The sequence below is a fragment of the Copidosoma floridanum genome, unplaced genomic scaffold (assembly GCF_036245765.1).
Source record: "Copidosoma floridanum isolate Cflo_tuat_1 unplaced genomic scaffold, Cflo_Japanese_pri ptg000006l, whole genome shotgun sequence".
In the NCBI taxonomy this organism is placed as follows: Eukaryota; Metazoa; Arthropoda; class Insecta; order Hymenoptera; family Encyrtidae; genus Copidosoma; species Copidosoma floridanum.
Window position 1 is genome coordinate 28,840,376 of NW_028321883.1, and position 125,368 is coordinate 28,965,743.

Here is a 125,368-nt window from a genome sequence, read left to right on the forward strand (position 1 = left end):
GATTAAATATTCAATTTGTTACCTTACTTAAAAAAAAAAAAAAAAAAAATTATACTATTTTTATAATTAGGAGAATGAGGATCAAAGTGCAAGGTATACGTGAAAAGTTTCACACAATGTTTTTCATGTAAAAATCATGAGCCCTTAAATTTATTAAATTTGTATACTTGTAGGAATATGTACAATATATTTTGTATATAATTTTGCTGAAAATTCCATTAGAATTACTTATTTATTTGTATTATTATTAATATAGTTAATTCTCTCATTTCTCGACTTGTCGTTTTCAAGCGTCATCTTTAGACATTTTGTGCTTGTCGACGACAATATTGTTATTTGATATAATATTACTTACAATATTTATTATGAGTTTTAATGTAGTTATAAGAATCCTCATAGAAAAAGGATCCAAGTATTTAAGAAAAAAAATTTATTACTTGTATGTTTATCCAACGTGTAATGAAGAAATAACTTTAACATCAATATTTGGATTTTAAACTAAATGTTTCCTTGTAAGCATGATTTTTGAATCGAAACAATAATTCATTAATCGAGTGTTGGATAAGCATAACAGATTAAAAAGCCCTTTAATCATTCACTCGGGTTTCCGATATTTACAATTTTTGCCTGCTTGATTGTGAATTTGATCACAGACTGTGGCATTACTAAAATAATATAAGAAATGTGCTGTTTCATTTGGAAAGCTCTTTCTGCACATTCTTTGCACTGTACATCGCAACGGTACTCCACACCTTTACGTATTTATCTAAGTGTACAATTATCGCTGCCTTGCACAACCATTTGCACAATCTATCAAATCGTCCAGATTCGTCTACGAGTGGTTATTAAGACATACCTCACTCACGATACATCCAATTTTTTATTTATTTGCTTATGCATTTTTTCGCTCACATCACTCACTTGACCAGTTTTTAATTATAATTTGACACCTCTAAATGTTATGAAATTCTAATGCAGTAATTTTGCTTGCATATTATTGTTACCTCTCAGCTATTTACACAATGATCTCTCGAATACAAAATTTGTCATGAAAAATTAAATCGGGATCAATACAAAAATCGCAGTTTTTCTTGTAAAATTAAGTATTATTGGATATATTTAGTTTATTCCTTAAAGTTATTTCATGTAATGAAAATGTTTTAAAATTAATACTTGTGATGTATACTTTTATTTATTTATTAAAATGCATTCAGTAAAAAGATCACACAAAAAGTTAATAAAAACATAATTTCAATCATTTGCAAGCAAAAAACATAAACAAATAGATAGGCGTGTTATTTTAACCCATTCTTGCAAATACGTATATATTATCTGGTAGACACAAGACGGCTGTACAAACAAGCCATCTGTCTCCAAACGTTACAAAACAATAATTCTTTAGACTTTATTTTCATCTTAAATACAAATTTGGTATTTTTTTTTATGAATAAAGATAATAATATATTAACAATGCGGGAAGGTGACAGATTCGCATGATACAGATGTATGATTTAAAACGAGCAAATAACACTATTTAAACATCATTAAACGGTTTTGAAATAAAATATAAGTTATGTATAAATAGGTTGAATAGCCCCCCCCCCAAAAAAAAAAACGCACAGTTTATTCGTTTTCGAATCTTTCATTAGTGTGTTGAATAGTTGTTAAAATGTACCTAGAGGTACGATGCCATTTGAAATTTAAAATATTTATAAATTGGTTTCCTTATTTTACCAGTGTTTCAATGGCTGAAAACTTTCATAATTAATTTTAAGTAGTTTTTAACGTGTACCTTCTAAATACAGTTCACTGTTTAGAACAAGTCTTATTTGATTGTTAAAATTTGTGTACCCTAAAAGACACTTTAGTCTATAATAAAAGCAGTTTTTTTTATTCTCTATAAAAATTCCAATTGTTTTGTTTCAAGCAAACTACCAATGAGAATTGAGATGATAATCATTTGTATGTAAAGTTTTTTTTTTTTTTTTATGTTTTAATGGAAAATTTATCAAATAATGAAAGCACCAGTAAAGTTAGGACACCAAAAGTGGGTACATTCGTAATGAAGAAATCAGACTTATAAGATTTATTCAACAATCCCGTTGTTGTCATGCTTACAACGTTACGTGTTAGTATGTTTTGCGTTACAGGTGCCTCGCCGTATCTGTATCGTCAACTTGGACTTAAAAATCAGTTTTTATTATTATTATTTTTTATTTATTTTCTGCACTATCTAAAACTGTTGTATTAAACTTGTATTACTTTTTTACATAAGTGTGTATATATAAAATATAAGGCCGCCTCATTTAATACATAGACTAGATCAGTTGTCCTGCTGGCTAATTTGTATCCGCATCTAAGGATTTGACATAAACCGATCTCTGGAAAGACATTTGAGCGACACTGAATATCAATGGAGTGTATGTCACACAATACCATGTATTCCAGAGGACGTGGCCAGGACACCTTTCCATGCGAGATTTAAAAAAAATCAAGCTGCAAAGGGCGAATTTATTCCTTTGTCAATCTTCGGTCACGCTGACCTGAAGGTTTTTAAAATAACTATATACAATACACGCATAGCCTTTGGTCGCCATTCCTCATTTACATTCATAAATACATTAAATTATTTTATAAATGTATGTATATATATATATAACGTCTCTCTTTCGATTGGCTTAGTCCTCCAATAACTTAGCAATCACTTCAATATTTTTTCTACATTCATACGCGTACGTATGCATGTTTACATACATGGTTACATATATAAATTATGTTAGCATCTCCTCTAAAATTAGGTCATCCACACACGCACACACACACACACACACACAATATTTTCGTACATACGAAACATCCTGGCTTAATTTTTTTGTTTAAATGTATACATGTGTTTACTTTATCTTTAGGCCTTGCTGTGATCTCCTTTTTTTTTATAATAGGGGTAGAAGACTTTTTTTTTCTTTTTTACATCTTAGCGATGATTTGACACTGAATTGACACTGACGGACGTTCTTAGGAAGATATCTTAGGCAAAGGAATAAAAACAATTTGTTTAAATACTAATTTTTGCAGTCTGTTCTTAATTTAGACGAAAAAAAGTAATACACTATACAAAATTATTATATCTAAGAGCATGGATTAATCAGTATCTGAACTGTAATTCCGTGTGGTTGACAATTTGTTGTGAAAATGTACTTTTCGAATGGTACATTAAGTACGTACTTGGGTCGAGAAATTCAAAAATCGCACGTGTATTGACAAACAGCGATCAAAGCAAGTATGTATTTGATGTTACGTACAAGTCAGACAAACTGACTTATTTTGCACCAGCTCGTATGCATCCTCAAGCATTTGCTAATTTAAAAGAATTCAATGTACTTGCGTGATATTTTTAATATTTCATTGAACCCGATTTTCCAATGTATATAATAAGAGCTTTGACTCGTTACGTTGGAGTTTACATTTTATCCTCGTGGGGACCAAAATGAGGCTTAGGAATACATTTAATATAACTATGTAGGTACAGGACGGAGCTGCCTGCCTAACTAGGAACTGCTTCAAACAAGTAAAACAAATGGATGACGAACAGACAATACGTTATCACTTTGGATGAATGGCAAAAATATGTTTTTATTTCAATGAGACGAATTTATTTTCCAATTCATGAAACTACTGAAACGATCAAGTAAAGAAAAAAAAAAAAAAAAAAAAAAAAAAAAAAAAAAAAAATCGCGACAGACAATCGAAAATAAGTTTTTTTTTTTTCTTTTCCAAACAACAAAAGTCTGTTCAGAAACTAAATGATCGTTGCGCAATTGTGTGCTATTCAAAGTTATTGACAGGAAAGTTGATACTCTTGAATCATAATACGACTCAGGTTACAGTAATATCCGATCAACGTATATATGTATATATTTACCCAACGTAATATACCCCATCCCAGGGGGGGATCGTGAAACAAAACAACATTGCACAGAGGAGCTCAGGCGAAATCATCATCGTCACCGGCATTCCGGTCGTCGACGGTACAATAACAGTAAGAAGTGGCTCACCGGCTCGCCGGGGCCCTCAATTGTTGAAGCTCCCTCGCGGCCAGTGGTCACTTTTTGTCAAATAGCGGCAATTTGCTGCGCACCGCGCCCTCGCAAACAACGAGCCTCTGAGCAGCGCTAATACTACTGAGGGGCGCCGAGCCCTCGAGCCTCGCCCTCAGCAAGGCTATCCGACTCGGGGGGCAGTCGGCAGCAGCTTGCACGGTCACCGACGAGTGCTGCATCATCTGGAGCCTGGCAACGGCAGCAGCGGCCGCGGCGGCCCCGGGGGCCTGGTGCTTGCGCTCAAAGTACTCGACGATCTTGGCGATGGTCTTGCTGTGCGTGGGTCCCCAGCCGCACCTGTCGAACCGCTCCTCCCAGCCACAGCAGTAGGTCGCCGAGTCGTTGCCCCCCAAGCTCGCAATGTCCTCGCTCGAGTCCGTGTAGATGGAACTCGTCCGGTGGTCGTCCAGAAGAAACAGACTGCTGGCGGCCGAGCTGCTCAAGGTCGTCGAGGCGTGGCGCCTGTGATTGGCCGGTGGCTCTGGGCTCAGATCTTCCCCCACGCAGCTCCAAAAACCCGACTCGCAGCTGCCCCTGCGCCGTGGCTCCCAGCCCCCACCGTCCCGGAACAGAGGATGAGCGAACAAGCTCGTCGCCGCCCCTACCTTTGTCGCCGCGACCTGCAACCCGTACAAGTTTATCATCATCATCATCATCATCATCATCATTATTAATCATCAATTGAAATGACAATAACACTCACCTTTTTTTCCCATTTTTTGCGGGCGGTGGGGCTGCTCGGCTCGGAGCTCGGCTTCTTGCGGACCAGGATACTCGCGTTGTCGTCGTTGGATGGCCGTTGCTGCTGCTGCGCTGTTCCCCTGGGACGGTTGTTGGGAGTGCCAGTGCTACCCGGGACCGATGGTCTGGTGGGGTCCTCGAGCGAGGGTAGTTCCAGGCAGCTCGAGAATAGGTCACCGAGTATCTTCTTGACGCCGCCGAGGGCGTGGAAGGGATTGGCGGTCATGGGCCGGTAATGGGGGTCGCGTCTACTGGCGAGCTCGGCGACCCGTCTGGCCGAGTGGCAGCGCGCCTTGTCGCTTGGGGTCGGGTGGTTGTTGCCCGTGACGCAGCAGCAGCGACAGGACGAGGTGGCGTTGGAGGACGAGGAGGAGGTGGTCGACGTAGAGAACGAGGAGGAGGGCGGAGAGGTGGCTCGGGCGTCGGCCGAGCGACTGCGAGGCTTGGTGGCCGGGGCTTGGCGTCGACCCAACTGCCTCGGTTCTCGGCTCCGGGCACCCGCGATCATGCGCATCATCCCTGTGTTTATGCTGGACATGAGCATATCCTGGTCTACCGACTGCCGCTTGCCCACCACTGTCTTTGTCTCGTCCTCGTGATTCGCGATCAAGGCGTCGAGGGTCAGAACGATTTCCGGAAAGGTTGGTCGCGACCGCGGCTCGTACTGCAAGATGCGTTCGTGTTATATATTCATATAACTTTCCTCACCCACGTCATAATATATTAGGTACATTGTGTTACGTGCAGATTGGGTGATGGGTGTATGATTGTAAGTGCTACTGCAGTAACAATAAGTTTTTTGCGTGCGTGCATCATGTTATTTATGCTTTGGGTTACTTGGGAGAAAAAAAAAGAAAAAAAAAAAATCAAAGTTTAGGTTGATAATATTGTGCAAATGCGGGAGTGGAGGAAGTGAGCGAAAAAAAAGGTATACATAGGCGCAACGCAACCATATGAATATAATGTATATACACGCATTATCTGTAAAACAGCTGATGATGGGAAAGCGCAAGCATGATTGGATACTTATTTTATTGTCGTATCGCATAATATTATATATCACAACATGTATATAATATATAAATAATTATGTTCGCTGGCAAGTATTATATATAATGTGTAAAAAATATGTTATTGGAAAATAGAACGGCATATTGAATTGGCAATAATATGTATATATAAGGTTGCGGTATTATACACACACACACACACACACACACACACACTCGTGGATGAGATATCATGTAATAGTGATACTCTCTAAATTTAAACCAGTGAAATGTTCACTATTTTGGTAGTGAATGTCTGTTTCACTTGAAGCTAAGTGAAAATGTTCACTATTTAGATATAAGTTTTTTTTTCCACTTTCAATGAAGTGAGAATTCCACTTTTCTAAAGTGAGACGTTCTTCAAATCACTAATCGCTAAGAAATAGTCAAATAATTCACTATTTCGTGAAGTGAAAATTTATTTCACTGTGTACAAAGTGAAGTTGTCCTTCCGCCTGTATCTACCCTATACATGGACCGAGAATCCTCCAGTGTTCGCGCTAATGGTAGTGATGGTCGTCAGATCAATATTCCGCCATAAAGTTTTGTCGATCACAGTTAGTAAACACGATATTATTAATACTAGCTTGTATATATATATATATATAGTAAAGTGTAAAATTATCAAAGTGTATCTATTCATAATTGCCAGCAGTTAGTCCATGCTTTTTCATAAGGCAAATATTAGGTTATGTAGTGTACCATGTGTCTATATGATATACGTTGAAGTAAACGTGCCTCTCTGCAGTGTACAATTATTATTTTCATTTTACTGTGTGTATCATGTAGGATGCATTTCAGTTCGTAATAAAAGTGCAGTGATTCAAGTATTATGTTATTACTGTTGTATCAATTTATAAATACACCACTAATACGTGGTGATGTGGTGACAATTTCACTGCTTTATGTAGTAAAAATTTTACTGATTTATGGGTGAAAATTTCACTGCCTCGTGGGTGAAAAGTTCACTGCTTTGTGTGGTGAAAATTTCACTGCTTTTGAGAGTTAAAATCATTTCACTATTTTATGAAGCGAATATTCACTATTTGCATGTGACCTAATCCTAACTGACGAGGGTAGTGAAAATTACACTGTTAACCAGTGAAATTTCACTGGTTTAAATTTAGAGAGTATAGCATGATAACGCATATAAGGAGAATCATATAAGCATGGCATATATATATACATATGTAATAATAATAATAATAATAATAATAATAATAATAATAATAATAATAATAATAGTAATAATAAGAGTGTTATTTGTGATAACGCAATATTGTGGAAAAAAAAAAAGGAAAAGAAAAGGTCGAAAGACTCACTGTGCAGCAGTGAAAGGCGAGCTGGAGAAAGGCCGGGGGTGGATCGGCGGCGGCGCATATCTCGGCTACGGCCAGGTAGTCGAGGCCAAAATTGTCGGATCTGGGCAGGACGTCCGGATCAGCGGGTACTCTGCCTATGAGCTCGCATACGACGATGCCGAAAGAAAACACGTCAGATCTGTGATCGTACCATTGGCCCTTGAGGCACTCGGGTGACATCCAGTAGGGACTGCCTACGGTGCTAAGTCTGTACCCGGTGCTCGGATCTGGTATCTTGGCCGCAAGGCCAAAGTCCCCGACTACGGCGGTGAGCTGTTCCGTGCCGTCGTCGTCCCGGGGATAGCAGCGCACGAGGACGTTCTTCGAGGTAAGGTCCCGGTGAAAGAGGCCCCGGCTGTGCAGGTACGCCATGCCGCAGGCCGTGTCGCGGGCCAATTTCATTCGCTTTTGATGGGGCAGCTCTACGTGCCGGGACATTATCAGCTGCTCGAGGCTACCCCCGTTTATGTACTCGGTCAGGGCGTGCAATTGGCCCTCGTGCACACACACTCCCATGAACCTGCAAACCGTCACACATACGCCAATATATATATATATTATTTGGCTACTCTTAGCTAATTTTTTTTCTTTTTTTTTTCCCTCCCCTCCCGTAGTTTTATTCGAGGTTTTATTATTTTTTCATGACAATGGTAATTGCTCTACACACACACACCATATAACCATATGCATATGTGTATAATATAACATAACAGCGGTGCTCATATATACATCGCGAATAAATCAATTGTTTGGCAGTCATTTACATGAGGTTAATTTATTATTTCTTATCATGGTGGCAGAGTATACAATATAATACACACCCCAACACCAACACACACACACACACACACACACATATGTAGCGATAGGGTGAGCTAGTCGCTAAAAAAAAAGATTGAAAATTGCTGTGTGAGCGCTAAAAATATTTATGAATCAGCTGTTTCCTCGACTAAAATCTAAATTAGCCCTACGTGTATCCATGGGTCCCTACTTCCCCCTACTCCCCCTTATAATATAGACCCTATAATGCCTGTACTACCGGTACTTGAAAATTGGTAACGAAAATTGGTAAATATATATATATATATATATATATATATATATATACACACACGTAAAGGTTATTGCAACTAAAATCTGCCGTACGCAATGCAAATTTTACACGTATACCAGCACAGCTAAGTGAGCAAGCAAGAGAGAAAGAGAGAGCTGTGGTCAGGTCGTCTTTTTCCGTGGCACATTTCATTCGTCAAGGAGGATGGTGGGGGGTGGGGGAAATAAAAGAGGGGAAAAACGATACGGGAGATCAGCTCCGGTAATCTACTTCCGTGGAGAGTCCGCGACCTTCGGAAAGTGCCGTTATGGTCGAAACCCAAAGATCCTCGACCCGCTTGCTGCTGATGATATACGTATGTATACAAGTATAGTTAGTGAGCCTCACTCGGTTCAACACCTTGATTGCTTAATAAAATTAAAGTCGCGCGAGGCAGGAACATTATTGTTAAAAGGGATGACGCAACTTGGGATGCAATTATTATTATTATTATTATTATTATTATTATTATTATTATTATTATTATTGTATACTGTCTCTGAGTAGCTGTATATACAGTTACAAGTTTGGAATCTTTGGTGTCAAATGAGCCGTACCAACGACGCTTCAAGAGAGAGAGAACGAAAAATTTTATTTTAAGCCAAAAAATGTTGCTTCGGAATTAGAAAAAGTGACAGTAAAAACAAGCTCAAAAACAAAGCCATCTACATTTTGCTCGATGTCAACCCAGCAGCGCTATGTATAGCAAAATTCATGCTATACTGCAGTTATTGCGTTAGCGTCACGCGGCGTCACGCACACTAACGTGAGCACGGTTACTTAGTAAGAACATTGTAATCCAAGAGTTTTCTTTTCGGTAACTAACGTTGTTGTTTATTTCATTGTTGTTCGGCCGCACACTCTGCTTCAACTGCACGTTTTAATTTTTGTTTCTTTCACTTTCGCGTGCAACACATGTGCGAGGATAAGTAGGCATAAGTATAGGTACGTGTTACTCTTTAACCGAGTACCGTGATAAAAGTAGCTATTAAAAAAAAGTCCGAAAAAGGGGACGACGCTGAGCATTGAATTTTTTTGCGGGAGATTCGATCGGCTCTACTTCTCCGCGGGCACGGCGAAAGTTTACATGTATAGGTATAACGCGGTATAGCGTCACTGATGGACCACTTTCGATTGTTCCCGTATGTACCTACATAATTTATATATGATACACTTAACTGTTTGTGGATATGGTTAAATTATGGTAATAACATACACTGCAATCAACGAGTGCACGGATCAAGTTGTTTTTTGGCTGTACGTATACTTAATAATGATGACGCTTTCCGCTAGTTTTCCTTTCAGTTGCACGCGTGTTTAGTTCCTTCTCTCTCTCTCTCTCTCTCTTTTAATTTTTTTTTTACGATGACCAGCTCACATTATACTTCTCGAACCACTGAGTCCACATTTGGAGATAAGTCTTACATCAAGAAATTTAGAAAGTTTGATACTTGTTTTCGTTTTTTCAGAAAGTTTTGAAGTCAAAATGCTGGGATCGATTAGTCCATTGTACTTTGTAGCCGAGTATTTCAATTTAATTGATTCCAGTGTCATCATGAGCGCAGTTATTTATTAGGTGACCCAAAATTACAACGTCTGTAACATTAACAAGGAAACTTACTAATGGAATATCTACTCGTTTAATTATTTACATTATAAGTCTCGTGAAATATATATGGTCAAACAAACAGGACATATTTTACAAATATGATTATCTTGTATTACAAATTGTGGTTATCTTCGAGTGCAGTATTATTTAAAATTAGCTAAATAATTTCGTGCTAATACGATCGGTAGAAATTTACGTAAATATTTACTTTGGCTAAACCAAATAGGTGGTTCAACATGACCGGGATGGTAAGCTTACACTTGACTATTTTGGAAACACTAATTTACGTCTATGAAGATTTTATTTTTATAAAAGATGTAATTAAGTTTATAATTTTATACTACTATTTATAAAAGTGTTTGTGAGGGAATAGATCCTCTATTTTGATTGCCATGCAGGAAATAAAAAATAATTTTAGCACAATCTCGATAGTAATGACACGGGTTAAAATTATACTTTTCACAAAATTTTAATTTAATCCATTAGTGCACCGCTCAATTACGATATATATTTTTAGGAATTGTTGTTCCAATAAAATAATATTAAATATACTTTTACCCCACACAACTTGCACGGGTGAAAAATTTGTAGATAATACCAAAGAGTGAAATAAATTATCGGTTGGCCATAACAGAGCCAATTTCGAATAAATAAATGAAATCAACCAAATAGATTGAACGGGTAAAACTTTCGGCAGGTCCAATTTTTTCTCAAACAACGCTATGTGAAAATTTGTAACAACGAGAGCTTCCACCTAAATATACGAAATTACATTCGACATCATACCAAAAGATTTTATTTACTGCATAAAAAATTTCTAAGGATTCCCACTACTATATTATTTATATTGTACGCATACAAATAATTTCAGCTTGCCTCTATTATATTAATGCATACAGCAACAAGACCAAAAACAGTAAGGCACACACACACACACACACACACACACACACACACACACACACACACACACACATTTTCATAAAAATTATGATGATAATGCAGTATAATAAGTGAGCAAAAGTAAAATATAATATAAAACGAAATCTGGCGAGTTGTGTAATGCTCATCTTTCAGAGAATACAAATTTTTATACTTCCGTACCCGTACTTGTGGATTCTGTGGTTTATACATCCAGTGATTAAAAAATTTACTTGGAATGAAATTTGTTTCAATTACTTTGTACTTTCCACAATATGTTAAGTATTATCATAAAGAAAATAATGATAATAATACTGACCTGAGTATGTTTGGATGGTTGAGCTTGTTCATGAGTTGCACCTCCTTGAGCATGTTTGGTCGATTGGACGGAAGTTGGTTCATTTTCAGGACCATCACCTGTCCCGTCACTTTGTGGGTAACCTGAAAATGCAAGTAAAACGAAAGCCATCAGTTTGATGCAATATTTTCTCGCATAAAACGACTATCGTTTAATAAGTACATTGCATCGACTCTTAAAGGTACGTCTCGGTCTGCATGTACATTTATAGTATATGTGTGGGCAGGTATTTCAATAGTACGTAGTATATTATACACACACAGTTCGTACCGATAAAATACAAAGCAACAGTGCAAAGCCATCGGGAGCACGCCATCATGTCAGATTAGCAGCGCGAAGTTGCCAATTATTTTTAGCTATTTTTCTTCCAACACCAGTAATTCTTCCTGTTGTAGTTCATGCTGCCATTTAAATTAAAAGAAAAAAAAAAACTTTCAGTGACATCAATTTGTTTTATATAGTCATTCGTTTATCCAGTTTACTGATTCATCGTGTGTAATGATCGAGGTAATGATTATGCGATTATGTGTATGTGTGACACGCGAGCAGTGACTGTACTCTTTGATTCGCGTTTATTGGAAAATTTCATTATATACCTATAATTATGTTTGGGTAAGTAATGGCGTAATAAGCCGTCGATCGCAAGTAATACTATTACATAGTTATATATTATTTATATGAGAAAAATTTCAAGCCGACGCCGGAAGAGAAAAGAAAGGTATACCTAACAAACGGGGGCACAGCCCTTCCGTCTCTTTCACTTGAGGTATAATTAAATACACTTGGGTGAGGAGAGTCGCACGCGTGGACCTCTTGTGTGATGATTAATAAGTATCTTGAATTTGATTAAATTACCTTCATTATAGGTCTATACATAATCCTACGAAGTAGGTATCTACATGAGAGAATGCAATTTTTCGCACGAGACGAGGAAAACTTGTCTCTCACGCATCGTCGTCGTCTATCAATAACATATTTTATGTATAAACTGTACACTGCAGATAACATAGCATGGTTGCCGTGCTCTTTGTAACAGTAATCTACGGCTTCGAATGTATAATATGTCTTGTTAAAGAGTAAAATTGCGATGTTGTTAATACATCGGCGGTGTAAGTTATACATTGAACGAAAGTGCCGTAAAGTACGAAAACCCTTTTTGTTCACATCATCTCTCTCTTGCCTGTCGTTTCAAACTCCCACCATCTTCCACGTCATCATCCGGGACTTTTACCATTGTGCGAAGCGCCGCCGACGCCGGCTGAACGATACATACAAGTGCGCGGATTTGGAGGGGACTCTGGAACTTTTTCGGAATGTGTCGCGAAAGTTATCGCATGGAATGCAACGCGTGTGAAAATGCGTACACTTTTATTATTGTTCGCATCTCAGCTGCGGCTTTCAGTTGTCGATCACGATTTCATTAGCGACCAGTATACCCATAGCTACAAGGGCAGTATACAGAAACATAAATTTTATAGCGGTCTTAGAAATACTTATGTCGGCATAATATAAACGTATGTATACATACGTGTTGAAAAAAATTGTTAATTTTTTCTCGTATATGAATTTTCGCGCGAATAATGCAAGATGGTATCAATTAATTCTCATCGTACCTTTGGCCTACAACAAAAACGAGAAAGTTACTGACAATTTCATCCTCGATTTCATCTATCATTGCGTCCAACTACGATGATTAATAATAATACAACCACTGCTTGTAACATGACTTAAAAATCCAAGATTCGAGTGTTAAATATCTTTACTCACAGGCAGCTTGAAAAATTACTAGAAATATTATACTTTATATGTACTTGCACCACCGGCTACGCTGCTGCGCCGATAAATCGAAACGCATCCATGAGCGACAGCAGCTTTAAACTTTGCTGCCGCAGAACTATTAATAAAGATCTGCTCTCTGTTTGGCATAAGCACAACCCACATTCAAAAATAACTGCGGGCTTATGGGAATTTCGTAACAAAAAAAAAAAAAAAGAAAAAAAAGAAAGTCACTTAATTCTGTGGACGATGAAAAACATGTGGATAAGAGCTCGCGAACAATTTAAAGGGTTAAGGTGTAGAATAATTAACTATGTAGCTGATACAGTTTTTTGCTGGGCGACAGCTAAATTACGATGACGATGCGGTGTAAGCGAGTACGTAACTATATAAACAAAGTTGGTCGATGAAGATAGAAAGAAAGGGCGAGGGAGAAAAGTGGCTTTTGAAGGAGGCGCTAACTTTTGACGACTACGGGTGGTATTCCGAGTTGTTTTTTCATTGATGACACGACAACTATGGTGGTTGCGACAACGACAATAAGACCAATTGACAATAATAGATCTTTTTTCTTCTAGTTCTAACTATCTCATTGAAATTGAAATTAAAATGTTCGAGAAAATGTTCGCCTAATTGTATAAGACTACTATGTTGCATACAGGTTTTTGTTGAAACGTGTGTTCAATTTTACAATAAAACAAATACACATTTTTTTTTTCTTTAGTGTGAAAAAATAAAATACTCCGTTAAATAGTTTAAAATTCTATTAAACTAAACAATTGTTTTTCTTCAACGATTGTCATCGAGAAAGCCGTCGAGAGTAAAACATATCTGTGACGAATAATACACACTTGTAAACGTGTTAAACCAGTGACAGAAATTTTTTTTGTATTGGTTTTTTCCATTGATAATTGTCTAGTTTCGTACAACTGATGAAATATTTGGTGCGTTCTCTAGATTATATATTAATATAATATATTATAAAAAACCGAAATTAATATATAGTCGATATTAAACATATTTTGCGCGTATGTAGTTGTCACGTATAAGAACAGTATTTTTTTGGCAATTAATAAACGAAGACCCTTACACATTTCTTCGCTAAACTCAATAAGCATCAATCTGGACAGCTTACGTACCAAAGTGTATCTTTTTCACGAAATTCCTTCTCTTGCAACACCCATGCAAAGTCATGCAAAGAGGTAAAGTACGAATGAAGGTGATGCATATTATGCATACAGAGAGAGAGAGAGAGAGAGAGAGAGAGCCATCCTACTTTGCCCAAACACACACACATGGTGCAGCACTTGAGCACCTACTTACAAGTGTGTATTTGCGGGCGCTTGATACGCGCGATAAAATCCAGCGAGTGATTTCGCGGTCGCGGGCAGGACGCCGAAAGATTCGCGGGGAGAAAGCAGCAGATACAACTGTTCCCATGCGTACAGTATACATGTATACATGCAGCAGCCTACAGCGCATAATAATAATAATAATAATAATAATAATATTATTATATACGTACGCGTGCAGTAGAGGTTTCCCTCTCTCTCTCTCTCTCTCTCTCTGGTGTACCTATGCTGTGTGTGTGTATGTGCATAAGAAGCGCTTGTACGGCAAGATATTTTCGAGATCGTTAAATCGGCCGTCGCCGGGGGAGAGATAGCACGCGCGCTCCGCTGCAGAGAAGGGAGAAAGCAGCAACGGCGAGAGCGATAAATGCAATTGGATCTGGCCATCGGCGCCAAGTGTTATGTGTGTTGAGTGTTATGTATATATATATACACACACAAAAAACAGCTTGCAGAAGATGATAAATAGATATTATGTACGTAGTAGAATGAGTGCGTGTGTACACACATGCGCATAGCAGCAGAGGGTGACACAATCTCGAAGCTTATTGTATACGTATAGGTGGATAGACACACTTTTAAGCTAAAGCGTGCGCTATGTACGGTATGAACAAGGACGCGCTTATACAAACGGGGCCTTTTCGATCGCGGGAATCAACTGGATCACGGTCTTCCAGTCAAGTGCAATAATTGTGCGCGAGATATGTGTCTGAAGTTTCGAGCACTCGCCTAGGTGATTTTTTCCAAATTAATTTTCCCGCGCCCATTTTGCAACTGTGGCAAGTTTAGTAAATAATTATTTGTATTTTACCCTTTCACGAATGTCGGACTTGAGGAAAATTTTCTACGTCATTATTACCCGCACGTTTTCGACCCAAATAAGATAGTTTTTACTATAATAAGTACGTAACTCGTGAGATTATTTGATTTCCAGACGAAAGATCGCTCTATAAATATGTGCACCTCGATTTTACGTCCTCGTAAATCCGCATAAATCAAATAACATTGAAACTTTACTCGATTTAATTATTTATTACCTGGCCATCTCACGTTACTTTGATTCATACGTTGTATTGTTTTTCTACATAAATATGTACATGAACTAGATATTTAAACATTTCTTTTTTTTTTTTTTTTTTTTTTTTTTTTTTTTTTTTCTCAAAAACTTTGTATTTTAAATAAAAATGACTTATTCGTTGTTCAACATAAAGCCAAGAGAGCTTTTACATGCCTAATGATGGTCAATGCTATTTTCTAAACTTATAGATTGTGAAAGCTACGTTTTCACTAAACTATCGCTTGTTCGTTTACGTGGAGAAGTGCACACACCGCACACCGAGTATGGGAAACATGAAGACACTTTTGCAATACTTTTTTTGCACGCGCCGATATGGAACCTCTTAGCTGCATCACCGGTCTTTTCTATAAAATTACGAGGAAGAGAGAGAGAGAGAGAGAGAGAGAGAGAGAATTGAATTGAATTGAAACACAGTTTATTCAATGCCAAGGATAAGATATCCGAATGGCAATAGCATATACAAAATACAGTAGAGTTTTACCATACCATTATAAATACAATAAATGACCAAATTTAGGTTAACGATAAATAATAAATGTAACATCAAAGTACTTAGTAAAATTCGATGTTTAACAACAACAATATAGTAAAAGAGGACATATAGTCACATAACATAAAAATTGAGTAGCATAAATATCCTATTCAAGAGCAATCACAGACCACAAGCACAACAAGTTACCCATTTGTACAGATAAGTAGAGATTGACTAATTACAAATTACCTTAGACATTATAAGTTAATAAAACGTTTAGATCCATAAGTACCATTTAGTCGAGACGCGATGTAAGTAAATACCTGTGTAGGGCCGTCTTAAACGTCCCGATACTTTCCTTTCAGCGAATAGAGGCTGGAATAGTTTACCAAAATCAAGAGAGAGAATCCCATTTTTAGAGCACTAGACATACTATAGATGCATTTACGTACGTACATACGTTGTAATTTTGTCATTATTCTTCGTTATGTGGGAGATCGCTTTTTTAATGAATTTTATACTACGATGAAAAAAAATTTGATACTCAATAATTTAGCTACCAAAGAGAGGGAATATTGCAGCCTTTTTTTCGAGCTTTTATTCTTCTGGCCAATTTATTAGAAATTGAAAACTAACTTTATTTCGTGCTTTACGAACGATGTACCTTTACCTATACTTGAAAAATTTTTACTTTACGCGTAGTTCAAATTTTTTATTTTAATGCTTGTTTCTTGACACGTGCGGCCATTATTTATTTTTTCGTTTACTCCGATGGTAAAAATTTCTGTAATCACTTTAGGTTCAAAAAAACGGTGCGTCTGTTTCAAGACAAAATGCTATTCGGAATTACGTGAAATTCGTGTAATTGATGGCGCACAGCAGCTATTACACATCATTTAATTTAGTCTAAGTCGTACTTTAAATTGAAAACTAAATGACACTGTGATGTCATTGTTGGTGTTTTTTAAAAAGTTTTGGTAAAAAACAAATGCCTTCTTACACAGGGTGTATAAGTGTACTTTTAAGCGCTTTTAAGCGATGAAACTCACGAAGCATGCAGGTCCATTCTAGCTATTATAGCAGAACAAAATAAAACTATAATTGGTTTTCTTAACAATAGTTGTAAATTGGTATACGAAAATTAATTGCATTTTTGCAAAATTGATTGAATTGATACATATTGATACAAGTTGATTGAATATACCTATACATACAGAACCAGTTCTGTTTGGTTCCCTATATATATGTATATTTTGTTAAGAGAACCGAACCGAACCAAAAGGGGCTTGAACAAATCTAATGTAACTATCAAATTGTACGAATCAACCCAAGTAGATGGGAAATACGAATAAATTAATTAAGTATGAATCATCACAACATACATAGAATTGAGTAAGCATACGAAGAATCCGAAGTATCATAATCAACATCATCATCTCGCCTCATCATATATATGTAAGTGTATGTACACGATGGTACATCATCATCATAGTCAATAATAGATAGAGGTATAGAGACGTAATGATATCTGTCTCGTGTTTACACGCGTAGACCTATACCTATACAAACGTGACCTTGGCATACCAGACAGAGCAGGGTTAACGGTCGATCTCGAGTAGGCTCAGAGAAGCGCGCAGAGTGTCAACACACGGGTATACGGGTCGGTGATACAATGATATAACTAATCGCGTGCCGAGAGCCGCGTCGAGAGACAAACTTCCTTCTTTTATCATACGTACATACCTAATTGCGAACTGCATAAATGCATTATCCAAGTATTATACTTGTTACGATTGTTTGAAAAAAAAAAAAAAAAAAAAAAACAAACAATTCAGTGACGATATTATTTAAATGTATTGTAAAATCAAGATGCACGTGACCTGATACTTTTACAAAAGTTTGGATACTGCATGCCGATGATCAAGCTCAAATATGAGGCTTGGACGGATTATTTGTAATAACACCTATAATGCGCCTCATATAATAATTATATTCCTACTGCACTACCCCAGCAGATAAACATTACTTGATATTATTTTAACTACTCTTTTTGAATAATAATATCGTTAATTATTTGACAGTTAAATATATCTCGATAATTATATCGATAATACATTACGTCGTATAACAGAGGTCATTAATGTTAGTGAGAGACTCCATGCATGCCTGAAATGGTGCCTCGAAAGGATAAAAATAATATGTTTAGGTAATGAGGAGGAGGAGAAGAAGGAGGGCGTAGTGTGCTTATGCTCGTACCGGAAGTCTTTATTATGCGTCATCCGTAGAGAAGCGATTGTGTTGTGTCTATAAGTATGTATCAGTATTGCGGTAGTGGCCACATGTTTCAGTGCAGGAGAGAGGAAACGATAGTTTTATTGTTCGCTGCATGATATATCGAGTAGGCGTTACGTTCTTTCTCTTCTGTATTTTGGCCCCCTTGGAGTTGGGCTTTGGCACTCAACTATACGACAACAACAACTTTTTTTTCTTCTTTAAGGAGGCTTGGGCGTTTGGTGTCGTATCTATTGAGGGGCCCCTGTGGGGTACTTGTCATACAAATGATTCTTTGTAATATTTTTTTTATAATCATTTTGATTATACACATGTGTGAGCAAAATAGCAATAAAACGCGGAAAAGTCATTCGGAAAATCGATATTAAAAAATTTATTAGTTTTTCCAAGGTACCTTGTGTAAAGATGACGGCCCTGCCACGATAAAGCTGACAACACTGTACTCTCTTGCTCTCATCTGCTATTATATACCTATACTTGTGTTAGACTTAAATTTTCATGCTTGTATGTTTATGAATGTACAGCGCATGCGCACTTACAGTACCTGAACAAAACAATTCTCATGTTCGATGTTTTCCTCGCTATTTTCTCAAAATTTAACGTGTTGATCCTATTTTTTTTTTTAAATAATAGATTCTTTATACTTTCAAGTACATGTACCAATTTAATGTGTGGGCCCACAGCTTTTTATTGCGGTACGGTAGTCTATTGAATTTCGGGTTCCGTAAGGTTGCGTGTTAAAATGACGAATTTTCACAAGCGATTTTCTCGAAAATAAATGTGTTGACCTACCTGTTTTGTTTTCCTAAAAAAATCTAGCAAACTTTATCTATATAATCTCTGAATTTCAGACCTAGCCAGCATTTAATTCAAAATCGCCCAAGCCTCCTTAACTGGTTGCGCAAAATGCGCCCATAGGTTAATTGAGAAGTAATTAAAAGCGAGTACAGTTTTGTTTTATTCTGAAAAACTAAAGCTTAGTTGGCTCTTTTTGTATGGGACGAGAGCGCCAGCCAATGTAATTTCATTAACTTTACTGTTATAAGTACGGTGGTTAAAGCGGGTTAAAGTCGGTGAAAATAATGTGACGCGTTTTACGATATAGGTATAGTAAGTAACTCTGCCGTGCATTTTTCTTAATTACTCGTGCCTGCAGGTAGTGTTCAACTTTTATCAATTGTTTCCACTTTATTATTACTATTATTCAAAGTACAGGTACTTACGTAGGAAAAAAATACGGTCGCGCCACGGGTACATTCATATATGCGTAGGTGCTTTCATATATGATTGCCCGCGGGGGGTCCATGCGGAGAGAAGCGAACGAACGAACGTACGAATTGTTACTTTTATTTCCTTCCCCGTGCTCTTACTTTGCATCACTGCGGGTATAGCTCTCACTTGCTGTACCTGCGTATGCAAAAATACTGATTCGTTAGGTGTACCTTATACGTCCACTTTTACCTTCCCACACTGGAGTTTCTTTTTATTTTGCAAAGCTTTTCAACTTTTCTGTAAAAGGTGAGGCCCTGTTTTATTATCTCATTAAGCATCGAAGAGTAAAATCTCGTCAAGTTTGCCCTTTTGTAATTAATCAGCATACACACGAGAACTAAATTTACATGTTACTTCGGTATATACATATCATACATCAATTCCGTGACTCATATTTCACGTGTATGCTTTGACATGTTTACAATATAGTACAAAGTAGAGTGCTTAAATTATCAGTGCTCCGGTAATGATAAATTTACGTACGGAAAGAGGCACGTTTTTTTATAATAATTATAATATTATCTATCACTTTTGAAAGTGAGAAAAAAAAAAAAAAAAAAAAAAAAAAAAAAAAAAAAAAACGCAACTTAATCCACGGGAATATATATAAATATGTAAGAGTATATTTTTCTAGACGAGCAAAAAAATTTTTTCACGCACGTAAGTAACGCTTAAATCAGCAGCTAAGCAGTCCCGTTAGCTCGTACGAGCTCCGGCTTGCTTGCGCCAGCAGGTTCTCTCATCTGCTTCCTCTCAACTGGTGTCTCCTCGTTTCGTGTGAAAATAAAACAACGGTGACACGAGTCTCGCATTTTCGAGAGCTACCCATCATCATCATGTGCCTGCAATTATGTGATACGAGACCATATTTATATTATATACGCTTCGTTCTGTTTGCATCTCTCAAACAACAACAACAACAACAACAGACACTATCTACGTCGCGAGTCGCTGTGCCCGAAACTTCCGGTGTCGATTGTTTGACCGATTGGACATAATTTAGTCCGGGGCCGATCAGACATTCACCGGGGAAAATTATTCGGATGAAAATTTTTGATGCCATCTCGTTCGGAATGTGCCACTGTACCTAAAAGTGCATGTTGCCTGATCAAAATGTGGTCACAATTTGTTTAAACAATTTTTTTATCAACAATTTCGTCAAAGTGGTTTTTTTCGTCTAAAAAAAATATTTTCATATTCTTTGGCTCATTTGGAACAAAAAATTAAGTGGGATGTATATACCTAAACCCCACAGTTTTCGGGTAAAAAATTCTTAAAATTCAAAATAGGCGAAATTGGCTATTTTCAGCGCTTAAAAACGATATGAAAATATCAATTTATTTATATGGAAAAAATTTTTAAAAATACTTTGATACGTATTCAACAATGTCCTGGGAGTATATTTCCTTGTTTTTCAGTTTAAGCCCTTGTTTTTTTGATTTGAAGAAAGTCGTTTCCGCGCGCACTAGCGAGGCGCACTTTACCACGTATACATATAGATAGATCGACAGTAGTACACGTATATGTACTTTTTTTGCCCAATAATGAATTGATTAAGGTAACCACAAATCGATAAGTTAAATGCATTCACGATTCACACTTTTGAGACCATGCATTTTGTCAATGTACTTGCTAAACTAACTCCATACGTCGACGATTCCTTCGGATTCCTTTGTCATCAGACGTATATAGAGAGAGAGAGAGAGGGGGGGAGAAACCAGGAGTAGTAACAGAAAAGGTTTCATAACGTCAGAATATATAAGTGTAAGATGAGAGAGCGACAGCAGCTGCAGAATTACAGCAGGTAAAGCAAATGGCTCTCGCACTATATGTATGCAGATGATGACTAGCATAATAGAGTGAGCGGCTTTCTCGCTCTCGCTGCTGTTGATGCTGCACAGCTGACCACGACTATACGATGAGTAAATCTTTACCAAGGTTACTCTATAGGAGTACACATTATACACCCTTGGCGCATTACGTATACTGGTGTGTGTGTGTGTGTGTGAGAAAATGCGAGTTATAGATGTACTGTTGGCTTGGTTGTTATCATCATCATCATCATCATCATCATCATCATCATCATCATCATCATCATCATCATCATCATCATCATCATCATCATCATCATCATCATCATCATTATTATTATTATTATGGTTGAAATCTGTGGATTATTATGATGATGATGATGGTTGGGTGTAGCACCTAATGTTCGATGATTGAGTTTTAAGATCTCTTGGGTGGCTGGCTAGTCGTTGTAGTTGTTGAGACTAGATCCCGCAGCTGCAGATATATCTTCGTATCTTTGACGTTTTTTTAAATATAAAATGAATCATGAGCGACAACAACTAATGATCTAATTACAGCAGCTCACGCGTTTTTATAATCCAACAAAATACATGACGACGCGGAAAGATCTTTAAATTAAAATATTGTTGTGTAGAAGAATTTTTTTTTTCTTTGTTAAAAAAAATGTACGAGTGCATCGCGTAAATCAAGTATGGCAGAGCCGTAAGCCATTAAAGTATAAACTTGACCGTGTGGCAACAAAGAGAAGATAAACTGTACGACACGTATTTATATGTAAAGAGATCATATTCATGATCTTAGCAAGTGATTTGTCACAACGATCACTATCTCATAACGATATAGGTGTACATGGCGTGTTTATAGTGCGTAGAAAAAGCAATAATTGGGCAACTCGAGCGCTATTGCGTCAGTCGCGACTTTCTGCCAAAACGGAGCTGATGCTGCTGCTATTGCGCCCGCGAGCCGAGAAAATCCACCGAGGCGTTTCGCGCGCTTTAAAAGCATTCGCACGGCTGCATGGGTTACAGGCGGAGAAGGCTGCCAGAGTTGGAATTTTGTGAACCAAATGTGCAATCGAGTCATTTTCGCTAGAACGGCAATTTACCGCTCTACTCTTCTTGCGATATGTATGTCCAAGCACAGCTGATGAGGCTGATGGGTGTGGAGTATACAACTCTTTGGAGCAATTAATGCGCACATCAAAGAGTCGACTCGACTGATTATTATTTACTTTTTTTTTTTTTTTTTTTTTTTTTTTCCTACTTCCATACGAGCGCTTAACCAAATTGTTGTTTTGGATTCGAAAATCAGTGCGCTTCCAACAATAAAATTTAGTGGACAATAGACATACAACGTATACAATTTAAAAAGAAATGACTTTGGTCTATGTGAACTGATGAAAGAGTATATGAATCCCAAAAAGGGGATAGATGCCAACGAAAACTGCAGTGCCTCACGGTGGTGCGCCTTCGATGAATGCTTTTTCCTCGCTTCTCTTATATTCGCCGATGATTAAGACGCGGGAGGAAAAAAGTTAGGATTCGGAAAATATGCGATGTACGTGTGGATACGGACGCGCCGTCGAGAGCTTCAAAAATAGAACGCGTGGGCCGCGGACTGGCGACACGCGTGTCTCCTTCGCTCTTCTACTTTCGCCCATCTTCGTCAATACCAATACATACGTATGGTACAATATAATGTGTGTACAATGTGCACCAATTTTTTCTTTCATCCATTTGTCGTCAGATGTTTATTTTATTTTATTTGTTCATTTTTTTTTTTCATTTACAATACATATATATATATATATATATCTACAATATACAAGGAGGTACGTGAGACGTAAACCAAATCAAGACCTGTAACTAACAGTCAGACGCGCGGAACTCGATAAAATGCAATGTAGATGACATGCGCATTGCAAATATTTTTTCTTTAACCTCCGGGTCTACACTATGCAACATAATATATGTATCATTATCTTTATAATACATCAACCTTCAGGGATATAATGTATTGCTTGCGTATCTGCAATGCGTGATGGATACACACACCTAACCGACAGCATTATCTGGTACTGATATATGAAAAAAAAAAAAAAAGAATACAATACGTAAAACCAGAGATACATAGATAAAATTATATGAAAGAAAAATAACCACGAATGTTACAATAACTGTATTATCTTTGACTTAAAGTATTGTCATTATCGACACGGTTTCTATCCAATCAAACAATTACAAGAACAATTGCCTTTTAATCTAATCACACGTAAATATTTGTCGTGAGAAAAATAAATTTCATGTACAGCGCCCATGATGAGGTAGCTACAAAGTTACTGGTTTTATGTTTTATGTAATTACTTTACTAGATAAAACACTTGTTACGATTATAGGTTTTTTTTTTGTTTTTTGTTTTTTTTTAGAACAGTTTAGGTTACAATATATTTACAACACGAGAAAAAAAAGAGAGAACGATACGGTGCTTAAGGTTGACTCGAGGCCGCTATGTACATTAGCTGTGCACCTGTAGATATTAGGTTCTTGAACGAGGACTAAATGATTTAGAGATGTATTTTTTTTTCTTACTTATCCAGTGTTACTTATCAAGTGTATGTTTAGAAGGCTCGTTTTTCTCACTTACGACAAAACGATTTCACTTTTTGCCGCTTTTTGCGGCTTTTTGCGTACACCTACTTTACTTGTGGTTGAGGAGTATTTCAATAATTATTTAAAAAGCTGTCAAATCACGCTTCGCATATACCTCCTGATCAAATTATGGTTTGAAAGTATTTCTAGTTCAATTTGTATGATAATGATAGATAAATAATTATAACATTCACATGGAGCTGGAGGGTAGATCAAAAATCAGAAAGTGTTATGTTTAGAAATAATTTATTTAGAAACAAAAAGCAATGAAAATTAAATTGATGATGAAAAGTGTTCAGATTATCGATTAACTGAAGTATAAAAAAACGAAATTCTGACAGCCGAAAGTGAGAAGCACGGAAAGTCAATGAAAGGAAAAAAAAAGTTATGAAAAAAATTAAACCGTCACGCAGAATTCCGAAATTAAAAAGTTACGAAATTGAAACTTCAGAAACTGTACTTAGTTATGTAAATGGTTGCGAAATAGTATTTTTACGATGAAAATGGCTTAGAAACCTCTTATTGCTTGTGGTACAAGTTGAAAATGACTCCTAAAATCATCCACAGCATTATATTAAGATGAGAAATTAATTAGCATGAGCCAAAATAATTATAATTGTTTTTTCAGCTTCTACAGAATAAAATGAAGGTAAGACTGGCTTGCGTAGAAGTCACAACTGACCCCCTCACAAAATAACTATACCTATGTATACTGATATACTTTAAGTTAACTATACAAGATACATGATCATACATGTATTCATTCAGATCGGATTAGACACTGTGAAAAAAACTGATCTCATACCGATCTGAATAGCCTGACCGGAGCCTGATGATGAATCTAGTCTTGCCGAGAGTAATTTTAATTCGGGTCGCATATTTGGGAAAAAAAGGGGGAATCAAAAAATCAAACAGATAAGGTAACAGATGAAGGTGCAAATTTGTACATGAAAAAATTCTACAATACGTACACGTGAAATCTTATGTAAAACAAAAGTAATATACTCTTGGACAATGAAAAAAATTTTTATCAAGCTTACCGCGAGATACAATTGCTTACACGTTGATAAATTTAACTAATTAAATTATTGTCTGAATTTTTAGGTACGACCAGTGTATGGGAGTTCCTTATAATTTTGTCAGAGCAAAAAGTGTAACCACTTGTCAATCACCTATTTTTCGGCTAAAACATATTTTCAACCTTGTATGAGGGTGATCTGAGTTAGTCACATGGTGTATGAGATGTGAAAGTATGTGTGCACGCTATCAAGTTTTTCGACCAACCCAAGTAATTATGGTCCAAATGGCCTGAAATTTTATTTTTCAGCGATAATTTTTCTTGCGTACATTTTACACGTTCGCGTTTGAAGGCAAACTTGAAGAACTCGTTGAAATGCAACTTTTTTGTGTATCATACACTGTGCTTTAGACCGCAATGTAACGCTCCATAATAGCAAAATACACGCGAAAACAGCGAAAAAACGTGTTTTTTTGCCTGTTACGGAAATAAATGTAAATTGTACATCAAAATGTTGAATACAAAAATTGTACATCTCATAAAAATGAAACTTCATCATAACCCGTTTTATCATTAGTATGTTATATAAGTTTCTGTCGTATTAAAGCTGTCAAAACTTTATAAAACAATTCTTCACTTACTAAAAGACAGCTGAAGAACCGACGAAGAACAGTGTTAGAATTTTATAATTCTGTTATAGAATAATCGTATTTGGTAGATCTCCGTTAATACGGTAAGTTTTCAACTTATTTTAAATATTTAAAACCGTTATTTTTAAGAGTATCATATAATGATATAATAATATAAAACATCACAATAATAATAAAAATTCATTAAAAAAATAACATTGACATCAGAGTCAAGATATTTTGACTGACCACTTTTGATTATTATTATCATTTTATAAAGTATTTTTAATTATCATTACTACTTATAATTATTATTATCATCATGATTAACATTATCATCATGACTAATGTTATCATTATTATTATAATTATTATTATTATTATTATTACTATTATTATTATTATTATTATTATTATTATTATTATTACTGTAGCCAAGATAAAAATGACGTTACATCGACAAAAATATTCTATCCATGATATTCTGACGTTATTGTGACGGAGATGCTGTCACAACAGTACGTCCACATTACTGGATACTGTTGTCACTTATAGTAAAAGTGTGTCAATGACGCCATCTCATTTTTCACTCAGCTACAAAACGCCACCTATGCTGAGTTTTCTGATCGTAGAGACCTCATACATCTCTACTGGTGAAAGCTTAGCTCAGAGGGCACCAGAGCCTCTCGGTTCTGGTTTATGGATGTGTTAATATATGAGCTGATGAGCTCCCGCCGATATTGTGCATCGTACGTTGCCGAGTTACCTTGTCCCGTTTTTGTGCGACTCCAACTTTAGTGTTGATACTGAATACACGTTGGCATCCCCCCCTCAAAGCAGAGTTCAGTACTCTAGAGACTCGCACACTATAGGCTGGCGCTACTAGAGTACAGCTCGAAAGTCTCTACCCCAGTTCCCCTACTCCTACTTTCCCTCTCCATGTGATGTGCATGCGATTACCCCAAGCCCGCCCAAACAGCTTGAATGATAATGTTTGGCCCCAAACTCTACCACCTGCAGTGCTGCTGCTGAAGAGCCATCATGGCGTCACAAATGTATATATAGATATACAAATGCATATCTACCATTCTTGTGTTTAAAATATATGTGTATAGATACAGTCATAAGTACGGAAGCCCGGTAACGACATCGTGCGTGCAGGCTTGAAAGCTAGATTGCATCCGTGAAAGGTATCGAGTTGCAAGATTGCATGCATGAAAGGTAGCGAGTTTCGTTTTACACGGAAATCTCCGTGTGTTGGTACACCTCCGGCCATATATATATATGTCTAGTTTTTGTTTTGCTTAGATATCAAACGTCAATGAGAAGGCTCTAGTCTTAAGAAAAATGTATTTTTATTAATTTTTATTTGTCAAAAATGCCCAGAATGATGTCATGTGTGCAGGCTTCAAAGTTATTTTGAGATTCATAGTAACCTACATCCATTGATGAAGCTACATTTTTTTTTTCTGTTTATATCCAAATATTCCAAATTATTAATAAATTAAACAAATATTTAGAAAATTAAAATTGATTCTCTATAGAAACATTTTTTTTTGTTCGTTCGACAAATAAAAAGTAAAATAGGATCCACATGCACTATTTCTTAAACTAATCTTTGTATATATTTCTAATAAATATATTCCAACTTGAATAGATTAAATAAAATATAAGTTTTCTGTGACAGTTGTGACAGTGTTATTGTAACAGTATTGAATTATTATACTTTAACTATAATTTCATAGTGTTGACTGTAGACTTAATTGTCAACTCTACTTGGGACTCTGCACTTTTAACGTCTCTTGATTAGATTCATCTTGAAGCAAAAAGGTAAGTTTGGAATAAGTTTATGCTTTAATTATTAACGAGAAAAAAAAAGGGATCTAATATTTCAAACAGGAAAAATTAAATTATTAACCTTTTAAGTACTCATACAGTACATAACCTTCAAACTTTTTTCCTGAAACCTGATTTGGTTTTTCCTGTTTGAAATATTAGATCCCTTTTTTTTCTCGTTAATAATTAAAGCATAAACTTATTCCAAACTTACCTTTTTGCTTCAAGATGAATCTAATCAAGAGACGTTAAAAGTGCAGAGTCCCAAGTAGAGTTGACAATTAAGTCTACAGTCAACACTATGAAATTATAGTTAAAGTATAATAATTCAATACTGTTACAATAACACTGTCACAGAAAACTTATATTTTATTTAATCTATTCAAGTTGGAATATATTTATTAGAAATATATACAAAGATTAGTTTAAGAAATAGTGCATGTGGATCCTATTTTACTTTTTATTTGTCGAACGAACAAAAAAAAATGTTTCTACAGAGAATCAATTTTAATTTTCTAAATATTTGCTTAATTTATTAATAATTTGGATATGAAAAGAAAAAAAAAATGTAGCTTCATCAATGGATGTAGGTTACTATCAATCTCAAAATAACTTTGAAGCCTGCACACATGACATCATTCTGGGCATTTTTGACAAATAAAAATTAATAAAAATACATTTTTCTTAAGACTAGAGCCTTCTCATTGACGTTTGATATCTAAGCAAAACAAAAACTAGACATATATATATATGGCCGGAGGTGTACCAACACACGGAGATTTCCGTGTAAAACGAAACTCGCTACCTTTCATGCATGCAAACTTGCAACTCGCTACCTTTCATGCATGCAATCTTGCAACTCGATACCTTTCACGCATGCAATCTAGCTTTCAAGCCTGCACGCACGATGTCGTTACCGGGCTTCCGTACATAAGCCTTATGACTGTATGCAGAGTAGCCTCCACTTATGTGCATGTAAACAATAACGTGACAGTCATCATTGAGTCTAAAGACGGTCAACAATATATCTATATATATTTTAGACGTCATGATATCTCTTTTTTTTTTTTTTTTTTTTTATTCATCATCGACCGTAAGCTCAGACATGGCATTCTTTTACACAAGCATAGTGTTAATTAGCCACTGGTGCACCTGAGTTATGACCAGATGTAACTCAGTCACACCTATTGATCACGTTGACGAAGCGTCAGAGACACAGTTAATCGACCTTCGAGAAATCAAGAGCACAGGCGAAACGGCGAGACCCGAATGGTGACCAAGCGGTCACCCATCCAAGTACTAACCGCGCCGAATGCAGCTTAACCTCGTAGATCGACGGAACTGCAACTCTACCGTTGCGCCACCACGACCACTGATGGCTCTTTTACGACAGCGCTGCAGGCGGCAGAGCTTGGGGCCAAACACTCTCTTAAGCTGTTTGAGCGGGCTTGGGGTAACCATGTACATCACATGGAGAGGGAGAGTAGGAGTAGGGAAACTGGGGTAAATACTCTTTCGAGCTGCACTCTAGTAACGCCAGCCTATAGCCTACAAATCTCCATAGAGTACTGACCTCTGCTTAAATGGAGATGCCGTCTCGTCTGCATCACTAGGCCTTGACATTGACATACGTGCACCACCACACAGCATGATGCATCCACGCGTGGTTTCACCTGCCATAGATTATCAAGCTGGTGATGAAACTGAACCTCTAGTGCAACATCAGGCTGATGATGAGGCTGCAGGACAGTCTCCAGAAGCTCCTCGTGTAAGTAATATTTATTTATATTTTCACCGCAACTGCATACATTACGATTATTCAATTGTTTGTTCGATTTATTTTAAACTGAATCTAAGTAGACAGCTTAATCACTACATTCATCCAATTCAAAATTACGATGTACGTGCTTTTTCGGAGGGTGTAACTCTTCTGGATTTTTTTTTTAAATAGCATAAAAATTATTTTTCACTTATTTTAGCACTCATCACATAAGTATTGTGACGGTTTTTTCATAATTCTTTATTTCATAATTATGAGTGTTAATCACATAAAATAAAGTGTAAGTAGCATAAGTATTTCGATCGTAGAAGAATTTTTATTGAAGTGTGTGCGCTTACAGCCGTTGTCATCCTAAAAACCGGTAAAAAGTAGGAGGTTTCAAAAAATCAGTGTATCGTGCCCCTGCTCACAAGCACCTTCGTAGCTATAGTTCCAGTAGCGATAGTGAATAGTGATTGAAAAATTAATAAAAAAGTGAATATTGTGACTGTTTATTTAAAATATACAAAGTGCACACGCCCGCATTCATGTAGTAAACGTAACAGATAAAGTTTAAGAGTGTTAACAGCTTCTCAATGTTTATCCCAAAACAAGCTTTTTTTGCCAGTTTATCGGACATAAATTAATTTTTATTATGGTTAAATAATATTTACAATAACGTTTTGAATAAGATAGGATTTTCAGTAAAGTGTACGCATAAATTTGTTGTCCTCCTAAAAACCGGTAAAAATTAGGGGGTTTCAAAAAATCAGTGTATCGTGCCCGTGCTCACAAGCACCTTCGTAGCTATAGTTGCGGTAGCGATAGTGAAAAGTGATTGAAAAATAAATTTAAAAAATGAATATTGTGACTGTTTATTTAAACTACACAAGGTGCATATGCCCGCATTTATATAGTAAACGTAACAGATAAGGTTTAAGAGTGTTAACAGCTTCTCAATGTTTATGTCAAAACAAGCTTTTTTTTGCCAGTATTTTGGACGTAAACTAATTTTTATTATGGCTAAGTAATATTTACAATAACGTTTTAAATAAGATAGGATTTTGATTAAAGTGTGCGCATAAATTTGTTGTCCTCCTAAAAACCGGTAAAAATTAGAAGGTTTCAAAAATGAGCAGTTTAGTGCGTCCCCGCTCAGAAGTGCACCACCATGGCTATATCTATACCTTACACATTAATGTATGGTAAAATGCAGGGAGGTATTGACTATTGTAGTAAGGGATCTGCTGTATTTTTATTGCTCCCACATTATTGGCAGTCAAACAATGGTAGCAAACGAAGAAAACCATTTAAATAGTGCTTTCCTCGATTTTTAAAGCTGCCGGTCTATAATAATTTTAGTAGACTTATTTTACTTAGAACATTACTATCAAGTTATGTAATTCCCTGTATGCTTACCTACACTTTATATGCACACATATAACTCGAGTTTTGTTTGGATGCTCAATATAATTACATCTACGTAGAGCGTTCAAATAAAATCTATATTTTTTATAATATTCGATGATGCAAACTCGGATGCAAAGTTACTAAAAGCTAATTTTTTGCCTGCTGCTGTTACGACTTTAAACTCAAGTTGCAGCGTATCTATTGTTGTTGGTTCTTCGTTGACTACAATTATCGTTTTATATGGTGTTTTTGTTTCTTGAACTATACTGCTGAATAATTTTATATTAAAATATATTAGCTATAAAAGCCTCAGGGCTTAATAAAGCTTATTTATAAAAAAAAATTTTCAATATTAATATCTCATAGGAGTTAACCAATTTTTTTAGTTAATAATGAATTTTATTAACTAACCATTACAAACGTATGTGTACAAATACATGAACACTACTAATACATACCCATAAATACGTATATTAATGAATATTAAAAAATAAACAAATAAGTTACACTTATTACCATAAAATTAGTTTGCTCGTGAAGAAATATGTCTTTTAAAATAATAGTCCTGTCTTTGACAAATTTAATTTCGTAAAAATGATAATATCGTATGCATCTGTATCAGTGCACGTACGAATTTACTGTAAACAAACATGGCTATTAGGATACACGTATTATTTTTCATAGGAGTTTGCGTAGTTTACCTTTCATTTTATATATATATAACACAGTGAAACCAATGTTTTCACATTTTCTTAGCAAAATTATGATGAAACAATTTTTTTTGTTTTTGATAAATTACTTTTAACGCTCTAACAACTTATAAAAAAGAATCCCACACATTCCAAAGTTATACAACCGTTCTGGACATGAAAAAAATAATAGTATTGTTTTGAACAGAATTTTGCATAGTATGACTTTCATCTTTACATATAGTACATAATGGAACCAATGTTTTGAGATTTCCTTAGCAAAATTGTGACAACTTTTTTAACACGTTTTAAAACTTTAACCTATAAAAAAACGATAATAGGACTTTGAAGCGTGCAGCGTTAAAACGTCAATATGATAGCACTCTAAAAAGCGTGCAGCGTTGTGACTTTGAATTTTTTTTTTTTTTTTTCGTTAAAAAATTATGACAACAATTATAATAAACATTTTAAAACTTGGATCTATATAAGTAAATATAATAGGACTTTGAAGTGTGCATCGTTGCAACTTACATTTTTTTTTTGTTTTTTTTTTCTTAACTAAATAATGGCAACAATTTTTATAACCATTTTTAAATTTGGATCTATCAAAATAAATGTATTTTATGGTGTGCATCGTTGCAACTTACATTTTTTTTTTTTTTTTTTTTTTTTTTTTCCTAACTTAATAATGGCAACAATTTTTATAATGAAATTTGGATCCATAGAAATAAATTTAATAGAACTTTATAGTGTGCATCGTTGCAACTTACATTTTTTTTTTTTTTTTTTTTTTTTTTTTTTTTTTTTTTTTCTTAATTAAATAATGGCAACAATTTTTATAACCATTTTGAAATTTGGATCTATAAAAATAAATGTAATAGAACTTTATGGTGTGCATCGTTGCAACTTACATTTTTTTTTTTTTTTTTTTTTTTTTTTCTTAACTAAATAATGGCAACAATTTTTATAACTATTTTTAAATTTAGATCTATCAAAATAAATGTACTTTATGGTGTGCATCGTTGCAACTTACATTTTTTTTTTTTTTTTTTTTTTTTTTTTCTTAACCAAATAATGGCAACAATTTTTATAATGAAATTTGAATCCATGGAAATAAATGTAATAGAACTTAATGGTGTGCATCGTTGCAACTTACTTTTTTTTTTTTTTTTTTTTTTTTTTTTTTCGTTGATAGATTATTTTAAACGCTAAAACAACAACTTCTGTAAACGTTAAAAAATACTAATCCCTAAAAGCTAATATGATAGCACTCTCAAAATCGTGCAGCATTGTGACTTTAAAATTTTTTTTTTTTTTTCCGTTTATAAATTATGACGACAATTTTAATCAATACTTTAAAACTTGGATATATAGAAGTAAAATATGATAGGACTTTGAAGTGTGCATCGTTGCAACTTACATTTTTTTTTTGTTTTTTTTTCTTAACTAAATAATGGCAACAATTTTTATAACCATTTTTAAATTTGGATCTATCAAAATAAATGTATTTTATGGTGTGCATCGTTGCAACTTACATTTTTTTTTTTTTTTTTTTTTTTTTTTTTTTTTTTTTTTTTTTTTTTTTTTTTTTTCGTTGATAGATTATTTTAAACGCTAAAACAACAACTTCTGTAAACATTAAAAAATACTAATCCCTAAAAGCTAATATGATAGCACTCTCAAAATCGTGCAGCATTGTGACTTTTAATTTTTTTTTTTTTTTTCCGTTTATAAATTATGACGACAATTTTAATCAATACTTTAAAACTTGGATATATAGAAGTAAAATATGATAGGACTTTGAAGTGTGCATCGTTGCAACTTACATTTTTTTTTTTTTTTTTTTTTTTTTTTTTTTTTTATTCATAAATTATGACAACAATTTTAATAAACACCTTAAAACTTGGATCTATAGAAGTAAATATGATAGGCCTTTAAAGTGATTATCGCTGCAACTAACATTTGTTTTTTTTTTGTAACAAAAGGCTTTTAACGCTTTAACAACTTATTAAAAAAGCTTTAACAAATTATAAAATTATAAAATTGTAATTATCTGGAGATATAAGAGTTCAAACAATAATTTACGTGTATTGGCAATAATAATGTGGTAAGGCATTAAAAAGTAATAAATTAAAATTACTACGGTGAATATGATTCAAAGTCAGTTTATGTTAACACAATAAACTATAAAAAAATATTTAAATAAATTTTACACTAGAATACGATAACGATATAACAATAACATATATCCTATATCACCTAAAAATCAAACATAGTTTAGACGAGATGTATACGCACTTACAAATAACTTGGAAATAGAAAATCATCCAAAACGTTACAACTATCTTAAAATACATTTGCACCCACGTATATAGTATACATACTTACATATATGCTCATATACAAGCTTCACACAAATACACGCGTACGTACGTACGTGGACATACTACACACGGAACGCATTATACAACAGTTATGTAATATAATACCATACATTGACCATATGCATCTGATAATCGGCAGTTTATTCATACAAACTTATTTCGTGTGTAAAGTACTTACAGTTGAGTGTATTAGGTTCAAGAGGATTGGATTATTAAAAGTATAAAGAACAAAATTAATAAACAAAATGTAGGTAACGTTTTACTGGTCATTGACTGCCTATAATTTGCATTAGTAAATCGTTATGAAAACGTGCAGGCAGTAAAGTTTGTCTGATCGTTAGAGGCTGCTTATCAATAAGTAATTAATTAGTATTATCTTATGATTTATGAATATTATATAATATTAGAATGTTCTACCACCACTTCATCAATGGTAAGCAAACAACGTACTTCCCCTCCCTCAAGTTGTTTACATAATTATTTTACAACCCTTCTGTATTATGATATAATTTTTTAGAAACTGAAAATAAACTGTCATTATATCCAGTGTCCTCATATTCTTATATTTACCTCATTTTTACTTTTGAAAAATGTTACTCTTTCTACAAGTAGTTTATTAATAGATGCGTAATTTGTATTAAAAACATGTGGGTGTCTTGTCCAGAACATGCGTTATTTATCCAAGAATTCTGAGCGTTCCAAACGTTCATTACTCAGGTAACCCAAAAACAGCTATGAGAGGTCCCTTACCTTCCCAGTTATTTCCGAATTATCTGAGTAAAAAGCGTTTAAAGAGTTTAGATAAAAAATGCGTATTTGAGACAAAAATTTGAGTGCTTGGATCTTTTGGATTGCTGCAAGCATCAAATTTCAACAGATGTATTATGTCAATCGAATATAGATTTAATTTAAAGATCAGTGTGTGATAATATAGCTAAATTAGTAAAGTAAAGCACTCTTATTCATCGACAATAATTTATCACTGAATTTCGTAATAAAGAATTGTTATTAGATGCAAATTAAAACATAAGCTCATTAATTTACGTATTACAGTTTGAAGAAAATGATCCAGATCATGATGTAACTATTACATCTAAACCTAATCGACAGTATCACTCTTTAGAAGAGCGCCGATTAAACGGAAGAACCTTTCACTATAACAAGACTGTGGGTGTTATATCGTAAGAAAAATTCAAGTAGATTTTTTTTATCGTGATTTTCCAAAAATTACACGAAATGAACAAAATTAATAAAAATTATCGAGAAAATTCAGTAAAAATCACAGTGCTGGTATGGCTCATGGTACTTAACGAACCAAGGATTTTTTTGGTTGAGTGAATAATTTAAGTCTAATAAAAGAAATTATTAATCTTAGTTCGTAATCGTGCTAAGATTAGACATTGTTAATGTACTATCACTGAAGCTTTGACTTTTTTAATTAAAATTTTCACTATTTCAACATTCATTTTCACTAAATTAACATTAATTGTTCCTATTTCAACATTAAACATCCTGTGCACTATGCAGCAAGGTAATTTGCGCTATGATTTTCTTGGTAATTTTTGTAAAGTTTCTCGATGAATTTATTAAATTATTTTTAAGCCGAACACATATAATGGTAATAAAGTATTTTTAATTTTTTGAAGTCTCTTTAATTTTTTAATACCATAAATCGATGTTCATAGTATTTTATACATCACAACGACGAAAACTTATTGTGTACCATCGAAATAACAGTAATAAAATTTAATGAATTTAATATTTTTTGTAGGTATTACAGATGCAGGAACAAAAAGTGTATTGGTAAGGCAGAAAAATTGGACACAGATAGTATCTTACATTTATCAGTCAACCATTCACAATTTTGCAAGCCAGATAATCTCGAAGAATGCATTGAAATGCGAAAATATATACGTGAACAATTAAGTCAAAAGTATTGGAGTTTCAAAGAGTTATACAAAGATGCGTGTAAAAGGTAAGTTAAACTTAAGAAAAAATTATAATTTGTAGGAAAGATTACGTCACCATAGATATATACTAAAGAGTATGTGACTTTTGAGTTTGTCTATACAAGTGATAATATCAAAAGGTTGGAGAGAAATCGCATTTCGCGTCCTCGCTCTGTTTTTGTCCTGCTGATAAACGTGAGTGGCTGCTCTGCCCCCCCCCCCACTCGCGCATTATTTGTACCACCAATTTCATCAAAATTGAGCGATTGCTTGGAATGTTTTCTTGTTCTATTTTCAACTAATGAGAATTTTATTAACTTTTACTTACTTTTATTGCTAATACCTTCAATTGTGTTAAGAGTTAGTTAATGAATTTGCTTTTTGCTTGTAACTGGACATTCACTAAGCGGAACTACACTATATAATCTAAGTTTCATATCAATTGTATTCCACGCACACTTGAAAATATTTTTTTCTAGATATCCAAACGCAGGTACTAAGGTCTCGCTTGCCACTTTGAGACCGTCAATGAAACGTTGGAGACTAGAACATTTTCCTTCTTGTCCTAAGACAATCGATCTGTTTGCCAAACAGCTATCTGAACAAAAGTATTCGACAATCTTGTTGTCTAATCACTCAGTTATAACGGCACTAACTGTCACTGATGTAAATGGCAATAAATCAATAATATTTTACGACCACGAATTTATTTTAAAAAATTTCAAAGAAGTTGAACATCTTTTTATTGATGGGACATTTCAGTGCAGACCCAAATTGGACGTATGCCAACTCTTAAATGTTATGGCAACAAAATCTGGACACGTATGTATATATATATAACTCAAAAAGTAACAACTAAAATCTATGCCGCACTAACCACTCTACAATAAAGTTTTGATACTACCAAAAGATTTTTCCAGTCGTGTTAAGTCTTACTTATTAGGAGATCTACCGAGGACATATTGTTTATCTTGGTATTATAGCTGTTGTGAGTCCTTGAAAAATAACCTATTGGAAGTCTTATAGACCAGCGCGAGCTCCTCAGTATATAAAGTACTGTGTGCTGAAAAAAATATAGCCTTAAACTTTCTAATTTTAAATAGAGAAGGACTATGTATCCAAAAAATTATTTAAAAAAATTGTTTATACTCTATTAAAATAAAATATATCAAAACAGTTAGTTCTTCTTTGCCAAATAAAATGAGTATGTCCTTTGAGTCCGAAGTTTTTTATAAAAACTCTTTTTAAACCATTATAAGTTACAATTAACTTAAGTTTTAGACTCTTATTTTTCGTCTGCCAAATATATTATTGTTAGTATTACAAAACATGAATAAAATTATTAAATATTATGAAAACAAATTGCAGTAGTAAGTTTATTAAAAAAAAAACAAAGTTATTCTAATATTAGAAATTACTTGCATTACCTTTTTGTTTAATAGAAGTTAAAAGCGTGGATTTTAGTTTTTACATTGTTATCAAACAATAACTGCTCACCCTGAACCAGGTCTTAAATTTGTAGGCTGCTCCAATCTTTTTTATTATTATGGAAAGAAAAACCACAGAATCATACGTATCTGTATTTCAAGAAATTGTGAAAATATTACCTGTCAACAAATTGAAAGTAATTATGTCTGATTTTGAGCTAGCGCTCAGGAACGCCATTAATTCCTGTTTTCCAGAACACGTTCAACTCACGGGGTGTATTTTTCACTATGATCAGGTAATCAAAATCCATTAAATAATATAACATAACTTTCTTTTGACCACTCTAAGGCTGTTTTTTTTTTTTAATGATTAAAATCACGAACAAAGGCACGCTCATTACAAAACATATCGGTTTTTTAAGTATTCCCAAGTAGTAAAATATCATTGTCGTGGTAACTGTAGTGTGCACTATTGAAAATCTAATTATTTTTCTAATGATGTTCTAAGAATTACAACGTCTTAAGTTACCCAAGTAAGCATCAATATCTATTAATCTTTCCTCTAACAATTACAATTATATAAGAGTGCAAAGTCATCATATATCTGAGCTTTTCCGCTATCATAAGGGTATTAAAACACTTTTCGTACAGAGTTCTTGATTTTATCGGTAACTGAATGATCACAAAAGTCACCTAATTTTTTAATTAAGTTGATTTAAAGCAAGATTTTGCAACAATATTAAAAAAATGTTTGCCATGTAGGATGTTTCCGAGCATATTTTTTATTAAAATATGAATATACTAAGATTAATGTGTACGTGTTACTGAATCATTTTTTTATATTTTTAAAATTTTTTACATATTTATTCATTTATATTCATATATTTTGCAGTGTATTTTTAAAAAATTAAAACCGTTAAAAAAGTTGATGGACAGTGATCCAAAATTTCGTAAATGGATTTATCGAATTCTTGCTCTTGCATTTTTACCATCTGAAAGAATAAAAGAGGGGTTTCAGTTCATAAAAACAGCAATGCCAGAGAATTACAAACGTAGACTCAGAAGCATTGGATTCTTCAAATACTACACTAAACAGTGGATCAAAATAACTACTCCCGAAGGTTATAGTGTGTATGGACTTCTAAAGCGTACTAACAACATAAATGAAAACTTTAACAGCCAATTAATCGAAGATATGGGAGTAAGTCCTTTGCCTTATAAATTTTTACGTAAGTACCTTTTATACCATTTAATGAGCACTTGTGATCACTTCTGCTTTGAACTCGAACGCATTATTGTCTAATATTTATTAGAATATTGTGAGCTGGAAAATTGTCACATTCTACTATTTTAAGGAGGTTCTGGCAAAAACTAAGAAATGTTGAATAAATATGTTGTACATGCTTATTAATTTTTCAATATTTTTATGTAGACGTACGTACATTCTAGAAAAAAAATTATTTCATTCCACAATTTAACATAGTCACTAATAAAACGTTATTAAATGTAACGCATTAAAAGATTTTTCATGTGATTTTGTTATTTATTTTTTTTTTGTTTTGATAACACAGCATATTTTTAATTACGTGCATTGCAAATAGAAGAAATGTTTGGAATACAAATCAATTATTTACCCCTATAAGAGTGCATGTTAATTTGAAGAATTAAACATTTTTTACTCAAAAATACGTCTAGCTAATTATATTGGAAAAATTCATACGCATGCATCAATTACGATATCAAAAAGAACGTAATTTTTTTATCGTTATTTCACATTTTTTTTGGTTTTTGTGGTACCTCCTTGAAAACACTTGACTGAGAATTTCCTATATATAATTATGCAAAACATTGATAAACTTCCAATGTCTACAATATACAATCACATGTAATAATTTACACTAAATACTATGAAAATGGATCTAAGATGGAAAGAATATTTTGATGACTCCCTAAATTCTAATAACTTGAAACGCTTATTAAACTTCAATTTTCTTTCTTTTAAAATGAAATTTTTATCTACGATTAGCAAACAAGACCATCAATATTCAGACACGAACCCATTCTTAGACCATGTTCCACCTCCCGTTGACAACCTTAGACATACGTTCTATCCCCTAGCCCTTGGAAAACTAACGTAGATTGTTATTTTTACATTAACTTAATCATATATTACTATTTTTTAAAAGCTGTGTTTCACAAAATAATTTTATCATAAAAATTTAATTATATAATATTTTGGGGACTAACAATTAGGTAAAATTTTTTTACGCCTAGTTTAATATTTTAACAATAATAAATGGAATGCAATATTTATATATATATATATATATATATATATTATTAACAAATGCACTCCCTTTTTCTATCCAAAAATTAATGTTTGTAATTATCGGCATAGTAATTTCAGATGTTGCAAAGTGACTAACTTAATTTTTATTTCTAGTGTTTCTACGTTATATGGCCAGAGTGAACAGCGTTCGTTTGAAAATACGATCTTGTTTTGATTTTTGGTATTCATTTTGAAATTAGTATTAATGGTCATATGTAGACAAGTCTTTACTATCTCTATGCATCACTTAATTACAAGTCACAGTTTTTATTTGTAACTCTCCTTTTCCTTACACCTAGTAACATATTTTTTGTATTGCCCCTAATAGTAATAAACCAGCAAAATTAAGAAATTTTTCAATTATCATGACCAAATCACATTTCATTATTGTAATGATGACCCAGTCTGTATTAAACAAACTCTGTTGCATTAACGAATTATTAAAGGTAGATTGAAATTACATATTGTGTTTTATGTAGCAATAAAGTATCTTTTAAAAAATGTGCTATATTTAATTACTCGTTCAAATCATGATCTCAATAAATGTGATTGACAGTAATGAAAATATTTTTTCCAGTTAAAATACGAGATATCATTGACATGGCTCAATGCCAGATTGAGCAAAGACTTAATTTATGCAAAGTAAGCTCATTACCAAAGTATGAGACCCAATTCAAAAGCGTAAAGATAGAAGAAGGTAATTGATCATTTACAATATGAATATTTTAAACTCCTTAACTGAGGCAGTGAACATATAAAATATTTAAATTGTTAATAGTTTCAATACTTTAGTAGAAAACGTTCGATATCATTAGCAATAACAGCTATGTGCTACTAAAAGGTGATGATACACGAAATGACGCCAGCGCAAGAAGCGGCTGCCAACGTAAACACAATTAATGCAGCAAAGCATATATTACCTTCAATATCTAAAGCCTAACTCAAACATGACAAATGTTCCGTTAAATAATTTTATTATACCATCTCTAGGGTTACTCAATTTTCGAATTATAAATCTAAATGTCATTTAAACTTTTTATATGTATACAACTCAGTTATATCGGAGTAAAATAATACAATCTTCTAGATTTAGTTTTGCCCACAGTACCAGAATAAAGTAGAGGATGTACTACTTCATAAGACACATGAATGTTCACTTTGCTTAAATTTTTTTAACAAGTAAAAAATTCATTTTAAAGAGCACGGAGTATTTAAAAAAGCTACCTCTATTCCAGTGTATAAGTATTACAAAATTTCTACATTTTGCAATATCTTGTCAATGTATTTTTTAAATAGCAATTGTAGTATTCTTATTATTTTTGTTATTATTATTATTATTATTATTATTATTATTATTATTATTATTAGTATTATTATTGCACAGTTTATTACAAATATTTTGATAATATATATTTATGACTGACACATTATTAAATAATTTCTTATTAAATATTTTTTGTCATCCTCATTATATTTTTATCAAAATGAATATTACATTTTACTGTCGAGTAGTATGTCCCACGTATCACATGGTATCATGTACGAGCTAAAGCTATCTTATCGATTAATATCTATAAGTAAAGTGATATTTAAGATGAATTTTTTTACAAGCTTGGGATAAACTTGTGCACACAAAGGAATTTACAATTGAAGAGTTTTTAGAAGCTATAGCACGGCTGAAAGGATGTGTAAGCCATGCTTTACAACATTATTTTAATGATGACGTAAGTGCGAACGATGCTGACGAAAATGAGGATGGAGTTTTTCCTAACAATCTTGAAGATATAGACGTATCAGAATCTGGCGAAGAGTCAGAGCCCTGTACAGAATCTGATGGTCGAGAATCTCAGCCGTCCCAACAATTACCTACATTTCCACGATTAAGAACACCAGGTATGATAAAAAAATTACGGAATACCATATTCACAAGAGAAATAATTATGAAACCTAGTATTTGTAACTATTTATTAAAACATTTTTTCTTATCTTTTTATTTTCCGAAAATAGTACAATATGCTTTGTATATTATGCACAAGCTCCTAAAAAAAGGTGCATTTAGATTTATGTCTTGTTCATAACACACATTACACATTAAAGTTTTGAAAGGAGTAATGAACTGATTGGAAGATCACTTGCATCTTATACCAAATAATAATTGATATTTTTATGTAGAGCTCTGTATACCTCTATTTATTTAATCCACTTTTTGTTAGTAAAAAATAAATAATACTTAAAAATTTTTCAATTTATATTCCATAGTTCAATCAGGTTGCACATATCGCATCATAGAATCGTAATAAAGTTCTTCGTATTTTTTATTTGTAATTGCTCTGTAAGCTGTCATACTACATGTAGATGCATTGTGATTAATAAAGTAAGTTGTAAAATTTTTTTTTTTTTTTAATTTTCGTTAAACAGTTTCAGATGATTCTAAAATTTAATAAAACGATAAGTGTGACAGAAACTAAATATAATATTTTCCTAATAAATGTAAAAACTCACACATTTCCATATATTTTTCAGTATAAATGATTGCTTCTACCTTTCCATTATTTCATGATAATCTATCCATGCCCAATTAATAACCGTTTAAGACACATTGTTCTTCAGTACACATGAATTCCCTATTCGTATTGCATAAATTTAAAGAATTTTGTATAGTAAGGTGAATAAAAAATTTAAGACAATTTTTTTAAAAACAAAATACTATTGTGTCATACATAATGGATCTTTACATTTATGGAATAATAAAAACGATTGTAATAAAAACTCTGCATAAAATTTAATTTTAATTAACAGTAACATTTCTGAAACTTATATACTTTGGGCTTTGTGCGTACTCATGCTATAGCTCACATACATAGCACAAGAGAAATAAAAACTTGAGCCCACCATAGCGCTGTCTACAGACGGTCTTTATATATTATAAATTTTTAGCAACTTCAATGAACTACTAAATAGTGTAAAGTAGTACAAAATTGTTAAGTAGAGACAAAATTGTTATTTAGGATCTCTCATGTAGCATATGTAGTAGATGACTATATACTATCACTGAATTGTATTTCATATTATAACAAAAATCTGTTTTACAGTCAATATAATGATTTTTTGGTTTCCATTTTTTCTCTCTTTTATAAATATATGTTGTACAGTTGATGATGTAGACTTCGACCAGGCAGTATTAATGAAACCTGCTGAAAGGCGCTTGAACAAGCAAAGGGAGAAAATCCTAAAAAAACGTCAAAAACGACTCGAAGGTATAACTTTCATGGTATTAACTATTTTTCTCATCCATATAATATTCACGGAGATTGCTAAAAAATTGAGATGTTTAAGTTTGAATATAGCGTCCATTTTTTGAATAATATTGTTTCGTACGTCTTTGAAAGTATGTTTACAAACCTACAGAGTCTAAACCACATCCTATCTAAGCTCTCAACTTAAGTTTATAATTACGTTTTTGTTAAAAAAAAACCCAAAATATTCAACTGTATTAAAACTCAATCCATATTTTATATAATTATTTCAATTTGGTTTATACTTATTAAAAGTTTTCTTATATCGTTGAAAATTTTTGTTTTATTGCAAATTAAGTAACAGGTGTGGCAGGTAGATTTTGTACAAACATTCTATACTTACGTTCATGAATTTTTATGTTAAATTTGTACTCAATGTCACGAAGGTTTCAATATTTAGAATCTTTGTAACTTACGGCATTCCTTATTTACGAGCTTTAATCTGTTTAACATACGTCAGCTGGTCGTATTTTACTAAAATTTATTATGAGGTAATTTATAATTTCCAAATAATTTAGTCGTAGAGGTCTCAAACTTTTTTTTAATTATTTATTGTTACTTTTTCTCGGAATTCTGCGACAGCCTTCCCTGGGTCTAGTCACGAAGGCCACACACTTACCTCGTATGTGTGAGGGTGTTATTGCCACACGTGTTATCCCCTCTTTGTAATATCTCGCACGAAGTTGTCTTAAAAATGTGTAATATTTTCATTTCATCAACATGTGTAGGATACTCTAAATGACACATATGTACAAAGTTCTTGTTATTCACATTATTCTTTACTGTAGCCAAAAGAGTTTTCTTATAGCTAAGCAACATTTATTTAAAAATTTTATTATTTGTACTAAACGTATGTCGTAGAATTTTATTAAATTGTAATAAATCGTATAAAATTATTTTAATTATATTGTAGATAAACAGGATGAATCTTCACTTTCTAAGAATAGGCGTATAAATGGTAAATCAATTATATTTTACTGTATCGTATTGAAAAATAAATGTAAATCATACATTTAATTTAGATTCCAGTACTACAACTAATTTGAATCAGATTACAAACGCAACTCCCAATGCTAACAACTCTAATCCAGAAAGATTATTAACCGAACAGGAGGATGATATACATCAAGAAGGTTGGTACTTATGTTAAATAAAATATAACCAATACAGTATAACAATAATGTAAACAAAAGTGTTGATTTTATAGTTCTTAATAGATGTGATTAATTCTGAAAATTTTATAAATGTTTTGATAGATTTCGATTTTTCCATGTTTACTGATGTAGTTGATATTCCTACAAACCTCTATGACAATAATAGTCATGATCTGGAGAATAGTATCAACATTTCAACAGAAAAATCTTCTAAGAAAGGTAATTCTATAATTGCAAGTAGGCTTAGTGTATAAATGACTTATTTAATTAATACATATGTATATACAATTAGATCATGAGACACCTAGGAACCCGATGAAAAAAAGATTAAATAACAAAAGGAGACTAAAGCGAGCTCTTGAAAAGAAGAACCTACAGCAGGAGCACAAGTAATACTAATTATACCAGCCATCAGGTGTGCAATTCTATTCAGGTAAAAGTTTTACTTAGTATACAAATATTAGACTCTAGCGTATGAAGTTACTCAATAATAGTGCGTTGAATCAGTTACAACAGTTAAATCAGTTGAAAATCATAATGATCTTGTTGTACTTGTTTAATTTTAGTAAACAAAACACGTTAATCTTTTATTACTGCTCGCAGAGTAAAGTATACGAATTATGTACCTGCTTAGCTCCAATTATTAAGTTTTTTGTTTTAAAAACACTGAATTGTAAACAAAAAAATTATTTATTCATCCCCCACGTAACATATTGTTTTTTTTCCGTAAATGAATAATCATGTATAACTTGAATTTTCGTAAGTAAAATACTTTAGGTAAAAGTTACTAAGAGTATAGTTTAACATGAAGTTGCAGGCTAAGTTTCCAGAAATTTTATTGATCAAAATTAATGTATTTTAGTTCATCCTCCTATCGTAATGGTTATTAAGTAATCATCTGCAATTTTTTCCTAAAAAACGTTTGTCTACAATTGTAGGTTCGTACGTCATGTATATTAAGTCAACTGTTTATTTTAACTGTTTGAAATTGTTGTTTATAACTGTGGAATAAATGGTAGAATAATGGAAACTATTTTCTGTTAAATACTTAAGCAATGATATGAAAATTGTGCGAATAATAAACGAGCATAATTGATTAATTTGATTATATTTATATATAAAACAAAAACTAACACCTAAAACGTATATGTATTATTAAATCACAATACTTTACAAACATTCAAAACTTTATCAAACAATTCTTATAAAGATGGGGTACTTAATTTCGTATATTCAAATTGTTAAAGAATAAATTGTCAAAAAAATTTTGATCATTAAAAATAAATGCCTGTTTCATAAATTTCATACTTCTTGAGGAAGTGCTTTTTTGATATAAAACATGCAGATAATGTAGTATGGTTGAAAAAAAATTGAAATATCTAAAACAAAATTTAATTTTATGTAGAAACAGTTTTAAATAACCTCGCAAAATAAATAAATTTCTCTAAAAAATATTTAAAGCAACCCTTGTGTCGTGACGGTCATATACCGAGTGATAAACCTTTAAAAACCGGTGAAAAACGAGCATAGTGAAACAAAGAGCTATCTACATTGCGGTTTTTTTGTAATCGATTCATTAATTTATAATCTACCAAAATATTTATTGAATACTTACGATAATTATTTGTAGCTATTTTTTGGTATATCAACATTTCTTCAGAGAAAAGAATTTTATAGTATTTTTTATTCAAAATGACTAGGCTTTTCAAAACAATGTGGGTCTAAAAAATGGAAAAAGGGTAGATCTTTAGGAATCTATTTCTTATTAATATCTCAAACTTTTTCAATGTTTGACTGTAAAGAATAATTATTTGAACATATTTTTATACATTTTTTTATGTAGGTCATAACTTTTCTTTTTATGTGCGAAATTCGAGCTAGTACTCTTATACATATATATATATAATCATATAAACCCGTAGTAGAAAATGCAAATTTAAATTTTACCCTAATCGAGTATATAAAAACGATGTCTCAACAGCAAATTCTGCGAAACAATACTAGTTGTGAAAAATTATAAATTTAGAACTTGGCACGTAACAATCACGGGATGTTAGTTTCAATTAAAATTGGATCAAATTGACTATAAAATACTTTTTTATGAATCAAACTTAAGCGATTGATAATATTGATGTGCATTGATATGAGGTAACTCTAAGAATGTTAAGTATTATTTATCGTAATTGTGATATGAAAATTTTCTATTACTAATCCAAAGTAATTCAATATCGGTTTCAATATGCTATTTTAACAAATGTATTAGTTTATTTTTAGTATAATATTATTAATTACAATAACTATTTAAAAATCTGTTTGACATCGCAATAATTCCTAAGATGCACATAAAAATGGTTTTATTATTTCTAAATACATAGATGGGTGGCTTATAGATATATCTACATGTATTGCTGGTTTCGTCTATTAAAAATTTCTTAAAATAAAAAATTACTTGCTTATGTGATTTTCAAAGAGTTCATGTAAATAAACAATAAGTTATGAAGAACTATTTTCTTACATCACATTGTCGTATATGAAGAAATTTAATAGTTCCCTTAATTTAAAACAATGCAGTAACAGTGTAGGAGTCTACCATTATTCAGAATAAATTTTACCACATTTTTATGATACCGTAGGATATCAACCTAATGTGTTATCAGTATACACGATATAAATTATAATAACAACAATGAGGATTATGATGAGGATGATGATTTTGACAACATCAAAAATTAGAAATTTAGTGTACACGTACCGATGCACATTTTTCCGTTGATTTTTGATTATAATGTGTTTTTTACTATAAGACAAATATAATTTAGTTGTAATGATAATGTGCTGAATGTTGTATTGAGCTGTGTTTCTAAAATTTATTGATAATACTGTCACGGATAAATTTTATAACTGTTTAGGATTTTCAATGATTATTAGAAAAGATTTAAAGATTTTCAAAGCTATAGTGGCAGTTTGCAGCTTTTGGTAAAAGCTGGTGATAATGGTAACATTTTCGTATATTTTCTAATTGACCGCCAAAAGCTGAGCATGATAGCACTACAGCAATTCCCGCTCGTATTTCTCATGTTAAGGTTTTTCGTCACTGATTGACTGCTGAAAAGCTGGTCATGATGGTGGTGTATTCGTTGTTTGTCTGATTGACCGCCGAAAGCTGGGCATGATGACACTACAGCAATTCCCGCTCGTATTTCTCATGTTAAGGTTTTGCGTCACTGATTGACCGCTGAAAAGCTGGTCATGATGGTGGTGTATTCGTTGTTTGTCTGATTGACCGCCGAAAGCTGGGCATGATGACACTACAGCAATTCTCGTTCGTATTTCTCATGGTACGGTTTTGCGTCACTGATTGACCGCTGAAAAGCTGGTCATGATGGTGGTGTATTCGTTGTTTGTCTGATTGACCGCCGAAAGCTGGGCATGATGACACTACAGCAATTCTCGTTCGTATTTCTCATGGTACGGTTTTGCGTCACTGATTGACCGCTGAAAAGCTGGTCATGATGGCGGTGTATTCGTTGTTTGTCTGATTGACCGCCGAAAGCTGGGCATGATGACACTACAGCAATTCTTGTTCGTATTTCTTATGGTACGGTTGTGCGTCACTGATTGACTGCTGAAAAGCTGGTCATGATGGTGGTGTATTCATTGTTCGTCTGATTGACCGCCAAAAGCTGGGCATGATGGCACTACAGCGATTCTTGCTCTTTTTTCTCATGTAGCGGTTTTGCATCACTGATTGACTGCTGAAAAGTTGGTCATGACAATAACATTTTCGTTTATTTTCTGATTAACCATGATGGAAATAAAATCTTTGTCGATAAAAGGTATGGATTATTTTTCTTACACCATGCTTGTTGCATGACCTATTGACTGCCAACAGGCTGGTCATGATGGTCGTATCTTAAGGTGGCTCGCCAGTGAATCAAAGTGTCTCGCAAAATCGATGACAGTTTTCTAATAGACTTAATTGATTAATCTTAATTGATTTTCTAATAGACATTCTGAAGTAGAATATTGTGTGACCTAAACTGCTGACATTATAGTTCTTTGCTTGATCGTGATAATGCTATAACGAATTCAACTTAATATGTTTTGTTTGATACTTGTAACGTTACTCACTAATACCTGAATAGATAGTAGTGGAGAGAACTGTAATTAAATTTGTTTTTGGAATCCACGCATGCTTTTGTGGTTCAGGATTATTGTTAGTTATGACAATTCATGTCGATCATGAAGCAATGTAAGAGAAAATTGAGTTGCTGTGCTTGCAATCAAAAAGTACTAATTTTTTTTTGCAGTTTTGTGTTATGGAGAGAAGTTTTAACAAAGATAGTTGTAATATGTCTGAACAGTGAAATTTCTGGCTTGCGTGTAATTGATAATGTGACAATTCAGTTCTATAATAATATTAAAATAATAGAGGTTTCCAAAATTTGGTATGATTAGTTATATAAAGCTAGGTGAAAAAAGTCTCGTACATCGGCTGGTTTATTGAGTTCCAACGTACATAGCAGTGATTGTTTAAAATTTAAAACTGCAAACACTTTTAATTATGAACACTTAGGCTAAATATCTAATGTTGATACCAGAAAAAAGTTAATGTAGAATGTATACAAAAAAATTTAATAGTTAGAAATATTATTGCATTGTAATATTGTAATTACGTGTTCAGTGTCACATATTAGTTACAAAAATTGACGCTTACTGAAAAAGTTATTTTCTATTTGACTAAATAGTGAGCTTTAACTGTTAATTTAACGTTCTCAGTAAAAATTTGTGCGGTTTCGTAGACGAAAAATAATACAGATCAAATGCATACCATGCACCAAGATCAAAATGCGCAATAGAGAGCTTGCATTGTTTTTTGAAGCAATTTTTTAAATAGTATATTAAATTTCTAGTACATCTGATCAACAATATTTTTTTTTAATGCTAAAATAAATTAGTTATTATTGATGTAGTTTCAAAGTACTACTCAAATCGATATCACGTGAGCTTTTCCCAATGGGGGAGGGTGTGTTCGAGTCCGATATACGTCTTCGATAGCGAACACACTACCATATATTCAGCCATATATATATATAGCACGAACTCACATATATATATCAGTAAATGTGATATTCGTAAGCATCATTTCTTCTGCTTGTTAACGTTAAGTTGGGTAGTTTTAGCACACAATCAGAAAATTTCTGCCACCTGGAATCTATTATTGTTAAAAAGTGGGTTAAAATTAAAAAAAAAAATTTTCTACAGCTCTAAAGTTCTTTGTATTCTAGACCAAAAGCCATTAGAAATTTTGGTCTAACGTTTTTTTACGCTTTGTGCAGGCAAAGGAATTGTTAAATTAACAATCGAATAGTGACCTCATTTTCCGAAATAAACGGGGAAGGTTTTCCATGGTTGAAGATTCTTATATTACGTACTTCATCCCAAATTGTCAATGATTTTTATGAACAAATAAAAAAAGTACAAATACACAAAGATTGATTTTAAGAACAGGAAATTTAGCACTTTTTTGCAATATAACATTGCAAAAAATAAATTTTTAAATTATCAAAACAGCTGTAATCGATAGGAAATTTCATTTCGAACAATTTTGCTTCCATACTTTTTTCAATCACACTTATAGGAAAGAAGTTACAAGTCAAAGTGAACTCTAAAAATTAATTGTATTTTTCTAATAACAATTGAAGATGACGCCTTGACAGAACAAAACTATTTTTTCTTTTTAAAATACGATATTTGTTAACGATTAAAACGATTTCCTTACAGGTGGCAGAAATGTCTTTATTCTTTTTTTTGTGCTTTAACTACCAGACTAGTTTAATGATTACCAAAAGTTTCAAAGTAAACTATTACAATTTTTTTAAGTCACTTTGGTAAAACCTGAATCCATAATTACAAATAATATAATAAAAATGATAAAAAATCAGGCAGTTTGTTATGGATCGGATCTGATTGGGTGAAATGACGTATTCTATCGAAAATTTACGTCATGATGCAATAGAGTGGAACACACTTATAAAATTTGGAAAAACTAACGGCATAGTCACGTGATATCGATTTGACTGACACCTTGAATAACGCACTTAGAAAATGGTTTTATTTTTTAATCTCCTCTCTATATAAAGTATATGTTATATAAAATTTAAATAATGTCATTAAAGTGATTAAAACTTTTCGTTCTTTAGAATTTAATCATTAAAAACATAATGTATACCTTTTTTCTCTAAGTAGAACGAAGAGTTCTAAAAGAAACTCAACGTACCACTATAATACCTTCTAAGTGGTGTAGAAATTTACTGATAAATATATAGCTAATGCTTAACGATGTAAATCAAAAACTCTTTTTTCTCACGAAATTCTGGGCACCAACCTCTCCCCACTAACAGATGAAATGTAAAGACTCTCCTTTTAAGTTAGAACAGTAGGGGGTTGGCGCGTGGAGCGCGTAGGAGGGCGAAACCCCCCTAGTATATATATATATATATATATATATATATATATTCTATTGCGATCACTATATCAATAGCAAGTATTAACAAAGTGATTCTTGTAGCATGCAAGTTTTCTATTCTGTGTTGAATTAATGTAAAAATGTATTCAAAAATTCGTACATTTCAAAAACATATCTCCAGTGCAAATTGAGAATAATAGTATGTAGCTGGTTGGATTTGAAAACATCTCATGTATAAATGTTGGATATATAATTCTCATTTGTAAAGATAGAAACTATGATACTTCAAAATTTTGATGATTGATAAAGCATTCTTAAATTTTAGTAAAAAATGTAATACTTAATATTTCGAATTATATTGGATGAAATAACTTATGTTTTGGATTTAGAGGATATATTATAGTGTTACGTAGGGAAGATATTGGTAAGGAGGTGCTTCGCGAGAATGATCAACGATTATTACTTCAAGGATCTTTATTCGTGATACCGTAATCATAGGCAAGATAGCGCGTGTGTTCCCTACAAAGGCTCGTCGTGTTCTCCCCGAATAGACTCTCTCCTCGCTCGCACTTCCCTTCCCTTGGCCCTAAGGCCCCTCGTTATGAGATTTGAGGAGAGGGAGCGTAGAGTTTCACCTATACTACCGTACGTTACAATAGGATAAATTGATGATTTTTCTACGAAACTTTGGGAAAAAAATTGTAATAAGTAATGCTGCAAGACAAAGACTCGTTTAACTATGGGAAGCCTTAAATATCAGACTGTGACGAATAATTATGAACACATCAAACTAATTGTCCATCGTACTCAATACTTAGAATAATCAAAAGACGAGTAATAAAATAATAATAATATCTTATATTTCGCAACTAGAATTTAAACTTAAGGTGTTTAATGCTTTATATAATACTGTTACCATTACGTTTGATAACAATAATATCTTATAAGAATTAAATCTCAGCGTATATCTTTTAAGAGCTATAAACAGATAAATTAGAAATCAATAATATTACTAAAAATATAAGTGTTTTTCAGGCACTGCACTTTCTTTTTCTTAATTTTTCTTCAGAACAATACACAAATAGTCGTAAAAAAAGTTTAGATCAACATAATACGTCCTTTTAAACCAAACAACGCAATCCATCGCTTAAGTACAAGTAAATAAATTAATATTTTTATTACTGTTTATTACATACACCAAAGAATTGTTTAACGGTAAAACCAAAAGATGTCTAGTTAATGAAAGTAAATAATTTCTGTAGACACTAATTTTGGAACGAGCCGCTCGCATATATATTTATTCTTAACATACTTAATACTCGGTTTATCCACCAACTAAAATATTGTAATGAATTCTAAATATGTATTGAATATACAGACTATATAAGTATGACAAGATATTGTGATTTGTAACTAAAGAGAGTTTTTCCTGTACTAATAGAATTAATTTTCGTTTTTCTAGATTTTTAATGTTAATTTAATAATAATGGTAGACGTTTAATATTTGCATACTAATGATTTTCACAGTTTTTAGGTATTTGAAGCCTCAGTTCTAGGAGTTTCGATGCTGCCTACATCTAATACAGCGATTGAATATACCATTTGTAAAAAATGTACTGTAAATCAATAAACGTATTTTGTAAAATAAATAAAGTTTTATAGAAAAATAAAGCTATATAAAGTTCTTTCACAAAGTATGCCACAATAAATACCGTTGTGCCAAAAAATTTTCCACGAGACTAGTACTAAACAAAGTATAAGAATAAATAATTTTGTAGTAAGACTCTTTTAGAATACTTATGCTCTCATGATGATGAATTTTCATTAATAATTGGTGAGTAAGTCTTGTATCAATGATACCATAATCAGAAAAGTAACCGCTGCATTACAGTAGTTTATAACGTGTAATAGTATCTAATACGATTTATTATTCTCATTCAATATTTCTGACTTTTTTTTTAGTTAATACATGGAGAATCATTGACACATATGCAGCATAGAAACTGTCGACCTAAAAAAGTATCATCACAAGTATAAAGGTGTAATGTAGGAAAAAAGTAATAAAATTAAAGCAAGCGAAAAACGATGTTTATACATTTTTTAAATGACAAAAGCTATAAGTTTGAAATTAAATGTTTTTAAAAATGCAAACAACATTTCAATTAGTTAAATTTATCAACGTGTAAGCAATTGTATCTCGCGGTAAGCTTGATAAAAATTTTTTTCATTGTCCAAGAGTATATTACTTTTGTTTTACATAAGATTTCACGTGTACGTATTGTAGAATTTTTTCATGTACAAATTTGCACCTTCATCTGTTACCTTATCTGTTTGATTTTTTGATTCCCCCTTTTTTTCCCAAATATGCGACCCGAATTAAAATTACTCTCGGCAAGACTAGATTCATCATCAGGCTCCGGTCAGGCTATTCAGATCGGTATGAGATCAGTTTTTTTCACAGTGTCTAATCCGATCTGAATGAATACATGTATGATCATGTATCTTGTATAGTTAACTTAAAGTATATCAGTATACATAGGTATAGTTATTTTGTGAGGGGGTCAGTTGTGACTTCTACGCAAGCCAGTCTTACCTTCATTTTATTCTGTAGAAGCTGAAAAAACAATTATAATTATTTTGGCTCATGCTAATTAATTTCTCATCTTAATATAATGCTGTGGATGATTTTAGGAGTCATTTTCAACTTGTACCACAAGCAATAAGAGGTTTCTAAGCCATTTTCATCGTAAAAATACTATTTCGCAACCATTTACATAACTAAGTACAGTTTCTGAAGTTTCAATTTCGTAACTTTTTAATTTCGGAATTCTGCGTGACGGTTTAATTTTTTTCATAACTTTTTTTTTCCTTTCATTGACTTTCCGTGCTTCTCACTTTCGGCTGTCAGAATTTCGTTTTTTTATACTTCAGTTAATCGATAATCTGAACACTTTTCATCATCAATTTAATTTTCATTGCTTTTTGTTTCTAAATAAATTATTTCTAAACATAACACTTTCTGATTTTTGATCTACCCTCTGGAGCTGTACATCTATAGATCTACCCTGTTTGTAATCTGTTCGATTATCAAACACCATATTTCGTGTAAAATGGAACAGGCTACACACGGTTTGTGCAAGTTACGTTTGACACAAATGTCTTGTCGATACTACGCAAAACTTGTGTATTTCAGCATCACGCTAACCATAATCATGCACTTATTTTGTGTAATTGTTAAAATTTTTTTTAAAACGAAAATATACTACGTTTCTGTAATTTTGAGATTAATTCATTCGTGTGATTTAGTAAACTACACAAAATTTATAACTATATTTTTATTATTTATAATTTTTCAATATATGGATTTATTTATTCACTGAATGGATGGCAATGTTTCAAGGGTATGACACCCTGCATGCAGATATAATTTATTTTGCGTGGGCTACTGTTCAAATGTGCATTAACAATTTTGAGAATTAAAAAAAAAAAAAAAAAAAAAAAAAAAAAAAAAAAAAAAAAAAAAAAAAAGCTAACCCAACCAGGAATTGATTGGTATATTTTCACGTATTTTTAATTTAATACACGACTCTTCAGCACGAAACAATTCATCCAACTTAAAAGTTGCGAGTTACGTCTTATATCATTGCTTAGGCGTGAGTAGGTAATTATTTTTCTTAACTAAGAAATCGAAATCAACAGAACCGTAAAATCTAGTGGGTGATGTAAGTGCATGCACGTAATTCATTTGGAAAAAGGGCCTCGACCCAGATCGAATCGCATCGTAAATTTTGCGCCTTTCTCACATTCGCTCCTACTCACGAATTTTCCAAGATCGACAGCTGTTCTATGTTTAGACGGGTGAATATCCAGAGGGAGATTGGGCAGAGGGGAGAAAATTTGCGAGACTTTCCCCACGACATCCGCTTCTGTTTAATTTTTTTTTTTTTTTTTTATACATCGTACATGATTATATATTATGATGTACTGTGTTGCATTACAATGACAAATTTCCATAACTTGAAGCGACTGTACCAGTATCCTCAAAGTGAAAGATGAAAAATCCTACACAAGTAAGATGATAAATATGAAAATGACATTGCGTTTAGATTGATAATGAAGAAAAATGAATCTCAAGATGCGATGAGCGCAAGGTATCAAAGATTTTGCAGGGAACAAGCACGCGTCAAAAATAACACCTAGTCTTAACCCGGTCGAGGAAGAAGAGTAGCGGCACCCTGCACCGCATCTGTCGGTTCGATAAAAGCGAGACGATAAGTAGGTATTACGAGCAAAAACTCACGGCATGCGCGACTCACTACCGTCGCCCAGAACGAGAGGTAACACAATAACAAACAAACAAAAACTCTAGATGTATCTTGGCACGCGAACGAAAAAGCTGCTCGGCACATGCAAATACGAGCGTATGAACCCACCAAATGGGTATAGACTCGTGTTAAAATAAGGAGAAACATTTTGATTTTCCCTAATTTTTCTCGAACCATACTGGCGTTGTGGTTAATAATAATGCATAAGCTTAGATATAAATACACACTTGTGCGCACAGAGAGTAGCGACTTCCTGCCGACCTATTTTTAACACCGGCTGACCGAACATTCCAATGTACGTGACTTTGCGCGAAAGATGCCCCCAGAAAAACCGCGACCGAGTGGAACTTGATACTCCTACCCAGCCGGCGCCGAGATATATTTTCACCCCCTCCTCCTCCACTCATCACACACACACACACACACACACACACACACACACACACACACACCAATGATGGCGATGACAACAGTAATACCTATATAACATCACCCGTCTGCCCCCTCTCTGAGCTATGTATAGCCGCCGATGATGGTCATTGCACGCCAGCGTATCGACTTCTTTCCGCCGTCCCTGATTTATGCATTCAGTGGCGTTTTTTCTCTTCCTTGTCTCCTTCAATGGAAACGTCATTCAACGCCTTTTTAAATAAGCCACTTACTCTCGACTCGAGCTAGCTCAACGAAAAATAAGTATATAATTATACACATATTAAATATATCAATGGAGTGCACACCTCAGTGCACACCACCAATGTAGGTAGGTACGGAATGCGAAAAGCACATATTTGTGCCAAAATTAAGGCAAATACAGAATTAGACTCATCTTAGTCTTAGGCTACCCAAATACATTCAACCCGTTCAACTGATGCAGAAGCTCGTAGGTATTTTCGAGATTTTCATTAACGACGAACAGTAACAGCGCGTATTTCAATAAGCGCGCCTACTTACTACACACTTACCTCGTATCTATTAATTAGTGTGTTAGTACCTGCAGCACAGTCACACAAGTACTTCAACTTATAAACATATTCGTTAAGTAATCATTTCCGCTTTCAGAGAACAAATTCCTTAAGGCAATTAATTACGTCAAACACACACACACACACACGAGTATATATACATACATATATATATATATATATATATATATTTAGTCGGATGACATGCGTGTACAGACGACGACGTGACGTGCAATTCATCTCTCTGTTTTTTGTCTCATATCAACGCGTCGAACCTTTTTTGGCTTTTGTGGGCATCCTTTGGAAAAATCAAATAGTGTTAGAATTACGCTCGTGTACTTTTTTTTTTTTTTTTTTTTTTTTTTTCAATTGATTTGAGGCCTGTGCGAGGAATGAGTCAGAACAGGACGAAAAAAAACTCAACCTCAAAAACTGCAGGGAATAAAAAAAAAAAAAAAAAAAAAAAAGTTTCTGATTTGTCAGAGTTTTCTGAAAGTTTCCAAATTTGTCAGATGTAAAAGAAAAACACTTTATGTGTCCTATACGAGGATTTCTACAGCGAGCTTGGAAAAATACATTTTTTTTGGTCACCACTGTTTACAGATGAACCGAGATAAATTTTGGTACACAGTACTGCAGTGTATTATTAACATTATCATTACTGTTATTATATAAACTTTTAACAGGTGATATTATAATAAATACGTTTGAAATTGAAAGAAAATAAAACAATATTGTACACACACAAAAAATTGAGATGAAACTTTCAACTGGTAATCGAGAGGTGCACAATTTTAGTTAGGTGTAAAGAACAGTTGCGAAAAAAAATCAAAAAAATGTACCTCCGATTCGCATGTATACTACGTATATGGAGCGGGGCTTATTATTTCCGCAAACAGCTGCTGGGGCTATGCAGTTGTGACTCGCGACCGAGGCGTTGAAATCTTGCACACGTATATTCTATAGATGGGGGGGGGGCAGCAACTGAGAAGAAAATTTCATTCGTCCGTGCATGGTGTAAGAATACTGCGGAAGAACGCGTCTGTCTCCATGCACACACAGGAAATAGGTATACGGTATACAGAGGAAAAGATACAGTCTACATGTAAGTAAGTACGCATAATGCTGCTGCAGTGCACAAAACGTCGACGGGCCCGTCTATATCTATATAGCCATCATCATCACGGCAAACAAAACGAACGAACAAACGAGAGATCAGACACATTCCGTCTCTTTTTCGAAGGTACCTCGTATCACGTGTGGAGATGAGGGGGAGCAGTGAATGGAAGCCCGCGGATCTAAGTACACGGCATCGATTCGGCCGATCTCGTTTTCCACGGAAAATCGCAAATAGCGGCGGGTAACAAGATTTATTTCTAGGAAGCGCAGGATTTACATAAGCGAACTAACGTCGCGTAATAAAAAAACAACATAAATTCCCTTCGACGCGACTAGAGTCGTTTCTTTTTTTTTTCGATTGGCCTTGTAGGACGTAAATATAATATATATATATGTATAACACGAGGTAATGATGTGTAACTCAACACGAGCTAATTAACGTCACGGGCCGTGTAATACTGTTTTTCGTGGATATACATCACAAGTATATAATTTGCATGGTCATTCGTGTCTTACTCCCTCTCGCCATATAATATATACACGGAGTCCCTCGACTACGTATGGCATTGCTTTGACATAATTTTTTTTTTTTTTTTGGTGAGGGGGAGGTGAATGCCCGTGATAATGGATGCTTGCGTTAGTAAACTTGGAACGACAGCATCTCGGAGTCTCGGCAATTTTTGTAGTTATGATAGTGTTCAAGTCCCTGAGAGTATGATTCGGGAAAAGTAACATATTCGAAATAACTCGTCGTTTTGTGTATGCATTAAACTTAATTATTATACGTGCTGGATATTACAAGTTCAAGAAAAATACATATTTCTGTTAGACTCTACAAAACACATCGTTCTGACCATGATTGAAAAATTGTATTGATGACATTTTGAGTTAAAAAAGGTAAAACCATAACAAAAGACACTCGACTGTAAACATCAAACAATTTTTTTTTCATCAAGTGTTCCTGATTACAGAGTACAACAAATCACGCGTCATAAAAAGTAAGAGTAATCATCATCCTATAATTCGTGTGATTAACCGGATAAACATTTTACTTTTCAAAATATTTTAAAATCTCGTATTTGTAATTTGTGTATGAAAAAACATTAAACAAGCTTCGAAACTAGCTATGATGAAAAAAAAAAATTATTTCGTTTTACCGTTTGAATTTATTTCATCTTTTTTTTCAAAGATAATAGTAATTTTTTTCAATAGCTTTTTAATCAAAGTTATTAGAATAGGTAAATTTTCAAGTCAACAAACAGTAAGTTCTTGTCAGATACATTCAAGTCAGAATAAAATTTTACTCTAGGACAGCAAGTAGTATCAGCAGTACATACAAAATAAGAAAAATTTAACGACACTGCAGTGCATTTGCAGTGGTACGTTTCTTTCGTACATACATGCAAACACATTCAAAAGCTAAAAAAAGAATTCACAATAGCAAAAGGAATTAAAAAAGCATCAGAGACGCGTGACGAATGATGATTCATCAGTGCCACGAAAACAAAAAGGACCTTTTAAATCTAGTCTATAATGAATAGCTTCCTGTCGAGGGCAAATTTAATGCACGCGTGCATGTCTAGGTACCCATATCTCGAATACGACGACTACGACGACGACGACGATGAAAGAGAAAAAAAAGAGCTGTTTCCTTTTAAAGCTATGTATACATCCACGGAACCTCGGCTACGTGCCGAGAATGCATCATATACTTAACGCGCGGTCCTTTTGTCTTTTATTGTAAAAATAATTCCAAGTCCATACACCTCTCATGTATTGAACAGCTACAGTATAGGTGGTATTTTAAAAGGACAGTATCAGCAAGTCGACTGTAGGATTATTATACACCTACATTTACAAGACACAAGCAGACAATTGATTATACTCATTTTATTAGTTAAGTTTGTCGATCGTTATCAACAGAAAAAAAGGTAACCTTGGGAGTGCAACTTTAGTCCCAAGATTTTATTTTTTACACGAGTAAACATTCAAAGGGTGTGATTTTTAGATATTGGGACAACATTATTAAAGTTACTTTTTTCATGCAGTTGTGGTGTAACGAAACATTTTGTTTCAACCAGAAAATGTTAAGATCTCAACTTCTAATGGCTAAAAATAAAAAGTAGCCATCAAATCAAAGTATAAAAGTGTGTATATTCGTATTGACAACAAAAAGTTTGTCTGTTGATAAATGATTCAAGATACACGTACCTTGAAAACCTCAGAGAAAAAGCCAGCACCAATTTTCTCAAGGTAAAAGTCATCCAGTCGATGCAAGGATGCCACCGCATGCCTGAGAGCTTGACAAGATGCTCCAGTGCGCCTCTTATCCTGCATGTACTCCCCCCCTGAATAAGAGTTTAGTCCTGTAAGGGCACTATCGAGTTCAGTAGGCCTCCATGGGTCAATGCACTTTTCACGATCTTTGTAACTCCTTGGAGTTGATTGCAACTCTGTGGGCAGATTTTCTTTGTCATCGTACTTAACATTCTTTAACACTGACGATGACACTGTAGAATCTTGAGTACAGTTCGTAGTCATCTCAGACTTTTGTATTTTTTTCAGAGACTCTGTTCTAGACTCTATCAGTGGTGCTGAATCCACTTTGTCCGTATTTGCGTTATTGCAATTGATCTTTCTACTTTGATCCTTGGTAGAAATTTGGTTGAAACTGACAACTTGGAAGTCTTTGGATTGTGACTTGTTAGCACTTATCACTGTGTCCTGTGAATGACTGGTGACCAAGTCATCACTAGCAGAGTTTTTATGGGATTCGGAAGCACAATTACTGGAAGAAGTTCGTGAGGCACCAGGAGGACATACAGGGCTGGAGGAACACTTTAATACAGGGAAGCCTAAGCCAGCGGGTGGGTTGAGTAAGCTTCTATGTCGCTGAATTTCTTTGGAAGCACTCTTAGCCACCTTAGTCCGGCAAGATCTCAAAGTCTCTGCTGGCTGTCCATCACTACTTTCGAGTGCCTCTAAAGTGCTACTTTGGCTGTCGTCCTTGGTCCTGGAAGAAAAACTTTTCTCTTCCACCTTGTGGATCGTTTCAACCTTAGCTGTTGGACAAGGTGAACAGTCCGATCCAATTGAGTTGATAAAAGAGTTTGATGGAGGAGCAGGATCTGGTGCATGCTTGCTGGTGTTGTTTGTAGCTGGCACTTTCCCAAACATCTTAGCTGAGCTATGTATCTTCATTCACTGTCACTCTCTGGACTAGTAGCAGCCTTGGCATCTCAATATCTGTCGTTGAATGTTAGTCAGTCTGTGGGATTGGCATGTTCCAGCTACTTTTCGAGTAACGATGAAATTTCCGATTATTGTAAGGTACAATAGTTGGAAGAACCAAGAAAAAAATAAATAGCAAACGTCGAAAAACCAACGCACCAATACATACGCACACGATTGGCACCCAAGTTTATAATTATTATTACTTTCCTACTGAGTAGTAGGTATCAAAGTTCATGGAACAGCATCTTTTTAGCTGCTAGAATATACACAACACTAGCCCGTAAAAGCGAACGTACTTTATACCTAGATACAGCCATCGCCTCGGTCAGCCTCACATCAACTGATCAACATAAGTATTCATCTACATTATCACCACATACATCACATTACGTTCTTGAAAAACTGTAAACTGCAGATGGGTTAAGTAATCGGCTGGAGAGAAATGTGTATTATTCTAGAGGGATACCTAGGCGGGTGAGTAAAATCAACGCCTGTTCCACGACCGCGACGATGAAAACGTTACACTTGCGGATTCGCTAAAAAAAATGCACAGTGTAAGTACAACAACGACGACGACGACGAACCTCGTCAGCGCAAAACGAAACCAAGAGCAGCGATGAAACACACACGATCGAGAATAAGAAGCGGAGCACCGTTGATAAATAAATACACTAAACCACGATCAACAACAATTCGGCGACATGTTGCGATGCTGATGCACTGCAAGTCACTGAGTATATATGTATATCAGAGGGCGACGGTTAGACGGTAAAGAAGGGTAGGTACTAACACATACGCACAATTCTTGGCTGATTCCGAATTCCGAATAAGTAGTATATATAAGTACTCCGATTTCCGATGAATTCCAAATTCTTAGTAATAGAGCGAGCTGAGCGAGAGGCACGATACACACACACGCAAACGCGCGCCAGAAACTACAAAGTAAATACTTACTAAGTAAAATTCGAGCGACCGACGACGGCGACACGACTCTATCTCTCCAATTCTCCGCATCGGATGGTGGTGGTGCTGCTGAGCTCAAGTCATATTCAATATTCAAATTCAAAGTAGTACGAAAAATTCAATTTGCCCAAATTCTAATGCGATAAGTTCAAATAAGTTATTAAAATTGAAAAATTCTAAAATCTTGGATGTCTGGATGCCAGCGTCAGTTTGATTTGAAAAATAAGCTGCATTATCTGGATTTTGATTTTGCTCAAATTAAAAAACAAAACGCACTGACCTAACAACTGACGGTAACTTTAATAAATCCATAATATAGTTTACCAAGTTATTAAAATAGTTAAAAATTGAAACATAAATGTGTTAACATGGAACACATGAATAAAAGCCAGTCAGCATATAGCATAATATACAGGCGTATACGTATAGTTAAGCATTGCAAACAAAATAACATTAAAAGAGAACAAAAAAAAAAAAAAAAAAAAATTATTAAAAATCAGTGTACGGGAGTACGGATATGTTATTCATCAACAGTAAAAAGTAGAAAATTAGATGCCTTTGCCAATGACGACACAGAAAAGAAAAAAAAGGTTTAATACTGTTTCATTCAAAATTCAAATCAAAATAACAAATTAAAAACTTTATTTTATTTTTCTAGATTTTGTAAAAAAATAGTAATTAATGTACATTAATTTTAGACACAAATCTGTGTTTAATTCTTGCATTTTTGTCATATTCCTGAGCTTTATTGTACAATAAAACTCCTGCTATAACCAATAACGTTCCTAATGCAGAAAGATTAGTTACTGGATTGTTGAATAAAAATATCGACAGCCATATCAAAAACGCTCTTTTTCCAGTGTTGGCAACACTAAAAAAATAAATAGATATTTACATTCACAGTTCATAGCTTTAAAGTGGATAACGCAATCTTTGAGTATGATTATTAAATGCGATTCTGCGCTTATTATTCAAGTACCAAACTTTAATATACACATCTTGAAACATACATGAACAAAATAAAAACCAAAGCCATTTTTTAAAAAAGGTAAATATAATACCTGTGAGTTACTGGACTTATGTAATCCATAAGTACGTAGGCAGTGATACTTTGAAAGTGAAAAAATATACCACTAAGCGCGAATGTTGACAGTAAATGTGAATCAAAGGAATGCTGTAGAGTTGGAAGATCCACTAATAAGATTGACACTGGTATTTGAACCACAACTGATGCAAGACTTGTATAAAATTGTAGTTCTGCAGGTCTGAAATTCGGAAAAAAAAAAATTTATTTTTCATATTTTTAGTATGCAAATTTTGGCAATAATTTTACGAAACGTAAATCAAACTAACGAGTATTTGAAACCATCACCACTTATCAGCATTTTCGAATAAACGTTTTGTAAGCATTCAGTCAAGTTTGTAGCCATTGCAGCCACAAAGCCCCTCAAGTCAAAACTGATTTCATTTGCTGAGCAAAGAGCTAGACCTCCCATGACAGGAATTAATGACAAATTAACATATAAGCCTGTATATTCACCTAATAACAAGTGTGTGCTTGAAATTGCAGAAATCATAACATTACAATTAAAGTTCAATCAAGTATGCAAGTAAATACCTAGTAAATATTTACTGATGAAAACGGTGAAAAGAGGGGCACTACTTTTAATTGTTTCGGTGAAACTGACTGCAACATAGTTTAACGATACCAATCCTAAAACTACTGTCATAAATCTTGTGCATCCAACTAACATCATATGCTTGTAAAATCTAGCAGGCTTAACTAAACGAGGGCTTGCTTTAAACATACCGCAAGGAAAATACATTTGAAAAAGGCCACAAACTGTTGTCATCAACATTTGGCTAGCACCTAAAAGCAACATTGTTTCAGCAATTTCATTTTAACAACAGTGATGATATTATTCTTAAAAAATCTTTTTACCTAATATTGTTGGATTGCCCTCCATGTAAGATAATATGTACTTGTTGAGAAAAAGAGTGCACCCACTAAAAATGTACCATAATATTAAAAATAATATTGCACGAGAGCTAGCCAAGCCAGATTTGGAATCACTTGTGTTTATAACTGTTGCATCTTTCTTTCTACTTCTGTCATCCATGTGGAGTGTCGTTGGATTTGAAGAAATCAATGGCATTAATAAGTCATCAGAGTCGAGAGACATTTGCATGTAATGAGAAGAGTGACTTTCCATTACAGTTCTTCTGCACCATTTGTTTAACAGCGTGGGTGTTTTTTTTTTTTTTTTTTTGTTTTGTTTTTTTTTTTTGTATGCTCGTTTATGCTCCACGCAGATCTACTAACTAAACAAATAATAAAACAAGTCCATTGTAGGAGGAATAAGTTTGTTCGTTAACGAATTTTCTCAGCAATATTGAGCAAAATATTTAAACAATACTAGTGTTATACACTAAGGCTTAGCCTTTTTTACTATAAATTCTTTTGCAGCTGCTCACGATTTTTCTCAAACAAAATTCATGCAGTAAATGAGAGTGTGTGATGATTATTTACAATCTTAGAGAATATATACATACATACATATTTTCTCTAAGTTTACAATTTACAATACTCGTGTATTTCATAGTGTATTAAGATATCGACTATCGACTCTATCGAGTATCGGCAATCGACGAGGAGTTGCCTCGGGCTTGAGTCAGTTCGGATTTCGGATAAGTACTCGGACTGCTCAGAGCAATAAGGTGTAATTATTTGAGAGAACCATTAGGTTTGTTCATTTATCCACTTTGGAGCGCTCCGAGGCTTCCGAGCGATCTATAAATTAATGATATAATAGGTATAGGTATACTTATTCCCCGCTTATAACTGATGTTCGTAAACACTGAGCAGTTGTAGTGAGTATACCTATATAGTACAAAGATATCTCGGAGGCCTCGGAGCGCTCCAAGGTGGATAAATGAACAAACCTATTGTTCTAAAAGCGGCGCAATCACATGCACTCGCTTGTATAGGGACAGTTCAATTCTATCCTGCAGGATGCATGCACACTCTATTGCGCTCCATGTGACTGGCACTCACTGACTGCAGCCTAAGGGTGAGATTACATGGAGTCTGGCAGTCTGCAGACTGGCAGAATCGCGCCAAGTTTAAAATATGTTTCAATATTAATATTTAAAACCTGTTACGTAAGCAAAGAAATAATCATCGTAATACATTTGCATTTCTGTATTAACTAATATTTATGAAAAAAAAGGCGACGAAAAACGTTTTGTCACAGTTACATATTGTTATACATACCAGATTGGTTACATCAGTGACCCTACTGACTGACTGTGCAATGTTAACATAAATCTATAAAAAAAGTTATAAAATAATATTTGACACGTTTTATTGTAAATGAAATTGATTGTAACTAAGCCTTTATTCTGTTATGACAATAATTACAATTTTTTCTTTATTTTACTAAATTATTCTGAGATGTTATAATTTAAACATAATTTAGTTGGAGGAGCTGTTCGCATAGACATTTTTTGCTTAAGGAGGCTTGGGCGATTTTGAATTAAATGCTGGCTAGGTCTGAAATTCAGAGATTATATAGATAAAGTTTGCTAGATTTTTTTAGGAAAACAAAACAGGTAGGTCAACACATTTATTTTCGAGAAAATCGCTTGTGAAAATTCGTCATTTTAACACGCAACCTTACGGAACCCGAAATTCAATAGACTACCGTACCGCAATAAAAAGCTGTGGGCCCACACATTAAATTGGTACATGTACTTGAAAGTATAAAGAATCTATTATTTAAAAAAAAAAATAGGATCAACACGTTAAATTTTGAGAAAATAGCGAGGAAAACATCGAACATGAGAATTGTTTTGTTCAGGTACTGTAAGTGCGCATGCGCTGTACATTCATAAACATACAAGCATGAAAATTTAAGTCTAACACAAGTATAGGTATATAATAGCAGATGAGAGCAAGAGAGTACAGTGTTGTCAGCTTTATCGTGGCAGGGCCGTCATCTTTACACAAGGTACCTTGGAAAAACTAATAAATTTTTTAATATCGATTTTCCGAATGACTTTTCCGCGTTTTATTGCTATTTTGCTCACACATGTGTATAATCAAAATGATTATAAAAAAAATATTACAAAGAATCATTTGTATGACAAGTACCCCACAGGGGCCCCTCAATAGATACGACACCAAACGCCCAAGCCTCCTTAATTCAATGTGAACGTTCATATTGAAAAGGGGGTTCCACTGTTCCGCTAAACTCAAATTGAGTGAACAGACTGAACAGACCTATGCTGTGTTCTCTGTCAGTCACCGTAGTTGCGACCATATATAGGCTTTGTTGCCTGATGGAAAAAGAGGTATAGGTCTGTTCAGTCTGTTCACTCAATTTGAGTTTAGCGGAACAATGGAACACCCTTTTCAATATGAACGTTCACATTGAATTAAGCAAAAAATGTCTATGTGAACAGCTCCTAAACTTAGCGCGATTCTGCCAGTCTGCAGACTGCCAGACTCAATGTAATCTCACCTTAACTCTCGGCGATAATGCCGATAATTTACGCATGTACACGTACCCTTAGAATTGTAGAGAGAGAAAGCGCTTTGTTTTTGTTCCATGCAAACGGCATGCACGGAACGTGTGCAGCGGATATCTATAGACTATATCTAGAGTGAAGTAAACTGTCGTCACATGTAACGTTGTTATTGAAATTACTTATGTAATAGTCAATCTAAGTAGATATATTAGACAAGTATTTTTAAGGGTCAACAAGTACCTAACAAAGAATGGAGGCTATGGAGGATGTTATATTGAAGTTACTTGTCACTGATACTAATGTCATACAGCAGGTTGGTTATGTTATATGTATATATAATATATATCGAACACGTGTATTATCATCACACAAGTATAATATTTATTTCTAGTATTTTTAATTTTTTAATATTCACCGTAAGACTTTTGGGATCATAAGTATTTAAAAACAAAATTCAACTTTCAGTAATTTAAAAAATTTTTTTTAAATCCAGTATTATGTTTGATTCATTTTTCAGGCAACAGCACAAATTCAAGAAGCTTTTAAAAAATCTGAGTGCATACGACATCTGTATCAACTTGTTGTATCATCGACTAATCCACAGGTAGGAGAGCAATGCTCTACATGGATGTCTTTTTATTTTATTTATTATTATTTTTTTGACATGATCTGATCTTTTATTTTCTTGTGATATTCGCATAGGTAAGACAGTATGCCGCTCTTTTGTTGAGGAAACGGTACACCAAAGGCAAATATTGGACAGCACTGCCAGAAGAAATAAAAACAGACTTGAAGACAATACTCTTACAGGTAATCTTTTTTTTTTGTTAACTATGTATACATAAATAAAAAGTTATACACATCGAAAAACCATATTCAGGCTCTTGTTCAAGAACCAGAAAAACTTGTCAAAAACAATATTGCTCAATTGATTGGTGTTGTTGTGAAACATGAGTTGCCTAAAAATAAGTGCTTGGAAGTGTTTCAATTTATACGCCATCAGCTTGCAAGCGGAAATTTATCCAACCAAGAAGTAAGAGTTAATCTAAAAAACTTTATACTATTTTTTTAATAACAATGATTAACTAACATCAATAGCCATTGCCTAATTGATTTCATGTTCCGTTATAGTTGGGCATGTATACTTTATCAGTAATGACTGAAATAACACAAGATGTATATCTACCTCATGCGCAAACAATCATGGAAATGTTGAATGAAACCCTAAACAGTTTTTGCAATCTAGCTAATCCAGTGTCGTGTTATATTTTAGATACATTGCTTCATTTAGTTCCACTAATAGAGGGAAATCAGTTGGTAAGCGTAACATGATTTGCTTTTAAATTTTGCAATTATTATTGTTTTTATTACTGCTAGTACTAGCATTTGTGAAAATATTAATTTTTAAACACAGATGGTCAATGCCTACCATCAAATGCTGCCTCGAATCATGCAAATCATTCAATCACTGGTTACAGTGAATCCAGAAAAAGCAGTCAAAGGTTTTGAGCTGTTGCACGAACTGTGCGAAATAGCTCCAATTGTCGTTTCACCATACATTGAAAATTTGTTGGAAATGTGTATAGTTATAGCCAATGATAGATCTTTAGACGAGGATTTGAGAAAGAAGGCCATAACTTTTATAGGCTTGATTGCTAAAACAAAAAAAAAAGCTTTAGTTAAGCTCAAGCTCGTTGAAGCGATAATAGGTAAAAAAACAAATGTGACATTTTAGATTTTTTTGCACAATTGCAAAATATGTAGGCTCGTGGGTTGAAAAATTTGAGTGATTCAGTGTTATGTTTGTTTGTTTATTCCACCAGATATGCTGTTCTCGCAGATGCGCGCTCAACCAGACGACGAAAATCAAGAGATATACTTTGGCAACGACGACGACAATACGTTGGTAACTAGCGCTACCCATACCCTCGACCAACTAGCATTGCATTTGCCTCCGGAAAAGTTGTTCCCACATTTGGTGAGTTCTATATATTGTGGTTTGTCATGACTTTATACTTTAAATATAGAATAATTATGCCAATAAAAAATAACAATATGTCTACAACCAAGTACCTTTAACCACTACCACTACAACGAAATGCTGCAGGTGAAGCATATCGAGCCCGGGTTGGAGAGAGGCGACGCGTACACCAAGAAAGCCTCCTATTTGTCACTAGCCGTGTTGGCCGAAGGCTGCTCAGAGTACATTAAGAGCAAGTATCTCGAACCGTTTTTGAGGTGTATATGCTGTGGTATAGGCGCAGACGAACCGGTAGTCCGTAATGCGGCTTTGTTTGCTCTTGGCCAGTTTTCCGAGCATCTGCAGCCAGACATTAGCCGTTACGCTCACGAATTGCTTCCACCATTGCTTCGTCGATTTGACGAGATATGCGTCGAGATTAGGCATCAGCAAAAAGATCCGGATTCATCCGATCGCGTTTTTTACGCCGTTGAAATGTTTGCCGAGAACTTGAACGAAGGTCTACTGCCGTTTTTGCCTGACCTCATGGCCATCCTCTTTTCGATATTGGAGGACAGCGCGAGCCCGGTGCACTTGCGCGAGCAAGCTCTTAGTGCGATCGGTGCGGCGGCCAACGCTAGCAAAGAGCACATAGAGCCTTACTTTCAGCGTATCATTGGCATATTAGAGTGCTATCTCACCTCCAAGCCATCGGTATCCAGCAATGACGAGATTACATGCTTGAAGGTGCAAGCCGTAGGTTAGTCTCAATGGCAGCAGTTGAACCTACTTATTACAACTGTCGACAGTGTCACGCTTATGTTGATTACAATTCGCGTTACAGATACTTTGGGCGTACTAGCAAGGACCGTTGGACAAGACAATTTTTCCCCCCTGGCCTCGAGGTCGGTTGCACTTGGTATGGACATGTTGAAAGACACGGACGACCCGGACTTGAAAAAGTCCGTTTACGGTCTATTGGCGTCCCTGAGCGTAACCTTGAAGGGCAAGTTGTCGCCTGTTCTTCCAGAAATCGTCACGTATCTAATAACAAGTGTGCAAAGCTCCGAAGGAATCGTGGTAATTTTCCATCTCCAGTAATCTTGAGCTTGAATTTTTACATTTCGTAAAGTTAATGAAAAAAATTAAGTGTCTGATGACATTTGCTTCTAGACCCAACTCAAGACTGAAGATACTTCGCAATACTTGATATACGAGGACTCGAGTGAAAGTGACGGAGCCGAAGAGGAAGACATTGAGAATACGGATGATGAAAATAACGATAAAGACGACGATGATGACTATGAAGATGATATTGCTGGCTACAGCATTGAAAATGCTTATATTGAAGAAAAGGAGGAAGCCATTTTAGCTCTGAGGGAGCTAGCTGAACATACCGAGTACGTTTTTTTTTTTTTTTTTTTTTTTTTTTATTATTTAGATTTTCAATCAAACATTTGCATGTATTTAATTCAGCTATTGTATTTTGACAGGCAAGCTTTTTTACCCTATTTGGAGGAAGCATTTAAGGAAGTTTTTAAGCTAGCAAATTATCCACAAGAAGACATACGAAAAGCCGCAGTAGTCGCCTTATCGCAGTTTTGTATTAATTTTTCGAAAATAGAAACACCGGATGGTAAACAAGCTACGCAACAAGCACTCTGTGTTTTTGTTCCCAAGCTTGCTGAATTAATAAGGCTGGACGGAGAACGAAGCGTCGTTTTACAAGGATTGGATGCGTACGCTGAATTATTGGAGCATATCAAGTCTGACGTTCTCGTTGGATCAGGTCACAAGGATGCCATTGAAAATTGTGTTACTGAAGTTATGCTTGGTAATAACTCGAAAAACAAACGTTAATTATAACAAATTTTTTTTTCTCTTTATTTTGCCTTGGATTTAATATTTATTAAGGTCGTACCAGCTGTCAAGATGGAGAAGAAGCTGAAACCGAAAGTGATGGTGACGAAGGTGAAGCTGAACACGACGAGTTGTTATTCGAATGTGCAGGTCAAGTTTTAGTAAATTTAGGAAATAGCATGACATCGCAAGATTATGCTGTATATTTTCGAAAAGTGCTGCCAATACTAATCAAACGAAGTGTGGTTGGTTATATTTGTATATTTTTTATATGTTAAAGTAATGTTCCTTAACACTCCTCATTATTGATTTGTGCGTATCGTTTCTTGTGATAGAAAAATAGCAATTCCGACGCTCAAAGGTCGTTTAGCATTGGAACAATAATCGAGTGTTTTCCAGCATTAAATGATTGCGTTGCAATATTTGCTCTCCAATTGCTACCAATTTTTATAAAACTCACAAATGATTCTTGTGATGAAGTCCGAAGCAATACTATTTTTGGTTTGGGTGAATTGGCATATTATGGAAAAGAAGTTTTATACCCGTATCCTTTTTGAAGTAATCGTCGACAGCTGTGATGATTAATTTTTTTTAAAAATATTTTCCATTCATGGCACACTTTTGGCAGACATTATTTTGAAATTCTGCAAACCCTTTCACGAGTTACAACCAAGGAGAAAAACGCTGGAGCTCGAGATAATATTATAGGTGCTATAGCTCGACTGATAATAACAAATCATTCGATCGTACCACTGGAACAAGTTTTTCCCGTTTTCGTCAGCCAATTACCATTGAAAGAAGACTTGGAGGAAAATAAAACTGTTTATAAATGTATTATGCAACTTTATGGATGCGGTCATGTAATTTTAAAACCCCATTTGAGTCATCTTTTGCAAGTATCTTTTAGATTGTTGGAAACGGAAAACACGGATACCGGTAAAAAATTACAATTTTGTCCAATTTTGTCAATTGTCTTATTTAAATGTAAGTCTGTGTTTTATAAAGATCGGCATTATTCGTTTTAGAAACAAAAAGTATTGTCGTGGAATTTATGAAATCGGTTCAAAGAGATTTTCCAGCAGATATTTGGAACCCATTTTGTAATCAACTCGGACAAGAAATCTCGGACCGCTTACACAATATATTAAAATAATGTAAACAAGGTAAAATTTTACGTATTTTTTACATTTGAACGTGAAAAAAGTTTATTGAATTTTTTAAAATGTAAACAAATGGAAAGTTGAATAAAAATTTTTTTAATAAAACGACTGTCAATTTATTAAGCTCATTGGAAGACTTGAAAAAATAACACACACAACTGTTGGAGTATCGAATTAATTTGCATGGATTGAGATTTTTTTTTTTTACCGAGTAGTTGCGTTTTAAAGTAATTAAGCACGAATAATGTACCTATACCCACGATATACGAACGCTACAGCGCGCCAAAAATATTGATAAATCTAATCTTTGTGGTAGAGATGATGATATCATAACTTTGTTATCGCTAGAGTGCGATAAGTTGATGACCATTATTTCTTGAAAAAATACAAACCTGTCGTCAGGTCAGTTTATTAACCAACTTTTCGATATCCAAGATGTATAATTGAGACTGTTTATTTTTACTCGAGTGTTGATGTTGCATTAGTTTTTGTATAATAAACGTTGATATTTCAAAAATATTTCAGGTAAAATTGTAAACGCTTGTATTCGTATGAGCACATTTTTCGCATGAAAAATTTCGTGGCATATATCAATCCAAAGAGCAGCTATATCGAGATTATTTCAAGCCCATCATTTTTCATACGAGATATCATCACTTGTACTTATGATGAAAATTTCAAGCTTTCTTAAATTTTTTCATAAATTTCTTTCTATTCAAAGTAACTTTAATGTTATAAAATAATTTTAATACTTATCAAAATGATGTCGGTGTTATGTAGATATGCAAACGTAACAACATTGACGTTTCTCTGATTTGTTCAAGGATTTTGTTCGGATAAATTTTTTTTTTTTTTCTTAAAATTGTGCAAGTACTAATAACAAATAAATTGTACGCAATATTTTTTAACTTCATAGCACTTGGTACTACGTCCGAAAAAACGTCGTGTACATCACGTATGCGTACATATTATGATATTTGTGTGCAGTACTAGTGTGTAATATTTCTGTTTTGCAACACTAGCTTTTTAAAATTATAAAAATGGTGTTTATTGCGTAAACATACGGTGTATATTAAGCGAGACATGAAAAGGTAGGAAAAAGATTTTTTAAATATAACATGTGGGATTATCGGGACTATTTCGACATTACAGCGTATCATGATCATTTCGAACGTGTTATCTCAAAAATGTGTATATTTCGTACGATGAGCGCTGAAAAGACGAGATGATTGTTGTACGTTCGATTTCAATCGAGTTGCAAAAGACTTTTTTTTTTTTTTGTTATTTTTTTTTACCCACCATGCATTTTTTTGTATTTTTTTTTTTTCACTCACTCATATGAAATTTGTAATGTCTATTATTCTTTCAATTAATTGTAACAAATACTTTCAAAGCTTTTTAGAATTGACGTGAATTATCAGATATATGTAATACTGCACGCTATCGTCGTCACGTTTGGCAGATGTATCACATCTATTGTTGAGAAACAAACGATTTGCAAGTATTTTTAGAAAAATGAATGTAGAATTGGTAGCTAGAAATTCACTGTCGTCGCTACAGAAAACAAGCGATAACACATTTATAGTATCTCCTGGAAATCTTGATGATTGGACGTGGTGTAATTTAAGGGTAACAGCTACTTGATAATTGATACAAATACATGCGTATTTTTTTTTTTTTTTTCTTTCTTTTTCCGAATTTTTTATTCCGCCAAATTTTACAGAAACAATTCAAGTATAAAAATCTAGAGCGGCTGTATTTGATTTATCGTCGGAAACTCGAGAACGGTTACATGTCTCTATTTGTTGTGGTGCAATTGGCTTTGAGTATTGTCCACGGTATTGTTTTAATTTCCACGGTTAGTAAAAATACCTTTATAAAGTAAAATAGTAATTGAGATATATACATATATATAATACCCATTCACATATTCATAGGTGCATGTATGAAAAAATATATAAATTTTCACACCTGTTGGGCTTATGGGTTGAACATTGATTTCAGGTAGACGCAATAAAAAATGTGATTGTTGATTTAACGGCGTGCGGACTGATAAATGCTCTATTATTTCCTGTGATTGCCCTTTCCTTTCGATCAGATTTGACTGTTAAAAATGTTTACCTGCCAATTTACTTTTCTTCTCTGGTTATTGCCTTCTTGGTCGCTGGAGACTTGATTGTTGTCATTTATCACACTCTAAATAGTACTGATGAAGGCCTGTATTTCAGGTAAGTATACACACATGTACATGCATGTAAGTAAAATAATGCATGAACCGTTTTGCCTATAATATAATTATAATATATAGTGCACCCTTGCGGCACGCAGTTGGGGGTGGAAATTATTAATTACTATCATTAATCGTACTTTTTTAGACCTCCAAACGCAACGCACACTCTTCTGGCTTGTTACATATTTCTCCCTCTATCAAGTAACGCTCACGCCTTCATTTTAGGAGTAACAGCTTCACTTTGCTATCTTGCGAGTCTTTTACTTATTACCTACAGAAACGATTCGGACTTTGACGTCAAGGTACTTACAACTGGGTACATTTTTACTAGATAGATGTTAGTATATTATTCCACATCACTTGGCTTTATTCTTTTGTCATGGATTTTCAGATAGCTACAGATTTCATGTACCATACGTGCGTAAACTTTTTGGGGCTCTACTTTCGTTTCATGAATGAAATAATGATTAGAAGATCCTTTCTGGATCGGAGAAAGTATGTAGAGTCGACACTCCGGCTCAACTACGAAAAGGATCAAGAGGTACGAAACATTATTGTTTCTCTTAAATACATTAACAATTTAATTTTTTCGCTATCCTTTTGTCTATAAATATTCATACCGATGATAATTATGTACATTTATGTTTTGTTAACTTGTTAATTTTAAGAGGTAGTTTATATATTTACTACTGTCCATAATAGTGTTTAAACACGTACACGTATACGTACTTATGTCTCGCAGGAACAGCTAACGAGAAGCATTTTGCCTCCACATATTGCTGCCAAAATAAAGAAAAATTTTCGAGATATATGTAAATTTGTAGAGGAGCATAAAATACCTTCGTTTTACGAGGAAAACTCGACATGTTCATTTTCATCATCATCGTCATCGATATTGAAGTATTAAAAAAAAAAAAAAAAAAAAAAAAAAAAAATTTAGCTAATGTTTTATTATTATTATTATTATTATTATTGTTGTTGTTGTTATATGTAAACATCAATAATAATATGCTATCCAAACAATTGATAAGCAACTTAAATTCAAATACATTTGGCTTGCACTCTCAGGGATTTGTACGTTGAAATACACAACGACGTGAGTATTCTGTACGCCGATGTGGTGAACTTTTCGGGATTGACAGTTACGCTGCCTGTAAAAAAGTTGGTTGAAACCCTAAATGATCTATTTAGCAGCTTTGACGAAGCATCCGAAAGGCACAATGTTCTTAGAATCAAGTTTCTTGGTGACTGTTACTACTGCGTTAGTGGCTTACCACTTCCAAATTCACAGCATGCAAAAAGTTGTGTCGATCTCGGTTCGTTGTTTTATACTTATTACCATTTTCATAATATTATTTCAAACAGCAGCTACTAAATACATAAATAATCACCTCCTTTGTAGGCATAGACATGATAAATATAATTGAGGGAGTTCACGTCAGGGTACAAAAAGAATGTGGCGTTGACGTTAATATGAGAATAGGAGTCCACTCTGGTAAAATCATTTCAGGAATTTTAGGAATTAATAAATGGCAATACGATGTCTGGTCGCGTGACGTCATCATAGCAAATAAAATGGAACAGACTGGCGAGGCTGGTAAAGTTCACATCACTAAAAAAACAATGGGCCTTTTAGACATGAGCACATACAACTTCAAACCAGTGACCAATTTGAATAATTCCGTTCTTCGTAAATATGGAATTTTTCAAAGCTATCTCATTACTCCCAAAGCACTCGACTTGCAGCTTTCATTGGTTATTATTCATCTTTTGACGCTATTTATAATATTCTTAAGATATAATATGTAGACTATTAGTGATCCGCTGTATTGAGTTACTTAATTTTTTTTCATAGTAACGTCGCGTCTCTTGGTTAATCAAATTTTACTTTACAAAACCGTCAAGGGGGTTTTATAAAAAAAAAAATTATGTGATGACCGGGCCTTCGAAATTGATTGATTGCAAGGTTCCTTGATGATAGATAAACAAATAAACTAAAATGGATAAAAGTTGAAGAACATTGATCTTTGCTTTATTAGTTTTTGAACATTGACATGCTCAATTATTTAAAAATGAAATTATTTATAAAAGCATTTTTAACTGATCGGTTTTATACCAACTGTTTACGTTCAGCGTGTTTTTTTACATGAACGTTTGTTTTTAGAATGACGATTTAAAATCAAGCCTTTTTTGTTCGGAGAATATTCCCTTATCCTGTAACAATAAGCATCCTCATGGAAAGTGGTAACGAAATTACCTATTGATTCATACAGCTTTTGTCGTATTGAAACACACATACATATGAATGAATGATGTTCCTAAAATTTTTCAGTAATCAAGCAGACGCGTACGCCTGTGGTTCTCGAAGAAGGACTCATTTCATGGATTCGTGTCTTCGCGATTATCATTTAATGTTGAAAGCTGCAGACGCTGAAATGGAAAAAGCCATTCAACAGATGCCTCTGAGTAAATGGGAGTAGGTTTATTTTTACGATTTTCAGTACTTACACTGCAGTCTTTTGTATAATTTTATAAATTATCTGATACAAATATATCTACATTGTGTACATACGGTACATACAATATTATACATGTGCAAGAGTACTCCTTCAAATAATTTGGATTAATCTTTAGACAGTGGTGCAAATGGGACAGCATTAACCCTCTATTTTTGACGTTCTCACGAATTGGTTGGGAAATACCATATCTAAGAGAGCCAGATCCGCTTTTCAAATTTTACGTTGCATGCGCAGTATTCGTTTTATTTTTCGTCGGATGCATCCTGTTTTTTCCGATAGCTGCTGTTTATCAAAAAAAGTAAGTGTTACCTCTTTTACCGTCACAATGCAAGTAGTAGTTCAAAGAAATCGTTAAGTAGAAAAATACATCGAGATTTTTGCTAAATCAAAGTTTTTAATAAATTCAACGAATTAAATTTCAAACCCTTATGTTTAATTTAACGGCATACCAAAAAACTCAGTTGCGTATATGCAATATATATATATATATATATATATATATTACAGTTAAAATACGTATATACCAAAGTGCATACACAATGCATGCTTACATAATCTGTTGAGATCTTTTGTATGAATTTTAATAAAATCGTATTTTTATTCCTTTTTTTTTTTTTTTTTTTTTTTTTTTTTTTTTCCAATCCTCACAACTACATTTTGAAACATTTTGAAGCATTTTGTTAATATTAACCAAGTGCTTTTATTAGCTCATACTTGGCCGTTGCAACAGTAACAAGTTATGGAGTAACTTTGATATTTGTGTTGAGTCTGATTCCATTGACATGGACTCAGTTTTTATGGAGCCGTCATAAAAATTTACACGATGAAAGCGAAAATGACATCAAACAACAACCGTCTCGACAAATTTTAAATTTTTTTTATCAAATGAGTGTCAAGGTATTAACCATGAATCATCTTTCTTTTGCCAAATAAAAATTTTCATTGCTATATTTTATGCAGGTAGTTTGGAATCAAGTTCTCAGAATATTTCTTTATTTTGTGATTACGTCGATGGTCGCAATGACTGCTGTTTTTGTTTTTTTGGTAAAATACATCGTCTATTTGTATCAATTGCATTAAAATGTTTATAAAAATTGATAATTACAGATAGAAAGTGAGACAGCCTATAAAAATAATTACTACCAGAGTAGTGATGGACAAAATAATAGCAATACCAACATAAATACGACAAATTTTTCCAAGACTGAAAAATTCAACTCCACTTGTGTTTCACGCCCTTGGGTAAATTTTTTCAGTGCTTTCAACACGGTTGCTAAAGAATATCACATATACATTATTATTCACGTTGGGACGTATTTTCATTGACAACACATTTCGTTTAATCGACCACACTATATATTATTTGGCTACTTTTGTCATATTTTATTTTTTGTGCTACAAGTATGTACTTTTTATTTATTTAAGCCATCAACTGAAACTTGTGCACTGGCCATTTTTTCGACTTTTGCATTTCTAAGAATTCATTTTCTTCTAAAACTGTGTGCTGGAATATCAATTACAACTTTTTACGCTTGGAACATTTGGGATTTACAATCTTCTGTATTCAAGGTACTTATTTGGATAATTTATTAATTTCATTTGAATTGTTGTGTAATAGATCAGTATGATATATTAATTTGAATTTTCGAAGCAAACACAAGTCACTATTTTGGATGCTTTAAAAAAAATCCCCAACAATTATAAATACAAACATGTTGCATCAATTTTAGAAAAATATTTTTAGTTGGGACTAATATTGTTATGCCAAACCCTCCCGTGTGTGTCCAAGAGGTACTTTTACCGTTGAAATAAACAGTTCAAAAATGTGTTCTGCGGGAATCGAATCCTCGACTCCTGTATAAATTTGATTAGTGTGTCTAAATCTCTCGTAATCTTGGTGTTACTACTTATTTGTGTTAATTGAGAATATTTACACAGTTCAATGGTGAAACATGGAATCCTTACATTGACAGTGGACTGGCGCATATCTTAACAGTCTCGTACTTGACTATTTCCTTACACTTGATCGATCGTCAAGCGGAATATCTTAATAGGCTCAACTATCTGTGGAAACGCCAATTAACAAAAGAGCAAGACGAAGCTTTCCATACGAGAAACGCAAATAAGTTACTTTTGAGAAATATTCTTCCAGAACACGTTGGCAAGTTCCTGATTATCCATAATGACTGTTTTTTTTTTTTTTTTTTTTTTTTTTTTTTTTTTTTTTTTTTTTTTCATTATTGCATACACCTACTTGACGATTTTACCACGAGTAAATAACAAACTTGTGCGTCGTCTGATTTTCCGTTTAATGTTTTTATTACAATAAAATGAAATGGCATGTTTATTTTTATAGCTGACTTTTATCTAAATATGGATAGGACCGAAGAAAATGCCCTTTATTACGAGGCTCATGCTCATGTTGCCGTCATGTTTGCGACATTAACAGATTTGTCTATTGATGAAAGTAATATTTTAATTGACTTTAATGAAATCATATGCCACTTTGATAAATTGCTCTTTAAGCCAAATTTCATGTGTAGAATAGAAAAGATCAAGCTAGCAGGTTCCAACACATATTTTTTAATTATCGCACCATCATCACGCCATGTGAGCACAATTTTCCTTAACCACGAAAATTTTCATAAATGTTTTAGGAACGACTTATATGGCCGCTTGTGGTTTGGAAACTTCCAAGGTAAATAATCAAAGATCCAACGTTTCCACACGTGACATGGAATCGAGTTATAACGTAGTCAAAGTGATGACTCAATTTGCAGCCGAAATGATGTCTACTCTTGAAAAAATGAAGACTCAATCTAGAAAATCTTACAAGTAATTATATATTTGTTTATTCTTGGTAATGCGTGCACTTATTTTTTTTCTTCTATTATTATTACTATTATTATTATTATTATTTATTTTTTTTTTTTTATTACAACATAGAACGCGACATGTTAACTAAAATCATCGGTTATTAATATTTATTCATATATTGCCTGGATACGCATTATTTTAAAATATATATAAAACGCACACCTACAATAGCTGGCTTTTATTTACGACTCGTATATATTTTATTTACCTTCACTTTATTTTGTTAGATTAAGAGTTGGAGTTTCTCATGGCGAAGTAACTGCCGGCGTAGTTGGTGCTCAAAAGCCTTTGTATGATGTGTGGGGCGATGCTGTCAATATGGCTTCAAGAATGGATACAACTGGAGAACCAGGAAAGATACAGGTAATATGCTGTATTACGGTATGTGAGACGAAACATTTTTTTTTATAACAAGCGTAACTCCATATTGTATGACGTCCCAGAAAAATAACAACTGTCTCTCTTTATATCTTTCCCCAATTTCGGAGACTGAATCCATAAAAAAAAAAAATTAATGACTTTGTACGTGTAGTGTAGAATGTGCTGGGGTATCGATGAAATACTTAGTTTTTTTTTTCTTATCAAATTTTAATGTTTTTATAATTTTTTTTATTAAGATTTACCAACAATCATAATACTATATGCCCTCTCCTTGACATTGAATTAAATAATAGCAAAGCCTCGTTTATCTACAAAAAAGTTATACTCGTTAAAGTTTTTTTTTTTTTTTTTTTTATTCATTTTAATGGAATAAGGTATTGATTACAGAACTTGTACTTGGTAAATTTGTAAATAGATTATGACATCTTAACGCCAGTGATGGTAATATATAATTTTTTATATCGAGCGTACTTTGGTCATCATGTTTTGTATGTAAGGCTGCATAGTATTTTACACAAAATGCAGTTCTATGTTTACTTTATTCACTCATGTTTCTTTTAAAAACAAGTAACTGTATCCTCGTTATAAATACGGTATATAACTTGTGAAAGTATAAAGTCTAATTCGTCACCAACACCGTGTTTCACGTAATTGTACTAAAATTTGAAGAAAAGTACTGATTTGGTACAGGTTACAAGGGATACAGCACAGCTATTAGAGAATGAAGATATAAAGTGTCATCTTCGGGATGAAATTTGGGTAAAACCCAAAGGCTTTGTGACGACATATTTTGTGGGACTCGATGCTAAAATGGAGCTTGAAGTAATAATACGTAAAGAAAATACCAGTTTGTAAAATGTGGAATAAATCTGTTTAGTCACTAATAAATTAATAATAAAGTTTACATGTTGTAAAAGAAAATTAAAATTTTTGTAGATGCACAGCTTTAAGTGATATTCATGAGTCAAATTTTTTATTACAATGTACTATATGTTTGGATATTGATATGGTGTCTAGTACATAATTTTTAATGGTATACATACAGTGGAAAGCTTGTTACAATCAATCTTGAGAAAATGCATCATGATGCTCTTGAGCCGCAAATGATGATACTTGTATAGTTTTACGTGCCTCTTGCGCATCGACCTCCAAACTTTAATCAAACATCTTATTTACTTTATTCTTGGTTTCTAAAAATACATTTTACAAATTTTCTCACTTTAAGAACCACGTGATCGATAAAAAAAAAAAAAAAAAAAAAAAAAATTCCTTTTAAAATAGGATTTGGTGTGCACGCCTATAACAACATTTTCTAAACTGCTTATCTGTTTTCAGAGTTTCAAGAGTTTTTCTGTTCGATAGATTTATTGTAGCTTCTGTTTTACGCATTGGGATGTATTTTGTCTTGAATATTATTATACATGAACTCTGTCCATTAATGTTTCGTGTTCTCTATCGCTCAATAGATGACAATTTGTGTAATCATATTTGTTTATATAACCTTGGTACTGGTTGTGTAAAAAGTACATGAGTCTATATTTTTGATGATTCGCCAGTGAATTTACAATAAGTGTCGCTATCATACCCCAAGCGAAAATTATCTCATTCATTTTTATTGTTTATAAAGAAAAATAATAACTAATAATAACAAATGACGAAGACCAAATTTCAGACTATAATAATATTTGTAACTTTCCAATAAATTAAATATTATCAGATGTAATTTTTTTTTTTTTTTTTTTGTGAAAATTGTATCAAAAACTTAAGTTTTGTTTTCTTATTAAATCACGGTAACCAATCACTCTCACGAACAATTAGTAATAGTTTGTAAAAGTTTTTATCAGTTGTTAAAAAATTTTAAAATAATAAGTATAATAACTAATACATATTACAAACTATAATTTTAAGTTAATTATGATTGACAATAGTTATCATCAGTTTTTACATGTCCCTGTAGTTACGACCGATAAATTTTTAATAACTAAAATTTTTCTTCCAGAGAGCTCTTGCTTAGCTGTTTACATGAATATCATTGCCTTTTGATTGCCATTTGCCACGTGATTCTATTTTTTCAAATACGCCAATCTGTTTTTGATTGCACAAGCTTTCTTGTGTGTTTTCAGTATTTTCGATAAGAATACCGATGTCCTTTTTTCGTAATGAAGGTTTACAATTTGTCTCTTCATTTTATCAATCGTATCTCAAATTTTGTACAGTAATGTTAAATATACATTCAAGCTTATTAATGGACTTGAAAAATTTAATTGATTCAGATGATATTTTATCCAATAAGTTACGACAAACAATATATTTTTAGTCATACATTACAGAAAAAAATCCTCCCTCACGAAAAACAGCACCGCATCAAAATAACTATCCAATCGATAAAAATTTTTTATTGAAATAAAAAAATCATAATTAGCTGCTAATCCACATGAAATGGTCACAGTATCGAGACATAATTGATGAACTAGTACTTTCTCATTATATATAAATGTTTTCGAATCATCATCACGTTCCACGATACAAATGTTGTTAATAAAAAACCATATATTTTAGCGTATAAATTTGTTTATTATTTTTTAAATATATTTTAAACAATATAATTCTACAACATAGTATAAAAATGTACAAAGACTCGAAAAAAAGTTCCTACACCTTCATACAGCGTTGTAAGAAGTGTGATTGGGTTTAAAGATTCATGCTTACGGATTTTCATATCTAAACATTCACAATATCAAAACGTTTTTAAACATCCTTTTTTTTTTTTTTTTTCTTTTCTTCAGCACCTTGATTGCAACTGTTATTTTTTATCCTCAACTAATCGTAGTACGAAGAAGCAGAAATAAATTACAAGGTTTGACAGTTAATTTCATAAAATCTTTTACCACACCCGTGCAATTTCTTTTTATACAACTTATCTGATCTGGTCGATTTGTTTTGCCTTCATTTGATTTCTGTCAGTTTGGTGCTGCTAATTTATTTGAATGTTTTTACATACTTGCACGAAAACATAAGAGTGTTAGTTCATTAAGTTTAAAAAAAAAAAAAAAAATCCTTCATTTCACTATTCTCATGAATACCTTTTATGCACACATACACGCGCATGTAAATTCAGTCTCTCTCTAGTTATGCTGGCCTTAATACTAATTGTATATGATACAGTAATATTCAGATAACGAATCTCGAGTATAAAATAGAGTGGATGCCACGTGTTGGATCGAGTAAAAAATATTATGTAAAAATGTTTATTTTCAGTCGTTTTACATTTCTTAGCGTTAGTAGGCAGCGATCAGTTGTCTATACAAACTAATGACGAATTATCAACTTGTTACCGCATGCCCCTTATCAAATATTGTAATCTCATTAAAATTTATAATCAAATATCGTAACAATAAAAGTAGAATATGTATTGTATTTTCATTATTACGACAAGATCACGTATAAAAGTTTAAAAATAACTATTTCGAAATTTCTCAACATGATAAAAAACCAAAATTTCATTAATAACTTTCAACTAAAAATGTAAATATTCTACATTTTTATTTACAATCAAGAATTTTTGACTTTTTACATTTTTAGTCGCTTTAATCGTTAACGATACATAAATATAATAATATAATTACAAAGCTTATCACTTATCCTGTCTCTAAAGTAATATCTCAATACAGTTGACAGGCTATGAATAATGAATGATATTTTTTGTACAGCATCTTAAAATTTTGGAAAAATGAAGTTGAAAATTTTAATTTTTCCAAACATTTTTACAATGTAAATATTGTTTATCAGTTCATTATTAGCTAAAAAATTTGACTCTAGTGTATATCGATACGATAACGATTGAATTTTATGTATATACTTTTTAACAAATTCTATACATACGCCATGCATACATATAATATATACATATACCAGTATTATAAATCTTTATTGAACAACCATGTCTTAACATTTAGATTATTGCTTTTAGCAAGTTATTATTTTTTAATGATTAATGCTGATAAAAAATTGCAAATTGTTTTATGATTAATATACATTTGAAAATAATGGTAATTTACATTGATGGTAATAATTACCTCTCTCGTGAGGCTCAATCAAAGCTTCAGTTGATGTAATTAGCGATGTATGATGTGAAATTCAGCCCTTATGGCAAAGTCGAGTTAGAACCTACACTTTATGTGATTGTATAATTAACAAATTTAATTATACACTGGCTCCTTTCAGTGAACCATGCATCTATGCATTAAGGACTAATCAACACTACTTTGTTTAGACTGACTTTCACAACAACTATCTCTAATAAAATACGCCGCAATGTAAAGTAATACAAGAATATCGATCAATGGCTTTATCTTTTACAACTTTATTACTTATGATTATTTGCAACGTTTTTAATAAAAATTATAGTACATACCAGAACATCTTTGATCTTTTTATAACTTAACATGCTACAAACTTTAAATTTGATGGCCCTTGTTGTATTTTTAATAATGTTACAAAATTGTGCTGGAAAATATTCAGAAATTTTTTAACGGAATGTATTGTGATTAATGGGAGCTTGATACAAGATAAAATCTCTTTAAATTAAATTCAATATTCATTTTTTAAAATGGAAAACATTTTACTACGGTCGGAGCAATGAAAACAAGAAAAGGGCATTTTTATAGTAATTGGAATAAAACTGATGAATATAATCTCCTCTTTCTTAATTAGTGTTCAAGTATAGGTCTACTTATTAAATTTACTTAAAATGTGTTAATTTTTTTTTTTTTTTTTTTTTTCTTTTACCGCGTTAAAGGAACTGTTTGCAACATTTTTGCTTCAATGTTATCAATATTGGAAAAAAGAAAAATTATTTATCTTACAAAAGAATTTATTTAAGATGCTCATGTGCACGACACTGTACATGCACTTGACTACAAAACAATTTGTCACACTTGTTATTATTTACCTCGTATGGTTGACTTTTTGCCTTCGAAATGTAAATCTATGGCTTCCTATTGCATCAAATTGATTTGTCTATTTGATATATATATATATATATATACACACCATGTGGCATGACAAATTTTAAATACACTAGCCGGCAATTGTAAAAGAGTTTGCATAGTAATGCTACAAAGTTTATTGGTCTTTTCTCGTCAAACTTGAGTACTCGTCAAAGTTCCCAAAACACTTTTGGACGCGTCGACAAGAGCACTCAATTTTCTCCACTCTTTCCGTTATGCACTGATTCTACACTATTTTATAAAAGTTTTTGATCGATACTTTTATTCGATTAAAACTTTCTAGTACAATTTCTATTTTTTTTTTTCTCTCACGAGGACGATGAGCAGCGGCTTCTCTTTATCTCTTTCATCAACTGCTCGTTTGATTGTACTTATAAATACGGAGAAAAAACAAGAGATGGAACAAGAGGACCTTTTAGAACATTGTGTCAATATTGAATCCAGATTCAAGTGAATTGAGTAATTCTTGTGGGTTAAAATTTGGAGTGTCACCTGTTGAAGCCAAATTATCAAATATGTCAAAAGATAGGTCATTTGCGGCAACATCAGATTGTTGGTGTTGCTGTGGAGAAATCTGCTGAAGTTGTAAAGAACTACGCGCACTTGAATTGGGTACTGCAGCGTTATATCGTTGATGCGAATGTACTGGAGATCCCGCTGAAAATGCGTAGGAAGTAGTCGGTTTAGCGTGTAAGCACTAATCCATAAATAAAAATGTAAATATTGAAGAAAAAAAAAAAAAAAAAAAAAAAAAATTTACCAGTTCCATTGCCAGATGTTGACGAAACGATTACTGCGTTGATGGATTGTGTTTGTGACATTTCAAGTTGCATAGTCATTTGATTACCAGCTTGTTGATGCTGTTGCTGTTGCGTAATGGTAATTTGCTGTGGCATCGGGCAATTATTTATTCCAGCGCTAGTTAATGTTCCATTACCTCTTAGTACTTGCTGTTGATGTTGCATTTGGGATGCATTCATTTGAATACCACCACTTGTTCCGCTCATTCCAAAATTTCCTACGAGGCATTTTTTCACACCCAAATTGTTATTACTGTCAAACTTGATGATTCAATAACTCAATCGTAAAAAAATGAACTTAATTCAACGTTATTTCAACTTATTAGAAACTTGCCAAGCAGTGTCTTTTATTTTTAAAAACCTTTATGAATTTTCACAAATTTTAAAAAAACTTTTGGAAAATGGTGTTGAATCAAATTGACATAGTTTTGCATTTTCTCTGCTTAAAATTACATTGGGCCGCAAAATAACCCCGAAGACGATGACACGTATCCGACGAAAACTCCTATTAAGCGATTAAAAAAATGAGAGAAACATCCAATCATCGAGTCAAAGAAACTGTATGAAACTGTCTGCAAAGTTGCTGAATGAATCGTACATTCCCGTTAAAAAAAAAAAAAAGGTCAAAAAATTATAGATTATTTGTTTTACACAACACCCCCCAACGTAAGATCCAGAATATTTTAAAACTGTTTATGATTAAATTGTTTACTAATTAAAAGAATTGACATTGAGACACTACAGCTTACAAGTCATAAATACCTTGTTGTTGTTGCTGCTGCTGTTGTGAATGATGCTGCATGAAGACCTGATGCCATCTTTGTGAAGTACCACGAGATGAGACTCCATTACCAAGAGCATCTACTTGTCCAACGTTCACGTTTGGAGGCCGTTGATGGTTTGTTCTTGGATATCCTATTCTTTGTTGCATTGGGTGTAGGCCTCCTATCGTGTTTACGTTTCCAGTGGTATTTATGCTTACCGGCGACCTTATTCCAATGCCCACACCTCCATTGGCATTACTCATGTATAAAGAATTTGATCCAGCATGCATTGCCGACTGCTGTACCACTTGTTGGGGTCTCATCATTGGGCCTAAAATATTTTTTGTATAAATACAACGATTAAATAATAAAAGAAAAAAATGATTTACCAGAGGGAGGTATTGGTTGCTGCTGATTGATTCTGCGAATGGGATTTGAGTTTCCGAATTTTACCGGCTGCCCTATACTGTTAATGTTTGCGTGCATTATTTGCGCTTGAGCTGCCTTGTATTCCGGTGGAGGTGGTCTAATAATTCCTGCAGCCATGTGCTGTTGTTGTTGTTGTTGTTGTAGAGACTGACACATTCGTAATGACGTTGCATAAAAAATTTTTAAAAGTAAAAAAAAAAAAAATAATTTTTAAGCGATGAATTTGTACCTGTGTTCGCAACAATTGCTGTTGCTGCTGAAACATTTTAATTTGTTGCTCTGAAAGCTGCGCTCCAGCAAGAGAGGTCTGTTGTTGCTGCTGCTGATTCATTGATTGCTGCTGCTGATTAGTATGAGTTCTTTGTTGTTGAGCTTGTTGTTGTGACTGCTGTGACTGTGCAGCAGTAGGAGTCGTCGCGGAATTTCCCGAACCAGATGCTGCAGTTGCCCGCTGCCTCAAATTTTGTTGCGTAAAATTTATCGTTTGTGTCTGTGAAACCGTGCAATATGTATCATTTTGGTTTCCAGGAATTCCTTGTGCATTCTGCTGTTGCTGTTCCGTCTGAGCTTGTTGTGGCTGCTGTTGCTGTTGGTGTTGATGATGATGTTGTTGGTTGAAATACATACCTTGCTGAGTGGCAACTGATACGATATTTGGTTTTAAATCACCAGTAAGTTGCATATGTTGTCCAGCTGATACCTGTTGAAAAAAAAAAGAAATCCTCTTGTACAGTGAATGATTCAATTGATTATTTAAGGATCGAGGATACATTAAAAGTCAATAATCTTACTTGAATCTGGTGAGTAGGATTATTGATGTGCAACTGCTGCGCTTGATTTATCTGAATGTTTGGAGCAGACGTGCCTGAGCCCGAAGAGGGCCGTGGAGGAGTCGAGCTGCTATAGCCTCCCTGAGGAGTTGGACCTTGATTCGGTGCTTGTGCTTGCGAAATTCTCGGTGGAAGAGCATAGCTCGGACTGCCGTGATTTGGCATTGAGCTCGGGCTTCCATATGGTGAATACTGCTGCTGCTGTTGTTGCTTGTACGTTGTAGGCCCGTTCGGACCCATTGATGATTTAGTGCTCTGCTGCTGTTGCTGCTGCTGCTGCTGCTGCTGCTTTTGTTGACCAGCTGTGCGTTTATTTATTTCAAATTGATTGTTGGGCTGTTGATGTTGAGTAAAAACTTCCGTTTGCTGAGTTTGCTGAAAACCAACAAGTAGACTACTATTCACGCTATTGTTTTTATGATACGGTATGCCTTGTTGAGTTGTTGCTGATGCAGGTCCACCATTAGAGCTGCCCAAATAATCTGCAGAACCGCCACTAAATTGTCCAAACTCGGCGTAAGGTGAGCGTGCGTTCGAACCTCTGGCCGCAGCAGCTGCCGCGGCAGCCACCGCTGCAGCGGCTGGTGAATTGAAACCACCCATACCAAGTTGCTGGCTCTTGTGTTGGTGCTGCTCGGCCATTTGTTTCAGAGTTTGCGCAGCGGGGCTCATCTCGGATTTATAGTCCAAGCCTGGCGCAGAATAGGATAAACGTGACGATGATGATGACGGCGTCGACGACGAAGACGACGACGAATACTGTTGCGTCAGTTGACCCTGTTGCTGATGCTGATGTTGATGCACAACTTGGGGTACTTGATCCTTGTCTTCCTCGAGTTTCACGTGCACATTCTGACCATTTCCAGGAATATTGCTCTTAATGCCCATGGCACCAGTACTGCCATTATTATTATTGTTGTTGTTGGTGCTGTTTTGGCCGTTCAGACCGATACCAGTCTTTTCGTCAAAGTCTAGGTCTTTGATAAAGTCCATTTGCGGATGAAAGTCAGAGATTTCGGAAATAAGGTCCTTAAAAGCATCGTCATCAGTCGCTTCAGAGCCCATAAAGTTGTCAAAGCCTGGGAAACAAGGATCCTTCTCGAGAGCTGCTGCACACTGCTCAAGGTCAAAGTCATTGTCAGGCTCCTGTTTGCACTCTACCAGACTATTAATAATATCTGCTGCCGAGGTCGGACCGGGAGTTGTGGTCTGTTGTTGCGGCTGCTGATGGTGGTGGACAGAGCCGTTTGTAGCAGCTGCAGAAGCAGTAGATCCAGAAGCTGGCGTTGACGAGACCCCTGTCTGTGGCTCGCTCTTTGGCGATGTCGTTGCGCTCAAGAGATCGCTTTTAACAGAGGCATTGGTCAGCGCTTTTACGGTTACGTTAGTAGAGATCTGTTGGGTTTGAGAGTTTGCAGCTGAAGTCGTAAACTCAAGTTGCTGTACAATTTCGACGGAAAATTTGGTAAGAGCTTCGGTCTGGCCGACACCGTTTCCTCCCCCTTGCTGTGGACCACCGTTACCAGCTCCCCCAAGACTGGTGTTTCCTGTCATTAATACATTTATAAAGAATGAATTTTATGGATTAACGCGCCCGATACATCAAACAAACACAACAGATTCCTTAATAACAAACCGTGGGTCGAATTGGTCGGAGGCACCTGAGATCCAGTTGTTGAACTACTAGTGCCGTTTGGCGTTGAATTGTTGCAAGCGTTACTTGATTGATGTTGAACATGAGCATGATGAGAAATGCTGGTGCTCGAAGACTGCGTGCATTGTAGTTTAACTGATGGTTCGCCAAAACCTCCGTCACCATTGTTACTACCAGTCGTCTCTAATTCTTCAGCTGTTCTTTTCAAGAACTTTTGTTGCTAAAAATTTTTAAACATTAATTTTTTTTTTTTTTTCTGTTCCAACAAATACGTTGCTTGTATTATCTTATCTATATTTAATGAGCTGATTTATCAAAATGAATATGAAATTGTTAAACAAAATCGAAAAAAAATTTTTTTCTACCTCGAGCGTTTTTATTTATTTTTTTTGTTTACCTTATAACGTTTATAGCGTTATGGTAGGAAAAATCGAGTTTGCACCTGATGCGCATTCAACCACAGGACAAGGACAAAAAAATCCCCGAGAGCCTGATGGTGTTTGACATGTACCACCATGTACGAAAATACATTGTTATTATTATTGCAGATTAAACCATGAATGTTGGAGTTTGATATATACCATTTCTATCAAAGATGAGTATTTTAGTTTACTTTGTTGGATAATAAATTAGATGAAGATGAAAAAATATTTAAAAAAAGAAAAGGAATGATATGGTTTTTTATTTTTCTACATTTATGGGGGTAAAGAGAGAAGTCAACAAGTTTTGTGTTTTGGTTCTTCAGGATAGCTAACCATTTTTACGTTTAATGTTTAAATACTAAATTATTTTTTAATTTAAGCAGTAAATAGTCATGCAAGCAAACAGATAAGGATGTTTTGAGGTCTCTACAATCACAACCGGTTTATAAGATGTAGTTATGCATTCAACATACACACATACTTTACAGGCTTATTCCGAGCAAGCCTCGAGCTCTTCCTTTCAGCAAGTTCAATTGAACTATAAGTACTTATACTCTAACGAATGACATTCATCAACACGCAATACATTATATTGTGCGCTAACGATTTCTTAATGTAAAAGAGTCGTGCATTTTTTCAAGTTTTTCAAGTTTGAAAAGTCTTGATATTTTGCTAAACAAAAACTTGAATGATTATTATTTCAAATAAAAAATGAACATTATTGCGTGCACTTGTAAGTAGGTCGATTCCCATTTGTAATTTTTAAATAATCTAGGAAGAGGGTTTTTATACTTTTACTTTGCCAAATATTTTGCTTATGTGGCATTAAAGTTGAAATAAAAACACCGTACAAGCGAGTAGGGGAGGCAGGAAGAAGAATATCACATTCGTAGAGAATCTATACCAACATGAACGATAATAAAAAAGTTGCACAACTGTACCTATAGCAGCAGCAGAAAAAAAAAAAAAAAAAAAAAAAAAATCCAAAATAAGCAAAGTGAGCCCGATTTAGGCTTTTACAGCCTGATGCTAATAAGTGTAGTGCGAGCGATGCATCGGAGGACAGTTGACAGCTGTCACACTCGCTGAGGTGATTCTTGCATAAAATATATATAGTCACAAGTGCGCTGCGCGCAAGTCGCATGTGTGTCTCCACTATATCACTATCAGTTTCAGCTGGCGATTCAGCAAGTACTACCTATGTACATACATAAATACTTAAAAAAAAAATGTTGGATCAATCTTGGAGTACATTCAATTTTCCCAATGACCAATGTACATAATATACAAGTGACTCTCACGGCTTAGCTGCAGCCAGCAGAGTCTACTTAGGTATACCCGTACAATTGTATACGAGGCGTTGTATACAAGAAAATTAATGTACCTGCAATACCTGCATATATATATATACAGGTACACACACGGCGAGGAGAAGGATGGACGGATGGTTGGATGAGGCGGTACAGCGTAAGTATCTGCAGTAAATACAGCAAGCACGGAGAATGTATTGATTCCCAAGCCGCTGTTCTTGCAGGTGTGTGTGAGCACGTATAAAGTATATATATATATATATATATATATGTATATATACATAATATGGCGTATGGAGGATCGTATGTGGTGTGGCTGTGTACTTTGCACGCATATATTATTATATAGTGTATCAGAGCGCGGACGATCGTCGACGGGGCCCCAAAAAGATGCCGAAAGATCACTCATATTTACACTATACACACAATAATTATATACTTGGCAACATTATGGCTATTATCTATTATCTATTTCGACTCAAAGTGCGCACACTACCGCACAATTGCCCGGTAATCCATGCATATAAAAATGTATCACAATGTGTGTGTTTGAATATACATCCTACGTTAGTTGTTCTGTTATTTGGTGCCTCGTTACATCACACACCATACAAATCGCAACAACCTGCACCACAGAGAAATCTGAGATATCGACTCGTTTTAATTAATAATACTCATCAAGTATACGATTGCTTATCAATTTTTACTATTTGCTAACAGGATATACTTTTTATTTGAACGTCATTGTATTTTTGTTTGCGAAATTATACAACCATTTCATTTAAGATTTGATAAGATGTTGTAAAAACACACATAAATATAACTATGCGCTCTGCAACCACGTTGAAACGAATATAATTAAGTAGCACATAACAAAAATGTAATTCAAAGGATATTAATTATACTACAAATACGTTATTGATGCATCGAAAATACCGCTTAACAAAACATAATTTTTACTTCAATTTTGGGATATCTTATTGGAAAGTTTAAAAGATGCGAAACATCGCTGAAGTGTTTTTAGATTGATTAGTATCCAGCAGCATCTATTACCAGTTTCACGTACATTAGTTGTCAGCTGCATCATCGGCACACATAATCTATATAGGACGCCGTTACCATCAACAATAAGAAAGAGGGAGGGAACAAGGGGAGAGTGAAAAAGAGAGGGGAAAGATCTCCCCCACCCACAACACATCTTGTTTTCCTTTTTTGTTTCTTCCTATCCATCTCACTGTAAGAGTAATACTGTACATAGGATATTTATTATTTTACTTACTTGCAAACACAAAACAACATGACTTTAATTTTATTTACATTTTGCCATTTGGATTTGGTTAACTCGGTAGTTTGGTCGTCAATTTTTATCTTTCATCGCTCTTTAAAAGTTTTATAAATTCATTCTTAGATTCGGGAATTTAAAGTTTTTTTTTATTTCGTACTGTTTTGCAAATAATAAATATTACCGTATTTTTAATGCATTTACATAATATTTTTAATTCACAAGTAACAGTATTTGTTTTCAAGTATCATAAAACGAGAGAAAAATAATGGTTTTCATTCTACTCAAATCAGCATATCAATATTTCCATGAATGTGGTAAGAAAATTTTCAACAATCAAAAATACGTTTAAGGTGAGGTAAGCATGTCTCATACGAGAAAATAAGACGACAAGAGTGTTGGAGGGCAACGAAAAAGACGAGGAATAGAAGAGAAGGGGAATTGCATAGGCAGTAGGCGCCATTACTGCGCTCAAGACCACCACCACACCGTCGTTTGGTTGCAATAACTGTTTGCTCTTTGTCCGTTCAGCTGCCTGCTTCTATACACACTCATTCTCTGTTTCTTTTCGCTTGCTCCCCCCCCCCAACCCTCTAACTCGCTTTTTTTTCATGGAACATTTTTGACTATCTCAGGAGTTTCCATCTTATTATTATGAGATGGCATATTTGTCATACCTTCTCTTACAGTCCCCTCACCATCATTGTACAACAATAGTAATTATAGTAATGGAGGTGACAAAGAACAATATCCATCACCACAATGTAAATTTTATACAGGATCTTTTTAAAATTGTGTGTAAAGTATTCTTTGCGGATTAAAAAGCTTCATATTGAGAAATATTATCTAAAATTTCGAAAAGAACAATAAATAAATTTAAATCATATAAGATATTTGATTAATATTTCGTCTGACATCAAATTGTCGTTTTTTCAAATCTTTAGGTGAAATAATTTTTGTGGATGAAGTGTTGTATAAGATAATATATATAAATGGTGAAAAATTGTTCGGAATCACTAATTACGGACGTTTAAAGCTAAAGTCAAAACGAGCATATCGAAGAATCAGAGCTGAAAGAGAAGCCAAGTATCACACAATATACTTAATAACTGACTCAACTGAAAACGAAGTAGAGCGCGGATCAGAGCGGGGAAAGCATGGTAAAGAAGAGAAAAGTGCTGGGTGTGGTGGGGAAAGGGGAAAGGAAAGGAGATGGGACAGAGAGAGAGAGAGAGAGAGAGGGAGTTGGAGTAGGTGGCAACAGCGCTGTTACATCCACACTACCCAATACCGCTTGCGATGTAGGTATCTCTGCGGTGTACGTTTTATTAGTTTGCTGCTCCCTTCTAAACTTTGTTAATCGTCCTCACCAAGGCGCAACATCAGCGTTTATAAAATATTGAGAAAATGATTCGATGGTATGGACCGTGATATGATAAGATAAAAAAATACCGGGTAGTTTGGTAGATGGATGGACATGAGTTTGGATATTATGTCACATAATTACTTACCACATGAACATTGGATGAAGCACCTAGATTTTCATTCTGTTTTTTTTCATTTTTCTTTGGTTGTCTCTTATTTTTGTCTTTATCCAAAAAGCGCTGCTTGAGTAACAATGTGTCATGATTATTTTGCTCGCAGAGACCATGAAAGCTTTGATCAAACTTGGGCACAAGATCGGTTTGTCTACGCCTGTAAGATTCAATTCTGCGACGAAGTCGATCGACAACAGCCTGTCTGCCTGCCTGCCTAAGCGGCAGTGCTTCACCCATCCCAGGTGCCTGACCCATTTGTTGCAGCTGTTGCTGCTGATGAGTTAGCTGCAACTGTTGCTGCTGTAAAGCACCGATATCTTGATGTAGCTGTACTTGTCCAACAATAGATTGCTGCTGTTGTTGTAAAGTTGCTAAGTTGTTTCTTGGCTGCAGCTGCTGAGAAGTTGCTTGGGCAATGGAGCCAGGGGGGCCTTGCTGGGGCTGGCAGGGCAGGAGCCCCCCTGCCTCCATACAGCTCCCGAAATCCACTGCAGAGTAAGCCAGTTCACTCCAAGAGTCGTAAAGTTCGTCTTTTCTTTGTCCTCTTTTGTTTTTCGCTTCTTGGAGCTACCTCCTTGCATCCTAATTTCATTTCACTTTAGGCTAATACTTTGAATCAGCAAATTTTGATTTCTTGCTCCAAAAAGTCCTCAAAAATTATTCTGAAAAGAACCAATAATGGTTAAAATGAATCACTATAAAATGCGATGGTGATAATATTTTTGATTTGATCACGTCACCAAACAAAGGAAAAATAAGAATGTAACGTTTGCACGTAAGTAAAATTAAACAAAAAAATTATTCTGTACTTACTGCTTAAACGTGTATAGTAGTACCCAACGTCAGTGAGAAAAAATCGAGCGCTGAAGGAGACGTGGTATATAATTGCCTGTTGCTGGATTACGAGCAAACAATTACATAACCTCACTTTTTTGTTGGTAATACTTGATTAATCAACACTTTGTAGATATTGCTAAACAATAGCGACTTTGTGTCATAAAACACTTGATAGTATTAATCTTGGTGCACCAAACGTGTGAAACTAATCATTCAGACAAACGTCTAATCTGTAGAATAATTATTTAAGTACCCTTGAATTAATTAAGCTTTTTTAATATTTTATTTAAATTGATTTATTTTATGAAATAAAAAACTTATGCCACAACTTGTTTTAAATGTCTTTCTAGATTCTCCATTTCTTTTAATCAAATGAAAATGTAAACTTTTTTTTACTATTACCATTGAAAGGTTTAATTATATATGTATATATATACGCTTTAACAGTAATACACAACCGTGACATTTAGTGACGTAGCTATTTTTTAAAATCTAAAGTAACAATAAACGGAATCATATTCGTATACGATCATAACTCACCGAGCTTACACAAATACATAAATTTTTGTTCACGTTACACAAACTTTTGGTAGTTAAAAGCCTTACATCATTATCTCCATTATCCTAAACAAAGTACTTTATGTAAATCCCAAAATGTTTGGGTATTGCGATTAACAACACTTTGAGCTGCTTTACCGTACAGCTCTACAATATGAATACGTGTTTTACGTGCTCACGATTGTCGAGCCACCGGCAGCAAACTGTTGGATTGGAAGTATATTGGAACGGTTGGTGCACTTAGGCCTTTCCCCTTCTCTATTTGTCCTTCTCTCTCTGTCTTTCTTGGAGTTAAAGGCACTTGAGAGAGCTGGTCCGAATGCGATCCGATGCTTCAATATATATATAGCACAGAGTCATGTTAAGAGAGAGAGAAAGGTAGCTCCATATAGAGCACAGGCTGCACACAGTGAGAAGGCAGCGTACTAGCGTAGAGAGGCAGGGGAGGCAGCTGACAGGAACAGAATTAAGGGGAAGTAATGCATGGGTATGTGTATGTGTATAGGAACTTGGAACTGCGACCTGCAAATGCAAACTGCAAAGGCGAGTCGAGTCGTGTGTGTCTCTTTGGTCAGTTTAATGTAGCGTTGTTTTTTCATTGTTACTTAATCAACTAGACAACTTGATGCTTAGGATTAATTGTCTTTAGGTTATAATTTTCTGTTTAAAATGTATTATTTAATTATTGTAACATTACCTGTACTCACAATTATCAAAAAAAAAGTGCTTGGATGATAAAAAAGAAAAAACAAAAAACAAATCAGATCATGTATCAAATATCATACATCATAGATTATCATTATTAAGATATAGTGCAACTCCATCTGGTGATGGGAAGAAAAGGTATAAATTTTGAGTACTTGGTGTGTGTGTGTGTTTACTGCTTAGGTAAGGGATGAAATCATGAAATTAGTAAGGGTAGGTATCTTTCGAGTTTCGGGTTTCGGCCCCTAATAAATATACGTGTAGTTAAAGCTATCTTGATGTCGGTATATACAGTGTTTACAGTTTTTATCTCATCCCTCATCGTGCATCATCGCGTCTTATCAACGATCAAGTATAAGTATATACATTGTACTCTTAACGCTTGCGTGTTTTTTTCATATACATCACGACTGCTCCCCGCAGGCGGCAGGCTGCTCTCTCGTGCTCTGATGTCTGCAGTCGGACAGTGACCTGATGTGTAACAGGATTTACTCTCCATCAGCGTAATGATGGACCGCTTTTCAAGGGTTGAATTAATCTTCTGGTTGGTGACAATTTATACAAATTTTGTTAACAATATTAATAAATCATTGCCTTGTGTGACGACTTTTACGGAGCATCAGCTACAAAAGTAACAGCAGTAGCAAATATATAACAATAATAATAATTATCGAAAGAGCTAAAGAAAGCGTTGTTTAAGAGTGCGAAGCCTGCTGAATGCAACCCACCAGGCGCAGAGTAAAAACGCCGACTTACCCTTGTTTATACGTATTATGTATTTCTATTGTCTCAAGGTACAAATCAAAGTGTTATTGAGAATTACTTAACGGTTTGTGAGTCCTATATACTCAAGGGTCATCGACATTTTTGCACATACATTTTTTTGGAAGTAAAAAGTATATAGAATACTGATACGTACCAATACCAAGCTCCTTTTCGAGTACTTGAACACTTATACTTTGTTCCAGGAATCTCAATTATTCGTCAAAATATCAAAAAGTGCATCGATGTGTGACAGAGGTCGGTCAATAAGTATAATTGTGATGTGATATATCGAAACCAAAGACCAAGGTGGCGTTTAAAGAGGGCGGCGGCGGTATAGCGTCGGCAGAGTGCAGTGGTGGTGGGGTGTGTTGTATAGTTTGTAGTAGCAATAGCAAGGCAGTAAGGCACGCTTATTTCTCTCTCTCCACTACTTAGTCGGGCAGTGAAAATTGATCAATTTAGACAAGAATACAAAATTGCAAGATTGATATAAATGTTTTGGGACGCCTCTATTGCTGCGATACTTACTCGACGGCCAATACCGCTCGTATCTCACGCGTGGACGATATTAATTTTATCCATGACTGTTTCTCTCCTTGTGTTGCTGTTGTTGTTGTTGTTACCGTTGCTGGATTCATTGAACAAGCCCTGTAATAAATTCGACCAAGAATAAGACAAAACGTGCTGCTTCTGCTGCTTGATTTGAAATATTTCATCCCAAGCATCCTGCATCCAACATTAACAGCATGACGAGTTGGGCCACTGTTGTCGTCTTTCTTGGCATCTCCAGCCTATTGTTTGGAATGCCATTATCCATTTATGGGGAAATTGACAACAGTAGTAAGTATTCACGACCATTTTACACAAAAACATTTACAATTTACAAATTTACCTTTCAATTGTCTTACGCATAGAATCAACGACTACCTTGGGCTCTCGAGCTGCTATAGATGATATAGAAATATCAGTTTCCCAAGATCCGAAAGCAATCGAGGCTGGTAGTACACCACATCTCGTTTGCAAGACCCTCGAATCAGCGTCATTTATTTGGTGGAGCTCGGTTGATAAAAATTTAACTTCTGTCAAGGAGTCAGATTTCGTTCAAAGACTCGATTTGAAAAAAGTAACGAGACTTGACACTGGCAACTACACTTGCAAAGCTTTAATTTCAAGCAAACTTGTTGAAAAAACCGTACATGTCCGAGTCATAGGTACGACGGGATTTTGTAATTGAATTTCTTGAAAATTTAATTCTGTATTTGATTAGCATGCACTACAATATTATTATTATTATTATAATTTTTTTTTTTTTTTTTTTTTTTTTTTTTTTTTTTTTTTTCAGATTCAGCTAAAATAACCCCTAGCGAGAATACAAGCATCAAGGCTTTGGAAGCTGTAAACTTAACTTGCCACATTTATGGCGAACCACTTTCAAATTTCAGTTGGTCCAAGAGCAATGAATCGGACAATTTACAACGTTTGAAGAATATGACAAGCTGGTCGCAAGCCAACGAGACCCACGTTATATTAATACTTTTCATAAAAAGTGCTACCCGTAAAGATAATGGTACTTATACTTGTAAGGCTTCCGATTATTATGGCACAGTTACAGCTGAAAGGCATTTATTCGTCGTCGATGTACCTCTGATAAGCATCGACTTTTTAAAGTCTGTTGGTGCTGGAAGTATATTTTTGAATTGGACAGTCAATAATGGCAATGAACCAATACAAACTTATTTCATCCAGTATATGAAAAATGGAACAGATTCCTGGCAGTATAACACCGATCTGATCAATGGAGTAAATTCGAGCTTTGTTTTGAAAGGGTTGGACAAAGGTGCCTCTTATCAAATTGGTATAAGTGCAAAAAATAAAATTGGCAGATCACATGTACAAATAGATCCAAGATGGATTACCACGCTCGACAAAGGTATTGTCTCGATATTCAAACATGTTTTCAACACTTCAACCATCAACTTATGCGTCAACTTTTTCAGATCCCATTTTTATACCAAAATTAAACATCAATGGCATGACATCCAGCACAGCAACGATATCCTGGAACCATCCACCACTCGATCTCCGCGAGCAGATTCATTATTATATTATAGTTGCTAGCCACGAGGACCAAATGAGAGAATCCGTCGTTCCAATCCAACAAAATCATTTGTATTTATTTGAATATTTAGAACCCGCAACTACTTACAAGTTTAAGATATCTGCATGCAGCGAATATACGCGTAAATGTGGCAACTGGAGTAGGCAAGTCGAGGCGGAGACGTTGGATGGAGGTAGTGAAAAAAATGCATACTTTGCAAATGCAAACTTTGATATAGTTATATACTGTGATATTCAAAATTGAATAAAAATTTTTTCATCAACACAATTATATTAAATCAAATTTGTTGATTTTCAGTACCAAGTGCTCCTCAAAATATGTCAGTCTCGTGTCGTTTCGACAATATCAGCAGAACGAGTCTTATGTCGATTCATTGGGAACCGCCGCAAAAGCGTAATAGTATAATTTTGCAGTACAAAATTGAAATAAACGGTAAAGCAAGTTACAAAGACGCGGACGGACGTGTAAAAACACAAGAGTTGAGGCCGTACGTGGATCACGTTGATTTTCAGTACAATACTTTTCGAAAGAATCAATTGCCACCAAATACAAATTACACGGTAATAATAATAATTTTACGCTAATGACCTTGTTGTTTATACTTTTGTGACACTTGATTATTTATTTCCAGATTCGTGTTTCTTGTCAATCCAGACAAAGATTTTACGGGGAAGAGGCTGTGGCCAATTGTACGATGCCTGTCACATTGCCGGAACGTGATACATTAAATTCCCGATCTTGGTATAAAGTTGAAAATCAAGGAAGACAGCTACTCAAAGTCTACATACCACGAATTTCCGAAAGAAATGGGCCCATTTGTTGCTACAGAATTTTTCTCGTTAAACTGGCGCCTCATAAAACTCTGGCCGATTTGCCTCCACCCGAAGAAATGTCCATTTTTTCTTATCAGTACGTCCACGTCTCGCCGCTAGGAGGAGCATATCTTGCAGAAATGTTTGATAGCGAGCAGTTGCCCTCCGAAGTATTTTTAGGCGATGAGGAAACTCATAATTCTACATCATCTTGTCAACAATGCATCGGATTAAAGCAAAAATTCATTCCAACATTGTTGGATTTTGTGTCAGAGGTAAAAAGTTTGACAAACTAAATATTACTCATTTTTATTATTCAAACTCATCATTTTTTTCATCAACACAATCATCATCGATAAACAGAGCAGCACAGTGTCAACCGTTGCAATGACAACTGAAAGTAATGGCATTGTAACAACAAAGAAGAATCAGTCAAAACTGATGCACGAAATCGACACGTTTGGCAACGATTCGACTTTGATGACAACTTTGCCATCGTTCAGTCAGACGGAAAGTACTTTGAGGAAAAAAAGGGAAAATGTAGCTAGAGAAAATTATGAAAGTACCAAACTTTTACCGTTTGATGGTGCTTTGGATGATAAAGCAAATTATACAGCTTTTATCGAAGTAATAGGTAATCTCGATGCTTATTTGCAAATAATTTCCACGCTCACGTGGTACTTGTGATTAAACAAAAGTGTTATCTTTACATGCAGTGTATGGAGCAGAGGGAACAGGACAGTTGTTGGCTGCCTACAGTAGCTATTTGCAGCCAATATACGGGGGCGTGGATCCAAAATTAGTAACGGTCCAAGATTTAACGATGCTGAGCGTCATTTTGCAAATATCACTCGTTCTTATTGTAATAATAATCGTTGTACTGATAACTTTGTGCGTGTTGCACCGTTACTCGAAACGGGCGCGTCAGCACGGTGAAGAAATCATAACTTTGCGCAACAGCTTTCGGTGAGTTTAAATTTACAGTTTGTAGATTTGATTTTCCAAAGAATATATTTAACCGTTTGTTGTTCAATCAGACATCTCTGTCAAAGCCTGAGGGGTCGCCACCAACTTGTCGCAGCTACTCCACCAGACATGCCACCCGTATCGAAAAACGAGCTCATGCAAGCCTACTTGGAGCGTCATAGGGACTCGGACTATGGCTTTCAGCACGAGTTTGAATTATTACCCGATAGATTCAGCGATCGAACGACAAGAGCCTCGGAGGCTCGGGAAAATATTTATAAAAATCGTTATCCCGATATCAAATGTTACGATCAGACGCGCGTCAGACTCGCCCAAATGGATGGCATCTCCGGCTCAGACTACATCAACGCAAACTTTGTGTTGGGCTACAAGGAGAGAAAAAAGTTTATATGTGCGCAGGGCCCAATGGAGAACACAGTCAACGATTACTGGCGCATGATTTGGGAGCAGCATCTCGAGCTCGTGCTCATGCTCACCAACTTGGAAGAATACTCAAAGACCAAGTGCGCCAAGTATTGGCCAGATAAAACGGAAACAAAGAATTTTGCCGACATTACCGTGGAACATGTGGCCGAGCATCAGTATTCCGATTACGTAGTGCGAGAATTGAAAATGACACGGGATGGCGAACGAGACAGGCGCAAGATCGTTCAGTATCACTTTCTCGTGTGGAAGGACTTTATGGCACCAGAACACCCGCACGCGATTCTCAGGTTTATCAAGCGTGTCAACGAAGCCTATTCACTGGAAAAGGGTCCCATTCTCGTGCATTGCAGCGCTGGCGTAGGCAGAACCGGCACTCTCGTTGCCCTTGACTCTCTCATGCAGCAGTTGGCCGAGGAGGGACAAGTTTCTATATTCAATACCGTTTGCGATCTTAGGCATCAAAGAAACTTTTTGGTACAATCTCTCAAACAGTACATCTTCATCTATCGTGCCCTTATGGAAATGAGCCAGTACGGCGATACGGAAATTGCCGCGTCCCAGCTCAAGGCCAGTCTCGAAAAACTTCGTCAAAGGGAAAACGGCAAGGAAAAATGCCGTATACAAGAGGAGTTTGACGTAATTAATACATATATATATATATATATAAAGTTTTATTACTTTTCCGTTATCTTTTTTTTCTTGTTCTTTTTCTGTTGTAGAAAATCAATGCAGTTTTAGAGGATCGCAAGTCTTATTCCGTTGGAGGTGCAGAGGAAAATCGCAATAAAAATAAGAGCGAATCCATCATTCCTTATGATAGAAATAGGGTTATTTTGACACCTATACCCGGAAAGGAGCATTCAACGTACATAAATGCCTCTTTCGTCGAAGGCTATGACAATTCGGAATCTTTCATCATCACTCAAGATCCCTTGGAATCTACGATATCAGATTTTTGGCGTATGATATCGGAACAATGTATATCAACGATAGTTATGTTATCCGACGTGAGTACAACAATAATATTAACAATTTCCTTCATTACTTTAATGCATGACTCCACACATCATCATCATTATCATCATCATCATCGACTCCACAGCTCGCCGAAGGACCGCGAAAATGTCCACGTTATTGGCCAGACGATCAAGTTTCGTACGATCACATTCACGTGCGTTACTTACAAAGTGAAAGTTGTCCGTATTTTACGCGTCGCGAATTGTGTGTATCCAACACAAAGGTCGACGAGAATGTAATCGTAACACAATACCAGTATCATGGTTGGCCCACGGTCGAAGGTGAAGTGCCGGAAGTAACGAGAGGTCTCATTGAACTCATCGATCAGACGCAGATTAATAACACGGAATCTAGTGGACCCCTCGTCGTACATTGCAATCACGGCTCTGACCGAAGTTCCATGTTTGTCGCACTAAGTATCCTCATCCAACAGTTGCGAATCGAAAAAAGAATCGACATTTTTACAACTGTTAAGAAATTGCGCTCCCAACGCCACGGAATGATTAGCACTTTTGTAATTATTAGATTTTAACAAATTATCTAAAATTTTGTAGGTCTCGCACATTCATGCATATTATTCCTTTTCAGGCTCAGTACGAATTTTTGTATCGAGGAATCGTCAATTATTCAGATTTGCATAATCTTGGCGGAGAGAACGAACCCGAGTCTACGAACGAATAATTAAAGTCATTTTTAACGATTTGAACCAAACGTTTATCGTAATGGTGTACGTACAATAATGCTTAAGTAGGCTCGCCTTTCAAAAGCGTCGAGGTGTTTATTAACGATTTTTGATAAACATATATTCAAAGAAATCCATCATCATTATCATCATTATCATCATCATCATCATCATCATCATCATCATCATCATCGACGAGTATAATTGAAAAGCAATTTCAACCTGGCCAGCAACGTACGTTTTTGAGCCAAAATATTTACAATTACATTGTACGAAATTGCTCAAATATTTCAGAAATGTCTGATTTCATTGTTTTATACACATTATTTTCATACACGACGCTCGGAAATACAATTAAATGTAACGACTATATCATACAAAAAAATGTAATCTAAAACTATTTAGAGTCACTTAATTATTCGTCGTATGTATAGAGTACCATTAAAATTAACAAGCAATCATTATTGCCAAATCTTTGAAATGGTAACAAGTTAATTAAACTTTTTTATACTCGTTTTTATAAAATTGTAAGATATACTTGCGTTAAGGTATAAAAAGTCATTTGAGACTGAAAATTTCTCATAATGGTAGAGCTGACATTTTTTTTAACGATATTGTACAAATAATAACTCGCGCATTATTCATAAAATATTATTTTTCTAGTCAAATTCCACTCGGAAATAAATGTGATTTTTCTACCGAAAGATCTAAAAATTTGGTCAAATTGCAGCCAAAAATGCACAACCAACTGTAAATTGATAACATTTCGGGTCGACACAACGACCAGTGCGTGCGTGCGTGCGTGCGTACATACGAGCAACTTGTACTTTTTTCATGCGCATACCCTATACTGTAGTGGTATTTTACGCAATTCACATGCATAGCTGGCATGGAGCTTGCATATGTAAAAATATGCCTTGTTTTCATATACTTGCAAACACGCTGATCATACGTATGTTGTCGTCATAAAGTTTTTAAAATTATTTTGTGCCATCATCAAGCTGTATGTCTCATAATAATCGTAATTATCGAATGAGATACGAGACAGGATAATTATATATTGTAAATAAACATTTATACATGCCTACATGTGCAGTAACAGTGAAAAAAAGAAAAATCTTGAAATCTTTATCCAATAAAGTTAGAAAATTTGCGCATAAGGAAAAAGCATTTATTTATTTTATTCCAAATTTATTGTTACTAATCAAACACTTTGTAATAGTCGATAGCATCAATTATGAAACTTGAAAAATGCGTCAACTCGCTTTGAAAAACGGTCCGAGAAGTGGCAGCAAGTGAAATATTATTCATGGGAAGGAGAAATTGTGGGTAAAAATACAAGGCAGTTATAAAAAAAAGGGCCATTCCTAAAATACTGCTAAAGCCAACAAATATCGGATTCATGGCATTTATTTTGTTTTTATTTTCCAATACTGCTGAGTCACGTTTTGAATCGTGCTGTAAAATAAAAATGATTTAAATTTCGATAACATGAAAATGCTTTGATGTATTTTAATTGCCATACCGCTGTTTCAAAGCCATGTTGCTTGGCCAATTCATGATGAAAAGTTTTGAGCGGATAAAAGTAATATGCGTACGAGGATTCTACGGGTAGACGTACTGGCTCGATGGTATTTTGAAAATCCTCTGGAAACGCATTTTCAAGCGTTTGCGCACTCAATTTATCCAAAAGATGATTATATTTTACCAGGGTGCCCCGTTCCACGGCTTTTTTATACATTGTGGCCAGCTCGGCTGGAAAAAAGCCCAAAGTCGTCGAAGTTTGCAAAATTTTTTCCTTTTTCGGGCAGTTTGAAGCGTCCAACAGATTTGGTAGTTCCTTAAAAAAAAAAAGTAACAGTTTTCGTTTTATCGATAATATTAACACTTACAAGTGATTAGAACCTTGTTCTTGAAAGGCACGTAATGATGATTAAATCGGTCCAACATTGGTTGATTCTTGGTTCGATAATCAGAAGTTATCGATTGCAGCAACGACGATGACCCATGAGCTGTGCTTATTTCATTCATCAGTTGTAGCTCATTTGCAACATTGCGCAAATATACGTCACCTGCTTCTTCGAATGCTTGCGACGTAACAAAAAGCCGAGCTACAAAAATAGCCAAATTCACGTAAAATCCGTACACCAGTCCTTTTTTACACACAGATTTACCACCTCGACCCGTCATCACTACATTCGTAAAAAAATAAAAATAAAAATAAAATAAAGCGTACACACGAGATGGATAAAAAAGATGGATTTTCTAAACAATAAACAACAATGAAAAATAACGTTTCCGTGACAAAAGTTTCTGTTGTAACGTTATCGCAAAAATGTACATGTTGCTATAAGACAAGTGTTGTAGCTACTTGAGCTCTTGCCATTGCTCTCGATACGTTTACAGTTTGTCTTATCGTGCGTGACTGTTTAAAGCCACTTGCCGATGAAAATTACATGCTGAGACTAGAGACGCTCGTCCAACAGTTGTATACCCTCACGGTCGTATTTTTTTTGTTTTTTGTTTTGTCCTCAACCTGCTTCCTTCTACTACTCATGAACTGAACCGAGGTGTAGAACAGATTTGAAAAAAAAAAAAAAAAATACTCACGTGTAAAGGAAGATTTTAGCTGCCTATGTATGCACAGAAAATTAATCCATCCTACCCAATGTAAAAAAATTAACTTTGCAGAAAATGATACATATTTTATTGAATTATGAGCATGAACTATGTACTTACACGGTACTAGTATTGTGTACTTTATTTTGTTATAAGCTAATAAAACAGTATACATTAAAAATATTATAACAAAATTAAACTTATAAAAAAAAAACAAATTACTTCAAGAGTAAGATTTTAAAAAAATATGATTTTTAGAAAATGAAAAAGTTTATGAAATCTAGTTATTTAGTCAAAGAAAACAAAAATTACTGTTTGGATAAAGCTGAATTACACTAAACTAAATAAGGTGCGTGATACCTGTACATGTGGATCTAAATTCTGAACAAATGATTATGAACTTTATGGTCAAGTTAAGAAGATACTTGACATATCAATGAATGGATCAAGTTCACGTCCCTTTATAACGAATTTTTTTTCTTTCTGTTTTATTTACTATCGTTGTAGTTATTTTATGATGAATTTAAGTCACGATAAGAATAGAATTAGAAACATTTTGTGCAATTCACAATACATTACCGTACTTTTCATAAAGTATTCATTTTCTATTATTTGATTAAAAAAATTAATGTTTTCAGTATATAAATAAAAATTCTCTAATAGTTAAAATATAGGGACATCCGCGTTTACTTAAAGATTCGATTAAGTAGTCTTTTTGGTCACTTTTTGGGAAAAATAGTTCATGAACGTAGAAATTAATTTGCTTATTAACTGGACCATTTGAATATTAATAGGAGGTACAGGAATTATTAGCTACCTCTAAGAATTTCATTTGTTTAATAAAGTTTCACCAACATGCCCCAGTACGCACAGTAATTAATATTTGTCAGCTCCTGCATCCATCAACAAAATCAAATTTTTCATTGAAGTTCATTGTGATGTGAAAACTTTTAGTTCATGAAATTTTTAACGTTGACCATAAAACATTATGTGAATCAAGTACATATTAAATATTTACACTTACCAATCTCCAATACATCTACGATTAAGTGGTTTTGTTTATAATTTTGTTTTTTTTTGGGCTGACAGATAATTAGAGAAACAGTATGAGGGTTCGCACGGTTAGTATCGGTTATTTTTTAATTGTTTATGCGGCAATTTCCCAGTCAAGTCATAAATTTTTATACAAATTGGGACACACAAATTTTTAATTCAAATTTTTTAACAGAGTACATTATAATTAATGTTGCAACTGTCATTTCGACATACTTTACTGATGCGTACTGAAACAGCGAAGGATGGATAACAGCAGAGTGTCTGATCACGTGTTTCACGATAAAATACAATACAGCTTATGCGTCCCATAAATTGATTTCAGTACGGTGGTTATTAACATTAACTATATACACAATAATCGCAAATTAAATGAACTTACTTTTAAAAAATAATATTTTCCATTTTTTTTTCTAAAATGCTAATGAACTGTAATATCGAAAGCCGATCTATCAATTGTAAACAGTTCAGAACTCTGATCATTGTTTTATTGGTAACGAACTGTAATGCATTCAAATTGAGAACAAATACGTCTCCTAATGAGCTAATAAAAGCTAATCTATTTTTAAAAAAATATGAACTAATGAAAGCTAATCCATTTTCAAAAAATGTCTTCCCTGAACAAATTGTACCAAGTTTCGGGTTGTACCTCCAGTACAGCTTAATAGTACGGAAGCACCGACGCGCCACCTAGCTAGCCACGTAGCTAGCCAGGTAGCTAGCTACTCTGAAAAACTATCAATTTTACAAATACTACGATGGGCGTTGGAAATGAAAAGACCTACTCTAGACTCGGTATATTTAAACAAGACTAGCAACATTAAGCAGTTGCACATATGCATGATATTTTTTTTATAGCTTTGTGATGTAAAAATCGTGCAAAAAACGAGAGCAGCAGATCGAGACGGCTAGGAGGTATGCCAATTTGGTTGCCAATTTTATTGATAAAGTTGATGACGTAGATTTTAACCGGTATAACCCTTGATTGCTCGTATACAAGGTACAGTAGTTCATTGATTAATTAAGAATTGATTAAAGTGTCTTTCTGCCTTTCATTAATTCCTTGAATTTATAAAAAATTGAAAATATCTCGGAAACTCTAGAGCAAATGAGCAGAAGTTTCTTCAAAATGAGTGTACGATAAGATCTTTGATTTGAGACAAGTTTTAGCCAAATCGTCCGATTGCTTGCCAAAAAACTTGACTTTGATAATTATTAATTTCTTGAATTTTTACGGAAAATTGAAAATATCTCGAAAACTCTTCGTGGAAAATATGACAAACTTACTCTACAATAAGATCGTTCATATAAGTCCAGCTTAAGTTATGTCCCATACTTTTTTATAAATGATGTAATCCACAAATTTTCCATTTGACTTTTTCCTTGTGGATGGCAATAGCTTAGCGCATAAAATGTAATGCTTGATACAGGGATAAAATCCGGAATTATGTGAAAGAACGAGAATGGAGTGCTTAAGACATTACTTGAGCAGCGTTTCGAAAACAGTGGTGGTACTATGACCAAAAATAAGAATGCTATCACTCTTTGATGGCGTTAGTTCAGGTAATGTATCTAAAAAAATTTAAAAAAAAGCAATCAAAATCTAGTGTATGCACAAACATTTTAGGGTATTACGAAGCAGCTGGATGATTTTCATTTCATTTCAGGTCTAGTGGCATTAAAAAATCTAAACTTTGATGTTGGCTGCTACTGCAGTTCAAAAAAAGATCAGAATGCGATTAAGGTAAGCTAGTTAAATCACGAAGCAGGAGTAATACAGATTGGTGACGTAAGGAATGTAACTGAGCTGTTTCTATCAGAAATCGCTCCCATTCACTTAGTGATCGGTGGGTCACCATGTAACGATCTGAGCCCTGCGAATCCGAATCGTCGATGCCTAGATGGTAAATTTTAATTTATGATTTTAATGAACGGTACTTGAAATGTTATTGAACTTTTATTATTGCTTGTTAAGATCCAAGTGGAACAGGAGTATTGTTCTACGAGTATGTCAGGGTCTTTAAAATATTGAACAAATGTAATGGTAGCAGCAATTTTTTTTGGCTATTTGAAAATGTGTCATCGATGACACTTGATACAAAACAATCAGCAGGTATGTATTTAAAAGTCAAATATAAACTTAATGTACTGTAATGTTTTTTTTTATTTTGAAAATCCCAAATTAAGGCTTATTTTGCGCTATCTCCATTATTTTCGAAGATATGGCCATTTTAAAATTTGGCCAACTTTTGAAACCAAAATCCTAGATTTTTAGAGTTTTTACGGGTTTAGGTTTATTTGCTATGATGTTCTGGACTGCCTAGACGCCTTATTACTACACATTTATCAATTTTTGTGTAGTTGCAAAGGCCAAATTTCAAAAAAAAAAAAAAAAATTTTTAAATTTTGATGATTCCAAATTTAGGCTTATTTTGCGCTGTCTTCATTATTCACGGAGATACAGCCATTTAAAGTTTTGGCTAACTTTACAAACCAAAATCCCAGATTTTTAGAGTTTCCACGGGTTTAGGTTTATTTGTTTTAATGTTCTGGACTGCCTAGACGCCTAATTACTACGATTTCATCGTTTTTTGTGTAGTTGCAAAGGCCTAATTTCAAAGAAAAAAAAAAAAATTTTTTAAATTTTGATGATTCCAAATTAAGGCTTATTTCGCGCTATCTTCATTATTTACGGAGATACGGCGATTTTAAGTTTTGGCCAACTTTTAACACAAAAATCCCAGATTTTTAACGTTTTTACGGGTTTGTGTCTATTTGCTATAATGTTCTCGACTGCCTGGACGCTAAATAACTACAATTTTATCATTTTTCATGAAGTAGTCAAGAGCCTAATTAAAAAAAAAAAAAAAAAAATTTTTTGAATTTTAATGATTCCAAATTAAGGCTTATTTTGCGCTATCTCCATTATTTTCGAAGATATGGCCATTTTAAAATTTGGCCAACTTTTGAAACCAAAATCCTAGATTTTTAGAGTTTTTACGGGTTTAGGTTTATTTGCTATGATTATCTTGACTGCCTGGACGCTCAATAACTACAATTATATCTTTTTTTGTGTAGTTGAAAGGGCCAAATTTAAAAAAAAAAAAATTTTTTAATTTTTGATAATTCCAAATTAAGGCTTGTTTCGGGCTATCTTCATTATTTACGGAGATACGGCCATTTGAAGTTTTGGCCATTTTTTAAAACCAAAATTCTAGATTTTCAGAGTTTTCACGTGTTTGGGTCTATTTGCTATGATGTTCTAGACTGCCAAGACGCCTAATTACTACAATTTTATCGTTTTTTGTGTAGTTGCAAAGGCCTAATTTCAGAAAAAAAAAAAAAAAATTCTTCAAAATTATGATGATTCCAAATTAAGGCTTATTTCGCGCTATCTTCATTATTTACGGAGATACGGCCATTTTAAGTTTTGGCAAACTTTTGAAATCAAAATCCTAGATTTTCAGAGTTTTCACGGGTTCAAGTTTATTTGCTATGATGTTTTAGACTGCCTAGATGCCTTATCACTACAATTTTATAATTTTTTGTGTAGTTACGAAGGCCTAATTTCAAAAAAAAAAAAAAAAAAAATTCAAAATTATGATGATTCCAAATTAAGGCTTATTTCGCGCTATCTTCATTATTTACGGAGATACGGCCATTTTAAGTTTTGGCAAACTTTTGAAATCAAAATCCTAGATTTTCAGAGTTTTCACGGGTTCAAGTTTATTTGCTATGATGTTCTAGACTGCCTAGATGCCTTATCACTACAATTTTATAATTTTTTGTGTAGTTACGAAGGCCTGATTTCAAAAATAAAAATAAATTTTTTTAAATTTTATTGATTCCAAATTAAGGCTTATTTCGCGACATCTTTATTATTTACGGAGATACAGCCATTTTAATGTTTGACCAACTTTTAAAACCAAGATCCTAGATTTTAAGAGTTTTCACGGGCTTAGGTCTATGTGCTATGATGTTCTAGACTGCCAAGACGCCTAATTACTGCAATTTTATCGTTTTTTGTGTAGTTGCAAAGGCCTGATTTAAATAAAAAAAAAAAATTTTTTTAAATTTCATTGATTCCAAATTAAGGCTTATTTCGCGATATCTTCATTATTTACAAAGATACAGCCATTTTAATGTTTGGCCAACTTTTGAAATCAAAATCCTAGATTTTCAGAGTTTTCACGGGTTTAAGTCTATTTGCTATGATGTTCTAGACTGCCTGGATGCCTAATTACTACAATTTTATAATTTTTTGTGTAGTTGCAAAGGCCTTGTTTCAGAAAAAAAAAAAAATTTTCTTTTTAATTCGATGATTCCAAATTACGGCTTATTTTGCTCTATCTTCATTATTTACGGAGATACAGCCATTTTGAGTTTTAATCAACTGTTAAAACCAAAATCCTGGATTTTAAAAGTTTTCTAGGGTTTAGATCTATTTGCTATGATGTTCTTGACTGCCTGGACGATAAATTACTATAATTTTATCATTTTCTGTGTAGTTGCAAAGGCATAATTTCAATAAGAAAAGAAAATTTTTTTTTTTTTAATCCGATAATTCTAAATTAAGGCTTATTTTGCTATATCCCCATAACTTACGGAAATACAGCAATTTAAAGTTTTAGCTAACTTTTGAAGATAATATTCTGGAGTTTTAGGGTTTTCACGGGTTCGGGTCTATCTGATATAATGATCTAGACTGCCTGGACGCTTAATTTCTACAATTTTATTATTTTTTGTGTAGTTGCAAAGGCCTTATTTAAAAAAAAAAAAATTTTTTTTTTAATTTCGATGATTCCGAATTAAGGCTTATTTTGCTCTATCTCCATTATTTACGGAGATACGGCCATTTCAAGTTTTGATCAACTGTTAAAACCAAAATCCTGGAATTTTGAAGTTTTCAAGGGTTTGGATCTATTTGCTATGATGTTTTAGACTGCCTGGACAATAAATTACTACGATTTTATTATTTTTTGTGTAATTGCAAAGGCCTTATTCCAAAAAAAAAAAAAAATTTTTTTTTTAATTCGATGATTCCAAATTACGGCTTATTTTGCTCTATCTCTATTATTTACGGAGATACGGCCATTTTAAGTTTTAGCCAACTTTTGGAGATAAAATCCTGAATTTTCAAGGTTTTTACGGGTTCGGGTCTATTTGATATGATAATCTAGACTGCCTGGACGCTCAATTACCACAACTTTATCATTTTTTGTGTAGTTGCAAAGGCCTAATTTAAAAAAAAAAAAAATTTTTTTTTTTCAATTCCAATGATTTCGAATTAAGGCTTATTCTGCTCTATCTCCATTATTTACGGAGATACGGCCATTTCAAGTTTTAATCAACTGTTAAAACCAAAATCTTAGATTTTTAAAGTTTTTAAGGGTTTGGATCTATTTGCTATGATGTTCTAGACTGCCTGGACGATAAATTACTACGATTTTATTATTTTTTGTGTAATTGCAAAGGCCTAATTCCAAAAAAAAAAAAATTTTTTTTTTAATTCGATGATTCCATATTAAGGCTTATTTTGCTCTATCTCCATTATTCACAGAGATACGGCCATTTGAAGTTTCAGCTAACTTTTAAAGATAAAATCCTGGATTTTTAAAGTTTTTCCGGGTTCGGGTCAATTTGCTATAATATTCTAGACTGCCTGGACAATAAATTACTACGATTTTATTATTTTTTGTGTAATTGCAAAGGCCTAATTTAAAAAAAAAAAAAAAAATTTTTTTTTAATTTCGATGATTCCGAATTAGGGCTTATTTTGCTCTATCTCCATTATTTACGGAGATACGGCCATTTGAAGTTTCAGCTAACTTTTAAAGATAAAATCCTAGATTTTTAAGGTTTTTACGGGTTCGGGTCTATTTGATATGATGATTTAGACTGCCTGGACGCTCAATTACTACAATTTTATTATTTTTTGAATAGTTGCAAAGGCCTTATTTAAAAAAAAAAAATTTTTTTTTTCAATTTCGATGATTCCAAATTGTGGCTTATTTTGCTCTATCTCCATTATTTACGGAGATATGGCCATTTAAAGTTTTAGCTAACTATTAAAGATAAAATCCTGGATTTTCAGGGTTTTGAACGGGTTCGGGTTTATTTGCTATAATGTTCTAGACTGCCTGGACGATAAATTACTACAATTTTATTATTTTTTGTGTAGTTGCACAGGCCTAATTTCAAAAAAAAAAAAAAATTTTTTTAAATTTCGATAATCCCATATCAAGGCTTATTTTGCTCTATCTCCATTATTTACGAAGATACGGCCATTTAAAGTTCAAGCTAACTTTTGGAGATGAAATCCTGGATTTTTAAAGTTTTCAAGGGTTTCGATCTATTTGCTATGATGTTATAGACTGCCTGGACGCTTAATTACTACAATTTTATCATTTTTTGTGTAGTTGCAAAGGCCTAATTTAAAAAAAAAAAAAAAAAATTTTTTCTTAATTTTGATTTATAAATTAAGGCTCATTTTGCACTATCTCCATTATTCACGAAGATACGGCTATTTAAAGTTTTAGCTAACTTTTGGAGATGAAATCCTGGATTTTTAGGGTTTTGAACGGGTTCGGGTTTATTTGCTATAATGTTCTAGACTGCCTAGACGATAAATTACTACAATTTTATTATTTTTTGTGTAGTTGCAGAGGTCTAAATGAAAAAAAAAAAAAAAAAAATTTTTTCTCAATTCTGATGAATCTAAATTAAGGCTTATTTTGCTCTATCTCCATTATTTACGAAGATACGGCCATTTAAAGTTCAAGCTAACTTTTGGAGATGAAATCCTGGATTTTTAAAGTTTTCAAGGGTTTCGATCTATTTGCTATGATGTTATAGACTGCCTGGACGCTTAATTACTACAATTTTATCATTTTTTGTGTAGTTGCAAAGGCCTAATTTAAAAAAAAAAAAAAAAAATTTTTTCTTAATTTTGATTTATAAATTAAGGCTCATTTTGCACTATCTCCATTATTCACGAAGATACGGCTATTTAAAGTTTTAGCTAACTTTTGGAGATGAAATCCTGGATTTTTAGGGTTTTGAACGGGTTCGGGTTTATTTGCTATAATGTTCTAGACTGCCTAGACGATAAATTACTACAATTTTATTATTTTTTGTGTAGTTGCAGAGGTCTAAATGAAAAAAAAAAAAAAAAAAATTTTTTCTCAATTCTGATGAATCTAAATTAAGGCTTATTTTGCACTATCTCCATTATTCACGAAGATACGGCCATTTAAAGTTTTAGCTAACTTTTGGAGATGAAATCCCGGATTTTCAAGGTTTTTACGGGTTCGGGTCTATTTGATATGATAATCTAGACTGCCTGGACGCTTAATTACCACAATTTTATTATTTTTTGAATAGTTGCAAAGGCCTTATTTAAAAAAAAAAATTTTTTTTTTTCAATTCCGATGATTCCAAATTGTGGCTTATTTTGCTCTATCTCCATTATTCACGGAGATACGGCCATATAAAGTTTAAGCTAACTTTCAAAGATAAAATCCTGGATTTTTAGGGTTTTGAACGGGTTCGGGTTTATTTGTTATGATGTTCTAGACTGCCTGGACGATAAATTACTACAATTTTATTATTTTTTGTGTAGTTGCAAAGGCCTAATTTAAAAAAAAAAAAAATTTTTTTTTAATTTCGATGATTCCATATTAAGGCTTATTTTGCTCTATCATCATTATTTACGGAGATACGGCCATTTGAAGTTTCAGCTAACTTTTAAAGATAAAATCCTGGATTTTTAAGGTTTTTACGGGTTCGGGTCAATTCGTTATGATGTTCTAGACTGCCTGGACGATAAATTACTACAATTTTATTATTTTTTGTGTAGTTGCAAAGGCCTAATTAAAAAAAAAAAAAAAAAATTTTTTTTTAATTTCGATGATTCTATATCAAGGCTTATTTTGCTCTATCTCCATTATTTACGGAGATACGGCCATTTAAAGTTCAAGCTAACTTTTGGAGATGAAATCCTGGATTTTTAAAGTTTTCAAGGGTTTTGATCTATTTGCTATGATGTTATAGACTGCCTGGACGCTCAATTACTACAATTTTATCATTTTTTGTGTACTTGCAAAGGCCTAATTTGAAAAAAAAAAAAAAAATTTTTTTTTAATTTCGATGATTCCATATTAAGGCTCATTTTGCTCTATTCCCATTATTTACGGAGATACGGCCATTTGAAGTTTCAGCTAACTTTTAAAGATAAAATCCTAGATTTTTAAGGTTTTCATGGGTTCGGGTCTATTTGATATGATAATCTAGACTGCCTGGACGCTCAATTACCACAATTTTATTATTTTTCAAATAGTTGCAAAGGCCTTATTAAAAAAAAAAAATTTTTTTTGTTTCAATTCCGATGATTCCAAATTGTGGCTTATTTTGCTCTATCTCTATTATTTACGGAGATACGGCCATTTAAAGTTTAAGCTAACTTTGAAAGATAAAATCCTAGATTTTTAAGGTTTTTACGGGTTCGGGTCTATTTGATATGATGATTTAGACTGCCTGGACGCTCAATTACTACAATTTTATTATTTTTTGAATAGTTGCAAAGGCCTTATTTAAAAAAAAAAAATTTTTTTTTTCAATTTCGATGATTCCAAATTGTGGCTTATTTTGCTCTATCTCCATTATTTACGGAGATATGGCCATATAAAGTTTAAGCTAACTTTTAAAGATAAAATCCTGGATTTTTAGGGTTTTGAACGGGTTCGGGTTTATTTGTTATGATGTTCTAGACTGCCTGGACGATAAATTCCTACAATTTTATTATTTTTTGTGTAGTTGCAAAGGCCTAATTAAAAAAAAAAAAAAAAAAATTTTTTTTTAATTTCGATGATTCCATATCAAGGCTTATTTTGCTCTATCTCCATTATTTACGGAGATACGGCCATTTAAAGTTCAAGCTAACTTTTGGAGATGAAATCCTGGATTTTTAAAGTTTTCAAGGGTTTTGATCTATTTGCTATGATGTTATAGACTGCCTGGACGCTCAATTACTACAATTTTATCATTTTTTGTGTACTTGCAAAGGCCTAATTTTAATAAAAAAAAAATTTTTTTTTTTAATTCTGATGATTTCAAATTAGAGCTTATTTTGCTCTATCTCCATTATTTACGGAGATACGGCCATTTGAAGTTTCAGCTAACTTTTAAAGATAAAATCCTGGATTTTTAAGGTTTTTCCTGGTTCGGGTCAATTTGCTATAATATTCTAGACTGCCTGGACGATAAATTACTACAATTTTATTATGTTTTGTGTAATTGCAAAGGCCTAATTTGAAAAAAAAAAAAAAATTTTTTTTTAATTTCGATGATTCCATATTAAGGCTCATTTTGCTCTATTCCCATTATTTACGGAGATACGGCCATTTGAAGTTTCAGCTAACTTTTAAAGATAAAATCCTAGATTTTTAAGGTTTTCACGGGTTCGGGTCTATTTGATATGATAATCTAGACTGCCTGGACGCTCAATTACCACAATTTTATTATTTTTCAAATAGTTGCAAAGGCCTTATTAAAAAAAAAAAATTTTTTTTGTTTCAATTCCGATGATTCCAAATTGTGGCTTATTTTGCTCTATCTCTATTATTTACGGAGATACGGCCATTTAAAGTTTAAGCTAACTTTGAAAGATAAAATCCTGGATTGTTAGAGTTATTACGGGTTCGGGTCAATTTGCTATGATGTTTTAGACTGCTTGGACGATAAATTACTGCGATTTTATTATTTTTTGTGTGATTACAATGGCCTAATTTAAAAAAAAAAAAAAAAATTTTTTTTTAATTTTGATGACTCCGAATTAGGGCTTCTTTTGCTCTATCTCTAATATTTACGGAGATACGGCCATTTGAAGTTTCAGCTAATTTTTGAAGACAAAATCCTGGATTTTTGAGGTTTTTCCGGGTTCGGGTCAATTTGCTATAATATTCTAGACTGCCTGGACGATAAATTACTACAATTTTATTATGTTTTGTGTAATTGCAAAGGCCTACTTGAAAAAAAAAAAAAAAATTTTTTTTTAATTTCGATGATTCCAGATTAAGGCTTATTTTGCTCTATCTCCATTATTTACGGAGATACAGCCATTTAAAGTTTTAGCTAACTATTAAAGATAAAATCCTGGATTTTTAAGGTTTTAAACGGGTTCGGGTTTATTTGCTATAATGTTCTAGACTGCCTGGACGATAAATTACTACAATTTTATTATTTTTTGTGTAGTTGCAAAGGCCTAATTTCAAAAAAAAAAAAAAATTTTTTTTTTAATTTCGATAATTCCATATCAAGGCTTATTTTGCTCTATCTCTATTATTTACGGAGATACGGCCATTTAAAGTTCAAGCTAACTTTTGGAGATGAAATCCTGGATTTTTAAAGTTTTCAAGGGTTTCGATCTATTTGCTATGATGTTATAGACTGCCTGGACGCTTAATTACTACAATTTTATCATTTTTTGTGTAGTTGCAAAGGCCTTATTTTAATAAAAAAAAAATTTTTTTTTTTAATTTCGATGATTTCAAATTAGAGCTTATTTTGCTCTATCTCCATTATTTACGGAGATACGGTTATTTTTAGTTTCAGCTAACTTTTAAAGATAAAATCCTGGATTTTTAAGGTTTTGACGGGTTCAGGTCTATTTGATATGATGATCTAGACTGCCTGGACGCTAAATTACTACAATTTTATTATGTTTTGTGTGATTACAATAGCCTAATTTCGAAAAAAAAAAAATTTTTTTTTAATTTTGATGATTCCGAATTATGGCTTCTTTTGCTCTATCTCTATTATTTACGGAGATACGGCCATTTGAAGTTTCAGCTAACTTTTAAAGATAAAATCCTGGATTGTTAGAGTTTTTACGGGTTCGGGTCAATTTGCTATGATGTTTTTGACTGCTTGGACGATAAATTACTGCGATTTTATTATTTTTTGTGTAATTGCAAAGGCTTAATTTTAATAAAAAAAAATTTTTTTCTTTAATTTTGATGATTCCAAATTAGAGCTTATTTTGCCTTATCTCTATTATTTACGGAGATACGGCCATTTTAAGTTTCAGCTAACTTTTAAAGATAAAATCCTGGATTTTTAAGGTTTTGACGGGTTCGGGTCTATTTGATATGATGATCTAGACTGCCTGGACGCTAAACTACTACAATTTTATTATGTTTTGTGTGATTACAATAGCCTAATTTCGAAAAAAAAAAAAATTTTTTTTAAATTTTGATGACTCCAAATTAAGGCTTATTTTGCTCTATCTCCATTATTTACAGAGATACGGCCATTTGAAGTTTCAGCTAACTTTTAAAGATAAAATCCTGGATTTTTAAAGTTTTTCCGGGTTCGGGTTAATTTGCTATAATATTCTAGACTGCCTGGACAATAAATTACTACGATTTTATTATTTTTTGTGTAATTGCAAAGGCCTAATTTAAAAAAAAAAAAAAAAATTTTTTTTTAATTTCGATGATTCCGAATTAGGGCTTATTTTGCTCTATCTCCATTATTTACGGAGATACGGCCATTTGAAGTTTCAGCTAACTTTTAAAGATAAAATCCTAGATTTTTAAGGTTTTTACGGGTTCGGGTCTATTTGATATGATGATTTAGACTGCCTGGACGCTCAATTACTACAATTTTATTATTTATTGAATAGTTGCAAAGGCCTTATTTAAAAAAAAAAATTTTTTTTTTCCAATTTCGATGATTCCAAATGGTGGCTTATTTTGCTCTATCTCCATTATTTACGGAGATATGGCCATTTAAAGTTTTAGCTAACTATTAAAGATAAAATCCTGGATTTTCAGGGTTTTGAACGGGTTCGGGTTTATTTGCTATAATGTTCTAGACTGCCTGGACGATAAATTACTACAATTTTATTATTTTTTGTGTAGTTGCACAGGCTTAATTTCAAAAAAAAAAAAAAATTTTTTTAAATTTCGATAATCCCATATCAAGGCTTATTTTGCTCTATCTCCATTATTTACGAAGATACGGCCATTTAAAGTTCAAGCTAACTTTTGGAGATGAAATCCTGGATTTTTAAAGTTTTCAAGGGTTTCGATCTATTTGCTATGATGTTATAGACTGCCTGGACGCTTAATTACTACAATTTTATCATTTTTTGTGTAGTTGCAAAGGCCTTATTTAAAAAAAAAAAAAAAATTTTTTCTTAATTTTGATTTATAAATTAAGGCTTATTTTGCACTATCTCCATTATTCACGAAGATACGGCTATTTAAAGTTTTAGCTAACTTTTGGAGATGAAATCCTGGATTTTTAGGGTTTTGAACGGGTTCGGGTTTATTTGCTATAATGTTCTAGACTGCCTAGACGATAAATTACTACAATTTTATTATTTTTTGTGTAGTTGCAGAGGTCTAAATAAAAAAAAAAAAAAAAAAATTTTTTCTCAATTTTGATGATTCCAAATTAAGGCTTATTTTGCACTATCTCCATTATTCACGAAGATACGGCCATTTAAAGTTTTAGCTAACTTTTGGAGATGAAATCCCGGATTTTCAAGGTTTTTACGGGTTCGGGTCTATTTGATATGATAATCTAGACTGCCTGGACGCTTAATTACCACAATTTTATTATTTTTTGAATAGTTGCAAAGGCCTTATTTAAAAAAAAAAATTTTTTTTTTTCAATTCCGATGATTCCAAATTGTGGCTTATTTTGCTCTATCTCCATTATTCACGGAGATACGGCCATATAAAGTTTAAGCTAACTTTTAAAGATAAAATCCTGGATTTTTAGGGTTTTGAACGGGTTCGGGTTTATTTGTTATGATGTTCTAGACTGCCTGGACGATAAATCACTACAATTTTATTATTTTTTGTGTAGTTCCAAAGGTCTATTAAAAAAAAAAAAAAAATTTTCAATTCTGATAATTCTAAATCGAGGCTTATTTCGCTCTATTTTTATTATTTACAGAGTTACGGCTATTTCAAGTTTTGGCCAACTTTTGAACCCAAAATCTTAGTTTGTAAGCATTTTCACGGGTTTTGGTCTATTTGCTTATATGTTCAAGACTGCCTAAAAATTCAACAACTTTGATTTAATTTTTTTTTGTTAAGTTGCAAAGGCCTGATTTCAAAAAAAAAATTTTTTTATAATTTTGATGATTCCAAATTAAGGCTTATTTTGCTCTATCTTTATTATTTACGAAGATACGGCTTTTTGAAGTTTTGGCTAACTTTTGGAGATGAAATCCTGGATTTTCAAGGTTTTTACGGGTTCGGGTCTATTTGATATGATAATCTAGACTACCTGGACGCTCAATTACTACAATTTTATTATTTTTTGTGTAGTTGCAGAGGCCTTATTTCAAAAAAAAAAAATTTTTTTTTTTTAATTCCAATGATTCCGAATTAAGGCTTATTTTGCTCTATCTCCATTATTTACGAAGATACGGCCATTTCAAGTTTTGATCAACTGTTGAAACCAAAATCCTGGATTTTTAAAGTTTTCAAGGGTTTGGATCTATTTGCTATGATGTTCTAGACTGCCTGGACGCTTAATTACTACAATTTTATCATTTTTTGTGTAGTTGCAAAGGCCTTATTTCAAAAAAAAAAAAAATTTTTTTTTCAATTCCAATAATTCCAAATTAAGGCTTATTTTGCTTTATCTCCATTATTTACGGAGATAAGGCCATTTAAAGTTTTAGCTAACTTTTGGAGATGAAATCCTGGATTTTTAAAGTTTTTACGGGTTCGGGTCTATTTGATATAATAATCTAGACTACCTGGACGCTCAATTACTACAATTTTATTATTTTTTGTGTAGTTGCAAAGGCCTTATTTCAAAAAAAAAAAAATTTTTTTTTTTTTAATTCCGATGATTCCAAATTAAGGCTTAAATTGCTCTATCTCCATTATTTACGAAGATACGGCCATTTCAAGTTTTGATCAACTGTTAGAACCAAAATCCTGGATTTTTAAAGTTTTCAAGGGTTTAGATCTATTTGCTAAGATGTTCTAGACTGCCTGGACGCTCAAATACTACAATTTTATTATTATTTGTGTAGTTGCGACGTCCTTATTTCAAAACAAAAAAAAAATTTTTTTTTTAATTTCGATGATTTTAAATTAAGGCTTATTTTGCTCTATCTCCATTATTTACAGAGATATGGCCATTTAAAGTTTTAGCTAACTTTTAAAGATATAATCCTGGATTGTTAGGGTTTTTACGGGTTCAGGTCAATTTGCTATAATATTCTAGACTGCCTGGACGATAAATTACTACGATTTTATTATTTTCTGTGTAGTTGCAAAGGCCTTATTTCAAAAAAAAAAAAATTCTTTTTTAATTTCGATGATTCCGAATCAGGGCTTATTTTGCTCTATCTTTATTATTTACGGAGATACGGCCATTTAAAGTTTCAGCTAAATTTTAAAGATATAATCCTGGATTTTTAGGGTTTTTACGGGTTCAGGTCAATTTGCTATAATATTCTAGACTGCCTGGACGATAAATTACTACGATTTTATTATTTTTTGTGTAGTTGCAAAGGCCTTATTTAAAAAAAAAAAAAAAAAATTTTTTTTTAATTTTGATGATTCTAAATTAAGGCTTATTTTGCTCTATCTCCATTATTTACGGAGATACGGCCATTTAAAATTTTCGTCAACTGTTAAAACCAAAATCCTGTATTTTGATTGTTTTAAAGGGTTTATGTCTACTTGCTATGATGATCTAGACTGCCTGGACGCTCAATTACTACAATTTTATTATTTTTTGTGTAGTTGCAAAGGCCTTATTTCAAAAAAAAAAAAAAATTTTTTTCTAATTTCGATGATTCCGAATTAGGGCTTATTTCGCTCTATCTTCATTATTTACGGAGATACGGCCATTTAAAGTTTTAGCTAACTTTTAAAGATATAATCCTGGATTGTTAGGGTTTTTACAGGTTCGGGTCAATTTGCTATAATATTCTAGACTGCCTGGACGATAAATTACTGCGATTTTATTATTTTTTGTGTAATTGCAATGGCCTAATTTAAAAAAAAAAAAAAAAAAATTTTTTTTAATTTCGATGATTCCGAATTAAGGCTTATTTTGCTCTATCTCCATTATTTACGGAGATACGGCTATTTGAAGTTTTAGCTAACTTTTAAAGATATAATCCTGGATTTTTAAAGTTTTTACGGGTTCGGGTCTATTTGATATGATAATCTAGACTACCTGGACGCTCAATTACTACAATTTTATTATTTTTTGTGTAGTTGCAAAGGCCTTATTTCAAAAAAAAAAAAATTTTTTTTTTTTTAATTCCGATGATTCCAAATTAAGGCTTAAATTGCTCTATCTCCATTATTTACGAAGATACGGCCATTTCAAGTTTTGATCAACTGTTGAAACCAAAATCCTGGATTTTTAAAGTTTTCAAGGGTTTGGATCTATTTGCTATGATGTTCTAGACTGCCTGGACGCTTAATTACTACAATTTTATAATTTTTTGTGTAGTTGCAAAGGCCTTATTTCAAAAAAAAAAAAAATTTTTTTTTCAATTCCGATAATTCTAAATTAAGGCTTATTTTGCTTTATCTCCATTATTTACGGAGATACGGCCATTTAAAGTTTTAGCTAACTTTTGGAGATGAAATCCTGGATTTTTAAAGTTTTTACGGGTTCGGGTCTATTTGATATGATAATCTAGACTACCTGGACGCTCAATTACTACAATTTTATTATTTTTTGTGTAGTTGCAAAGGCCTTATTTCAAGAAAAAAAAAATTTTTTTTTTTTTAATTCCGATGATTCCAAATTAAGGCTTAAATTGCTCTATCTCCATTATTTACGAAGATACGGATATTTCAAGTTTTGATCAACTGTTAGAACCAAAATCCTGGATTTTTAAAGTTTTCAAGGGTTTAGATCTATTTGCTAAGATGTTCTAGACTGCCTGGACGCTCAAATACTACAATTTTATTATTATTTGTGTAGTTGCGAAGTCCTTATTTCAAAACAAAAAAAAAAATTTTTTTTTAATTTCGATGATTTTAAATTAAGGCTTATTTTGCTCTATCTCCATTATTTACAGAAATATGGCCATTTAAAGTTTTAGCTAACTTTTAAAGATATAATCCTGGATTGTTAGGGTTTTTACGGGTTCAGGTCAATTTGCTATAATATTCTAGACTGCCTGGACGATAAATTACTACGATTTTATTATTTTCTGTGTAGTTGCAAAGGCCTTATTTCAAAAAAAAAAAAAAAAATTCTTTTTTAATTTCGATGATTCCGAATCAGGGCTTATTTTGCTCTATCTTTATTATTTACGGAGATACGGCCATTTAAAGTTTCAGCTAAATTTTAAAGATATAATCCTGGATTTTTAGGGTTTTTACGGGTTCAGGTCAATTTGCTATAATATTCTAGACTGCCTGGACGATAAATTACTACGATTTTATTATTTTTTGTGTAGTTGCAAAGGCCTGATTTCAAAAAAAAAATTTTTTTTTAATTTTGATGATTCCGAATTAAGGCTTATTTTGCTCTATCTCCATTATTTACAAAGATACGGCCATTTCAAGTTATGATCAACCGTTGAAACCAAAATCCTGTATTTTTATTGTTTTAAAGGGTTTATGTCTACTTGCTATGATGATCTAGACTGCCTGGACGCTCAATTACTACAATTTTATTATTCTTTGTGTAGTTGCAAAGGCCTTATTTCAAAAAAAAAAAAAAATTTTTTTTTAATTTCGTTGATTCCGAATTAAGGCTTATTTTGCTCTATCTCCATTATTTACGGAGATACGGCCATTTGAAGTTTAACCTAACTTTTAAAGATAAAATCCTGGATTGTTAGAGTTTTTACGGGTTCGGGTCAATTTGCTATGATGTTTTTGACTGCTTGGACGATAAATTACTGCGATTTTATTATTTTTTGTGTAATTGCAAAGGCTTAATTTTAATAAAAAAAAATTTTTTTCTTTAATTTTGATGATTCCAAATTAGAGCTTATTTTGCCTTATCTCCATTATTTACGAAGATACGGCCATTTTAAGTTTCAGCTAACTTTTAAAGATAAAATCCTGGATTTTTAAGGTTTTGACGGGTTCGGGTCTATTTGATATGATGATCTAGACTGCCTGGACGCTAAACTACTACAATTTTATTATGTTTTGTGTGATTACAATAGCCTAATTTCGAAAAAAAAAAAAAATTTTTTTTAAATTTTGATGATTCCGAATTATGGCTTCTTTTGCTCTATCTCTATTATTTACGGAGATACGGCCATTTTAAGTTTCAGCTAACTTTTAAAGATAAAATCCTTGATTTTTAAGGTTTTTACGGGTTCGGGTCTATTTGATATTATGATCTAGACTGCCTGGACGCTCAATTACTACAATTTTATTGTTTTGTGTAATTGCAAAGGCCTAATTTCGAAAAAAAAAAAATTTTTTTTTAATTTTGATGACTCCAAATTAAGGCTTATTTTGCTCTATCTCCATTATTTACAGAGATACGGCCATTTGAAGTTTCAGCTAACTTTTAAAGATAAAATCCTGGATTTTTAAAGTTTTTCCGGGTTCGGGTCAATTTGCTATAATATTCTAGACTGCCTGGACAATAAATTACTACGATTTTATTATTTTTTGTGTAATTGCAAAGGCCTAATTTAAAAAAAAAAAAAAAAATTTTTTTTTAATTTCGATGATTCCGAATTAGGGCTTATTTTGCTCTATCTCCATTATTTACGGAGATACGGCCATTTGAAGTTTCAGCTAACTTTTAAAGATAAAATCCTGGATTTTCAGGGTTTTGAACGGGTTCGGGTTTATTTGCTATAATGTTCTAGACTGCCTGGACGATAAATTACTACAATTTTATTATTTTTTGTGTAGTTGCACAGGCCTAATTTCAAAAAAAAAAAAAAATTTTTTTAAATTTCGATAATCCCATATCAAGGCTTATTTTGCTCTATCTCCATTATTTACGAAGATACGGCCATTTAAAGTTCAAGCTAACTTTTGGAGATGAAATCCTGGATTTTTAAAGTTTTCAAGGGTTTCGATCTATTTGCTATGATGTTATAGACTGCCTGGACGCTTAATTACTACAATTTTATCATTTTTTGTGTAGTTGCAAAGGCCTTATTTAAAAAAAAAAAAAAAATTTTTTCTCAATTTTGATTTATAAATTAAGGCTTATTTTGCACTATCTCTATTATTCACGAAGATACGGCTATTTAAAGTTTTAGCTAACTTTTGGAGATGAAATCCTGGATTTTTAGGGTTTTGAACGGGTTCGGGTTTATTTGCTATAATGTTCTAGACTGCCTAGACGATAAATTACTACAATTTTATTATTTTTTGTGTAGTTGCAGAGGTCTAAATAAAAAAAAAAAAAAAAAAATTTTTTCTTAATTTTGATGATTCCAAATTAAGGCTTATTTTGCACTATCTCCATTATTCACGAAGATACGGCCATTTAAAGTTTTAGCTAACTTTTGGAGATGAAATCCCGGATTTTCAAGGTTTTTACGGGTTCGGGTCTATTTGATATGATAATCTAGACTGCCTGGACGCTTAATTACCACAATTTTATTATTTTTTGAATAGTTGCAAAGGCCTTATTTAAAAAAAAAAATTTTTTTTTTTCAATTCCGATGATTCCAAATTGTGGCTTATTTTGCTCTATCTCCATTATTCACGGAGATACGGCCATATAAAGTTTAAGCTAACTTTTAAAGATAAAATCCTGGATTTTTAGGGTTATTGGGTTATTGGGTTATTGGGTTATTGGGTTATTGGGTTATTGGGTTATTGGGTTATTGGGTTATTGGGTTATTGGGTTATTGGGTTATTGGGTTATTGGGTTATTGGGTTATTGGGTTATTGGGTTATTGGGTTATTGGGTTATTGGGTTATTGGGTTATTGGGTTATTGGGTTATTGGGTTATTGGGTTATTGGGTTATTGGGTTATTGGGTTATTGGGTTATTGGGTTATTGGGTTATTGGGTTATTGGGTTATTGGGTTATTGGGTTATTGGGTTATTGGGTTATTGGGTTATTGGGTTATTGGGTTATTGGGTTATTGGGTTATTGGGTTATTGGGTTATTGGGTTATTGGGTTATTGGGTTATTGGGTTATTGGGTTATTGGGTTATTGGGTTATTGGGTTATTGGGTTATTGGGTTATTGGGTTATTGGGTTATTGGGTTATTGGGTTATTGGGTTATTGGGTTATTGGGTTATTGGGTTATTGGGTTATTGGGTTATTGGGTTATTGGGTTATTGGGTTATTGGGTTATTGGGTTATTGGGTTATTGGGTTATTGGGTTATTGGGTTATTGGGTTATTGGGTTATTGGGTTATTGGGTTATTGGGTTATTGGGTTATTGGGTTATTGGGTTATTGGGTTATTGGGTTATTGGGTTATTGGGTTATTGGGTTATTGGGTTATTGGGTTATTGGGTTATTGGGTTATTGGGTTATTGGGTTATTGGGTTATTGGGTTATTGGGTTATTGGGTTATTGGGTTATTGGGTTATTGGGTTATTGGGTTATTGGGTTATTGGGTTATTGGGTTATTGGGTTATTGGGTTATTGGGTTATTGGGTTATTGGGGTTATTGGGTTATTGGGTTTTGGTTATTGGGTATTGGGTTTTGGGTTATGGGGTGTGGGGTTTTGGGGTGTGGGTTTGGGGTGTTGGGTTTTGGGGTTGTGGGTGTGGGTGTTGGGTGTTGGGGTTTTGGGTTGGGTTGTGGGTTTGGGTGTATTGGGGTTTTGGGTTATTGGGTTTTTGGGTTTGGGTGGTGTTGGGTTTTGGGTTTGGGGTGGGTTGGGGTTTGGGGGTTGGTTGGGGTTGGGGTTTGGGGTTGTGGGGTGTGGGGTGTGGGTATTGGGTTGTGGTTTTGGGTTGTTGGGTTATTGGGTTTTGGGGGTGTGGGTGTGGGTTGGGTGTTGGGTTTTGGGGTGTTGGGTTGGGGGTTTTGGGGTTTTGGGTTATTGGGTTGTGGGTTTGGGGTGGGTTTGGGTTTGGGGTTGGGGTTGGGGTTATGGGTGGGTTGGGTTTTGGGGTTTGGGTTTGGGTGGTTGGGTGGTTGGGTGGTTTTGGGTGGTTGGGTATTGGGTTGTGGGTTTGGGTTATTGGGTTATGGGTATTGGGTGGGTTTGGGGTTTGGGTGGGTGTGGGTTGTGGGGTGTGGGTGGGGTGGGTTGTGGGTGGTGGGGTGTGGGTTGGTGGGTTGGGTGGGGTGGGGTGGGTGTGGGGTGTTGGGTGTGGGTTTTGGGTTATTGGTTATTGGGTTATTGGGTTTTGGGTTTATTGGTTTGTTTTATTGGGTTATTGGGTTTTA

General features: G+C 33.6%; 7 protein-coding genes across 7 annotated transcripts; 3 read left to right on the top strand and 4 right to left on the bottom strand.

Moving 5' to 3' along the window:
* Positions 1-3,745: 3,745 nt before the first annotated feature.
* Positions 3,746-60,798, bottom strand: cdi (serine/threonine kinase). The gene is made up of 5 exons (XM_089588414.1): positions 58,901-60,798; positions 11,194-11,315; positions 7,213-7,771; positions 4,804-5,505; positions 3,746-4,720 (listed from the first exon to the last, which is right to left on the bottom strand). Exons 1-5 carry the CDS (start codon positions 59,888-59,890, stop codon positions 4,103-4,105), a joined length of 2,991 nt encoding a protein of 996 aa, XP_089444540.1. The 5' UTR covers positions 59,891-60,798; the 3' UTR covers positions 3,746-4,102.
* A 766-nt stretch (positions 60,799-61,564) lies between these two features.
* LOC106640095 (solute carrier family 35 member E2A) lies at positions 61,565-63,363 on the bottom strand. Its single transcript, XM_014353994.2, has 5 exons — positions 62,829-63,363; positions 62,505-62,756; positions 62,240-62,426; positions 61,948-62,151; positions 61,565-61,757 (listed from the first exon to the last, which is right to left on the bottom strand). Exons 1-5 carry the CDS (start codon positions 63,097-63,099, stop codon positions 61,565-61,567), a joined length of 1,107 nt encoding a protein of 368 aa, XP_014209480.2. The 5' UTR covers positions 63,100-63,363.
* Positions 63,364-65,445: 2,082 nt separating this feature from the next.
* Positions 65,446-70,469, top strand: LOC106640038 (importin-4). Its single transcript, XM_089598463.1, has 16 exons — positions 65,446-65,573; positions 65,644-65,729; positions 65,934-66,020; positions 66,119-66,226; positions 66,297-66,449; positions 66,548-66,733; positions 66,831-67,125; positions 67,240-67,394; positions 67,524-68,136; positions 68,221-68,456; positions 68,550-68,776; positions 68,870-69,210; positions 69,291-69,481; positions 69,572-69,780; positions 69,865-70,172; positions 70,262-70,469. The coding sequence occupies exons 2-16, from the start codon at positions 65,667-65,669 to the stop codon at positions 70,387-70,389; spliced, it is 3,300 nt and encodes a 1,099-aa protein (XP_089454589.1). The 5' UTR covers positions 65,446-65,573; positions 65,644-65,666; the 3' UTR covers positions 70,390-70,469.
* Positions 70,470-71,890: 1,421 nt separating this feature from the next.
* ACXD (Adenylyl cyclase X D) lies at positions 71,891-79,275 on the top strand. Its single transcript, XM_089598856.1, is given in 20 exon segments — positions 71,891-72,025; positions 72,120-72,258; positions 72,405-72,624; positions 72,772-72,928; positions 73,018-73,167; positions 73,369-73,469; positions 73,695-73,942; positions 74,029-74,381; positions 74,791-74,870; positions 74,959-75,126; positions 75,261-75,443; positions 75,853-76,042; positions 76,106-76,189; positions 76,253-76,387; positions 76,502-76,714; positions 77,084-77,306; positions 77,502-77,711; positions 77,803-77,980; positions 78,250-78,385; positions 79,094-79,275. Coding segments are annotated over 20 exon segments (3,447 nt in total). The 5' UTR covers positions 71,891-71,911; the 3' UTR covers positions 79,259-79,275.
* A 1,892-nt stretch (positions 79,276-81,167) lies between these two features.
* On the bottom strand, positions 81,168-94,071 carry mam (neurogenic protein mastermind). Its single transcript, XM_089598220.1, has 10 exons — positions 93,819-94,071; positions 93,255-93,508; positions 92,415-93,103; positions 87,872-88,109; positions 86,197-87,782; positions 85,635-86,105; positions 85,366-85,552; positions 84,975-85,307; positions 84,173-84,430; positions 81,168-84,069 (listed from the first exon to the last, which is right to left on the bottom strand). Exons 3-10 carry the CDS (start codon positions 92,910-92,912, stop codon positions 83,828-83,830), a joined length of 3,813 nt encoding a protein of 1,270 aa, XP_089454346.1. The 5' UTR covers positions 92,913-93,103; positions 93,255-93,508; positions 93,819-94,071; the 3' UTR covers positions 81,168-83,827.
* A 744-nt stretch (positions 94,072-94,815) lies between these two features.
* On the top strand, positions 94,816-102,445 carry Ptp69D (Protein tyrosine phosphatase 69D). The gene is made up of 13 exons (XM_014353913.2): positions 94,816-95,085; positions 95,510-96,146; positions 96,221-96,517; positions 96,649-97,236; positions 97,304-97,597; positions 97,723-97,985; positions 98,057-98,512; positions 98,601-98,871; positions 98,954-99,203; positions 99,275-100,286; positions 100,370-100,657; positions 100,753-101,181; positions 101,256-102,445. Exons 2-13 carry the CDS (start codon positions 96,053-96,055, stop codon positions 101,346-101,348), a joined length of 4,335 nt encoding a protein of 1,444 aa, XP_014209399.2. The 5' UTR covers positions 94,816-95,085; positions 95,510-96,052; the 3' UTR covers positions 101,349-102,445.
* A 70-nt stretch (positions 102,446-102,515) lies between these two features.
* On the bottom strand, positions 102,516-103,787 carry LOC106640101 (uncharacterized). Its single transcript, XM_014354000.2, has 3 exons — positions 103,255-103,787; positions 102,875-103,189; positions 102,516-102,807 (listed from the first exon to the last, which is right to left on the bottom strand). The coding sequence occupies exons 1-3, from the start codon at positions 103,537-103,539 to the stop codon at positions 102,550-102,552; spliced, it is 858 nt and encodes a 285-aa protein (XP_014209486.2). The 5' UTR covers positions 103,540-103,787; the 3' UTR covers positions 102,516-102,549.
* Between the last annotated feature and the right edge of the window lie 21,581 nt (positions 103,788-125,368).

Excerpts from the sequence above, each read along its gene's own strand:
- cdi (XM_089588414.1), bottom strand. The coding sequence starts at position 59,890 with ATGAAGATACATAGCTCAGCTAAGATGTTTGGGAAAGTGCCAGCTACA. Across the intron at positions 11,316-58,900 it reads TTTTCTCTGAGGTTTTCAAG|GTTACCCACAAAGTGACGGG; the intron begins GTACGTGTATCT and ends TTGCATTTTCAG. Across the intron at positions 4,721-4,803 it reads GCAAAAAATGGGAAAAAAAG|GTCGCGGCGACAAAGGTAGG; the intron begins GTGAGTGTTATT and ends TACGGGTTGCAG.
- LOC106640095 (XM_014353994.2), bottom strand. The coding sequence starts at position 63,099 with ATGGAAAGTCACTCTTCTCATTACATGCAAATGTCTCTCGACTCTGAT. Across the intron at positions 62,427-62,504 it reads CATCAGTAAATATTTACTAG|GTGAATATACAGGCTTATAT; the intron begins GTATTTACTTGC and ends ACTTGTTATTAG. Across the intron at positions 62,152-62,239 it reads GGTGATGGTTTCAAATACTC|ACCTGCAGAACTACAATTTT; the intron begins GTTAGTTTGATT and ends TCCGAATTTCAG.
- LOC106640038 (XM_089598463.1), top strand. The coding sequence starts at position 65,667 with ATGGAGGCTATGGAGGATGTTATATTGAAGTTACTTGTCACTGATACT. Across the intron at positions 66,450-66,547 it reads GAAATTTATCCAACCAAGAA|TTGGGCATGTATACTTTATC; the intron begins GTAAGAGTTAAT and ends GTTCCGTTATAG. Across the intron at positions 69,781-69,864 it reads GGAAAAGAAGTTTTATACCC|ACATTATTTTGAAATTCTGC; the intron begins GTATCCTTTTTG and ends CACTTTTGGCAG.
- mam (XM_089598220.1), bottom strand. The coding sequence starts at position 92,912 with ATGGAGGCAGGGGGGCTCCTGCCCTGCCAGCCCCAGCAAGGCCCCCCT. Across the intron at positions 84,431-84,974 it reads GCAGCAGCAACAACAACAAG|GAAATTTTGGAATGAGCGGA; the intron begins GTATTTATGACT and ends AATGCCTCGTAG. Across the intron at positions 84,070-84,172 it reads AACATCTGGCAATGGAACTG|CGGGATCTCCAGTACATTCG; the intron begins GTAAATTTTTTT and ends ACGCATTTTCAG.
- Ptp69D (XM_014353913.2), top strand. The coding sequence starts at position 96,053 with ATGACGAGTTGGGCCACTGTTGTCGTCTTTCTTGGCATCTCCAGCCTA. Across the intron at positions 96,147-96,220 it reads TGGGGAAATTGACAACAGTA|AATCAACGACTACCTTGGGC; the intron begins GTAAGTATTCAC and ends TCTTACGCATAG. Across the intron at positions 100,287-100,369 it reads GTATACAAGAGGAGTTTGAC|AAAATCAATGCAGTTTTAGA; the intron begins GTAATTAATACA and ends TTTCTGTTGTAG.
- LOC106640101 (XM_014354000.2), bottom strand. The coding sequence starts at position 103,539 with ATGACGGGTCGAGGTGGTAAATCTGTGTGTAAAAAAGGACTGGTGTAC. Across the intron at positions 103,190-103,254 it reads ACGTGCCTTTCAAGAACAAG|GAACTACCAAATCTGTTGGA; the intron begins GTTCTAATCACT and ends TTTTTTTTTAAG. Across the intron at positions 102,808-102,874 it reads AACATGGCTTTGAAACAGCG|CACGATTCAAAACGTGACTC; the intron begins GTATGGCAATTA and ends TTTATTTTACAG.